The sequence below is a fragment of the Prionailurus viverrinus genome, chromosome D2 (assembly GCF_022837055.1).
Source record: "Prionailurus viverrinus isolate Anna chromosome D2, UM_Priviv_1.0, whole genome shotgun sequence".
Taxonomy (NCBI): Eukaryota; Metazoa; Chordata; class Mammalia; order Carnivora; family Felidae; genus Prionailurus; species Prionailurus viverrinus.
The window spans coordinates 80,307,746-80,449,729 of NC_062571.1; the positions used below are offsets into that span (position 1 = coordinate 80,307,746).

General features: G+C 53.9%; 1 protein-coding gene and 1 long non-coding RNA gene across 16 annotated transcripts; one reads left to right on the forward strand and one right to left on the reverse strand.

Moving 5' to 3' along the window:
* Positions 1–17,577: 17,577 nt before the first annotated feature.
* CHST15 (carbohydrate sulfotransferase 15) lies at positions 17,578–98,650 on the reverse strand. Of its 15 annotated transcripts, XM_047824482.1 has the most exons (12): positions 95,888–97,194; positions 95,108–95,785; positions 90,563–93,706; positions 88,503–88,751; positions 82,590–82,681; positions 51,991–53,055; positions 50,937–51,276; positions 49,063–49,209; positions 45,551–45,707; positions 29,566–29,722; positions 21,608–21,755; positions 17,578–20,018 (listed from the first exon to the last, which is right to left on the reverse strand). In XM_047824482.1, exons 6-12 carry the CDS (start codon positions 52,534–52,536, stop codon positions 19,828–19,830), a joined length of 1,686 nt encoding a protein of 561 aa, XP_047680438.1. In that variant the 5' UTR covers positions 52,537–53,055; positions 82,590–82,681; positions 88,503–88,751; positions 90,563–93,706; positions 95,108–95,785; positions 95,888–97,194; the 3' UTR covers positions 17,578–19,827. The 15 variants fall into 15 exon arrangements, with proteins under 15 accessions (XP_047680438.1, XP_047680440.1, XP_047680445.1 ...); XM_047824484.1 differs by lacking the exons at positions 88,503–88,751; positions 90,563–93,706; XM_047824489.1 differs by lacking the exons at positions 82,590–82,681; positions 88,503–88,751; positions 90,563–93,706; positions 95,108–95,785; positions 95,888–97,194 and adding exons at positions 72,929–73,082; positions 98,458–98,650.
* Positions 98,651–111,716: 13,066 nt separating this feature from the next.
* Positions 111,717–125,002, forward strand: LOC125148083 (uncharacterized). Its single transcript, XR_007145413.1, has 4 exons — positions 111,717–113,333; positions 115,279–115,426; positions 115,881–116,052; positions 124,919–125,002. It is a non-coding gene; the product is annotated as an uncharacterized LOC125148083 (long non-coding RNA).
* The last annotated feature ends 16,982 nt before the right edge of the window (positions 125,003–141,984 follow it).

Below are 141,984 nucleotides of genomic sequence, written 5' to 3' on the forward strand. Positions count from 1 at the left end.
TCCAGCGTTCCACAGCGTAAGAAAATTGTATATATCATCTATATCTGTCGTGTATCGTCTATCACGTACCCATCGACCTCAGATTAGAGAACAGACATGCTTCCGAGCAGTTCTCCGATATCAACCCATTTAGTCCCATTTCACAGATGAGAAAACAAATTGTGGAGAGCCAAGGTCACTTTGCACTGAATGGTGGCGCCCAGGCCGGTCTGGAATGCAGACTCCTAACCTCTGTGCCAGGCTGTCTAGGCAGGACAGGGTGGAAATGAAATGGGTGGGTGGCGGGGCGGGGGGGGGGGGGGTTGGTGCACAGGCCTGTCATGTGGGCTCAGCAGGCCTAGAGCTGGCTACCAGCCGCTGGCTCGGTGACCAAGGCAGCTCGCGCTGAAAAGGCGGCAGAAGGGAGGAAGGGAGCAGTCCTCTCTCAAGATCTGGGCCTCAAGCCCCCACACCCCCAGCCCCCAGGAGGCAGGTGAGCCAGGACATTCCTGTCGATGGAGTAGGGCAGGGCACAGTAGGAAGGGAGGCGGACCTGGCTGAGAACTTCCAGAGATTTTCTCTTTGATGGGGAGTAACTTGGGGCCTGGAGGGAGTCAGGGAGTCAGGCATCCACGGGCTCTTCTTCGGGGAAGCTGGCGCCTCTCACTGGGAGCCGCCTCCAAGCACATTCCCAGGACCAGCCTGCCCTCTGCTGGGCCCATCGAGGGACCGGAAAATGGAGTCCACATTCTCACATCGGGGACTCAGAGGCCCCTTTCAGGTCCAAGCTCGTAACCTGGGAGTGACAATTCACAAAAACAATAATAGAGTACCAGGTACCCCTGAATCACCCAAGCTACCCACGTGTTCGGACTGAGAACTGTCCGTTTATACCCTGCAGGTCAGTGAAATGCCTGCTTGAATTACACAAAATGAGCAGCGTATTTTTTCCCAGCTGGGGGCAGGGAGGGGGTGTAGAGGGTCAGCGGGTAAAAGAGCCGGGCTCCAGGCCACCTCCTCTCTGCACGCCGGGGGCCATTCAGATCAACGTGGGACATAAGAGTATCGCTCTCTTTCCAGAGTTCGCTCCCCTTGACCGCCTGCCAGTAGGTCCTTAACAAGGGACCTTGTGATACAAACCGGGGTTCAGGTTCCAGAGGCAGCTTGGAATTCGACCCTCAAGACCAACATGCCTAAAACATTGGACTCAGGGCTTCGCTGAAACCCTCGACATTTAAAAACAGGGGCTGAGGTGCAAACAGCATTCAGAAAAGTGTTTTGTAAACTACCACCTTCAACTGAGATGCCCCCCCCCCCCCGTTAATTTCATTGTTATAGTCAGTCTAGATATTTTCAGAGCTTTCCATCAGTTGCCACAGACATGCTGTCGGCTCCCACAGGACACAAATGGAGGATCAGAAGTCCTGTGGGAAAAGATTTGCATCTTTCCGCGACCCAGACTTAATCACCCATAAAGTCCCAGCCTCCAGGCAGACTGGCTTCTCGTCAGCTGCTTTTACTTGAGTATTTGTGGAAGAAAGTCTGGCGTGGCGCGCCCTCAGCGGGGACCCTGGGCTCTGCTCGTGGGCCACCATCTACGGCAAGAATGAACTTGACCGGACACAACCCGGGCGGCAGGACAGGCAGTCAGTCGTGTTCTCCACCTGGACCTAACCTGGGAGTCCAGTGCCCATTCACCTAATAGCAGCAAACGGAATCTAGCCGCTGGGGGCACATGTCAGGGAGGACCCGGCCTCTCTGGGCCCCAGCTATATTTTTCCCTCCGAGGACTCGGCTCTTCCTCAGGATGAAGGCTCATCTCCCTGCAGGGGACAGAGTCCCCGTGCTCCAGACTCTTGCAGTAGACAAGCATCGTGTGTTCCCATCCACACCTCTCCCCCCTAAGCCGTCCCTGTCTGCCGCTCAGGCCAAAGCCTCTCTCCCTCTGCCCCAGTCCAAGCCTCTGGGGGCTCCCTCCCAAACGCATCCCACGTGTGACCTCCCCTACCAGCTGCCTTGTTTTCCCGATCCTAGGACTGCGGTGTTCATACAGAGCCTCACAGCCACGTGTCACAATTTAAATCTCAGTGAATTAACATAAAGTGACATTGAAAATCCAGCCCCTCAGTCACACCAGCGGGGCCCCCGTGCTCAGTGGCCACAAGGGGCCTGTGGCTGAGCACTGGACAGCACAGGTACAGAGCACTTCCACCATGGCAGCAAGCACTGCCCCAGGACCTACCCCGGAACAAAAGAGAGCAGGATCCCCGCCTGCTCCTGGGTGTCCTGCCCCCATCCCGGTCCATCTTCCACGTGGCAGGCGGTGGGGGCCGGGGGGGGGGGGGGTCCTAAAGCGTAAAGCAGCTCGCATCACACTTTTGCCGAAATCCTCCCATTGTCGATTCCAGTGGCCAGAAAAAAACTCAAGTTCCCTCCGCGGCCAACCAGGACTCAAGTTCACCCAGCTTCCAACAGCAGCATCTATGGAGCACAGACCGTGTGTCAGGCAGGCTCTGCGCTGAGAACTTACAACAGGAGGCATCAGGGGGCAAAAAGTCAAAACTCCTCACCTCCACGGAGCTTTTGACGGGGAGGTGAGAAAGCGATAGTAAGTACGCAAAAGCAACTTAATAACTAAGTGATAACTGCAGAGAAGATGAAAGCCCCGTGACAAAAAGAAGAGCAGAGGGTCAGGGTGGCTTTCCTGCCAGGTGAGGGGAGTGTCCCAGGCAGGGACATCCCAGTGCAGCGGGGATGATGGAGGTGCGCGCTTGGGTAGCAGCCATGGAGAAGGCAAGGGGTGGTCAAAATCGGGACTTAGTTCAAGGATGTGCCTGCGGAATCCCAGCCAATGGGGTGTGGGTGGGAGAGCAGAGCTGAGAACGGCTCCTGGCCGGGGGGCCTGAGCTGTGGGGAGGCTGGAGGTATCGGCCCTTGAAGCAGGGAGGGAGGCGGGCAGCAGGTGCCTGAGGCGGTGAAGGTCAGCGAAGGTCAGGCGTGTGGGGTTCTCGCTAGACCTCCCGGCCGTAAAGATGAACAGGCGGCCGGATGTGGCAGTCCAGAACTCTGGAGAGAAGTCTGGCCGGAATGAACTACAGTGATGCCCCCTCCCCTCTCGGCCTCAGTGGGGCCACCCACACCCATGTCCCTTTCCTGCCCTGGCCTCCTGTCCAGGCAGCACTGCACCCAGCCACGCTCTCCCGCACTGCCCTGTCTTACGCTTTCCGTGGCCCAGAGTAGCCCCAGAAAGGACCTCAACTGGTTGTGTGTTTTCCTGCCTCCTCCAGGAAGTGCCCTGATTTCCTTGAGGACAGACACTCATCTTGCCCGGGGCTACGTTCCCAGCCCTGGAACAGTCCCCAGCCCTGATGGGCACTCAGCATCTGAACACCGAGGACCCACCCTCCCAGACGCCTCTTCTGCCCTGCCCCCTGCAGCCACCTGCTGCTTTTCTGCCAACACACTCCGGGGGTGACGTGGGGCCCCACTACCTGGGGACCGGGGATCCAGACGGTCTCTGCTGCTCTAGGGGACCTTCATGGAAAGGAACATCCTTTCTGCACCTTGCAGGACCCAACCCTGGAGCCTCACTCAGGGTACAAGGTATTCACACACACACACACACACACACACACACACACAGGGCTTGATTCTTTTCTCCTCCTGCCTCCCCCACCCATTCCTGGCTGAAAGCTTCAGGCCAGGAGCCCAGGAAAGCCTGAAAAACCAGCTCTACCTGACTATGGGTACTTTTAAAATGCACTACAGCGTATTAAGTATTGATTATGAACATGATTTATGAGAAGCGACCCTGACACTTCTTTTTTAAGCAGTGGGACCAGTGAAAAGGGATACAAGGGGAAGGTACAAGCTTGGGAAGTATGTCTTGTCCTGATTCCTGAGCTAATCCTGCAAAGCTCTCAGGCTGTCAGGGAAGCACTGAAAAATGCTGATAAGCAGCATAGGAACAGAGACACGTATCGACATGTTTGGGGGGCAGGGGAGTGGGAATGACTTTCTTTTGGGTTCTGAGTTTCACTGTCCTGGCCTCACTGCAAACCTTTCTCCACCCTGGACCGGGCAGGGAAGGAGGTAGGGCACACAGGAGTCCCCGCTCCTCCCCCGGAGCACCCCCTGGAGGAGGCTCGGCTCCAGCTCAGTTCCTCCCCAGGCCCCCAGAGACCTGTACCAGTCTGTTGCTCCCCAGAGCCCTGAGGTCGGTTCCCTGCAGAGGGTGGACAGGTTAGAAGGCCATGTGTTTCTTGTGTCTTCTCTGCTGAAATAGATGGTCAATCGTTTATGTTCTGTTTTAATATTTTCAATATATGTCCTCCAATTTCCAGTCTAGGAAGCAGGGGAGGAAGAAGGAGCAGTCAAGAGGAAGGAGCCTTCGCCATCCCCCCCCAGCCCGCCCACCATTCAGGCACACTGGAGCCACAGTGGCAGTGGGGGAGGGTGGGGGGCGGCTGGACTCAGCAGAGGAACAGAATTCTGGCCCCCCCACCCCAGTCTGGCTCGCCGTGCAATGCCAGCCCAGCAGGCCAACTGGGGGGCCGTGGGGAGGTTTCCAGAAAGCAGGACAATCATGGCTGAAAAGAAGAAAGTCCTGGGGAACCCAAGACAAGTGGGTCACCGAAGGCCAACACCACCTTCAGACACCCCGAATGTAACTCACCAGAGATTTTGTTAATTTTGTTCTTTCCTTGTGTGACTGTTTCTGGATCTTTTTTTTTTTTTATTTTTTAAAGGTTGTTTGTTTGCTTGTTTATAGGAATGAGCAGGGAAGGCTAAGAGAGAGAGGGGGACAGAGAATCCAAACCAGGCTCTGTGCCAACAGCAGAGAGCCCGACGCGAGGCTCGAACTCACAAACCGTGAGATCATGACCTAAACCCAAGTCTGGTGCTTAACCGACTGAGTCACCCAGGAGCACCCCCTGTTTCTGGGTCTGGACATACTCTCCTGGGGCAGGAATATGCTTTTGATTCTTAGAAACCCAGAATTGCTTATAAATTCCTAATTCGGGGCCAGCGGGGCTCCAGGGTAGCTGCTGGCACCAGGCCTTTGGGCAACTTGACGTGCAAGGTTATTGCAGACGGGGAGGGACCACCGAGGCCCCAGGCCTTCTTACCGGGCTCTGGCAAGTTCTCAACTGTGCTTCTTGCCGTCTTTCACAGACACCGTTGCCCCCTTTTGTTTTCAGCCCCTTGGCCCATGCACTTGGAGAAGTTGACGCACCAGGTCCCGGAGCCTGTGTTCCCTAGTCAGGGTTTGTTGTGGCCTGTTCCTTGCTCCTGTCTCCTAGAAGGTCTGCTCCTGGCCATCTGACTGCCTTATCTGGAAGGGAAGTTCCTGCTCCTGAAGGAAAACATTTCTGCATATCTTCCTGAATCTTTTGTTAGCCTGAGACCACCGCCCTTGAAGAAGTTACAAGCCAGGGAACTTGCCACCTTCATCCTTTGTTTTGTTGGTAGTCCCCGGTCATCCTGCAGGGATGAGGCAGGCAGGTTCTGCCTTTGGCTAACTGGATGATGTATATGTCCTCTCCTCCCTGAAATAGACCAAATGCAGTGATGGCCCCCTTCCTCATCTTTCCTGTTCCTCTGCTCTGAGACTTTCAGGGCTCCCCACTGTGGGCATAGCATTCTGATTTAAAATATTTATAGTGGGAATGCAAGCTGGTGCAGCCAGTCTGGAAAACAGTATGGAGGTTCCTCAAAAAGCTAAAAATAGAACTACCCTACGACCCAGCAATGGCACTACTAGGCATTTATCCAAGGGATACAGGTGTGCTCTTTCGAAGGGACACATGCACCCCCATGTTTATAGCAGCACTATCAACAATAGCCAAAAGATGGAAAGAGCCCAAATGTCCATCAATGGATGAATGGATAAAGAAAATGTGGCATATATATAGAATGGGAGTATTACTCTGCAATCAAAAAGAATGAAATCTTGCCATTTGCAACTATGTGGATGGAACCAGAGGGTATTATGCTAAGTGAAATTAATCAGTCAGAGAAAGACAAATATCATAGGACTTCACTCCTATGAGGACTTTAAGAGACAAAACAGATGAACATAAGGGAAGGGAAGCAAAAAGAATATAAAAACAGGGAGGGGGACAAAACATAAGAGGCTCTTAAATATGGAGAACAGAGGGTTACTGGAGGGGGTGTGGGGGGGGGTGGGCTCAATGGGTCAGGGGCATTAAGGAATCTACTCCTGAAATCAGTTTCACTATATGCTAACTAATTTGGATGTAAATTAAAACAAAATTAGATTAAAAAAATTAAAATAAAATAAAATATATATAGAATTAAAATCCTTAACAATAACAGGAAAGGGTGAGAAACTACAACATTCTAAGACCTTAACTTTGTGTGGCAGAAATAAAAATCTTACATTAAATTAGATGGTAATAAGTAGAGGATATATATTGTAATATCTAGGACAACTGTGAAAATACAAATCAAAGAATAATTTAGTACCAAGTTTGTACAGGGAAAATAAAATCGTAAAGCTATGAACCTAGAAAGAAAACATGAGAACAAAGGTGTGGAAAAGCAACATAAATGAGGTGCAACAAATAGAAAATAAATAGTAAAATTGTACTTTAAAAATTCCCAATATATTAATAATTACGGTAAATGTGAATGGACTAGGGGCGCCCGGGTGGCTCAGTCGGTTGAGCGTCCAACTTCAGCTCAGGCCATGATCTCACGGTTCGCGAGTTCGAGCCCCGCGTCGGGCTCTGTGCTGACAGCGTGGAGCCTGCATGGGATTCTATCCCTCTCTCTCTGCTCCTCCCCCTCCTCTATCTCAAAATAAATAAACTTTAAAAAAAAGGAGAAAGAGACAAACCCACAATAATATTAGCAGACATGGGCATAGTCCTCTCAACAGAAATAGGAAAGCGGGAAGAAGTCTGAACAGCACAACTAGCTTGACCTAATTAACACGGTCCCAACAACGACAGAATGCACCTCTTTAAGTGCACATTTACTAAGATGAACCATATAGTGAGTCATCAAGCAAGCTCCAACAAGTGGTAAGAGATTTACATCATTCACAGGTAAGTATTCTGATCCCCATGAAATTAACCTAGGAATTAATAACAAAAAGCCAACTAGAAAATTCCCATCTCTGCCCTGCTAACCTCCTCTGCCCCCAAATCTACCGTCAAGTTCTTTGCGACTCAGAGGCAAACTTGAAAGAAGGAAAGGGAGGATTTCTTGAGCCAGAAATAAAGTTAGGAACTATGAGCCAGAGGGATCATTGAAGAGCCACCACCACCTAAACCCAGGGAAATGGCAAATGCAAGTATGTGTCCTCAGGGCTCGAGGTTATTTATTTATTTACGAAGATCGAAATGGCTTTATTAAGCAATTCGAGAATCAAGTTGCATTTCATTTGGCATGTAGAGGGGACCTTTTAAGAACCTCCCTGGTTTTCAAAGCTGGTTGGAGAGGAAATACAGCCCTGACATTAAAAAGACAGAGATACCCCGCGTCGGGCTCTGGGCTGATGGCTCGGAGCCTGGAGCCTGTTTCCGATTCTGTGTCTCCCTCTCTCTCTGCCCCTCCCCCGTTCATGCTCTGTCTCTCTCTATCCCAAAAATAAATAAAAACGTTGAAAAAAAAAAAAAAAAGACAGAGATGAATTCAGGCTTCAGAACAAAGCCAGGATCCTGGCAGACTGGCCCTTCCTTATAAGAGGAACTAGGAAAACCAGAGATAAGTCTCAGGAACAAAGCTTGACTCTGCTCAGAAAAGGTGAAGGTGGAAAAAAAGCTCCCATTCGAAACCGAAACTCCAGATGGAAAGTTTCAATTTATACTTCCCCAAAAAGCAAGGACATCCCCAACCAAAAAGTTATGGCAAAATTTGATTTCAGAAACGTGACCCCTTGGATCAAGGCCACAGCAGAGATGAATGCTTTCCTGGAGACACTTTCCACCCCCAGGGCATGTGAGACACGCCCCCCCCGCCCCCAGCCCCATAGCAAAAACTGGTAACACCACCCGAAGAAAGACTCAATAATTTTTTTTAAGTCACAAACTACACAAGGCAACAACTCTCGGTGAGGCAAAGTCAGCAGGTAAACAACATTGGAGCCCCCCGCCCCCACCCCAGTCCTTGCAATAACAGAACAGTTCAAATGAAATTATAAATCATACTTATGACTTACGTTTTATAATGTGCGAAACTACAAAGTGTATTTAAATCATATATAAATTTAAGTCATTTATAAATCATATTTAAATAACAGAACAGTTCAGCTGAGATTGTAAATCATATTTAAAGTATGCTTAAAACGATTATGTGAAGAAGGAATAAAAACCATATGCAAAGAACAAGATTCCGTGAAAAAATAAGACTTGAAAATGAACCACACTGAAGTCCCCAAACTGAAAGTGATCCCCAAATGTCATTTAAAAACTAAAACGAACAGTTGAGCAAGGAGAATGGGGGTTAGACGAGCAGGAAGATTTGATGGACGGGGAGATCAACGTAAGGGTATTTCACAGGGTGCAGCGCAGATGTATTCTGGGGGCAGGTAGAACCTGGGAGGGACAAAGGAAGGGCCAGGCTGGAATCAGGAAGGATTCCAGAGAAATGGCAGAGAAGCCAACAATGGGTTTTCCATCTGGGCACTTGCTAGACAGGACGTCCTGCCCTGGGCAAGCTCTGGCCCCGGCAATCTGAGCAGACTGTTCTCTGCTCACTTCTCAGAAGAGGCAGGGGTGAGTTCTCTCCTCTGATGCCCAGCCCAGAAGCTCGAATGTTCCAGAAGGAGCAGCCCCCAGCTGGCGAGGGAGAAGTCTTGGAGCTGCCGTGACGTACGAAAGCCCATGAGCCCGAGGAGCCAGAGAAAAGTGTCTCTCCACAGATGCTAGTAAACTGAGATCACTTCCTGTGATGGTTAGACTGCGTGTCTTTAAATGTCCTGGCAATGGAGGGCACAGGGATTTATCTGGGTTATGATCTGCCCTTCAGGACCCTAGCTCAGCCCGGCCCAGCTGTGCCCAGTGTAACCCAGCTGTTCTCAGTACAGCCCAGCATGCTGAGTCCAGCAAATTCCTTGCTGTTGGAAGGACAGCAAGTGGGGAGGAAATGGGGGGAAGGCACAGGAAGAACGCAAAGGCAAAGGGACAGAGGGGAGGTCAGGTCTGCCCTGTTAAACTGGGTCAAGGAGGATGAGTTCCCGTGGACACATGGAGGTCCCAGACCCCTAGGGTGTCTAAATTAAAGCAGGACAGGTGCTCAGTTAGCACAGGGAGGCTCTGGGAGAGGAGGTGGGGGGAGCCCGGCAGCCACCTGGACCCACCGAGCTCCTCCCTCCCCATCTGGGAAGGGATGGCTCAGGGACAGTGGGAGCAGAGTCTGCCTCCTGGGACCAAGAGGCCACAGAGGCAAGGCTTAAGGAGGTGGGGCCTGCAGGCAGGCAGGTCTTTTGGGGGGGGGGGGGCGGGGGGCAGAGAGGAGAGCCCAGCCAGGGGAGGATGCAGGGGAGAAGCGAGAAGGCAGAAGCACAGAGGATGGGCAGGGATGGAGTTCTGTGTGTCTGCGGGCAGAAGCCGCAAGCCCAGGCCCTCCCCATCACCTCCACCCCCACCTCCAAGGCCCGCTGGGGTAGGTGATGGCTCCCTCAGGGCCCTCCTTGGCCACCCACAGGCTGCCTCAGGACTGGGTGCTTGGAAGGGTCTGTCGGGGGTGAGGGCTGGGAAGGGGAGGCATCTAAGGTGGGAGGAGCGAGGTGGGGAGGGGCTGGGGAGGATGTGTCTGGACGACTGCCAGGTACAAAGGGTCTCAGCTCAGCCCATCGGGAGGGCGTGTTCTGGAAGTCCCCCATGGAGTGAAGGGGGCACCCGATGGGGAGTCAGCTCTGCGACTGGCCCTCCCCAAGCCTCCCTTTCCCTGCGGACACTTTGGGCGTGATCATGCCTAAAAGCCTGGAGACCAAGAAGCAGGCGGGATGCACCCCTGGGGGCCCCCAAGACCACCCTTTCCTCCCACACCCGGGTGCCTTCAGAACAATGTTCCTAACTGGCTGAATTGAGACCTTGCGCCTTTCCACCCTTGGGCGCCCTGTTATTGGGGTTGCTCTTGGTTCCGGGGGGCTCCCTGGCCTAGGCGAGAGGTGAGCGGGAAGACAGCGAGCGTCCCGATGGGTGGTGGACATCCGCCAGGACAGCCCTCGCAAAGGTTGGCTGAGAAAGGCTTCCTCGCTGCAGTGCCCACGCAGGCCACACGGGGGCAGCGCGGGGCTGCGTTTCCGTGCCTCCCGCTCCCCAGGGCAGCAATCCCCAGAACCCTAGAAGGTTAGGGAGTGGGTTGCCAGTCCCCACCCTCACCCCTGTCTCCACCTCCTCTCCACGCACTGCCTCTGCAAAACTCCTTAGGACGTTAAGCGCCGTGGGGAAAGCGGCAGGTTTCCAAAAGGCAATAAATCAAAGAGAGGGGCGGATCTGAAAGGGCCCCTGAAATCCTCTAGGCCCCAACGCCTGGTGGGTAGCTAGGGAAAACCGAGGCACACAGAAGTGAAGTCACTTGCCCAGTATTGTCTAGCTCCAAGGCTTCCGGCTCGTTTTTCTCTCCAGGCACCCACTGCCTCCCTCATTCCACTGCTGGCTATCTGGGGATAGGGCTCCCCAGGCTTCGCTGTGGGCTGACTGGTGCGAATCAGCTAGAAAGCCAAGGATGCACTAGATGGGAGCGTGACTAATATGGGGGAGACCTTCTCATGCAGGTCAAGAAGTGGGAGGGTGGGTCGAATCCAGGAGGCCATCACGGAGGAGGAGGCCACACTTGAACTTGGCCTTGGGGGCCGAGTAAGATGCTGACTCAGTTGAAGAGTGGGGAGGGGACCCCTGGGGGGGGGAGGGGAGAGTAACAGCTTGGGCAAAGTCAGGGAGGCAGAAAACGATCGAGCATCGATGAGATACATGCTCTCAGGGGAAGGAGGAGATCAGAGGCCGGCCAGAGAAGTTTGCCCACATCCTGACGTCCACGCCGGCTGCCGAGGTCTCCGTCTTTAGAACTGGGGGCTGGTTTGGGTTTGGAATTTTCCTGAATTCCATTATGTTGAAAGTACAGAAAATGGCAGTTCTCCAGATTATCTCATTTGGAGGTAGGAGTAAACAAATGGTCTCCATGGCAACGGTGAGATGTCTGGCTGCCCCCCTGAGCTCTGGAGGCCAGCCCCGACGAGGAAGGCGGCCACTCCCCATTCCTGAGTCATGACTCGAACTCGCAGCGCAAGGAGGAGCTGCCGGCCACAGGGGGGCCTCTCCTTAACCTCAGAACTGGCTGCTGGGACAGCCCCGGATTCGTGGGCTCTGAGAAAGCCTCAGACAGAAGTGGGAGGGCCCCGTGGAGTGGGCAGCCCCACCTGCTCCCCACCCCCCCAACCCCCCGGAAGGCAGGGGCTCTTCCAGAGGCCCAGCAGCATGCCTGGCTTAGCCTCCTCCTGTCCGGGTGGATGCAGGTCACAGAAGGGGATGCAGGGAGGTGGGAGCAGAGGCCACCATCATGTCTTGACCAGGGAAGAAATGGGCTAAGCGGGTAATCAGGCTAAGCAGGGTTAAGACGGGCTGGTTGCAGTGACTTGGCTGGGCTCAGGCCAGGGGCTGTCCTGGTTGTCTGGCCCCTGCACCTGGGGTGACCCATGAAGGAGATGGTCTGGAGCAGGGGCTTGGATGGGGCTGGCTTGCATATGAAAGGCTCGCTCACAAGGGGGTTGTTTGCCCTCTCTAGGAGAAAGCTGGCCCCTGGAGGGCCGAAGGACCCCCGAGAAGTCAAAGCATCATGAAATACAGAAATTAAAACCATGATTAATACAGGGCTGGTGGCGAGGAACGGTCGGGATCAGGGGGCAGAGGCAGCAGAATGGCGGCTTCTGGGAGGTAGGGAAGAGGAGAGGAGTGAGAGAGTGGCTTGGGAAGGGGGAGGGAGTGGCTGTTTAGTCAAGGTGGTCCAAGGATGAGACTCCAAGAGTCTGGAGTCAGGCTCCAAGAGCCTGAAGAAGGCAGTGCAGGGGCGGAGGGAACCGCCGTGCAAGAGGCGGAGTGGGAGGGCAGGGGAGGTGGGTTCCAGGGTTGGTGGGACAGGCAGCAGTGATCAGGTGGGAGCTCAAAGATTTCGTCTACATTGGCTGGCTACTGTGACTGAGGTGGGAGCCAGCGGGGGAGGGGCCCAGTGGGGGGAGGGGCCCAGTGGAGGAGAGACCTAGCAGAGGAGAGGCCCAGCAGGAGAGTGACCCTGATGAGGAGGGGCCCAGTGGTGGAGGGACCCTGAGAGGGAGGGGCCCAGAGGAGGAGGGACCAGAGGGGGAGGGGCCCAGCGGGGTATGGCCCAGAGGGGGAGGGGCCCAGCGGGGTATGGCCCAGAGGGGGAGGGGCCAGAGGGGGAGGACCCCAGCAGGGGAGGGCCCAGCGGGGCAGGGCCCAGGGGGGCAGGGTCAGACCCCAAGGGCTGGGAGGAGGGGGGGTGCTCAGTTAGTTTGGAGATGTGGTGGCCCCACCTGGACATGCACCAGCCAAGGCCTGGGAGCCATCAGCATAGAGGTGGCGGTGTAGACCATGGACTGGGTAACACAGTCACAGGAGAGGACAGCTAGCTAAGAAGGCTGAGGACAGAGCGTGTCCCCGTCCCCAACATTTCAAGATCAGACAGAAGAGGCGGAGCCAGGAGGGAACTGCTCTGGAAGCCGGGGTCTGGGGTCTGGGGTCTCCCCAGTGAGAGCGTCTCAGGAGGAGGGGAGCAGGGCCTGGAGACAGCTGCGGACGGCCTTTAGGGATGAACGTCCCCAAGGGATTCGCTAGGGCACACCAACTTGGAACCGCTTTAAGTGAAATGTTAGTCACCCCCCAAAAAAGAATTCCATCCTCTCCTAAGCAGACCTGTATCGCCAAAAGATGGTGCTGAATTAGTATACGTAAAATCCTGTCAGAAAATATTTATGGCAATTTGTGTTCTCTGTTAAACAGGAACCTGCATCATGTCTTCCAGTCTACCTCTTGGGCCCACGATGTCTAACGTATTTATCATCGGCCCCTTTGCACGGGCGAGAAGGTGAAGGAGGCATTCCCGGGTGGGATGACGGCCGTGAGGCCCCGGGCACCCAAGCGCTTGGCCCGGAGGCTCTGGGGGCGCCCTGGCGAGTGTTTGGCATGCTGCCATTGTGCCCACGCCATCTGGGGGAAGCCGGGTCACGAGTTCCAGCTTGGCCTCTGACACACAGGAAATGCGGTGGCCTGGGGAAGGGTGGAGGTCACAGCAGGAAGAGGTCACTGCCCTCAGTTCCTCTCCTAGGTGGCGCCCCATGGCTGTTGTAGTTCTGCATTGCTGGGGTGACGCTCCGATCTGTATCTGTCTGTCTGCCGCCCGAGACCCCGGGGCCAGGCGGCAGGGACCGGGCCTGCTGTCCTGGGAACCTATCTCCAGGCATCCAGTCAGCACTCCGTAAATACTTGGTGAAAGAAGCCAGTGAAGGAATCGGCGAATGAGCCAATTTGCAGCCCCCACCCCAAAGTCTGGCCCAGTGCCTTGTGCAAAGTAGATGTTCTGAAAACATTTGCTAAAAAATTAAGTTTTGACTCTTTGCACACTTTCTAGCTGAAGTGTGTCCCTTGGGGCCTTTGGGACCGTGGGGCGGGGCCTAGGGGTGGGCAGCCCACTTCTCAGGACGCTGCTGGCCCCTGTAGACAGCCCCCAAGTCCTCCTCATCCTATAGGTGGGAGGTTTGGACGACTGTGCTGCCAGACCCGCTGGGCAGAACAAAGTCGTGTTTATTTCCTTGTGTTTTCCCTAGAAGCTCCGCTCACCGTGCAGAGCCCTTGATGGGTGGGTCTGCAGAAGCAAGCCTATGGCCCAGAAGGCCCAGACCCATCCCTGAGGGTCTTCCAAATGGGGGCTGAGGGGGCAGGAAAGGAGTTTGGAGGCTGCAGGGCTCTGTGGGTGGCGGGGGTAGCAGGTGGACGCTGGAGCATCACAGTTAAAGGCATTGACTTTGAAGTTAACAGGTGAAAAATCTGAGTCGCCATTCTCCTGTTTCTGGGGACCAGAGTTGTGTGATCTCAGGCAGGTGTGCAGCCTCTGACCCCGTCTGTACTTTTCTAGACCGATGTCTTAACTCTGACGCTCACTCATGAGGTTCACAGACGTGTGGATGTGGGAAAGGCCGGTGGTGTCCCCAAGATGACGAGGTGGCTGCATCTGCAGTGAGGAACCCAGCCCGCCTGGAACTTGAACCCAGCACACCTGGCTCCAGCCCCAGGGCTTGCCCTCCATCCCTTCCATCCCTCTTGGCGGGGCCGTTTGGGGGAGCGCAAGGCAGATCAACCCTTTTGGTGGAAGAATGGTGAAGAATGGCTCAAGACTTGGGGGCGGGGAGCTGGACACTTTCCCACCTCGACTTCCTGGGCCTGGCCTTTCTCTGCGCCACTGGGTCCCCGCCGTAATCTCACCGCGTGGCTTGGGAAAACCATGAAACTCGGCGGGGGCGGGGGCGGGGGCGGGATTCAGCCTTGAAACAGATCTACCTGCTTCTAGATCCCACCCTAAAGGGGCCTTTCAGAGCAGGCAGAGCAAGGGTGCAAGCCAGAAAGCCTCATGCCCAGCCGCCTCCCTGCTAGCCCCAAGCTGTGCCGCAAGTAAGGGGCCCTCAGGGTGGCACAGGGGGCCCCCTTCGTATTCTCCTCCGCGCCCCACCCGCAGGGCGGCCAGCAAATGCTGCCCAGCATGGGGTGGACCAGTCTGGCTTCTTGTTTAGCCCTAAGCGCAACAGTGTAGGACGTGGGAGCTGGCCTGCATCGGTGGGGGGGAGGGGGGATGGGCGGGACTGAGTCCCTCGCAGGCCGGCTGCAGCTTCCCAGGGGCGCCACCGTTTCCACCTCGGTGCTCAGCCCCGGGCCCGAGCGGGCTCTAGGGGAGCCATCTGCACAGCCCTAAGGAACCCAGGGCTGTCTGCAGTTTTCCACCCTTCTGCCCAAGACCTGTGCTGGAGCCCGTCTGCAAAGGAGGCGATGGAAGGGGGCTGGGACGGGGGGGTTGGCCAGGGCTGGAGACAGGGTCCAGACTGCCCGGGCGGGGCTTCAGGAGCAGGCACAGAGTAGAGGTTGTGGACTTGGGTCCAGCTTGGGGCCATGAGGCATGGCCGATGAAAGTGAGGTTGGAAGTCAGCCTTCCCATGCCATCCCTGGAGCATGAGTTCATGGAGGTCACTGGCCCCCAGAGGCTCTCCCAGGGACCAGAAACCACGCAAACTATTTTTGTAACTTTCAGAAGCAGCTCCCCTTGAAGCATGACTAACTAGGAAACAGCTGAACTTCAGAAACTCAAAACTGCCCATGCAGCTGATGTGGGTCTCCTAGGGAACCGAGAAAGTATAAAGAAAAAACAAAACTTGTCAGCGCTCAGAAATCACTTTTACCCAGAGATGGAGAGACAGTCCCACCTGGGGTAGGGACGCCCCCGGGGCTCACTTGAAGAAACACACAAAAGAATGACTTTGACTTTGGGAGAAAGGTGGGGCTTTGGCCTGGCCTCACCCTGTCCCGAGCACCCCAGTCGCAGGGCCCTGCTGGACAGGGAGACACAGCGTCTCAGGACGCACGCGTGGGGAGGTCTGGTTCTCTGCTAGGCAGCTGCCTGCCCACTCGGACCTGCTTGGGCCCCACAGGGCACAGCTGCAAGGGACAGGCCAAGGGCACCCACTCCCTTGACTAGCTGGCTGGACCACCCTCCTATGCGCAGCTGAACAATGACTCCTGAAGATGTCCATATCGTGGTCCCTGGAGCCTATAAATATGTCACCTGACACAGCAAAAAGGCCTTTGCAGACATGATCCTGAGATAGGAGAAGATCCTGCATTATCCGGGGGGGCGGGCAGAGTAATCACCAGAGTCTTTCTGAGGAGCGGGAGGGTGACAGAGAAGGGCGACATTAACCACGGAAGCAGAGTCAGAGATTTGAAGGTGCTGCCCCGAGGACAGAGGCCGGGGCCGCGGACTAAGGAAGGGGGCGGCCTCCAGGAGCTGGAAAAGGCCAGGAGGCAGATTCTCCCCTAGCATTTCCAGAAGGAACAGAGCCCACACCTTGGCCGTGGCCCCATGGGGCTGATTTTGGATTTCCGACCTCCAGAACTGCCAGATAATAAATTTGTGTCGTTTTAAGGCCCTAAGTTTGGCATAATTTGCTCCGGCAGCTGGAGGACAGTAATACAGCTCCCCCAGGGCCGCTGCTGCTCAGGCCCAACCAGCCGGCCTGCCCCCTCCCAGCTGCTCAGCCAGAGCCTTGCCCCGGGTTCTGGGAAGAGGTTCTCCCTACAAGTCTCTACAGGATCTGCCTCGCCCGCCCGCATGCAGAGTGGCTACCCACAGGGTGAGATCTCTGGAGCATCAGGAAAACACCGCCCACACCCAAGACCTTCCCCCCTCCCTCCCTGCGGGCTGAGACCAGAAATTCCTCCGGAGCACTGCCTCTGCTTCTGTTCCACACAGGGGCATTTGGGAAGAGGTCATTCCAAAGGTCGGCTTACATAAGATATAGACGATCCTCGTCCTTACGTTCCCTGCGAGCTGGTTCCCAAGTAGGGGTGGGAACAAAGCAGAGGGGGTTTCCGGAAAGGCTCCAGGACAGGGAATCAATCAATCCTGGAGACTCACCCGTCCATCCTGCCCCCTTGTGTCCCACCCGCCCCCTTTCTCCTCGCAGGCCGGATTTTCTCTGCTCAGCGACGCTGTTCCTGGCTCCCTCATCAAGAGATGGGCTCCTCCTCTTTCCAGGTCTGGACTCACTGGCCCCCTGCCTACAATGCACCCCTATGGGGAGCAGTGCTGGGAGAGGGACCCTCCCAGGGTGGTCTTTTCAGAACTAGGGGACCATGGCCCATGCTGGCCCCAGGCCTCCAGAACCGCAAACTTGAGACAACCCCATCTCCTCCTACAGGCTTGCCCATCCCAGTGCAGCCAAGGGACCCCGAGTGCCTAGTGACAGTGACACACACCCAGCGACACCAGGAGTCTCAAAATCACTGTCCCCAGGGCCAGGCCTGGGCCCAGAAATGAAGGAAGCAGCCATGATGACAACAGTCTAGGATGCTCCCTTTCACTTTGGTTTTGGATGACAGACTCGAGGACCGCTGTTTGGAACAGCACCCGTGCCATCAACGGGAACCGGGCCCGAACATGAGAAAGCAAAGCAGAGGCAACCGACATGCCCTCTGGAGAAAGGCCCCTTGAGAGAGACTGGATGGCACCGATTGGCACAGAAGGGCTGGGCCTGCCTGTGGTCACCCCACCTTCAAATCCAAATGTCTGACGACCGCGTTAGGCTGGTCTACGGGCAGGGCCGGCCCTGGGACCCTGACTCACACCCACAGGAGGCATCTGGTGGGGAGTCACTGATAACGTTGAAGCCCTTCCTCCTCTGACAGTCTCTCTCCCGTCACCATATGCCGTAGGTCCCCTCACGCAGCGTGCACAGAAAGCACGCAGCTCAGACTCTGAACTACTTCTGAGATTCATTTGTGCACAGCAGACACCAGGGAGAACCTAGCACGAGTGCTTGGGGGCGGGGTGGGGTGAGGAACAGCATGCATTCCCAGGGACCGGTCACAGGGGTCCACATTTAATTATGTTCAATATTAATAAAAACACAGCATAACTGGTTCACTTAACATACCTTCCACTACTAAGGGCGTACAATGGAGTACAATCCGATATACAGCTTTGGGGACACAAAGTAACTTCAATACCAGGTCATGAGAAATGCTCCGTTTCACTTTGGTTTTGGATGACAAGCCCCAGGACCGCCGCTCGGAACGGCACCTGCACTGTCAAGGGGACCCGGGCCTGAACGTGAGAAAGCAAAGGCAACAGATATGCCCTCTGGAGAAAGGCCCCTTGAGAGAGACTGTCCGGATGGCACAGATTGGCACGGAAGGGCTGGGCCTGCGTATATAAAAAGATTTGTATAATAAACCAAATAATATTGGAAATAAGACCTCCAGTAATACTTCTGTAAGAAGCAGAATTACACTGCATGTTATTCACATGCATAGGAGCGTGTAGGAAAAATCCTGTGTTGTAATTATGGCTGGAGTGGAACAGCAAAACACGTACCGAAGACGACAAGGTAATTGGCAGGGAAATTAATCCACGGAAGGGCCGCGTCCAGAGCAGGGGCGCCTCATCAGCGACACAACAGGAAGGGAACCCACTCAGAGAACGGACCCACGCACGCGCACACATCACCCCCCACGGCGAATAAATACACACACACGCTGAAAGTGAGATCTCCCCGCAGCTCCCTTGTGCTCCGGCCAGACTCCCTGCCGGCCGCTGCTCCGAGCGCCGCGCCGGCCGGCCGTGAGAGATGGGGGCGGGGGGTTGCTGTCCCAGAAAGCGGGTCTTCAGCAGCAGAAACAGCTCGGCCGTAAGGCCCTCCCCGCGCCTCCCGGAGGGCTGTGCCTCCCACCTCTGATGGCAGAGAGGTGACGGCTCCGGGGCTGGAGAGCTGAGCAGATCCTCACGTCTGCGCGTGATGGCCGGGCACCTGCACGTTTGCGCTTCCTGACTCTGGTGTAGGGGACCCTGCCCGGAAGGTTCTGGTTCACCTTGCAAACACTCCGGTGCGAAGCTTCCCCGAGTTCGCACCCGGGGCTCCAGCCCCCTCTTCAGTCTCTCCCCATCACCTCCGAGAAACGACGAGACCGGGAGGCCATCCGTTGGTGGGCCAAGCGGTCGAGCGGCCTGGAAAGTCCCATGAAGAATCGCAGCACACCCACGTGTGGCTCGCTGTTTCTGCCTCGGGACACACGTGTCTTGTAGTTTGCGGAAACGGGGAGGGCCTCTGGCCCCACGTGGCGGAGAGTGTGGGCAAGGAGCTGATTCCAGGGGGCGGGCAGAGCGACGGGGCCCTTCTGTGGCCACAGCTAGAAGTTCACACACCCTCCGGGTCTGACGACCTCGTGTGCGTGAGGGTCCAGGACACCTAGATTTCCCAGAGAGTTCAATTCCTTGAAGTTGCTCGGTGTGGCATTAAAGCAGAAATTTCCCTTCTAATTATAAGCTGAGTTTGTATCCCGATTATAAACTGCATGAGCTCTTGAGAAGCCCTCAAAAGTGGCAGAAAAGGAGCTACGGCTGGTGAAATGCAGGAATGGTTCGCCGGAAACATTCGTGTTCTGGTGAAACATAAGAAACACCAGGACAGGATGGGAGGGGTCCGAGATGAATGTGCTTGGGCTTTTTGTTCTCTTTCGTAAAAGTGAAGTTAACAAGGTTCAGATCTGAAGAGAAGAAAGGGCGGACCTCGGAGTAAAAGAGAAAAAAGGAAAGCGTCTGTCTCCACGCTCTGCCCAAATGAAGGTATCGGCCCGACCGGTGTTTCAGGACCGAACGGAAGTGTAACTCGGACAGTGTCGCGGCGTGACCTCTAGCGTGATGGCGCGACCTCCGGCGTGGCGACGTGACCTCCAGTGCGCTCACTCGGATCCCACACTGTCAGCCCCCAGCCGCGCTTCCTTCCCGCCCCCCCCACAGCCCGCCTGGTGCCCCCCGCCCCACCCCCACCCCCGCCTGGACCCCGCGGCCCGGCCACTGTGCCGCAGGAGGGAACGGTTCCCAGGTGGAGGTTCCAATGGCCCGGGATGGCGGAGCCCCGTGAAGGGTCAGTTGCCAGGTTGTTTCACACCACAAACGGTTATACTAAACAGGTGCCTAGGGAGGGGAAGAAGAATCATCTGGGGGTTTTCTCCACGCTGTTGAGGAAGAGGGCCCCGCCCCCCAAAGAGAGATTTTTAAATCACGGTAACAGTGGAAACCGCAGGGGGACCCCGACCCTCAGGTCTTCTTCCAGGCGAACGCCTCGTCGGCGAGCACCTGGGCCAGCCTGGCGTTGAAGGGCCCGTAGAAGTCCTGCAGGATCTTTTGGGTGACCGGCCACATGGGGCCCAGGTTCCGGTCCTCGGGACGTCGCGCGTTGGACGCGGGGCTCTTTGTCATCAGGGTCTCTTGTTTCTCACCTAGGGGTCCTGGAACGCAAAGAAAAGACTGTGAAGCAGGAGGCGCGGCAGGAAGGAGCTTCGCAAAACTCCCAGCCGTGCTTTGTGTTGGGCCAGGAGTTCCCCTCCCCTCAAGAGCGCTCGGCCCTCTGGCCAGACCCGTCCTGGTCCTGGAGTTGCTGAGGACGGAAAGTGGCGGCATGCCATCGCGAAGGAGCAGGTGCCGTCCGGCCTGGGGCTGGACACCTGCCCGCAGAAGTGCAGCTGCGGCTCTGGGAGGCAGCCTCCCCTGAGCCTCACCTCCTCCCGGTCTCAGTGCCAAATACCCACAAAGGGCTGGCTCCCGTGGCCATCAGCCTGTGTCCGTGGATAACTGTGCGAGCTGCCGGGCACAGTCCACGTGCTTAGATTTTCCTACTAACCAGCCTGCTGGAGTCCTGCCAGTGTCATTTCTGCTTCAGGCTGCTGATGCAAAGGGCCTGTGGCTGGGCCATATTTCACCCTGTGTGTTGTTGTGCCGTATCGCGGCCGTGGGGGTGGTGGGGCAGGAAGGCCACCTGTGCCCAGAGACCCTGTAAGCTGAACCTCCACCTGCAGCAAGATCAGCGGGGAGAGGCCCGGGAACAAGCCAGCCACCTCTATCCCCTGCCCCCTGGACGGTTAGTCCCTCACTGGCTTAACCAACCGGATCACCGCTCAGGCCACTTTGTGCCAGGCCCTCGGGATCGGGCCAAAGTCCTGAGCCCTTACACAGAAAAACCATATTCCGCTGTCGCTGGGGTGTGTGCAGCAGAAGGAACAGAACTGGCCTCACTGTCCATCTCAGAGACTAAAGTCAAGCTCACCAACACAGCAGAGTCTACGAGGGACCCACTCCAAGAAAAATGGTTCTAGGCCTTCAGAGGAAAAAGCAATCACACTCCCTCCTACCACTATGATGAAAGGGTTCTGAGGCCAGTGGAGGGTAAACAGACTTTAAGGAATATGCCATCAACAGAATTCCCGGGCCAGATCATTAGATGGGGCTGCGGGAGGGCTTGAGCTCTGGCAGTCCTTGGGTGCCCATCCACGTGGGCAGCCCTCTGTGCCCAGAGACCCACCCCTACAAGCCATCACCCTGGCCACCGGCAGTGGACTCTCCTAGAGGAAGGTGGCCACGTGGCCCTGACTCCAGGGGCCCCCAAAACCTGAGGGCATGCCATGACCCGTCCGCTCCCTCCTCCGAGCCTGTGGCCTCTGCAAGACCGTTCCAGCCATGCTCGGACATGTCGCCCAGCCCAAAGACTCAGCTCGCAGACCACTCCTTCCATGACCCTTTCCACCATTCCTCCTGGGACCCCGGAGGCACGTATACGAACCAACCGTCACTCTGCCAGGGACTCGGCTACCAGTGGCTTCCTCCTCTTCTCTTCCTCTGCTGGGCTGGAACCTCCCAGATGAGGGACCCCCTCCCCCCACCCCGGCACCAGGCCCTGCGCCTGAAAAGCACGTACCGAACCAGCCGCCCAGCCCGGCCCCGCCCGGTGTGCAGAGTCTGTCTGCGACTCAGCGAGCACCGCGGACAGCCAGTGTCCACGGAGCTCATGCCTGCTCCCGCGCCACCAGCGTGACATTCATACCGAGGTTGAGGAACTGGAAGACCCTGTGCATGGTGTACTTGACGTTGGAGGCGTGGTCTTCCAGGCGAAGGACGAGGAACTGTTCTTTATTAAACACGGTGAGCCAGTCCAGAAGGTACACAGCATACAGACCGACCTGGAGTCTCACCTAGAACCAAGGCAGAAGGCGGGCATCACTTCGGGAGTAATTTCCCTAACGCTTTTCCAAACGTAGGAGGCCTGAGTACAAACCAGCACCAAGAGTTACCCGAGCAAACAACTGCCTTCAAAGGAAGGATTTTATTTATTTATTTTTTAATGTTTATTTGTTTTTGAGAGACAGAACGTGAGTGGGGGGGGGGGGGGGACACACGGAATCCGAAGCAGGCTCCAGGCTCCGAGCTGTCGGCACAGAGCCCAACACGGGGCTCGAACCCACCACCCGTGAGATCGTGACCCGAGCCGAAGTCGGACGCTCAACCGACTGAGCTACCCAGGCGCCCCTATTTTTTAATTTTTTTAAACATTTATTCATTTTGGAGAGACAGGGACAGCGTGCAAGCAGGGGAGGGGCAGAGAGAGAGGGAGACACAATCTGAAGCAGCCTCCAGGCTCCAAGCTGTCAGCACAGAGCCCGATGCGGGGCTCGAACTCACGAACCACAAGATCATGACCTGAGGCTGAAGTCAGACGCTTCACGGACTGAGCCACCCAGGCGCCCCCAAAGGATGGATTTTAAACGCCATGCTTTCTTGAGTCTTCAGGAAGCGTTCTGAGCTCCTCACACAGAAGATTCCTACTTAAGGTCACAGTTAATTCTCACGACAACCCTGGAGGTGGCTCCGCGACACGTTCCACAGTGGAGACTCAGGTGAAGGAAGAGGTTAAGACCGTACCCGTGAACAGCGCAAACGTTCTTTGCACGATACCCTGGCTGTTTCTGCTCCTACACCCAGCACACGACAGCCAAGAAAACCACGTTCAACACCCCAGAAACAAGCCAGGTGAGTGAACCGCCCCGTGCCTGGTGCCACCTGGGCGTCCGTGACCAGGGGGCCATGTGTACCTCCAAAGAAAGCAGTGTCACGCACAGCCACTCCTTCCCACCTCCACGCCCGGGGTGACGTCCTCCCGCAAGCTTGCGCGGTGAAGAATTCACCTTACCCAAAGGAAGTCTGGCCTCTGGCCTCGGCTCCTGGGAGATGACCTCTAGGCCACCTGGGATGTCCTGCCTGATAAGTGGCTTGGCTGGCCTGGGGCATCTGGCCACCGGAGAGTAAACAGTGAGACTGACTGACAGGGGATCGGTCTGGCCTGCAGCAGGGACTGGACGGTAAAGGCCAGCCAGGCGGATGGCATGTGACTGAGTCCCAGTAAATACTCCAGACACCACAGGCTCGGGTGGGCGTCCCCGGATGGCAGTGCTGTGTGTGGCCACATGTGTTCCTTCCCTGGGTGGGAGTGGGGGGGGGGGGCGGTTCAGTGGGTGTCCCTTCTCTGCTGGAAGCACGGTCTTCAGTGAGTCCTGCGATTCCTTCCGGGGAGCTACTGAACCCCAAAGTGGTTTGGGGGACCCCCTGCCTTACAAACATGTCAGAAATGAGAGTGGCCGTGGGACGTTCCCTCTGACTTCACAGCTGCTGCTCAGCTCTTCAAAGCTTCAGGAAAACACCAGAGCTCTCCCCTTCCGCCCGCAGCCCCTTTCTCCTGGGCCCCCCGCCCTCCCCCAAGTCCTGGGGACCCTGCCCCATTTCCGGTCTGCCGCTCTGCCTCTGCGACCTTCCCACGTTTCCACCTGCTGCCTCTGCCTAGCTCCACGCCAGCCCCTCCGGTCAGGCCCAGTTGTCACAGCCTCCTAACCGGTGCTCCCGTCTGGTCTCCGAGCACCCACCCCTGGCCCGTCACCAGCGCGAGCTGCCCCACCTGCTGGCCTGGCCCCTCCGGCCCCGCTCCCAGCCTGCCTGCCGTTGGTCTGGCTTGCGCTCGGCCCCCAGGCGCCCCCTCCCAGCCTCAGCCGCTCAGCTGCGTAGACAGACGCTCTCCCTTCAGGGTCCCTCTCTCCCTCCCAGCCCAACCCGGGCCTCCTCCAGCCTGCCAGGCTCCGGTGCTCCTCGGGCGACGTGCCGGACACGGTGGTGGCAGGGCAGTGAAACGTTTGACAAAATACGTACAGAAGCCGACTAGTCTCATCTCTCGCTAGTCTTTTCCCACTTCCTTCTTTTTCTAATCAGGCAGGAGGATGCGGAGGAAGATAAACAGTGAGAAGCGATAAGCGGTCTCCAGAATTCATTAGCTGCCTCCTGTCCCCCCGGGGTTGTTGCTGCCTCACGCGCCGGCCCGTAAAGAAGACCCCCCGAGCTGGGCCAAAGCCGGAGAGAGAACAAGTACGTGCCAGCCTCAGAAATCATGCGTGCGGCACCCCTAACACAGGCAGACCGTAACGAGCGTGCCTTCTGGAGTCATGGGCCTCACAGAGCAGGTCAAGTCTCTGTCGGGCTCGCTGGCCGGCCCCTCCCAGGGAGGGCCAGCCTCACAAGGGTGATCTTCCGGAGAACCTGCCTGTGCAGCTTGAGAACTTTCTAGAAGGACAGAAGCTGGTGTTTGTGGTGGGGATGGGGGATGATACAGCAGCCGGAACGCATTCCTGACCTGGCCACAGGTGACAGACTATTTCTCCGAAAGCCTGTCGGCTCCCTCCTTGGGCAGAGCCCCCCAGCACAAAGACCCGCGGGCTGAGGCCTCCTGCAGCAGGGCCTTCCTTCGCGGGCAGGGACGGTCCTGGTGGGGGGGGGGGGGGGGGCGGCGGCAGGGCAGGGAACAAACCCCGCGGGGCTCTGCAGGCCACAGGAGGCGAGGAGGCTCCCCTGAACACCTCCCCTTCTGGCCAGCCCTGGTCCCCCTTCTTCCTCCCCCTCCCTCCCTCCCTCCCCCCTCACCACTCCAGGAAAGCTCCGGTCACCCTCAGCGACGCCTCCCGGTGCACGCAGCCATCATTACCACAACTGTGCGCCATCGACACAAACCCAAGACGGGCCCACTTGGAACGGTTTTTCTTCACCTTTCCCGGCAGAGGCCGGAGGATCCAAACGGCACGAAGATAAAAAGGGCATTTAGGGGAAGTGTCTGATAGATGTAAAATTGCAAGACAGCAGAGCCGAGAGAAGCCTTTGAGGTTATCTGCCGCGGCCAACTCTTGCTGGAAAAGTGGAAGCCCAGGGAGGGGTGGGGGCCTGCCCGGGGCCAGCTGGGAGCACCCAGCGGCACCCGGAGCTGACACCGGGTCCCCGCCACTGGGGCTTCTCCTGCCACACAGGGAAAGAGCCCAGGAGGGGTGGGTGCGGGGCTCTTTCCAGACAGGCTCCACGCCGAGCCTCTCGGTTCCCGATTAGGGGTTTAGGTGAGACACCCTACACAGCCTACCCGGTATCCGCTAGTCTCAAAAACTCCCCATTCATTCATTCATTCATTCTGCAAACAGTCGAGTGCATGCTACGTGCAGGTACCCCCCTAGGCAATGGAGATGTGTTGCTATGTAACAGCCGTGGCCCCCGGCCTCACGGAGCCTGGAACCTCGTGGGGGACACGGAGCCGAGCTGCTGAAGAAACAACCCGCAACCACCAGTTGTGATCCATGCTGCAGGGAAACAACTGGGGTGGAGAGAGAAAACAGAGGTCAGTAAGACCCAGAGGATGAGAAACCCTGCAGCATCCAGGGGAAGCACGTTCCAGGGAAAGGGGCTGGAACCGGTCTCTCCAATCCGCCTAGAAGGTGCTAGACAGACTGATGGGCCCACCCCCCCCCCCCCCCCAGCTGCTGTCTTCTGTGGGCCGGGGCTGAGCCTGAGGGTCCCACTGCTGGCAAGATCCCCGCGGATGCTGACGCTGTCGGAACCCTGCTTTGGGAACCCCTGATCCGAGGCGAGAGGCTGGCCGGAGGACCTAACAGGAGAGAGTGTGGCTACAGAGAGCAGTGACAGAGAGGGGGCGGCTGGGAGGAGGTGGAGAAGGAGGCAGGGACCGGCTGGTGCACTCCAATGCTGCTGGAAGGCAGGGGATGTCTTAGGAAGGGTAGCACCAGGGTCCGCCGATGCTTGAAAAAGCTCTCCCTCCCTGCGCCGTGGCTGAGCTGGGACTCACAGCTGGAGGGAGATTTGCGTCCCTCACCCCAGAATTGAAGGTTCGCGCCCAAGAGGAGGGTTTCCAACTGCTCCTCACTGCCCGGCTCTTCCTGGTGAGCAAGGGGCTGAAGGGTCACGGCCAGTCTGCCGTCTGTGACGCCCCCCACCCCGTCCTGTCGACCGATCCTGCCCCTGGACACCTCTCTCTGACCTAAGGTGTCGGCTCAGCCACCCCCTCGCCATCCTCAGCAAAACATGAGATGGAATGAAAAAGCCAGTTCAGACCTGTGCTCTTAGGAGCTAGCCAGGGAAAGGAGGGAATGCCATGAGTCCGAAAGGCCACCGGACCTGGGATGAACCCGAGGCCTGTTACCCGCTCTGTGTCTCTGGGTGTGAGCGTCCATGTCTGTGAGCCTCGGTGTCCTCATCTGTAAAATGGCCATGGATTTCAGGGCAGCACGGACGACAGAACACGAAGAGCTCAAGACGGTGCCTGGCGCAGAATCAGCGGCGAACAAAGCTCGGGTCCCATCGTCCCTCTCTCACTGGCAAAGGCTCGTGATCAGGAAGAATTTCCAGCACACCCCAAAGTGGAGGCCCGTGACGACTCCTGTGTACGGATCACCCGGTGTCTACCGTGTTTCAGTGCTCCCAGCTGGAGGCCAACAGGGCAGCGGAGGGGAGGGCACCCCTTTCTTGCCTGTGGGACAAAGTGGCTGTGGAAATCTCGCCTCCTAGAAACCTATTCAGAGGCAGGTGAGACCTGCATCCGGCCAGCTCTGTCCCCGTGGCCCTGACTGTGCCGAGGCGCTGGCCCGGCGAGCTCTGGGTGGTACACGGGCCCCGGGTTCAGACTGCACGTGTACATCAGACAGTCACTCTTCTGGGACAGAAACACGACGTGAAGCCACTGAAATGCCACTGATATAAGCCGTACCCTCACAGTCAGGGGCTCTGCCCGGCCCTGCCTCGCCCTGCCCTTCCAAATCCAGTCAGCTTGGGGCGCTCCCTTGTAGAAGTCCCCCAAAGCAAAGCCCTCACCTATCCCTCCCTTTCGGAGCACCTGCCACATAACCTCTTGAAGAGAGAACTCAGTAGTAACACGGCCTGGAAGAGGACGGTTCCAGCACCTTCTCTGAACCACACCAGCTGGACGCATCACCTCAACTCTCCCTGTTCTGCCTCCCGCCCCCTCCCTGTCCCTTCCAGGTCACCCCATGGCCGTGCTGCTTCCAGCACTGAGCACGGTGCCGAGCACAGAGTCGGCACCCACTGTATGCCCTTGGAGACGAACCAAGTCTCAGCTGTGAATGAGGCCAGTCCCCAAACCACGCCACACCTAGGAAGTTTCAAGAAACGTCTCCAGGTAGTGGCTCTTCTCTCCTGCAGGCCCCGCACAGATGACCCTCACGGTCATGAGCAATCATACTAAAAAGCAACAGCTAAGAACCAGAGCCATTTTGAAGCAAATGCTGCACTCGGCCTGCCGGCCAGCAAACACATGGCTTCCCCATCATCCCACCGCTTGATCCGATCCAGTCCAACCCCTGTCCACGTCCTTTCCACTAGTCCTCCTAATTGTTTCTAGAAACTTCCACCGTCTCCTACCCTGACTCAGCCCCTTACAGTCTCAGTAACTGGGCGCCACACATCGGGCATCTTTCTGAAACACAGATTTGCTACGACGGTTAAACCCTCCCTGGGGACCCATGTCAGGCCAGACTTCCAAGGCTCACACCCCCCTCTTACCATCGCCCCACCACCCACACAACCATGTGCTGCGCCCAGCTGTAGCAAACGCTCTCCGTGCTTAACTCTTCGGCCTCTGCCCGAGCTGCTCCCTGCACCTGGACAGATCACCACCTCCACGTCCCCAGCCCGTCATCCGTCAGGCCTCGGCACAAACACTGCCTTTCCTAGACGTTCCCCTGGTGCCTTGTGTTCAGGTGGCCTCTGCTGGGAGCCAGGGCTCCTGCCCCAGCCGCTAGGTCACTCTCCCTGCCAGGACTGGGACTGCCCGGGGGCACAAGGACCAGGCCTGTCCTGTCACGGCTGCCCTCCCAGCCCATGTGCCGTGCACAGACACGGTCAAATGACGAATGCATGTGCAGGGAGGCAGAACACGCTGCCCCGAAATATACCACTTTGGCATGAGGATTATTTTGAGCCCAAGGCAACTGAGAAGAAACACAAACATAAGAAAAGCTCTCCACCCTCACCCTATTTGCCTCCAAGCCGTACATAAACTTGTCAGGGTGCCCTTCCTCCCCTCTCCACCAGGACGGACCAAATTAATCACTGGAGACAACCCTAGACCTTTATCAGCCTCAAGACAGCATCAGAGGATGTGACGTAACAAACCTCGATAAAACTAGCCCTTATCAACCATTAGCTCCCCCGTACGTTTACCTGCCTTCCCACGATTTGCTGCCCTAGAAACTCAAAGTCCTCTCGCTTTGTCTGGTCACCTCTCTACAAATGTCCTTTTCTCCTGTCGGGATGTTACACAAGCCTGAGTTCTAACCGTCCCTCTGAGCTACTCATCACGCACGGGTGCAACACACATGTTAATAAACTTGTGGTTTTTCTCTCTCTTGTCCATTTGTCTTTGGTCGGTCTAATTCGCAGGGCCCGGACCGGCAACTCTAAGATGGCTGCGGGACAAGGGTTCTTCATTTCTCCCCTACGCACGAAGGAACTATCACTCTGACCCTTACAACAGCCTGGAACGGCAGTCTTATTACCCGATTTGAGGACGAAGCAATGGCGTCTCAGAGAAGCTAAAACGACTGTCCAGAGTCACACAGCTTAGTAAACGCCCCAGCTGGGAAGCGAACCCACCCCTCTGTCTGGCTCCAAAGGCCATTCCTCTAGCCTGTGCCGCTGGGCAGATTCTAGGTTTATCTGTGCCCCTGTCCGCATCTTCTCTGACACACTGAAAACTCCAGCCTCAATCCAACCTGCTGCCTCCGTGCATCCTGCCGGAACCAGGACCCTGCGTTCCAGATACGACGGCCTTGAGAACAAGGAAGAGGGAGGGAAACCTCTTGACCCCGAGCACCCCACGCCCAGGGGGTTCCCAGCCTCCACCTCGAGCACATCGGTCTGTGCCGTCCCACATGCCGCGCTCCGCAGAGCAGTGGTGAACCACGCCCCGGGACGGGGGCAGCACCAGCTTCACTGTGTTAGGCTCTCCGGCAGCACCAATCTGCTGAAAAGGCAGACAACCCAGGGTGCTATGCGGTAGAAAGCCACCCCCAGCTGAAGGGTGCTGAATTCACCACCAACAGCTTCTTCTGCATAAAAAAAAAAAAGGCAAGAAATGTACAGCCACATTCCTGAAGGCAAGTAAGAGAAAAGCAAAAGAGAGATCAACGGGAGATAGTTTTCCATTTAGGCCCTGTCGCAGGAACGCTGAAAGTCACCGGTGGGTGATTCGTTAAACCACCAAAACAATCCGCCATCGATCAGGGAACGATGCTTAAGACGATTCGAGAGCTGGGTCCCCGCGTCTGCCAATCCTAATTGCAGGGTGGGTTTTTGGAGCCTCACTGAATGGCAATCTCCCTAAATGTGCCCTCATTCTCTGCAGGGGGAGGAGAGAGCATTGTAATGGGGAGATGAGCAGGGAAGAGAGCCTGGTGCCAGCTGAAAGGGCCCAGCCTTTCTATACAGTTTTTATGCCCGTGCGTATTTGTTTGTGCACTAGCCAGAGTGCACTGCTCTGAGGCATGGGGAGAGGCATTTGCACATTAAAATGCTTCTCTGCGTTTATATGCTAAAATCCCATCCACCGTGCCACCTGCATAATAACCACCAAGTGGCCTGCTCTGTAAGGGGGCCGGCTTCCAGGATACGCACAGGCATGGCATTGTTGAGGGTGTTGTTGTAGACGCAGGCACGCAGGGAATAATCGAGCATGCAATTCTCAAACAGCTGCAGAGCTTCTGTCACTTTCTCGTGGAAGTCATCAGCAGATTTATTCGAACTTGCAAAGTAGAGATAGTCGGAGTACAACCTGTGAATAAAATAAACGGAGACTTTTACCACCCGGGGACTGTGAAATCACGCGACGCGGGTGACGATGGAAATCGACGTGCAATGACATTACCTCGTCTCGTTCATTAGGACCCTGACATTTCTCTCGGTTCCCCTGCAGATGAGCCCCGTCCCTACTTCCTCCCACACCTCCCCACCCCTCACCGGGCCACCCACGCTCTCCTGGATTCGGACATGTCTACACTGGCCCCCCGACCAACCACCGGTACTTCTTAAATCCTATCCAGCCACTTCAGCACGCAGCTGTTTTCACTGGAACGGTGAGCTTAGAAACACCAGATTGTGAAAACCGTGCGACGGCGAAGACGGGCCACGAAAATGTTATGCTCCTTCTGGTTTCTCTCTCCTCCATCAGAGGCAACAATAACCAGAACAGCTGTTGCTCCTACAATCTGATAGTTTCTCATGAGATTCCTGGCCCATTCCACAGACGTTCCAAACATTAAAAAACAACAACAACAACAAATTATGAAATGTATCTTTCTAGATTGGTACGGACCTATTTTTTAACACAACATAAAAACACCCCCACATCTGCGTGCAGTCACCCTGTAAACCTGTTCACACGGACCCCACCACATGTATGTGGCCATGTTTTCCTTCGAGAACTGACGGTGTCACTCCTGGACCCAATTTCCCCGGGCTCCCCTAAACCTTCCCAACTGGGCCTCAGCTTGTAGACTTCCACGTCCACCTCTGCACTGCCCAAGTGCGCAGGAATCCTGCCAGGTCGGTTCAGCCAGAATCCCCCGCCCTGCGATATCTGATCACCCTCAATATTTGGTGGGCTCCTGGTCCCCCACCATCTCCCAGGGGATGTCTCATCGCCCCATTGGGCCTTCAGCAGGAATCCTGCTAGGTCGATTTAGCCAGAACTCAGACCGACCTTAGCCCGGTGTGTCCTCTTAGTAATTTCCAACCCACGGACCCCCACTACTCCTTGGCTGGGAGTCCCCACTTTTCCTTGCTGGATCTGGAATTGAGGCCAGTCTTTGTGCCCTACACAAAACCCCACGCAGTGTCCTGACACCCACTGGAGTGGGTCCTGAGTGAAACCTGCCTTACCAGCCTTGACCAAGCTCCAGGATAAGGGTTTGCGTGCCCCTTCCTTTCTCTCTCTCTTCCTCCCTCCCTCTTTCCTTCCTTTCTTCCCTCCCTCCTTCCTTCCTTCCCCTCTCTCTTCCTTCCCTCCTGCCCTCCCTTCCCTCCTGCCCTCCATCCTTTCTTCCCTCCCTCTTTCCTTCCTTCCTTCCTTCCTTCCTTCCTTCCTTCCGCTTTCTTCCCTCCCTCCCTTCTTCCTTCCTTCCCCTCACTCCTCCTTCCTTCCCCTCTCTCTTCCTTCCTTCCTTCCCTCCCTCCCTCCCTTCCTTCCTCTTTCTATCTTTCTTTCTTTCAGTAAATCCACTGTGAATATATTTTTACCAGACTCTCAGCATTACAGATAGATTTTGTTAAGCAAGGGCTACTTGTTTTCTTACATGAGACAGACAAACAATAAGAAAGGGTGAATTATGACAACAGTATCATGAACACGGCTCTCGCTCAAGCCCTCCCGCCCAGTTTCTCCGGGGGTCCAACCTGTGAGTCCTGCTCCCCAGCGGTGGCCTCTCTTACCAGGGGCTGAAAGAGCCTTCCACAAATTTTCTGTGCCCACTCAAGCAGGTAGGGGCATATTTTCTATTTTCACAACCATGGATGGTACCAGAACAGATCCAGTGGAATCTGATCACGTGCCTGTCATCGCGGCACATCGCCCACCTCCCGGCTGGGGGGCGGGGGGCTCTGAGCACCCACGAGCGCAGGGGCGATGGGGGTCTGCACCCTAACATAAACGTCATCCCACTGCCAGCCAGTAACTTTTTTCTTTGCCGCAACTTCTGAGCTGTGAGTTCCCACACCTTTTCCTGCTCTCCGCTTGCAAAGTCTTCATCTTCTTTGGTGTTTCAGAGATCCCTTCTTCATTCCTGCCTGGTGCGTTTCCAACGCCCACCCCCCAAGCGACCTCCCTGCTTCGCCCTTCACTCGCACACCGCCACCCCCTCCCTGCCTGTGGGGAAGCGGGGCTGACACGGGTCGGCCCCCTGGCTCCACGGACTCACGTTCTCTCTCCCGTTAACGCCTTACTTTCCACCCTCCACCCTCTCGGACGTGGCTTCCCTCATTCCAGCAAGGGTGAGGGCGACTCAGTGAATCTGACAAGGACACGTGTCCTGCCAACGCACACCCCCACCCCGCGCCGCGCCCCTGACACCCACACTCAACCACGCCTACCGGCGCGGAAACCACAGGGCCCCCATTGCAGGGGCCAGCCGCAAACGCTCCCCCCCACCCCCGGCACCCCTCCCCTCTAACTGCAGTCAAGGTTGGATGCACATGTGTTGACCGCAAGAGCATGGCTTCTCGGGGACCAGCTCTCCTCGGGCACTGGGCACGGTGCCCGTGACACGGCCCGTTAGAATTCATCCACAGCCAGTGTCCACAGAGGACATCTCTGAAGTCCTGAGATGACTGGGATCTGCCCACCGATTGCCTGGCGTCTACACACACTCCGGAAAGGGAGAGTTTTGTAGACCTCGGCCTGCTCGCTCCAACTCTCCAGAAGGCCCTGTTTCCAGACTAGTCATTAGAGATGCTCAGGGACTAGTGAGTACATTCTCCCCCAGATCTGTGCCCACCCGAGCACATGTCCCAGGATGACAGTCCCTGCAGGCCAGTCGTAGTATAACCTAGAGGCTGATGGGTAAGTGTGTACATCGGATTTGCATGGACCTCAAAGAGCAGTCGACCTGTACGTGCCAACGCGTTCCCTGTGGCCATGGGTCTGGTGGGGGTGTCCTTCCTGGCTCACACACTTATCGGTCCTGCCGTGTCACGGCCCAGCCCAAGAAACCACGTCCGTGAAAAGTAACAGACACCTTTCAAACTCTCATCAAAACCTGTATATGATGGGAAATCTGAATTCCAGAGTTCCTACCACGGACTCCTACAGGACTATCCAAATCCTTTGGTGGAGCGGGAATTCTATCACATAAATTACTGTCTACAAACCCAACCACTGGGTCAAGCTTTCCATACTGAGAATTGATTTTGGGGTAGTACCATTCCTCGTAGACACTTTGGCTCATAAATAAAACAAGAGTCCAGGGGCGCCCGGGGGGGCTCCGTCGGGTTGAGCGTCCGACTTCGGCTCAGGTCATGATCTCACGGTTCGTGAGTTCAAGCCCCACACTGGGCTCTGTGCTGGCAGCTCAGAGCCGGGAGCCCGCTTTGAATTCTGTGTCTCCCTCTCTCTCTGCTCCTCCCCCGCTCATGATCTGTCTCTCTCTCTCTCTCCTTCAAACAAACAAAACCATTAAAAATAAATAAGAAAAACAAGAGTCCCTACACCGGGCTCAATTGTAAACACAAAGTAACTTCATGAAGAATCTGCTGATTCCACAACAACTCTTTGGAGATCAAGAAGTAATCCCAGGGCATAAACTGGGACCTGTCCGAGGTGCCCACCAGGCCAGCCCAGCCCTGCTACGGGGCGGGGGCGGGGGCGGGGGACGGTGAGGGAGGATAGGATGACTGATTTTCATCTGTTTGAGGGGAGGTGAAATGAACTCAGGACCCCATCTTCTGTGACTCAAGTTCACAGCCGGGCCGGGCCCACTTCCTCAGCGGTCTCTAGAGGGGGTGTCTCTGGCCCCTCAGTCCCCCCGGGAACCTGGACCTGCCCACAGAATGTGCGGGGGGCTCTGGGATCCCCTCGAGTCCACTTGCCAGGAGGCATACGGGTAACAGTACATCCCTCACACTCCACTTTGTCACCAACAGCTGAGCAGAGACTTCACTCATCACAACGAATGGCCACCTCTCCTGTCTGGATTCTACAGATCCTCCCAAAATGTGTCCCCAGCACCTACGAACGGGATCTTATTTGGAAACAGGGTCTTTGCAGATGAACTTATGTCGAATGAAGATCCTGAGATGCGATCACCCTGGATGGAGGGTGGGTTGTAAATCCAATGACTGGTGTCCTTACAAAGGCGACAGAGACATGGGGGGGGAGAAGGCCACGTGAAGACACGGGGGGAGGCTGGAGGGATACTGCCGCGAGCCAGGGACCAGCAAGAGCTGTCAACCACCAGCAGCAGCTGGACAGAGGCCTGGAACAGCCCCTCCCTCAGAACTCCCAGAAGGAACCCACCCTGGTGGCATGCGGAGTGTAGACTTCTAGCCTTCTGAACTGCCAGAGGGTGAATTCGCATTGCATTAAGCCCCCAGCTTTGCGGTAATTTGTTGCAACAGCCCCAGGTTCTACCCCCCAATTCCCAGGAAGACTGAGGAGTTTTCTGCCTACACCTCTCTCCTACCCTGAGACCGCGGGAGAGTCCTGAGTGTACAGATGGATGAGAGCCACACGGTTCGCTTCCCTACAGAGATGTAAGCAAGAAGGCAGAGGAAAAGCATGAGCTCTAACTTTCAGGGGAGCCCTATCTGGACCCCCCCGAAGAATCAGGCTCGTGCTTCCTAAGAATGTCAGCAATGATCAATGCTATGATTTCCCCCACAGCTACTCTCTGGGGGAAAAGGGCCAGGCAGTGACCATGCACGAGTGAAAGCCACTTGGATGGGTTAAAGCCATTCAGAAAATGTTGAGAAGGGCAGCAAATGTAGCGAGACTAAGTATCCGAGGGCTAGAGCGGACATTCTCACGTAACAATAGGTAAACCTAAACATCCACATTTTGGTCTTTAAAATCAACTGTACAGGGGGGCACCTGGGTGGCTCAGTCAGTGACTCGACCGACTTCCGAGTTCAAGCCCTGCATTGGGCTCTGCGCTGACAGCTCAGAGCCTGCAGCCTGTTTCAGATTCTCTGTCTTCCTCTCTCTCGGCCCCTCCCCTGCTAGTGCTCTGTCTCTCTGTCTCCCTCTCTCTCTCTCAAAAATAAATAAACATTAAAAAAATTTTTAAAACAACTGTACAATGATGAAGCGGGGGAGAGAGGCCAACAGGGTAAACACACAATAGGTTTAGCTGACATAAACTCATAACGAATCATCACAGAATTGCATGGACACTGATGCAAACCATAGGATGCATTAATAAAGGTATGGCATTAAAAATGTGGGAGGGTGTCACTCTGCACCAGCCTGGCCAGTTGGGATCCCAAAGGATGCTTGCTTTCAGGGCTGGGTGCCAAACGGTGAGGGGGAAGGAGCTGTTCCATCTGAAGAAGCAAGACTTAGCAGGAAGGACAACAGCTTCAATGGCTGAAAGGCCGTCCAGAGCGGGAAGGAAACCTGAACTACACTCCTGGAGGGTAGACTGCCCAGGGGGTAGAAGGTTCAGGAACCAGCTTGAGACAAGGGGGAGGTCTCTAGCTGGGGCAGTCCAGCAGGAAGCGAGTGGCCCCAGCAGCAGGAACAGTCACGACTGGCGGGGCTGAGGGCTCCCTGGCTGAGAGCCAGCTGCCCCGACACCCAGCCAGCCCCCTTGCATTGTAGGGGCCGCCAAGCCCCCTTCTGCTGAACCATCTAATTTTCTTACTCTTAAACCATCCCAAACAGATGGGTGTTACATTTGGCCAGGACCGCTTCCAACAGCAATTCCAAATATAAGTCCAAATACATTCCAGGCCTTCTGTGCTATGGTTATTTTAGAAGGCTGCTGGGGCGGCCCCGTGACGGGGGGCCGGCTCTCCTGGAAGTGCGCTCGGCTCCTGCCTGTGTGGTGCGGGGGTCCCGGGACCCAGCACGGCCGCGAGGGGGAGTGGGAGAGAATGTATGCGTGGGGGGGTGGCTCCCCGAACCTGGTGCCTCTGGACGGGACTACATCTCTCCCTCTCGCGGGGGCAGAGGAATGGCCACCAAGGCCATCACTGAAGGCCCGCCATGTAAAACCGGCACGGTTATGCCCAGGCCAGTGCTGGATTCCTTCAACGACACCGAGCAGAGGTGGGTGGACAGATCGGCACAAAAACAGGGGCAGCCACTACTCCGTGGGCCGCTCCCACAGGCCGGGCTCGCGGGTGCTGTGGGCGTCAGCTCCCACGGTCCTCACGGCTTCCATCCCTGACGCGGCTGCCCTCAGCAGGCCCTGCGCCACGCACTGCACACGTTTTCTCATTCCACGTTCACAACCCGTCCCCCCGAGCCCCCCCTCCCGGCCTGAGCCACAGGCAGAGCGTCGTCACCCTGTCTTATGAGAAGGCTGGCCTTCGGACAGGTCATACGGCCCCAGGGCCTTTGTGGCTGGGGCCCAAACGAACCCAGGTCTGCCTGGGCCCAGACAGAGCCCCCTGATCCCACAGGCCTCGGCCCATGGTCTGAGTTTAGGAGCCAATCCACCGGGGCGGGGGGAGGACCAGCCATCGGAGCCGATGGGTTTGGGGTCCGTTTTGACGTTTGTGTTGTTTTAGGTGCCCAGTGACTGCAAAGCAGGAGGCAATTCTGTTACAGAACTACTTAAGCTCCTGGAAACAGAAAAGCAATTGTGACGTGTAACACAGCAGCCAACACACACTCAGGACAAAGATGAGCATCGCTGTGACCATCGGGAAAAGCGAGTTTACGGAGCGTCGCCTTGGGCATCATTCGGCAGCAACGACAAACAGGTGTTCAGGTGTTCGTCACGATGTCAGAGCTCGGGGCGCCTGGGCGGCTCGGTCAGCTGAGCGTCCGACCCTTGATTTCAGCTCAGGTCATGAGCTCACGGTTTGGGAGATCGAACCCCGAGTCGGGCTCTGCGCTGAGAGCCCCTCTCTCCGCCCCTCCACCACGCTTCCGCGTGCACGCGCGCTCTCTCTCGAAATAAACAAACATTGAAAACAACAATTTCAGAGCGCACGGAGTGATCTTCCGCCACTTGCATGAGCCGACGGTCATCGGCTGCTTGGCCTTAGTGGGTTTGGTGCTCACCGCCCTTGGAAATGGAGACGTAATCCACGTCCTAACAACCCAGTAGTAGGTCTTGGCACACACACGATGCTGCACCCATGCTGCCACCATCCACTTCCAGAAGGTTTTCGTCGCCCCCAGAAAGTCCCTGCTGCTTTTAACCCGTCCGTTCCCGGAGAGGCTCACGTCAGAAGTCACGGACATCCCCGGGCCCCCAAGGCACGCGACACTTCATCGGCTCGGTCTCGAGAGCCTGAGCCGTGCTGTCGGTCCCCGTCGAAGCGTCACGCTTCGGCCGTCTCAGAGGGCTGGGCTCTGGGAAGAGACCGGGGGCGGCTGCTGGGATGGTGGGCGGCCGGGGGCGGATGCCGGCTCCTGGGCTGGCTCACCGCCTGCAGGCCGTGCCGGGCCCCAATTTCGCCGCGTTCCCAGAGTGCCCGCCAGCCGGCTTCTCAGGGACCCACAGGTGAACGTCCCATTTCCTCCACCAGGACCCCCCCCGGGAGGTGGGCACATAACACTCTTGTCCTCTGCTTCACCCAGCCCCCACCCCGGGCCTGCAGCCACCCAGAGGGGGATGACGAAAATGAAAAACCGAGAACCCCGTCACTGTTCTCCATCTGCTGGCGTCCAGATTCAAATCACTGATCGATAACTTCCTGACCTCCGATACTGTGCCGTCAATAATCATCATGCGTATTTTAACTACAAGGAAATAAAGGCCATTTGATGTGGCTGAGAAGCAGGCCCTTCCGTCTCGCCGAATCATGGGCTGTGCATTTCTCACCGCGAGGAACAATGAAGCAGGACTGGCCGGGCCAGCTCGTTTGGAGAACATGTCGAGAGTCACCTTAGGGCCATACACATGGCTGACACGGATGAGGCTCATTTTCTGCCAGAGGAGAACATCCACGTTTGGGCCCGAACGTGTCCACATGGATGCAAAATCTCCAGTTCACTGAGGTCATTTGGGCCGGTCTTCTCTTCCCCTCGGGCACGAGTAGGGTTCTGGGTCCAGAGCAGCCAGTCCTGGGTCCGTGGTAAATGCTCACGGAACAAAAGGCAGGACCTCGCAGAGGCAATACCAAACGTGCCTTTCATCTAATTGCTCAGCGTGGTTGACAAAGCACTTGGACACAGTTTGCCAGTGACCCTGATCGTGGGTATCTGCTGCCAGGAAAGAGAAGAACGCGCAGTGGATCGCTGGGCTGCCCCTGATTAAAGCAGTAGCGAAGCCAGGCCTGAATCCCAGGCTGGGGGACCCCCACCACGGGGCGTGGCCACCGCCCCCCAGGGCTGGCCCGTGTGTGACAGGCGCCGTCTCCCCCTCCCCGCTTCAACTCGCCAGCCTCACTAATCCGAGGTCCCCGGACTGACCTGGCGGTCCAGAGGGGACTCGCCACCACCCCGCCCCCATCCATCCTGGCCTGATGTGGGCACACGTCTCGCCTCGCAGCCTCTGCGGACTGGCTACAACGGGGCCCTTCTCCCCGGTGGCTCTCGCCCTCTGCAAACAACCCGTGTGGGAGCACGCAGGGCTGCCCACGCCTCTGTAAACATTTCCCAAAAACATAAGCAGTGTCAAACACACAAGGAAGTTTCAGCACGATGGTTTTTCTCTCACCGGTAACGAGACGGGGGCCTTCGCCAGGCGGTCAGTCCCGAACGGCCTTCAGAGCACCTTCACAAAGGCCCGAGCTGTCCTGGCCTGGGCCCGGCCGGCCCTCCCTCCCCACCGTGACATCCCCGGCCAACCCCCTCGGCCTCGGGTGGCTCACAGCTCAGCCCTACGAAAGTGAGCCCACGCCACGTTTAGGGCTCACGAAAGGCAGGCCGTAACACCCCACAGACAGGTTCTGAGAAGCGAAATGCCTGAATCCACCAGGAAATTAACAGGCCACCGGGAGACACTGCACTACAATCCTCCTCGAGACTCCCGCTGATTTCTTCGTCCCCCAGAGTCTCAGAGACAAAGGCAAGAGTGCGGGCCGGAGGGAGGAAGAGGGCGTATCATCGATCTGCGGCTCTGAGGCCGCTGTCACGACCTCTCCGCTCCGACGGCCTCCCCCCCCGACCCCTGGTCCCATCTCTTGCCCACAAGGGAGTCCTCCTCATTTCCCCTTAAGATAATCGACGTTAATAACCGGTCCATCAGCGCTGGGCGACAGCCTGCTTTTCAATCCCCGTGCAGATGTGTTACGGAGAAAATACCACACATGACGCCGAAGTGCCAGCTCCCCGCTCCGGCCCGAGGACGTGTCTGTGGCACTAAGTCAGCGCTCCCAGGGACCTAGGGAAGTGGAACTGTTTGCGGGACATCTGAGCGGCGAGAGAACGTCTCGTCTCAAGTCAGAGGGTGCCGGCAATCCCGCAGCGTCGGTCGGTGCAGCTTCCTGCTAATCTGAACTCAATGTCGCCCTGGGATCAGCATCTTAATCTCTCTGACGTGGGGTCCATGCCCCGAAGGCACCCATCAAAGACAGGGGACCTTACTGCTTCTAGAGCTTTGCAAAAGTGGGGAGTCACCCTGCTGGTGGCTCACAGCCCAGTCCCGTCCAGGAAAGGCCCCGCCCCCCCCCCCCCCCCCCCATGGTTACGCTTCCCCAGCACGGACAGGGGACAGCGGCTGGTGGCCGGGAGAGGCCTTGCTGGGGACAACTCTGAAGGGCCGTCCAAGCCACGGAGCTCGTGGTGGGGTCGGGGAGACCTCTGTGTGACTGCATCATGGCCCCAACCTCCGCTCTGCCTGTCTCCCCCCACCGCCACCTCCCCCCCCCCCCCCCCCCCCCCCGCCACCGGCTTGTCCCACAACGGGCCCCGTAAACCTCCTGCGTGCTCACTGCCGTCTCCAAGTTAAATCTGCATCCCAAGGACCAGCCTATGATAGGGAAGAAAGCCTGATTCCTCAAACCAACAGGGGCTCAAATCCAGCCTGGCCACACTACTAACCAGTTGACGGCGAACCCAGTAATGCAGCCCCACTGAGCCCACACACCTACTTGCCAAGCTCGAATGAGGCAATGCCTGAAAAGGGCTTAGCAGGTAGCCCAGCCTGAATACGTGCTCAGTTAACGCCTTGGTCACTTAATTGAGGGCTGTCCCCGGCCCTTGCACTGGACATAGACTCCACGAAGGCAGACAAGGAGGACTTTCTTCTCTAACGTATGCCTGTTCAGGGAGTAAATGAGTGCTCGGTCTGGTTATTGTCACTATTTGCTACTACTGTGACCTAACAGCAATAGCTAATAATTCCATAATATTTTGTATTTATCCAGCCCTGTTTAAATACGTTACATATATTAAGTCATTCTCACAACCCTAGAGATAGGACTATTTTCCCCCATTTCACCGATAAGGAAATGAGACACAGAGAGGTCAAGTAACCTGCTCAAAGCCACACAGCCAGTGAGTGGCAGAGCTGGGGTTCTGATTCAGACTATCTGGTCCCCCAGAGCTATGACTCTACAAGGCGACCCTGGTTTGCCACTCACCGCTCACACATCCTACCACCCGCTTTGCTGGGGTAAGATCCATGAAACCAGCATTCCTGCCCCAAGGCTTAGCATCGCTCATTACTCTGTCCTAATGATCAACTGCATGTAAATGGATGCATTTCATTAAGTGTTTCATTCCTTCCCTTCCTAGGGCATCGTCCTAAACAGATTAATTACTGACCCACACTAGTGGGCTGTTTCAAAATCAGTTTAGGGGGGCCTGGTGGCCCAGTGGGTTAGGCGTCTGACTCTTGATCTCCACTCAGGTCACGATCTCACGCCTCATGAGTTCGAGCCCCGTGTTGGGCTCTATGCTGACAGCACACAGAACCTCCTTGGGATTCTCTCTCTCCCTCTCTTCCTGCCCCTCCCATACACACGCACTCGCTCACTCTCTCTCTCTCTCAAAATAAATATATAAACTCTAAAAAATCAATTTATACAAGCAGATGAAGAAAACAACGCCCCAGGTTCCCAGGCTCATGGTGCCTGGGTCAAAATCAAGTTCTCACTGTTAGCGGAGCTCTCCGTCCTGTTTGACTCGTCATCATAAAACAGGAAAACCAAGCATCCCTGTGGGGGTCATTGCTGCACCCCGCATTAAAACTACATACAGAACAAAACCCAAAACAGAGACATGGTAAAGTCCTTGACAGATGCTGTGTGACCCTACCCTCCAAGTGTCCCCTGAGTGAACTACGTCCGAGGGGCCAGCACCTTCCAGCCATTCTGCACACGTAACGGAGGCTGTCTCCAAATGATGAGGCAAACTCCACCAAGAGGCAGGAGGCTAACGTGAGAGGCAGTGAAAAGAACGGTCTTTTCCACTTTAGCGTCAGATTAAATGAAGAAAATTCTGCTTTTTAATTAAGTGGGCCAATTTGGCCTAGAAAACGCTTCACTTTTTTAAACCGTCATTATCTCTTACACAGAGAAACTTGCGACATGACGCCTGGCTGGCCCTTCTGGCCGCAAGCACCAGCCTATCCACTTTCCACTATTCCTCTGTTCTCCTCCAGAAGGGGGGAAATGGGCTAACTTACCATTTACATCTTTCTCTGGAAACTGAAACGTGATTGATTTGATGCTACCTGCATTTCCAGTATTTTTAAACCCTCTACCTTGGATCAATTCTAGAAATAACGGCTAAATGTGAATCTGAAACTAGAAATAAAATCCACCCCTGCCCCTCGCCAATTTGTAGATGGAAAGAAAAGTTTAGCCTAATCCCACTGGCAGCAGCCAACCGCGGAACGTCCCCACGGAAGAGCGAGGTCGCGGGACGACCCAAGTGGGCTATTGGCCCGGGGCCCGGTTAGACTAAAGAGAACAGGGCTCCAAGGGTGTGTTTCTTCGAGTGACCTGAACATTGAGTATCTATCATCCTTTCTGGCTGGGATGGCAAACGAGCCAGCCACTTAGGATAGGCCAAGAGCCACGGGTTTAAAAAAAGAAGAAATCCCTACTGTTGCGTATTTTTTATAAATGCTTAAAAAGCAGCAAAACAGCTGTTGCTGTCAGTAGCCCGCACAGAAAAGGTGTAGATGAACACACACTCCACTGTGCGTGGGGGGGGCTCTGCCTCTGGACGGGGGTATCACACCGGCAGCTTCTCTGCTGTTGGCTGCACGGCTGGGACCCAGGTCTCTGGGAGGATCAGACAGGGAAATGGAGGGCAGGTGTGCAGGGCAAAAATCCCTGTTCCTTGGCATTCAGAGCATGTAACCTCCTCCCTTCGAGTGTGGCCCGGACCTTGTAACTTGCTTCTAACCGACAGAGTATGTAAAGGTGATGGATGGACAGTCTAGCGATCAGATTATAAAAGACTGTGACTTCCGACTTGCTGGCTGACTCTCCCCTTGCTGGCTTTGATGAAGAAAGCAGCCCTGTTGGCAAGATCCAGCAGCAAGGCCTTGAGGGAAGCTTCTAGCCAACAGCCAGCGAAGAACGGACGCCCTCCCTCCAACAGCCCTTGAGGAACTGAATCTGCCAACAACCGTGAGAGCTTGGAAGCAGAGCCTTCCCCGGTCAAGCCTTTGGATGAGACCCCACCATGGTGAAGCCCTGACTGTGGCCTTGAGAGCGAGCCCGAAGGAGAGGATGCAGTAAACCGGGTCAGGTTCTGACCCACAGAGACTGTGCAACAGTAACTGTGTGGTGTTCTAAGCTGCTGACTTTGGGGGTGAACTCTTATACGGCAGTCGATGCCGAATGCAGCAGGTGATTCAATGACGGGGTTAGCCTCCTGATGCAGGCTGCCATGGCGGCATCGGGCCGTTCCCTCGTCGGCAGCCACCACGACATCTGCCACGAGAGAGGCAAGGCCTCACTTCTCCAAAAAAGTGCCAGCCCCCAGAGGGTAGGCACTGGATGGACCTTCATCTTTCACAGATATGTATATGCTCAGCCCCCAGCACCATGCCCAACATGTGGTCAGGGTTCGAGAAAGGACCAAATGGACCAACTCTTCCTGTTGAGGACTAGAAAGGCAAGAGTATTCACAATAAACAGAGTATTTGGGAGAGGGGAGGAGAGGGGAGAGGAGAGGAGGGGAGAGAGGAGGCAAAACCTGGGACTACTTGAAATGGCCGTCTCGTGGCCCGTAAGTCTTGTAAAGGCAGGCCGACTTTTGGCTGGGTCTAGAGGCAAGTTGGGCAGGTCCTGCTTTGGCTCAGCTGTCTGAATCTGGGCAGCACCACGGCCCTCCCCACTGAGAGGCTCGCCTTATGGCACTTGTGTCCTCGGAGGTACAATCGAGAACTGCAGGAAGAAAGGGACGTGTTTAGGAAAGGTGATTCCACCCTCCCAACCAGAGAACCTGTGGTCTTTACCTTTGCTCTCACTGTTCTCCCTGCTCGCAAGGCTTCTTCCTCTCAACCACACTCCATCTCTGTCGACTTGCCAAACTCCTACTCAGCCTTCAAAACCCAGCCTGGCTTCAGCTCCTCCAGAGTAACCCCTCTAGACCTCCCCACTAGGAGCTCATTCCCTCTTCTGGGTCACTTCTCACCCTCCCTCTTGCTCTGGTCGAAGTCACAGACCTTAACAACCACAGCCACGCTGGTCCTGCAACCAGCCGTGGGCTCCCATGCCCGGGGCCCAGGACGGGGCAGGCACACGCTGAACAAGACCAGACCCACACCACACCGGTCCCCACCCCTCTATGCCCAGGGAGTGACACGATGTCGCAACGCTCACTCCCGTGGCCCGAGCCTGAGACACAGCGTGACCTCCCCCAGAATGAGGAACCAGGGAGAGTGACAGGAAGACATTCGGTGCACAGGAAGCATACTCTTGAGAGAATGTCCCAGCCTTGGGAGCTGCGGCTGGAGGCGGTCTGGGGGAGGAGGGCAGAGCAGCTGTGAAAACACCTCAGTGGGCGGTGAGGGGTCACTCAGTCATGGAGCCTTTCCTCCCGAGGCTGACAGTTACATAATCATGTCTACACGAGCGCACCTCCGGTTTGTGTCAACCGCTCTCCGGCTGGGGAGGAGGCTGGGCAGCCCACTCCCTGAGCAGAAGGGCCGATCCCTGCCTCCCAACTGTGGGAACCAGCAGGTAGGATGTGGCGAGCTGCTCCGAGGTCAGCGGCCGCCTCGGAACCAGACAGGGTGGCTTCCCGAGGAGGAGGACAGAACCAGAGTGGCGGCATCCGGGGCACAAAGATGTGCCTCGTGATGCAGCACGAGGAGGGCCTGCCACAGCGCAGACAGAGGGGGACAAGCCAGCGCTCCTCTGACCAGGCCACGGTCAGAGCTGCAGGGGCCGTTTCGAGAGCTCCGCCAAAGGGACACAGAGAGAAATGCACGGAGTGACCAGGGCAGGACTTTAAGGCAAGTCCTCCTGGGGACGAGAATGTGAAACAAAAGCAGCAGGTGTAAGACTGGATGTGCAGACGGTTGTGTACACACATACACACACACACACTTATCAGCCTAGGTAAGCTGGTGGGAGACTATTGCTGCTTTTTATAACAGTTTTCCTTTATAGCTTTCCAGTATATTTCCTAAAATTTCCACAACAAGCACATCTTATTGCTATCCCTGGCAAGGACACGAGGCCCCGGATGCATGCCATCCAAGAAAGATATTAGGGGGATATTAGTTTCTACCGCAACCTGTGGGCCCGTGACTGCGGGATTTTTATTCTTTGGGATTTCTGAAAGCTCCAAGTCTGAAATCCTGGCTTCAGCAGGGCGGGTTCCCGCTGCGGGTGCTGAGTGAGGGGCTGTGCCAGACCCGTCGCCAGCTGCTGGCGGTGGTCGGCAATCCTAGGTGCTCCCGGGCCTGTGGACGCGTCACTCCAGTCTCCGCCTCTGCCATCACGTGGTGTCCTCCCTGTCCCTGTGTCCAAATTTCCTCTTCTCACAAGGGTATCAGCCACCGGATCAGGGGCCACCCGAGTCCAACAGAACCTCATTTTAACTCGAGTCCAGCTGCAAAGGCCCTGTTTTCAAACAAGGTCACCCTCAGACGTATGGGGGCGGTTAGAACTTCAGCACCTGCTTGGGAGAGGCATAACCCCGGCCATAACAAGAGACGCGGAGCCCAAAGAAAAGCGAGACACCGAAGGCCCTGGCTGTTGTCTTCCAATGTGGCAGGCGCTGCCATTTGGGGAGCATGACACGTGGTCTGTGTGACTCTGTGGGGAAGCAGATCCAAAGTGCGGATACTCCTACAAGACAGATCCGGCTTCACAAGAGGAAGAATAGTCTCACGGAGCTGGACTGGTCATCACAGGGCTCGGGGACTCCCACTCCAGGATCCTGGACCAGCCTGCGGGCCCCTCGTCTCTGATGTGGTGATACTACGGGGACTGCTGGGCTAAGTGTCCCAGAAGCCCTGAGCTTCCGCCGTCCACGCACGCTTTGGTGCGATCGGAGCATCGCCAGTGCCGGCCCGGCCCCGCCGTTCAGTATCACGCCAGCTGCGCCTCGGTCACACGGGGCGACCCCGGCTTTCTACAACAAAGCAGCCCTGCCCATCATTTTTCTTCCTTTTGGTCTTTTGAGGAAAGCTGGAGACGGAACACTCAGCGGAGCTGACGGGGTCATGACACAAGGAATCGCGGCAGCTAAAGCGCTCGGCAAACCCCGACGCCCCTGATTCCAAGGGGGTTTCACGTGCCCTGACGGTACCCAAGGAAGGGCCCACGTCCCCAGGCCAGAGGCGGACGGCCCAAAGACCGTGGTCAGACTGTCTAAGAAAACAATCCACAATTTGTTTAGACCCAAGGAAGACTGCCCCAAGAATAACATTTACACAAGAAAGAGCAGTAACGTTGCAAGTTAAGCTTGTTTATTTAAAAAAAAAAAAAAAAAAGAGGCAAGACCTTGCTCATGATGAGAAGGCGGGTCTTTAAAACTGCCTCTTCACCCCCAAATGCACGAAAAACCCAAACCGCTCACCTCTCCACGGGGTCCCTGAGCATGACAATCAGTTTTGCGTCTGGCTGAAAGGCATGGATGAAGTCCTGGGTCAGAAAGGGCGGCTCTCCATCTGTGCTGTTGTCGTAGAAGAACGTCCAGGCGTTGTTGTCCCACATGGTGGACGCGCTGGCCTCCCCTAGAAACAGAGAACGCCACAAATGAGCGGTGCTGAGTTAGGGGCTCCCGCGGGGCAGCCTGTGCTAGGGGCCAAACTGGGCTCCGATCGATGCCTTCCCCTCAACCAGCCATGATGGGTGAGCTGGTCCACCACCACCGGCACAGGGGACTCCAGGCAGAGTCACGACCCTCTGCCACGGCGACTTCCCCCGCTTCCCCCCAAAGGCCTCCATCTGGAAATCCAGGTGATCTAGGCACCACGGAGCATCCGCTCCCTCCCAGCTCTTCTCCAGGATGTGCCCAAAAAAACCCTCTGCCAGCATCTGGCCTCCCAATTTCACGATGTTTGACTCTGCTCACGGCACACAGCTCTGTGGCATTGGAAGGGCCTGCTGAGAATGTACTAGATCGGTTCCTTCCCCAAGTGCCAGGGATGAAAGAGTAGTTTAGGGAAACGGAGGCTCTTCAGGAAATGAGATGGCAATCAGCATCAGATTTTTTTGTTCAATCACAACGGCCGGTCCGGGGCACTCTCTGAGACCAAACGAGAGGAAGGCTTTGCGGGAAGGCTCACGGGACCTCAGTCTCAGGTGCTGCGTCCGACGGGCCCGCCACCCCATCGCCCCGCACACAGCTGGCATTCACTCAGTACTGACTGGGTAGACGGCCCGCCGGCCCGGCCCTGGTTTTACGATGGTCCGCGCGGACGGAGGAGGAAACGTTCAACACGCATTCTAAAACGGGGAGGAGGCCAAGGCACGCACATTTCCCCGTCTCCCTCTCCGACACTTGAACCACTTCCCTGACTTTTTTTTTCTTTTTAGCAGAGTCTTCAGAGATTTAAGAAGAGACGCAAATCGATCCATTACATACCAATTCAATTTCCCAACATTTTACATGGGTACTTGATACATCTCAAAATCACTTATTCAGGGAAAATCTGAGCCAAAAGACGAGTTTCTTTGATCGGGGATGAGCGCGTCACAAAGATGCGGGGAGTTGGCAGGGCCCTGGCTCTTCTAGGATGTTCAGTCACACCCAGGGGAGCATTTCTGTGCTGGTCTTTCCTCTCTTTCAAGATAATACCGTACGATACGGGCAAGGCACGCCCGTCAGAAGTCCTTTGAACATTCTACTCACAATGAATATGAGAATATTACAACAAAGGAAGTATCTAAAACCAAAGTGGCACAAATTCGGTCAGAGCTCATACATAAACCAGCTCTGCAACCAGAGAAACGTCTGTCCCTCCACCCGTCTGTCCGTCCGTCCATCCATCCATCCAGAAAACATTCATCTAGTGTCTCAAAGTGCCTGGCAGTGTGCTCGGCATTAGGGACAGAGAAAGGAAACGGGACAGACAATCCCCTGCCTTCTCCTCTCTTACAATCTAGGGGAAGACTCCATCAACAACTCCACCAACAGTCAGATCCCCAGCTGAGCACTTTGTCGGGGCAGAGCAGGGGGCCGTGACAGCAGAGGGAGGGGGCCTGCCTTTCCGTGTGTCTGGAGCCCCACCCCCGAGAATCTGGTCACTGGAATCCCTTGTGACTCCAGCCACTGGCCCAGACCACTGAGGAAAGGCTCTCTCTGACCCGTGAGCAGGGGTGAAGGAAGACACTTATGCTCTACCAAAGACCTAACCCGAGGAAGCTGAAGCAGAGCTGAATCGCATTTCAGGGCTCGCAGGAGCCAGAATGGATCTGGTCCATTCTGTCCCATGGTGCAGATGTGCCGACTAAAGCTCAGGAACGCCAAGACCGACTCGTCACACGTCTCAGAGCCGGCTGGTGGCACAGGCAGGCCTTAGCCGCCAGCTTTCCACCTGCCTCTCCACTACCCTGAAACTCATCAAACTCTGTTCTAGGTAAGTATCAGAGCAGCAAACTTTTTCCTTAATTTTCCTTTTTAAATCTGGAAGTAAAATTAGCAAACCACACTAAGGCTTTCCTTTTTCATTCATTATCTTAGGCTCTATTTCCTAGCCCTAGGATGTGTATTTTTAGCTCTTTCATAAGAACATGAGATTCTCCCAGAGGCATACGGTGTAGGAGTCACAATCAAGTATTAATTAGACTTGTGAGCTGAGGTGTGTGGACCCAAGGCTGGAAGAAAATAGCTAGTAGCCAATTCGCACTACTGGGATGGGGGGTGTATGATCTCATCTGGCTCTCAGAACTTGATGTGAGTTAAAAAACCATAAATAAATCAGAGCTTAGGCGTGTAAGTCTATCTCCTTGGACAGGAGAGTCAAAAGCAAGGCCATGTTTCAAATGGTTGATTACAATTCCTCTGAGTTGCTAAAAGATTCCTTGAGTTTGGAGAATCAAAATATAACACATTTAGGAATGCTAAAAAAAGAAAAAAAACAGATTGCTGCCTTAGGTAACCAACTGAAGCAAAATATGTGATTAGGTTTCTCTCGTTCAGAAGAGGTAAGTGGATAAATGTCTTCTCCTAAGCTGAATCCGATACAAAGAGCGGGTGGGTAGACAGGTTTTTTTTTTTTTTTTTATAAAACGTTCTTGTGAATTAAAAAAAAAAGTGATTATTAATCAAACCACCTCATTGTGAATGTCTAAAGGCATTAAGTTGATAAGGGCTAGGCTTTCTCAACAGCAATCAGTCACCAACAATGTGTTAGGGCTGCGTCTGCTTCAGGAAGAGACTGCTTCAGGAAGAGACTGCGTCCCTCTCTACCGGGCCCCAGTGGCCAGGGACTACAAAAGCCACAATATTAAATCGACTCATTGGTTATCGGCGATTACGATGCCCCATCCAAACTTAGATCAGTACTACGCGTGTGCGCTTAGTTTAAATGAAGACAAAGAAATGTCAACTTAAAAAAAAAAAAAGACAAAAACATTTCCGGTACACTTGAGTCCGCACAGAACTAAAAAAGCCTACTAAACGTTGCTGCTTGGGGCACCTGGGTGGCTCAGTCGGTTAAGCGTCCGACTTCGCCTCAGGTCATGATCTGACAGTCCGTGAGTTCGAGCACCACGTCGGGCTCTGTGCTGACAGCTCAGAGCCTGGAGCCCGTTTCAGATTCTGTGTCTCCCTCTCTCTCTCTGCCCCTCCCCTGTTCATGCTCTATCTCTCTCTGTCTCAAAAATAAATAAAAGGTAAAAAAAAAAAATCTAAGCGTCGCTGCTTTACAGAAATCGCGTAAGCGACGTCAACGTTTCACGGAGGGGTGAGACTGACGGCCAGGTCGGGAAGTGCACCTTCAACAGAGGTGGCCGGCGTCAGGCAAATGTTCCCGGCGGGCAGAGCAAAAGCTGGGCCAGCGTCAGGGCAGAAGGGGCCCGGGGGGAATGGGGGCCCAGCCCGGGGCGGGAGTAGCCCCGGTGGGAGCTGCCCAGAAGCCGTACCGATAATGATCCTAGTCATCCTGCTCTGTTCCTCTGCAGAGCTGGCCTGCAGTCCTTGATGAATCTGGTGTGCGGCCAGGTCAAAGAGGTCCAGGTAATCTTCCACCGGGTAGCGGTCCCGAAGCCCATCTCTCAGGCGGACGATTCCTACGAGAACCAAGAAGCCCGCGTTACTGAGAACGAAACTGCCAACGGCCGGACGGTGGCCTCCTGGGAAGTAACCAGAGAGGGATATGAAGGCCCGGGGGCCCACCAGAGTAAGCTGCAGGAGGGGGCTCACAAGAAGGACGCCTGCAAACTGGCTGTCCTCTTTAATCCATGCACGCTTCAGGGAGCGGAAGGCCACCACCATTCAGCCCCAAGTGGCAGCTTCAAGGACAGCCCGCCTGTTCGAGATCTATAAAAGCATCTGCTTGGAGGGCCAGAGACTTGGGGGCTGGTTACCACGTGCGCCAGACGGGCCCTAAAGTGGCTGAGCAGCGATGGCATCCAGAAGGCACGTGCTGTATCAGACAGAAAAGGGAGTTTTTTAATCTGAGTTTCTGTTTCTGGCCTGTGGGATCAGGCAGCTTGTCTGTCTGCGTCAACAAGGGGAATGGACAGTCCCGGGACAAACGCTTGGTTGAACCCACGAGTCATTCTGGCATCGATCCACGCAGCCCAACTGTGCCCCCTGCCTTAAAAGCGCGTAAGTTTCACGTGGAAATATGTTAACACCACACTGCCCCAAACCACAACCATCAGGGTTAACGGAAAGCGGAGAGAAAACAGCCGTGTGTAAAACAGCAAGAGGTTCAAGGAGACCCTGGGGATCGGATTCCAGAAGCATGTTCCTGGGCTTCCCTCTTCCCTGCCAGTGGGAAGCTGGGTTTCATCAGGGCAAACGGTGAGCTGTGCAGGGAGATCACCCTATGTGAAACCGTGGCTCCCACAGCCGCTGCTGCCAAACCACAAAAGACACATTTACGCTTCTGTTCATCCGCTCCGGGAAGGACATCAAAAGTATGAAGTCAATTTGTCAGGGCACAAACAGGACTCGGTCGAAACTCAGGTTCTACTAAGGAAAACTTTAAAGATTCCCTTCTAAGCAACCTGGGTCCTTTGCCTGAAACACGCCCTCGAGTCCCACCCGAGCTCTGACATTTGTCAAAGTGACCAAACATCTCCTGGCAGAAGGGAAAAGGTTAAGAGGAAACAGTGACATGAGGGCTGCAGGGTGGCTCCGGCTGGGTGGGGGCGGTATCCACGGTCACCCCTGTGGCAAAGGGGTGCTGCGAGCAAGGTCGCCCGGAATTATCTCGAGGTGATGTTCACTCTGAACTTGAGGCAGACAGATGGAGCAGGTCAGAGCAAGTTAGGCCCGAAGCAGCTTGATGACGTGTTCACGGTCCTGGGAGAAGCCAGCCAGAAGCTCAAACTTCACCCGGCGTGGCAGCCTTTGTAGTGTTCCCTAGGCAGGGGGGTGTTGGGGGCGGGAGGGGCTCTGGCAGGAACGGTGCAGAGCTGGGGGCAGACAGCCCCAGAAATACGCCCACTCACCGCTGGCAGGTGTACCAAAGCTCTTCAGAACAAGAGCAGCTGCTGATTCTGCACCCTTCCCCTTGCCCTGTATACAGCCGGCACTCAATAAACGCTCCCTTGGTGACTGGGAGCTGGGTTCCAGCCCCACTGGCGGTTTGAGTGGGGGCGGCCCTGGATTAGCGAACTGTCTGCTCCCTGCGACTCGGGGACCTGCCCACCCTCCCTGGCGACGCCTAGCACCACGGGACCTGGGATGGGAGCCGGAAACCACTTTAGGAGGAAGGCGGGAGGCGGGGACAGGAAGAAGCGCGCAGGCGCAGGCCCCTCCCCTCGCGGCGGCAGCTGGCGCTCACCAAAGCGCTTCCGGGTCCACCAGTGGGGCTCCTTGATGGCGGAGAACTTGACTTCCGGGTGCAGCCGGAGGCGGTCGTAGAGGTCGGTGGTGCCACACTTGGGCTGCCCGATGATGTAGAAGCGCGGCAGGCAGCGGAGGCGGAAGTGCTTCCCGCTGGCGTGGGACAGGTGGCCCCAGAAGGCCTTGCGCAGGGCGTCGAAGGTGGAGCGGAAGCGCTTGGAGTAGAGCACGTAGGAGTTGGTCAGGTAGGGGTCGGTGGTGTTCCTACCCGTGAACTCCTCGTACCAGCAGGGGCTCTTGCTGTTTGGAAGAAATTTATTGGGGATTACCGAAAACATCTGCAACGAAAAAGAAAAACAGGGAGAGACACACGGAGGGGGGACAATTAGCAAGAACGCGTTCTGACCGCGATGCGATCATGCCCTAACCCTCACTAGAGTGTTCGCGTGTCACAACTGTTATGTGACAATGGCTAAGCACGAAAATCAAGCAAAACTTGGTAAATAGCCAAGGCCATGTTTTCTCCTTAGACCAAAATAAAACTAGAATTTGGAGAGGACGAAGATAAAAGCTTACTCAAAATCCATTCTACCATGTTTATCTTTCTTTTCTCTCACACGCGCGCACAGCAATCTAATTAAATTTCACAGTTGGAATCTTTTTTACTAGTTGTGTATTTAAGTGACCATTAGGGACAAAAATACTAATTAGGACACAATAGACACAGGATTCTGGTGATCTACAAAAGCGACTTGAACCACCATGGCCGCGTTTCAGGTCCTGCGATGAAATTATGAGAAGGGGAGGCCCTTCTGGTATTTCTAGCTTCGCCCTTAAGTACTTCGAATTTCCTCCTTGGTGTAGACATGGTGAACGGACAGCCCTCTCCCAGTGCACTCTGATCTGTGAGGCCGTCAAATTATCCTTGTTCCACATGAGAACATTTTTTTTCCGTCATTTTTCTTCCTGTGTTCCCAAAGATGGCCACAGAAAAGGAAGCATCTATTTTTAAAACCCAATCGATCAATGGAGATTAGCACAAGGCTACTCACGTGCAATTCCTGCTTCTTGAGATCTTCTATGTCTGGGAGCTGCCTGGTTGTGAACTCTATCCTGGCTGTGATGCTGTTGATAATTAATTTAATGCTTGGGTAGTCTTTCACGTACGAAATATTATTTACAGAGGGTTGGTGATGATGCTCTTTCGTGTCGCTCGGGTTTTCACCGTCCATCAAGCTGGGATTGCTGGGGAAGGCTCCATAATGGAAAGGTGAGGAGATCAGAAGTTCTTGGTGGGCCCCAGAAAGGATGTAAGATGCCATCACCAAGGTCATGATCATCAATCCAAAAACCAGGCTACATCGCTTCCCCTTCTTGAAGCGCAGAAACCTGCCCCAGCTCTCATTGCCCTCAGCCCTCACCTCGAGAACAGCAAGCAAGTTCATCTGCTTACCGTCCACACGAAGCACAATTTTGTTCTCTCCTTTGCACGCGGGGCACTCCAGGTGACTGTGAAGGGGGCCTCCTCCGCAGCCAACCTGCTGTTTGTGCTCGTTGTTGGGCAGCAGCTGTATGCAGCAATTAATGCAGTGCCTCATGGTAATGCCCTTGGACTGCTGGCCCACAGAGCCATGGGAGAGCCCCTGCGGAGCCCAGATGCATGCAAGTCGCGCTGGAACACTTTTTAAGGATGTCTTCTGGTTACGTAAGATGGTTTTAAGGCACAAGCAACGGAAACAAATATAAAAATGAGCAGGAGCCAAAGCACTAGACAGTGAGGAAGTGCCTTCTTTGGTTCGACTCTGAAAGACAACAAAAAGAAGTGATCTCCAATTGTCATGTCCCGTAAGAGCCGCTGAAACCTCAGAAAAATCCCCAAGTCTGGGAACAATTCTGCCTGCCCTTCAGGTTTTTCCCATGGCACAGGATACAGGGGAAGAATTCTCGCTGGAGAACACGGAAGCTTCCAAGGGATGAGAAGAGATCATGGTCTCAGTGAGGGATGGGTTGGCATTCCATCCTTGGAGACGCCCGTGAAGATTTCTTCTTTTACATCTCGTGTTCCTTTCAAATGTTTCCTCTTCAGGGGGAGCAGAACCTTTAAAATGTCAGACCACCTAAACAACAGAGAAAAGAGGTGTTAGTACCTTACGCGATGATCGCAGTAACCCTGGGATCATCTTCCGAGGAGAGAAGCTCTTTTCCGCTCCTGTGTTTCAGCCAGTCTGCTCCGTCGCCAGCAAGTCATAGAAAATCACACAGGATAAAAGGAGACGTTTCAGGTCCTCAGTGCTTGGCTTTGGGGTTCAAGCTCTGCCACCAAATGTGGCTCCGCATATATCCTCTAGCGTCCCAGCCACACCACAGCCAAGTACCAGATCCCCAAATCTCAGGAGTTCACAGTCATTCTCGGATGCATGCAGGGTCAGTGACTGTTTGGACACATCCGTGCTTTTAAATCAACAAAATACCCAAGAAGCAGCCTGGTTAGGAAGAGGCGCATGCAGAGATAATATGTTTTTTTTTCTCTCCCAATAGCACCAAGAGTCTCTTACCGAGATCTAACCTTTATTACCAGTTTAGGAGGCAAAAGTTAATGAAAATTTAGAAACACTGAAATGATTCTCTCCTTCAGTAGAGTGTATCATATAAAAAAAAAAAAAAAACCATTTGACTTTAAGTTATTAAGCAATTAAATCCAACGTGCAGTATTCTCCTGAGTAACATAACACTCAGACCCTGAAATCATTTTTCACTTTCATCATCCTGGGGAAAACATGATTCTTAAAAATCCATTAACAGAATTCTGTGGTTATAAAATAGATTGTTGCCCAAATGACACTTCTTTGTAGATGTTGTAAAAAGAGCAAAAAAGGAGGCTTAGTTTCCAATAACGGTAGACCGCCGTGAACTAGCTGTGTGGCCCTGAGTAAGCCACGTGACCTGTCCAAGCTTTGCCACCCTCCCTAGTAAAATCAGGGTAAGAGTATCTCCCTTACGAGCTTGTTGCAAGTACTAAGTTAGTTAACGCACACCAAGAGTTTGCAGAATGCCTACACATAGTTGGCCTCCCCTAAAAGGTAGGCAACATGAAGACGTGTCATCAGTGACCATTACTATTAGGACTTTTCATGGTCAGTGAAGGCCAAGAACATTTGAAGTGAAATCAAAGATGGGAAATCCTAGCACGTTATTTTTCCTTAGCTCTTGAGAATGAATTACCCCAAAGGGCAGTGGACTCCCCTCCGACCCGGCACACACACGTAACAGCCCTCAAACAATCCTACCTGTCAAGGCGGGATTAACTAACCCTCCATTAAAGCCGCCTTGTATTGGCTGGAAGGCTGAACAAGGAGAACTCACCGGCAGAAACCTTCCCTTCCCTTGAACCCAAAGGCCCACACCTTATCAAAATAGGTGGACCGAGCAATAGCCAAGCAACGTTTCCTAAAATGTCTTCCACTGAGTGCTCTGCACGTTGTCAATACCTGCTTTGTGCTTAAATTACTCGGAGAAAAGGGAAGATGGACAAAATCAAACAGACTTCTTTACCAACAGGACTTTCTGAAGCCTTTAATACTCTACTGAGCCCTGTGAATCCACAGGAGAGGAACAGAATACACAAAATTTCCAAAACATAACCAGCCATGGAATTTTCACTAATGTCGCAAGGAACCAGCTTGAGAAATGCTAGTTAGTGAAGGCTGACATCGGGGTCAGGGCAGTTCTGGGAAGAGCAGAGGAGTCGGGGTGGTGTGGGCGGGGGCGGAGGCAAAGTGCTCTGGAACCAGGCCAACATCCAGGGCTCTGCCGCCCTCTCATCTCTGAGAGCAGTTGGAGGGACGTGACAGGAGCCTCAAGGCTCACATCTCTGCCTCCCATTTGCTCAACCACCCTTGACCCATCACTTGGTACAAACAATTTTTCCAAACCAAAGAAACAAAAGGGCAAGGTCCCCTACTTGGAAATCCAATCACTAAGCCAAGAAAACATTTTTTTACATGTTGAAGACAAGGACAAGCGGGTTAAAAGAAGGCTCCAACCAGGATCCCAGCGGGGAGCGTGTTCGCACCCTTCTGTGTCTCTGGCTGCAGAAAGTCTAATTAGATTTTTTTCAAAACATGGTCTTTGAAGCTCTAAGGCAAGAATGCACAAAATCCGGAATGGGCAACGGAATGGGCAAAATATTCCCAAACACAAACAAAGGTTTCTTATTACAAGCAAAGTAAGTAAACGGGTCTGGGTAATCGGGGAAGCGGACAGTCTCAACAGGGAGGCTCTGGGGCACGGTGAGCCCAGGCATCTGTACCCCTGGGCAGCCTGCGCCCTCCAGCCAGACCGCTACTCCGTCTTGCTCCTTCCGCATAAAACAGGGCGCAGAGAACTAGGGCAACAACTCATTCACCTGTCTGTCCTTTTGGCCCGCGGATCCCCTCTGAAGGGTGACTGTGTACCAGGCACTGCTGAAGAAACCGTGGAGGTGTGGCGACCCAAAGCCAATACGAGATGGGGGCGGGGGGGCAACAGAATAAAAACGACACATGTGGTCTTTGCCCCCAGTTCCTGGCACACGGCTTCTAGAACGCTTGGAATTTCCCAAGAGGTGACAGGAGCACCTTTTACCCTTCAGCCACACCTGAGCTTATGCTAATGAGGTGACTCCTGAATGAGGCCCCAGGGAGCTTCAGGATGGGGCTGGTCACCAGAATGCCCGAGCCTTGATTAGCCAGTTAGAAGGCTGGAACTTAGGGCCCCACTTCCTCAACCTCCAGGGAGGAGACGGAGTTAATCATCAAGGAGCAGTGATTTATTAGTCCTGCCTGTGCAATGAAGCCTCCATGAAAGCCCCCAAATGCCAGGATTCAGAGAGCCTTCTAGTTGGAGATGGTGGCAGGGTGGCTGGTCCAGAGAGGAAGGCAGGAAAGCTCCACACCTCCTCCCCCCACATCTTGGCCTCTGCTTGTGTTCGGTCTGGCTATTCCTGAGTTGCTTCCTCTATGACAAACTGGTAATGGTAAATAAGGTGCTTTCGTGAATTCTCTGCGTTGTTCTAGTGAATTATCAGAACTACGGAGGGCCCTGTGGGGACCTCTGAATTTGTGGCCAGGTCAAACGGAAGTTGGGTAGCCTAGGGACCCAGTATTGGCAACCGGCATCTGAAGTGGGGGCAGTCTTGGGGGACGGAACCCTTAATTTGTGGGGTTCGTGTGGGCTCCGGCTAGTTATTACTGGAATTGAATTGAATTGCAGGGCACCCAGCTGGTGCCTAGGGAGTTGGAGTTGGTGGCAAGGGGGAAACATCCGGGGGACCCTCTTTGAAAGAAAATACAAAGCTATCTTACAAGTTTTACCAAAACAGATGGCCAGTAGATAGTATGCAAAATACCCCTTGATGATGTTGGTTAAGAAGTCATATGACCATATACCATACACGGCTAGGCCCTTGTATGTGCAGGGCCGGCAGCTCTGAGGCTTCCAGACCAAGCCTTGTGTGGACATGAGTGGTACAGAAGTGACGGCGACAGGGAGGCCTTTCCCCACCGGGAGATTATATCCTGCCAGGAGTTAGAGGCTACAGGGTAACAGACAATACATGGGACAAACCACAGCGATAAAGGCCATGAAGAAAATACAAAGGGAGCATACAATGAAACCATTAAAACAGGTGTCCGCAGTGCAGCACTAGGGCTAGATAATTCTTTGTCATCAGGGGCTTTTCTGTGCGCTGACCTCCACCCCCGCTGAGACTTGCAGCCTAACAGTAAAGGGGGTCTAGCGGCAGGACGTCCAGGGAAGGCCAGTGGGGACAGGACACCTGAATGCCAAGAAGGAAGCCAGCCACGTGGGACTGGGAGACAGAAGGACCCTGTAAAGGTGAGAAGCCGGGGGTCAAAGCCCAGGGGGACCACCAGGAGGGCAGACTCCTGGGCCTTGGGGCAGGCGAGGGGTAGGAACCAGATGCACGAGGAGGCAGGAGCCAGACTCTGTAGGACCTGGAAGGCAGGAGTCAGGGCTGAGATTCATCCAAGTACAAAAAAAGGATGCACATTACATATTCTCTCAAAAGGATCTTTACAATATGTGTAACTATTAACTAACATAACTCGGTGAAGAAAAATCGAATCAGTGTCGCTGTGTTGAAAGGAAAATGGATTGCCGTTGGTGCTCCCGAATTGGCCTTTTCCATATGCCACAAATTATCCTGAGAACGGTCGCGCAGAGAAACCTAACACTCAGGCTGTTCTTCCTTAAAAAATCAGCAACGCCTTTCCCTTGCACTTGACCTGTCTGGAATGTCCACATTTTGGTGCCAGTCGACTCAGATTAGTCAGGACCCTTGGCGCTCCATGCAGGTGCTAAACCAAAGCACTCTGCTATATATTTCAGTGAGATTGCCTCCCAGCCTGGGCTCAATGCTGTGCCCTACGGATGCAGACTGTAATTGTGGGAACTGGTACCACCGTGAGAGATCAGATAACTAACTGGTCCCAAAATAGAAAGCATTCAATTACCCAGCCCTGGCTAGGATGCCCCCTATTAACCTATGTACCCCAAGCATCATTAGCAAGCCATTTATAACAAAATTGTAATTGAGAGACCCAGAAATACCACTTTAGAGTAAGTAATTGAATGCCCCTTCAGTGTAAGATCGATAAAGGGCATCCAATTTCACCCTAGGAAAAACTTATTAAATTATGGTGGCCAGGAGCTGATAGAGCAGAAGAAAGATGTACAAAACTTCAAAAGAAATCTGGATGGAGTTAAATAAATAGCTTCATTTAGGTAGAACATTTACATCTGCCCTCTGGGAGAAGAGAGAAAAAAAAATAGCTGATTATGTTATTTTCCTTGACTGTTTTAAGGAAAAAGATTTGATGGGTCTTAAGTAACCTTTACTAAAAACACAAGGCTTTCTTCTGATTAGCATGTCTAACTGCTGACATTTCCTTTGGGCTATGTGTGTGGAAATACATTCCTTCAAGGAATATTCATCAACAAGTGCAAGAAGGAACATTTTTTCCGTATTTAGCTCGAAGACATCAGATTGTCTCTGAGACTGAGAAGCAGCAAGCCTGGAGAGTCCTGTACAAACAACAGGTTACCAGTTCCGACCTTACGCCCGGAGCTTTATGCTTTTGATCACAATGCGGTCAAATCAACAGAATAAAGCTACAACCCTCAATTATCACACTCACCGTCTACACAGCATAGCGGAAGGAAGACAGTCAGTCAGCAGTCCTGCGGGCCAGGATGCCAACGCTGTGTCCACCTGGTGACTTTAGGCAAGTCACTTAAGTGATGCGGGCCTCGGTATTCTCAAAAGAAATCCTTGACGGTTACAGATCCCATGCACAGCCCTGGAGCCTGGATGCCTGTGGCTTTGACATTGAGCAAGTCATGATACACGTCTCTTCCTGTGCGCCTGGATGTAAACTGGAAATACTCACTGGACCTATACCACAGCATTGCCGTGAGCCTCGAGTGATCAATTCATATGAAGCGTTTAGGAGAGTGGCCCATAATAAGTGTTACATAACTCTTAGCTATTTTTATACAGACGTAGTCCCGGCCCACGAGAAGTATTTGATAAGTAGCAGTGGATTATTCTTTACTGTAGATTACACTGTTGGTTCCAGTTTATTACCCTGCCTCGCATTCTACTCTTCGTCGCATGAGTGACTTTGCAGCCCCTTCAACGAGCAGAGTGGAACACGTTTCTCCACCCTTTGGCTTCAGGTTGAGACTTGCTCTGGCCCACACAATGAGCAGAGATGACAACGGGCCAGTCCCAAGCCCAGGCCTTAAGACACGTCACGCGTACCCGCCTTGCTCTCTACACCTCTGCCGTCGCCATGGGGAGAGTATGCTAACTGATCCGCTAACTGATCCGCTCTTCCGTAGGTTATGAACACGAGGTGTTCCTAAGTTAGACCGGTATAACTACATTTATAAGTTCCCCAAAAGTGCGTTTATAGGAGTAAAGTGAATCACGAGCGGTTCAGGCCAAAGGAACTCATCCAGAGACCCAGTGAATCCACTGAATCCGTGCGTTTGCCTAATGGAACCCCTTGGCTAACACCAGAAGCAGATATGCCAAAACAGTGCCGGCAAACCCGGATGGCAGCCATTCTCAAACAAGACAAAAGTGCCCCAATGTCACGCACCAGGTTACTTTCTGGCAAAATGCGTGTTTGTGACAACCACAGCTGTTACGTTTTGTTATCTGGGCAGCTGACCCCATTCTCCCCGCTTTGTGAGAACGACGCCTTCCTCCCCGCCTCTCTCTGGGACCACTATAATTTCTTCGGTGCCTCCTTGAGCAAGCCTTTCCTACAGCCTAATCCTTATGATGTCCTTGCCAGATTTCACCTTTCCTGATGACTGAAACACCTCCTCTGTGCTTTGTCTAAAAGAGAGGTTTTCAAACTGTGTGATATGACCTGCAGTGTCTTCCTGGCGGGCCCAAAATGTGTGTCCTATCCTGCACAACACAGGTCGTTTTTAAAAGTTATTTAAATTGTTTTTTTTTGTTAATGTTTATTTAGTTTTGAGAGAGAGAGAAACAGAGCACAAGCAGGGGAGGTTCGGAGAATCTGAGGCAGGCTTCAGGCTGTGAGCTGTCAGCACAGAGCCCAACGTGGGGCTGGAATTTGCGAACTGTGAGATTATGACCCGAGCCGAAGTCAGGCATTTAACCAACTGAGCCACCCAGGCGCCCCTAAAAGTTATTTTTCAAGTATACTTGACTGTAGGGGCTGAGCGGCTGTAGAGACTGGGTGGCTCAGTCAGTTAAGCATCAACTCTTGATTTAGGCTCAGGTCATGTTCTCAGAGCTCGTGGGATCGAGCCCCCATCTGGCTCTGTGCAGACAGTGGGAAGCCTGCTTGGGATTCTCGCTCTCCCTCTCTCTCTCTCTCTCTGTCTCTCTCTCTGCCCCTTCCCCATTCATGCACTCGCTCACACACTCTCTCTCAAAAGAAACATTGTTAAAAAGTTAAAGCGTACCTGACTGCATATTAAGTTCATCATCAACACTGTATGTGTTAATAATGACTACTTCCCATGCCTTACAGTATAGAAAATATATTCCAGACTATTCTTTCATTCCATAAAATACATTCATAAGAAACTGGCATTTCTGCTGTGATCAGATCTCCACAGGAGGCAGCCAACTCCTCCCCTGCATCTGGCCTAGAGGCCGGGTGATTTGCAACTTGCTGGAAAGTTTGGATGTCGCAAAGCATGTTCTCTGAGCAGTGCAAACAAAGGGTTTCAGGCCCTGGAGTCAGGCAGACCTGCCTTTCATTCCCACTCAATTCCTCGCCAGCTTTGTGATCGCAGGCAACTGACTTAACCACTCTGGGACTTTATTTCCTCATCTGTACAATGGGAGTGTAACCATCAGTGCTGCCTAGCGTGGATGCGAAGAGGAAATGAGACCATGTCTGTAAAATGCTCACTCCAGCATCTGGCAAACGTCAATATACGGCAGGTGTCCTTTCCTTAGTGGGGAAGCCCTATGGCGTTCACTCCAGGCCCACTTGTATACAGAATTCTAGGCGCAGGTATCCGATTTTCCCGTCTGCAACTACTCTGAAGAAATGAATCAGAAGAGGCAGGTGACAGCGAGAGGCAGGCACAGAGCAGTCAGCCAGGTTTTTAGCAGAAATGACATGTTAAAGAGCAAAGCCAACTGGGATCATCCAGGTGCCCCAGGAACCAGGGTGGGGAGCCCTGCAGAGTCTGAAACAGCTGCGGGTGCATCTTGGGAAAAGCTTAGCCCCTTCAGAACGATTATCCGTCCACAACTTGCTTCAGTGCTCAACAGAGAGGGTCAATTTTCCCAAAATGTGCCTGGTCCCAAAGTTCGAGACGTCTGGGCTAAGCAGACCGCTTCTTTACAGAGGGAGTTAAGAGATGGCAGAAAGGAACTCACGGGGGATTCCTGGGGACTTCCGCTCCAAAGTCCTTCATGCTATGACCAATCTGCAAATGACGGTGGGCAGTCAGGGCCCAGGCCAATACCTGGGCAGGCTCTGGTGAATCAAACCTGCAAGGTACCCACTCATCCAGGCCCACAGGTCACAGATAAGGAAACCGAAGCCCAATGTGCTTTTGTACTTCCCCAAGGATGTGCAGCTCGTAACAGAGATCCAGTGTCCTGATCCCAGTCTTCCCGCACACCTTATCAGCGGGGAGCCCACCCTAACCTCCAGCCCTTCACCCTGGCCCGGCCCGGGACAGTCCTGCCCCTTCCCATCCTTCAGGAATCCCCCCTCACCCTCCCCCCTACGGAAAGAACAGATTTGCACAGAGATACAGGCAGGACAGGGGGCCCTGAGAAGCATGTGGGAGGGTGGTAAGGCGGGTCCCTTAGGCAGGGGCCTGGGGCACCAAGTCTTAAAGGGTCCATTCAGACTCTATTCATCATGCAGGAGTGTCTCCTCCAGCTGCAGAGTATGATGGGCGACAGGGACAGCACCAGGATAGGGACAAGGTGTGCAGAGGCTGGCCTGGCACCAAGTGTGGGGCAGGGGACAGAGGTGGGGGCCGGTCTGCTAACAAAATGCTGAAGCTAGGACAGCAGAGAGAAATGGAAAGGGCCGCCCTGTGGGGGAGGCAGAGGAGGCCCCAGCCCCGTGCCCCTCTCTTGTTCTGGCACATCAAAGGGAAAAGCCTGGACCGAGTATGACTCAGGGGGTGGCTGACCTCGACTAGCTGTGCCTTGGAACGCTATAGCCACAAAGGTAGCACCTTCCAGACAAGGCAGGAAGCTACTGCACGGGTTGAGGGGGGCAGGGGCCACTCTGCACTGGTACCCGCAGCGTGTTCTCAATCCAGACCTGATCACTAACACTCCTGGCTGGTAACCCTGGGCAGGTCACTGCAGCTCTGGGCCCTACCTCTTTCAGCCTGAAAAGCTGGTGCATGCGTGTTTTTACACTGGGCAAAAAAGCTGGACAATTAACCCAAAAGATACAAAAGCATCTTTTTCCTTAGCCCACACCCCATTTAAAAAAAAAAAATTAATGTTTACTTATTTTTGAGAGAGACAGAGAAAGAGAGAGTATGAGCAGGGGAGAGGCAGAGAGAGAGGGAGGCACAGAATCTGAAGCAGGGTCCGGGCTTTGAGCTGTCAGCCCAGAGCCCGACGCGGGACTCGAACTCACAAACCACGAGATCGTGACCGGAGCTGAAGTTGGACGCTTAACTGAGCCACCCAGGCGCCCCTCCTTAGCCCACACCCTTAGGTACATGTTTATCAAGCACCCACGGCATTCGCTAAAGCTAGAGATATGAAAAACGCACAGCCCAGGCCTTCTGGAACATTCCATCTAACTCCAGAACAAAGCCTCCAGAGGGTCCAGGAAAATGCTGACACTCAGAATTACATATCCCATTTCAAGGACAGCCCCGAAGCCCACGGGCCCCAGGAATCTGCAGACCTCGGGAAGAACCAGCACTGACTGGTTCACGGAGCTGAGGGGCAACCTCACAACAGAGTCACTGACCCACAGGATCTCTGCGGGTTGAAGGTGGGGGATCAAAAGGGGTCTCTGTCATGCCCTCTGAGACGGTGGCTCCCCCAACAGGGTAACGTGTCCCAGCCACCCTCATGCAACTACCTGATACTTGCACGGAACACAGTCAGACACCCCCGTCTATCTGTCAAAATGATCAGCTTCTCTCAGCAGACGGGAAGGGTGGACAAGAGGCTTCAACATGTTCATGCTGCAGCTGTCACACAATGATTCAATGTGCACAAGACGCTTTGTGACAAGGCCGACAATTTTCTTTTTCTGAAACCAATTGGGGGGAAAAAAAGCTACCTCTGATTGCTCATTTTATTATTGCCAGGGGTACTGCAAATGCATACGAGATTCAGGTACCAGATTTTCCACTCCAGCGTACCGATCTACTGACGGTGGCTTTCTGTTAAGGTAAAACGTACCGGACGCAAGCTTTCACGATTTGCTGTGAAACCTGCCCACCTAACAGCTCTTGGCAGGAAAACAATGACGGCCATGTAAGATACGGCATTTCAAGGGAGCGATGTTCGGTCTGTTTTAAGATCTTAAAAATTAAAAATTAAATATCACCCTTGGTGCAGCCTGGGATATATACCCCAAAGCCGGTTTCCGGGGACCCCAGAGGACGAGAGCGCCATGTGAGGTCGCTTCTTGATGGCAACCTTCCGAGGTCAGCACGGCGACTCCCACGTTACGTGTGGGAGACCGAGGCCCAGCTGGTGAAAATATAGCCCCACCACCACCGCCATGGCTAGTGGGCGGCAGGACCAAAATGCAACCGTAGGCCCGTTGGGCTGCAGAGCCCGTGACCTCTGTCCCGCACTGCACCATCACGCAAGACAGCAGCTCTGGGATAAACCTGCACAGGAATCGAGGCTCCAGGGGCAGCAAGGACAGCCATCGCTCAGCGCACTGGCCACCCTGTCTCCCAGACAAGGAGGGGCGGCTCGAGTCGGCCGATTCTCCCTGGAAGCTCTACGAGGGTGGAGTCAGTGCTGCTCAGCCCCGAATTCAAATCAATGCAGGCACGAGATTTCCCACCGAAGCTGCAGCATCTACTGCCCCGGCACTGGCTGGGTACCCACTAAATAGTTTTGTTTTTAAATTAACGAGTGAAGGAGCAAACTCCCAGCTGAGATCCAGAACGGGGCTTTGGCCACAAGTGACACGAGCTAAAATGTATTAAGGGTTTCCTTGTGCCCAGACACCGGGCTGGGTCTTCTATGGAGGATCCTGTTCATGCATCATGATGGTCTACGAGAAAAGCGCAATTAGCATTTCCACTTTGCAGAGGGGGACGTCGTGGCCCCGAGACTTGGATGCTATACCCCTCCTCTTCCATATGACTTAGAGTAGAGAGAGATCAGACCGGGGATCAGCAAACCCGGGTGAAGCACCTGCCATGCCTCTCACCCTCTCCCTCCCTAAGCGGACACAGCACATGCCCCGGTGACCTCAGGAACCCATCTATGTGATATATTCTGTTATTACTCTTTCTGCACGCTTTCAAGGGTTCGCGCACCTGCAACAACAAACCCTCACTACCAGGAAGAAGGGACACGTTGTCGGACGAGGGGTCACTGCGGTTCTCGTGCAGCGGGACCACAAAGATGACAGGCACATCCTAGTTGTCTTTCAACAACATTCCCTTAACACAAATAAGAAAATGAATACAAAGCAGCAGCAGGTCCGAGCATGATGCACAGAGACGACATCTCAGGGCCAAGAGGCACAGGGTGGCTCTGCCCCCTGTCGAGTCCCCAGAACCCTCCCGCCTGCTTGGAGAGGAATTCGGGAAGAGCGGAGGGCCGCGAAGGACAGAGGAAGCCCAACCCAGATGTCCTTCAGTTGGGGCGAAGAAGAGAGGTCTTGCATAGACACACGGCTCACATGTTCAAAACCGACTGCGAATAATGATTTTGCAGATGTACCACGGCACCCTTCAATGAATAAATTAAAGGCAGCACAATTGAATGGGGAGCAGCTGGTACTCCCCACCAGATGGCTTTGCTGATCTGAATAGTTTTAAACATTGTTTTATTTCCAAAGATAAGCAAAATAAGAATCTGGTTAACCCTTGAATAAGAAGAACCTCCGGAAAACACTTCTCTGGAATTTATTTCATTTTGATGGAAAGCGTGAACAATCGGGCGGAATAACAATGTCCTGGGGCAGCGGGGAGGGGGAGTTTAGAACAAGGTGAACCCGGATTTCTCCAGGGCGTTGTCTGCAGTCAGTAAACATTCACTGCCTGCCTCCAGGCCTGGCCCTTAATAGCTGTGGCAGGAAGACAACTCCAGCACCAACCCCTGCTTGGGGGCTTAGACCCCAGGTGTTTGGGCAGGTGCACCAGCCCCCCAAGGGTGTGGGGGAGGTGTGCCGGGGGCTGCGGGGAAACTACCAGGCAATGTGAGGCTTCCAGGTTCAAAATATTTAAACACATCAAACATGAAAAGCCTTGTTTTCAAATAAAGTTAAGCTGGGATATATCACTAAGTGATACAAAATCTGCACAGAGCTGGAGCCTGCCTTGCAGTCTGCACACTGCGGGGGGCCATTGGGGGGCCCCCCAAGGGGAACTGTCTTCTGCCTGCAGCGTGCCCTGGAGGGGAGTTCGAGAAGGAGTGATATAGGGCGGGGGCGGGGGTGGGGGGGGGAGGTGGGGGTGGGGGGGGGTGGGGAAGCACCAGGAACCGAGCACCCGCTCTTGTGGCTGGCGCTGGACTGCCTCCCCTCTACCTGGAGGATCGAGCGAAGCGAAAGGTACATTCTGCTCCATTTTGCAGGTAAAACAAAGCGAGGCTCGGGGCAGTGAAGTCTCTCGTCCCAAATCACACAGCAAGTAAGGCGCAGAGCTGGATTTAAACCCAAGCTGGAGCCCACACCGCCCCCCACCCCCCGCCACGCTCCCCCATCAGTGCAGGGAAGACAGAGACCCCAACACACACATTGGAACCCTCTAGCTGTGGGGGTGGGAAGGGGAGGGATTTGCTCTCCACTTACACATCTCCATCTGACTTCCGGTTTTACTTGGTTTTACTCACATCAAGCAAGCATTCCTTCTGCAACCACAAAGACAATAAAGACGAAGTAATGATAATAAACGCGGAGTCAAACAGGGCGGCAAATGGAAAACGGACCGGGGCCAAGGCCCCCAGGACAGGAGTTGCCATCTCTGGGCCCCGGTTTCCCCTTCTGCGGGAAACGAGTGTACTCTTGTCCCGCTCCCCAACTCAGGTGGCATGGGGTGATGGCAGCGAGGCCCCGGGACCCCTCGAGGCGGGGTCTGGTGGCACTAACGGGCTTTGTGCAAGGTGCAAACTGGAAGTTACCTGGAAGCCTGGCTTCATCTCCTTATTTCTCGCATTATCTTTGCATTAATGGCATCTTCCCACAGGACACACCGGAATGCTCAATTACCATTAAAAAAAAAAAAAAATCCAATTCCCATTTCACTAAGAATGCCGTGCCTGGGAGTGAGCCCTGCCCGCTCCGCCGCTGCCATGGAAACCCCGGAGTGGGGGAGCTGGCTTCTAAACCTGCACTGTCCAAAGAGCACCGAGGGACCTTGAGCACAAGGGACAGAAGGACCCCACAGGACAATGTCTCGTGCTATTTACTGATGCCAAACGAGGCCTTGACGGTGACGACCCAGGATCGAGCGTCATATGGGCACACGTGCGGGGCAATGAGCGGGTTGCCCGCGTGGAAAGGGAAACGCGGTGGCAGAGAGAAAAGACGAAAACCCAAACCGAGAAGGACGCAGACGTACACGCAGGCCCATCTGGTCGCTGTGTGCCCTTGGGCAACAAACTGCTTCACCCTTCTGTGCCTCGGTCTGCTCATCTAGAGAATGGAGACAGTGACAATATGTCATGGCTGTAGGTATCGAATGGGGATAATCCCTGCGAGACACTCGGGTGGTGGCTGCTGACACCGGGGCGGGGCGGGGGAGGGCTCAACAAGCAGCAGCTGAACCTCGATCCTCATTTCTCTTCCTTCTCTCCCTCCTGTCTCTGCCGAAAGGAGCTCAGCTCGGCGGGAGGATGCTGGCCTGGTGCGTGAAGACCCAGCCAAGTCTGGCTGCGAGGCGGGAAGGAGAGAAGCTGCAAAGGCTTCATATGGGCAATGTCTGGAAGGACCAAAATAGGCCTGTGGAGGAGCCCCCCCCCCTTCCCCGCAGTGACATGGCAATGAGGACACCAGTGCCACCAGAACGCCCCCCGAGCCAAGCGCCACCTCTTGGATGGAAGGAGAGGCCCACAGAAGAAACCGAGCTACCAAATGGTGCTTTCACACCCTCCTTGAGACTTTAGAAGACAGACCCAGTGTCTGATAACCTCACTCATCCGTAGTCACCACTCTGTAAAATAAATAGGTCAAGCAGGTATTATTTATAGACGAGTATTACGCCGGACGCCGAACGTGGATATGCCCAGGCTACGGAAAAGGAATTCTTTTCTCCACGAAGTGGAGACATCCTCAAAGTGTTTGGTGGCACATATTTTCCAAAAGCAAAACAAAACAAACAAAAAAAGCTCGCCCGTTTTCAATACTCGAAGCTGGAGAGGTGAACGTTCGGTAAAGTATTAGAACAAAGGTTATGGTCTCCAAGAATACCTCTGTTTCTCTCAAGCTGACACATCCATGCCCATCTTGCCAATGAACGGGGCTGCTGCGAACCCAGGAGAGAAAGCCTCCTTTTCACAAATAAGGAGGGGGGAGGGGGGAGAGAGGGTGGGGGGGAGGGGGGTGGGAGGAAGCTATACAGTAGATGCCATCAGACAGCTGAGCTGCAAGAGCTGTTCTGGATCCTCAGTGCTCTATAAACAAGTTAACAAAGCAACCTCTTCATATTAACCACAGAAGAGTGGAATCTTTTTCATAAAAGATCTGGAAAGCATTCAGGCCTCATTATGAAGGTCAGGACTTGTTTGCAGAGAGCAGACCTTCTCCTGAGCTAAAAAAAAAAAAAAAAAAACCTCTCAACTTGAAGAAAAGAAAAAAAAAAAAAAGGACTTTAAAAAAGTCCTTGTAGCTGACTTCCTATCAAGAACTTCTCTGGTCTCTGTTTCAGCAAAATAAATATTTGCCTAAAGCGCACAGTTGTTCGGACCCGACAAAGCCAGCTCGCCGTCTATAAGATCTCTCTCGGCACAACCCGAGCGCCTACGTGCTGCCTTCCCCATCCCTCCAAAGGCCCAGCAGAGGCTGTGGAACCAAAAAACGAGCACAGGACTTAGAATCCACGGGAAGGCATGGTGAGCCGAGCAGGAACATGCACCCACTGCCCAGGGGACGCCCCCAGATCCTGAAGCAACCGCATCAGCTCTGACTTCGGGCAGGCCACCTAACCTCTGAGCCCTGAGCCGCTGGGCTGTGAATGGGGACATCATCCACTCCCCCCAGAACTACAGGAAGATTACGGGAGAAACAGAGGCCCTGGGTGCCCCTTCTCCCGTCTATTCCCACTGTTATCAACCATCTTCTCCCACACCACTGACCCATGAACTTGACCCATGTCAAGTTGACCTGTCACCCTTCAGATGTCAGCCAGGGCCCCCCCCCACCCCGCTCCCCACACCTCATTTGCCCAACCCCTTCCATTTCTCATCTCTGTGCACTTTTTGGAGTAGCACCTGCCTTGACCCCTGTACTGTGAGCTCCACAGCGGCAAGAGTGTCTATTCTGTTCACTTTTACAACTATTTCCTAAAGGAAGAAAATTAGGGAGGAAGGCAGGGGGTGGGGGAGCAGGCAACATATGTAAAAATATACTACATCGCATACAGAGAAGTCCAAATAAATGCGGGGGGGGGGGGTGGTATTTAAAATAGAAAAGTCTGCCATTGTGCAACTCTGCCTCTCTAGGATCAGTCCTTATGTCACTGAAAACCCACTTCCTGGTGTCTCTTGGGCCCGCAGCCATCACTGGCTTCCACCATAGGACGGTGGGCTGGCCCGGGGCCTCATCGGCCTTAGGTCCCCGACGCCTCCGCGAGCCGCCCCCACCGCCCCAGTTCCGCAGGAGCAGAAGCCAGGGCCGCGGGGGCCCGTGACTGTGCCTCACTCCGGCCAATGTCAAGCACGCCCCTTCCCTTTCTAAATGAGCTTTCATACTTAAGAAAACACAAAATGATACGTCTTAGCAAATTATATGATTCTTATCTGTGGCCAGAAAGTTTGTTTTTTCCGTTCTGTTTTTACCCGTCTTCAGTTCTCATAACCCTTTCGCACAAATTTCTGAATGCACTCCGACGGCACCGTTACTCAGCACAGGCCACACATCCCAGGACTGAGTTCGGAACAAAAGAAAGGAAGGGGAAAAAAACAAAAAAAAAACCCTCCGCCCTTCGGATCATTTTCATTCCCTTCCTGTAAAGGGTTTGGAAATGTCTCGAAAACAAGTATGGAGAGCGGACTAAAAATCCAAATTACCTTTCTTCACTCTCCTTTCTTTCTTTCCCTTTTTCTTCTGTGGCCCTCGCAGCTCCTTTCCCTCTTCTCTACTTCAGAGGAGATAAAATACCAATTCCCTCTGTAATTAAATGCGCTCCTCCATTTAATTAATTTGAGGGATTTACTGGGGTTTATGGGTGGGGGGAACAGATTCGGGTTAAACACGGGCATCGTGCGGGGCTGGGACGGGCAGGGATGGGAGTGTGGACCGCAGAGGGGCGGCCGTGGGGAGAAACGGATGCCTCCCGGCCCCTGCAGTGCACACGGGCCAGGCTGGGGCTCGAACCTCTGCTGCCAGGACCTGTTCCATCCCTGCTTCTGCGTCTGTTCCCAGGCCTTCCCCGCTGTCCCCTGTCCCCACATTGGCTGGCAGAGGCTGGAAGAGATGAGGTGACACTTTCACACAGTGATGGGGGCCGATCTTTTTTCTAAATGTTCCTACACCGGGATGGCTTTCACCTTCGGATGACGAACAGTTACGACCTGGCTGGACCCTCTTGGACTGACTCAGTTCTTCTGAGGTTTTCACACCCTTTTTGCAGTTGTAAAACCTTAAGCGAAAGCGAATGGTTAGGAACAAATCCCCAAGGTGCGAGGAATGGCCAAAAGCACTGACTTAACAATCTGGCAAAGAGATGGAGACATTTCAACTTGGACAGGGCGGCACCCTTACCCAGCGCTGGTCACCCCCCTCCCAGCAGCGTGGGTCAGCTCCTTCTGGGGCCTTGTGCTCCCTGCACAGCCTTCGGAGACCCCGCAGGGCCTTTTGGCCACAGGACCTGCGTTAGCACATACCTTGGCTTCAGCTTCCTGCTTTTGCCCTGTTCACCCCCACCCCTGCTTGGGTCTGATCCTCCCCCCCGACCCCACCAAAAGGGGCCTTGCAGCTGCAACAGAGGAGCCGTGTGCATGTCCCAGAATAACCGACTGCCCTTCCAGGAGCATCGCTGGGCACGCGGGCCCCAAGCCTGGGCGACGTGACAACAGCACCCCAGATACCACGCTCTGAACTCACAGTGCAGGATCCTGCAAGCAGTATTCTCCAAGCCTCTTTAAAATTCTCTTTGGGGGTTTCAAAGAAGAAATTAGGAACGTTGCTCAAAGGTAGCACGAAGCGCTTAGATTCTTATCGCCTATGGATATTTTCTGGCCGGTGATTTCCATGCACATCAACGAAACCACAGCAACTCCCGCACTTGTTCAGACCGAACTGCTCAGTCACCAGGGCCAGGCCTTGAGGAAGGAGGCAGATGAGAGCAAACGTCCGTCCTGCCCTCCTAAGACCTGCCCGCCCGTCCGGTCGGGCATGGAAGCCACCAGAACAGAACCCAACGTCTGAGAGCGAAAGGTCAGTCAATCTGCCTAAAACCTAAGCTGACTTTCGAGTCTGACCAACGGGGCCCTTGGAGGCTGTTAGGTGTTGGGCAATTATGCTCATAACTGGACGCCGAGGCGGTCAAGGACTTCGGGGGAGCAAAGTTGGAAGCGTGTGAACATCATTTCCCCAAGTACAATTGGGTCTTCAAATTACATTAAAAGCTGGGTCTAGGGGCGCCTGGGTGGCGCAGTCGGTTAAGCGTCCGACTTCAGCCAGGTCACGATCTCGCGGTCCGTCCGTGAGTTCGAGCCCCGCGTCAGGCTCTGGGCTGATGGCTCGGAGCCTGGAGCCTGTTTCCGATTCTGTGTCTCCCTCTCTCTCTGCCCCTCCCCTGTTCATGCTCTGTCTCTCTCTGTCCCAAAAATAAATAAAAAACATTGAGGAAAAAAAAAAAAGAAAAAAAAAGCTGGGTCTAACACATAACATGCAAACGGTGTGTACCGAGGCAATTATCCAGATACTTAAAGTCCAAATTCCCAGAACCTTTGCCTCAATGAGTGAAATAATAGAAGCAAATACACACACACACACACACACACACACACACACGCGCGCGCACACACGAGCAGATGGCTCATTCCAGGACTAGCTGCCTCCAGTCCTCCCCTTCTCGGGGGGTCACAGGCAGAGCCAAGGGAGTGGCGAAGACGAGTCCGCACTTGTGTTCCCCGTGCCAATCACTCAGGAGCAGGGTGGTGGCTATAAGCACGTGGGTCACCAGTCGGCTGGGGTTCCCATTCTGGCTGCAAAGCCTGACCCCCAAGCCCGCCTCCGTTCCCCATCTAAAAACTGGGGATGATGATGCTAATGTCTAGTCTAAGCAAACTGCACAGAGCACTGAGATAATCCGCGGGCAGCGCAGAGCAGGGAGCCCAGCGGCCGCTAAGTGCTTGAATAGTTGGCACCTCTCCTGATTATGCTTTTCCTCATCGTTACTAGAATTCCTCTTCCCAGTATTACTCCTGCTCTTCGGGTCTGTGTTTCACTAACACGTCAGGTGTGTTGCAGGTTCGGTCTGTCTCACTCAGCTCCACGTGTCATTCTGGCCTCTTCTAGAAGGCTGGCTCGCTGAAATGCGTCAGAAATGAATTAACATCGCTTTGCTGCCTGTTGCCACAACTGATCCTTCATATTCTAATCCAGAAAAAGAAGATCAAAACACATGCATTTTAATGTCTCCCGAATCAGTTTAAAAAGAATTGCTATGCTCTGATAAAAAAAAAAAAAATCTGCTTTCGTATCAATGCCTTGATATCCATACTGTTACATACAAAGGGGGGGAAAAAACAAAGAGGAAACAGTTATTTTAAAAATAAGACATTGTGGGGGCACCTGGGTGGCTCAGTCAGTTAAGTGTCTGACTTCGGCTCAGGTCACGATCTCATGGTTCATGAGTTCGAGCCCTGCGTGGGCTTCTGTGCTGACAGCTCAGACCCTGAAGCCTGCTTCCCATTCTGTGTCTCCCTTTCTCTCTGCCCCTCCCCTGCTCACGCACTGTCTCTCTGTCTTTCTCCCAAAAATACATACACATTAAAAAAAATTTTTTTGAAAGACCTTGTGAATAACTACACAGTGTTCCATTTTAATGAGAAACACAAATTGAAATGATTAAAGCAGGATCATTTTTACCTTACAATGCTAGGTCTGATTTTGGGCCTCCAGCTCACAAAAAAAAGCACAGGAAGGAGATAATCCAAGCTAGGAAGAAAGTATCCCAACAGGTATGGGCAGGTTCCTCTCTGGGCTAAGCTGCAGCCAGACAAGAGTGAGACATGACCAGCAGGGAGGGGACTCCACCTCTCAGAGGCACCAGGCTCCAGATCCCTGCACAGACATCCTGCTCAGCAGGGACCCCCGGGGGCCCCTCCCTCTGGGAGTCACGGGTCTGTGCTTCACCAGGCAAAGATACAAACTCCCACAAACCAACATCCCATCCGATTTCCCACTTCCCTGAAAACTCCCAAATGCAGGAAGAATTGGGGTCAACTGAATTCTGCAAGCCTGGCTTTTGTACAAATCAATGCCACACAGGCCATAAATACAGCCAGGAGACACAAGAGTCTAGGGAGGTTCAAGTTCATCCTTGCTGTTTTCGGACCCCGTCTCCTGGCTGGAATGGATGGCAACCCCATGCTGTGATGTCACCATCAAGGTCAGCCAGTGCAGAAAGAGAAACTCAGACAAGCAGTGGGCAGGGCCTATGGCCTTGTGACAGCTGAAGAAGGCGGGGTATTCACCAGACAGTTTATGGTTTCCGGGGTAGAAATCTGAGTCACTGACTTTAAACGGCCGAGCAGGAGACTGATGAACCAGGACCCGTGTCCTCCACGAGCTCCCACTGAGGGACACCCGAGACAGAGGCCAACCTGAGGCCCTCCCCAGCCAGCCAGCTTGTCCCCGCTGAACCAGGCCCCAAGCCTCGCCTCAGAAAGGGACAGATTTCTCTCTCCCTGCCTCGGCTTTGACGTTTCCGGTTTCCCCTGGCCTACCCAACCAGGACCTTGAGGCATTAGGTTACATTAAACACAGTTAAGAGTGAAGAAGTCATCCGAAGATGGAAGTGCCCCCGAATCTAAGTTCCCACTTAGACGGGACTGTTCCAACTTTGGACGCGTGGCCCCACCTGCTTCCCGGGGTGATGAGACAATGCAGACGCGGCCCGGGGTGCTGCCAGGAGCAAACGGCAGAGGAAGGTCAAGTGGACAAGGAGGACTCTGCCCAGGCGGGAAGTTTTCTCTTGTCAACGTGTAATGGTGGCAGCGTTGTCCGAGAGACGGCTTTTAGAAGGAAAAAACACCCAAAACCGCACAGAGTTTTAGAATAAGGCACAACGTTGGTCTGAGTTCCCAACCACTCCCAGGCCAGGGCCCCCAAGCCCACCCCCGGGGGCGTAACTTCAGGGAGGCCAAGCCTCCACCTCCAAGGGTCATATTCGATCTTCAGACCGCACGCTCCACGTGAACCCATTCAACAAAGTTCACGAAACCCCCTACCGTGTGCCGGGCCCGTGTGTCAAGCCAGGGGCACAGCAATGAGCTAAAACGAGGCCCGTGCAATGGGCTCGCAGGCCGGTTGGGAGAGGCATCCAAAAGCCCACAAGGGAGAAAATGAGTCAGATGCGCTAGGTGCGGGGGTGAGAACGAGCTGGCGCCTGTCACAGCCCACCATACCTGCACAGGACTCCTGCAGGGGACTCCAGAAACAGAGGGGCCAAAGCCTGGCAGAAATGAAACCCGTTTCACTTTCCGGGACACGTCTCTGTAGCTTAGTGTTTGCAGTATTCTCTCCCTAGGGCGCTTGCTGGTACTTTCTTCCTAGGCGGGGGGGCGCATCAGAGCAGTGCCCATTTCCAAGGCAGCCCCAGGAGAGAAGCTGCAGGAAGGACAGGGCAGTGGGCAGCTCACTGAGGGCTTTCCCCTCCTCGACTGAGGTACCCTTGGGGCCACATGTAGGGCCAGGTGTGTGATCAGCCCCAAACCCCGCTTCCAGGTGAGCAAAACAACGTGGGGGACAGCGGGCAGCTCTCGCTTCCTCCAGCGACCTGGCTCTCTGGCTCTGCTCCCAGCAGGGAAGGGAGAATGGTCCCAACAGCATGTCCCACAGAGAGAGAGAAGGTGAGCCACGCGCCCGAGTTGAAATGTCCCAGATTGAGTTCATTCTCCCAGATTTCCGTCAACCTGATCTTCTCCGAAATATTACCATTTCGGCATGCGTTCAAGCATCCAAGGAATTAATATAATCGCCCGCATTATTTTTTTCAGACCGCGTCGTCAAAATCCACTGTGCATTTTACACTTCTAGCCCCTCCCAATCTGGATGCTAAATTTTCATCAGAAGTTCCTGATCCGTATGTAGATTTCATAAAATGTTTAAAAAGCAGAGTCAGTACTAGGAATTTATCCAAAGGATACAAAAATGCTGATTCAAAGGGGGCAAATGCACCCCAACGTTTATAGCGGTGCTATTGACAATAGTCAAATTATGGAAAGAGCCCAAATGTCCATCAATTGGCAAATGGATACAGATGTGAGATACACACACACACACACACACACACACACACTGGAATACTATTCAGCCATCAAATGAAATCTTGCCATTTACAACAACGTGGAAGGCACTAGAGTGTATTATGCTAAATGAAGTAAGTCAGAGAAAGACAATTAGACAGTATCAGATGATTTCACTAATATGTGGAATTTAAGAAACAAAACAGATGAACATAGGGGAAAACAAAGCAAAAATAAGATAAAAACAGAGAGGGAGACAAACCTAAGAGACTCTTTCCTTTTTTAATATGAGACTCGTTTTTTCTTATTTAAATTTAATATGAAATTTATTGTCAAATTGGTTTCCATGCAACACCCAGTGCTCATCCCAACAAGTGCCCTTCTCAATACCCATCACCCACCCACCCCTCCCTCCCACCCCCCATAAACCCTCAGTTTGTTCTCAGTTTTTAGGAGTCCCTAAGAGACTCTTAAATACAGAGAACAAACTCAGGGTTGCCAGAGGGGTGGTGGGAAGGGGGATGGGCATTAAGGAAGACACCTGTTGGGATGACCACTGGGTGTTCTCTGTAAGTGATGAATCACTAAGCCTACTCCTGAAATCATTATGACACTAACATATAGCTAATCTGGATTTAAATTTTAAAAATAAATGAATACAGTGCTCGCTTCGGCAGCACATATACTAAAAATAAATGAATACAATTAATTGTTAAAATAAATAAAAATAAAAAATAAAAAAAAGGAGAGCCACATGCCCAAGTTGCTCCAAACACTCTTAAAAGTTTTCCAATAGCTGAACCGAGTATCTTTTCAAATTGAAATTAATTAAAATTAAACTCAGCTCCTGGCAGGGGGGGGGGGGGGGAGGAGAGGGGGGGAGGGGGGGGAGGGGGGGAGGGGGCCAGGGGGTACCGGTCACATTTCACGTGCTCACTGACTACATGTGACTGGTGTAACCAAACGAGCAGAGCAGATACAGCGCCTCTCCGTGGTCACAGAAAGTTCTACTGCCCAGGGCCGCCCAGCATCCTGAGCTCCTTAACAGCAAGGTCTATTTCCTATTTCCTTCATTGCCCTCCTTACCCAGCCTCCCAGCAAAGGCACTGAGAAGTCACTGTTTCCCACAAGTGACTCACCTAGGGCACCAGATAAAAAACACAGCTGCCAGACCCTGCCCAGGATCTACTGAATCTACTGGGGACACGGGGAGGCAGGTGGGCAATCACACCAGGGGACTTTTACGCCTCAACCTAATGGCCAGAGTTTCCTTCCTTCCAAGTGTCCCTCATCCAGCCATCACCACTGTTGTAAGTTAGGAATTCACGGAGCCAGGGGGAGCAATCGCCTTGGAACTCAGCCGGGGCTGAGCTCCCCCCTGTGCTGGGGGAGAGTGACGGGTCCCCTCTCTCCTTCAGTGTTCAGTCAGTAACAAGAGACCAGCCCACCTGCATTCAGCATTCTTATCACCACCCAGGGACACCCCAGAAACACCAGCTGCCTCCTCCCACTCACTGCTGTGGTCCCCTGGTCACACTGAACAGCAGCCGTGAGGAAAGGAAGAGTCCCTTGCTTCCCTTGAACACGGAGCCGAAAGGTTCAGCTGGTCAAGCTGCACAAAAGAAGGGCTTGCACAGAACCAGTTGGTTCTGGGACGGCACTGATTTGCAAATAAAACCTTCCCAGACTGGAGCGCCTGGGCCGCCCAGTCGCTTGAGCGTCCGACTTGGGCTCGGGTCACGATCTCGAGGTCTGTGAGTTCGGGCCCCGCGTCGCGCTCTGTGCGGACGGCTCGGAGCCTGGAGCCTGCTTCGGATTCTGTGTCTCCCTCTCTCTCTGCCCCTCCCCCGCTTGCACTCTGTCTCTCTCTGTCTCTCAAAAAATAAATAAATAGGGGCGCCTGGGTGGCGCAGTCGGTTAAGCGTCCGACTTCAGCCAGGTCACGATCTTGCCAGGTCACGATCTTGCGGTCCGGGAGTTCGAGCCCCGCGTCGGGCTCTGGGCTGATGGCTCAGAGCCTGGAGCCTGTTTCCGATTCTGTGTCTCCCTCTCTCTCTGCCCCTCCCCCGTTCATGCTCTGTCTCTCTCTGTCCCAAAAATAAATAAACGTTGAAAAAAAAATTTTTTTAAATAAATAAATAAATAAATGTAAAAAAAATTAAAAAAAAAAAAAAAACCTTCCCAGATGAAGCCACGGAGTGGTGGCCACGCCCACTTGCACCCGGAGGAGAGAGGAATCCCAGGCTTCACTTGAATGCAAGCCGCCACCCAGAGGGTGATCGCTACAATGCTGGATTCTGTGCTCTTCCCCGAGACCCACAAATCCCCGCCCCCAAGTTCAGGTACAACGACAGTCTTCCAGTGACACCTGACTGCGAGATGCAAAACCCTAGTAGGGGCAGGAATGTCCTCCCGGGGCATCGTAGAGTCCTTCTCTCTAATGGTTCCTGGTTCATCCATGCAACACAAACCCTCAGAAGGGCCAGAAGTTATACCCCAGGGCTTTTCCATCTGGGGCAGGGGGCAAAGGGGGTGTCAGTCTCATGGTATGGTTTGTCCAGGCTCTTCCTTCAGGAATCTCCTCCGCTGCTGGTGGGAACTGTATCTGGTACAATTGTTTGGGAAACTGGCAGCATCTACAGGAGCCAAGCACACTCATTTCCAAAGACCAGCAGCTCGACTCCCAGGTACGTGCCCAACAGAACCGTGTCCAGAGGCTCATCAAAGATGCACTAGATGGAAAGCCATGAACCGGAAATTGTAGTGTCTGCCCACAGTCGACTGGGTAACTATAATTCAGCTGCGAAACAGAACCAGCTACAGCTCTAAGCAACACCAGGGAAGAATCTCACAAAGTGTTGGACACAAGAAACCAAAAAGAAAGGGACCACGCTGCACGGCTCTGTTTATGTCATGTACACAGAGGGGGGAAACCAACCAAGGCTGTGGAGGTCAGGAGGGGTTGACTAATGAGCAGAATGGAAACAAGGCGGGTGGGTAGGGGGGGCGGTGCCTGGGTGGCTCAGTCGATTAAGCGTCCAACTTCAGCTCAGGTCATGATCTCAGGGTTCACGGGTTGGAGCCCCGCGTCGGGCTCTGTGCTGACAGCTCAGGGCCTGGAGCCTGCTTCGGGTTCTGTGTCTCGCTCTCTCTCTGCTCTTCCCCCACTTGCACTCCACCTGTCTCCCTCTCTCTCAAAAATAAACATTAAAAAAAATTAGAAAAACAAAAAAAAGAGTGGAACCAGGGTTTCTGGGGTACTGTTCCTACACTTGACCTAGGTGCTGGTCGCACAGGTGAGTTGTGTCTGCAACAGCTATACGCATACACAAGGTGCTCTCTCTCTAATGGATGTTATACTCCAAGAAAAAAAAAAGTTCATACAAAAAGAAAGTTTGGAATGGGTGGTGCTAAGTTTCTGCCCCCGTAAGGAATCAAGAGGGGAGCAGAGGGCCCGCGGGCACTCTGACACCGCGCGAACGCACCAGTGCGGTCCAGCCCTCTTGCCTTGAAGGTGGATGTCCTCCCATCAGATGGGCGTCCGTTTCCTTTCAGGGGAGCCAAACTAAAGCCTCCCCTGCTTGTGCATTTCAGAATGGTTAACAGAGCTCGTAACCACCGAAGGCTGATTTTTATGACCCAGCTCAAAGTCCAGACGGCTAATGACCCCCAGTTGCCAGGCTTGATGGGTTTCCAGGGTCTCAACTGGCTCATCCAGGGTGAACGTGGCCAGGAGGCTGCAAGCCCTGGGCCCTCCTCGGCCACACTCAGGGCCTGCTCACCTGGGTGTCTGGGCCGGGCACCCTGGGCAGGGGTGAGGTCCGAGGTGGGGGCTTTAAAGGGTCTGGCTCGCGTATTCTTTCAGCCTCTTTCCATCGAGGGTTTCTGGGGGCAGAGGCTGCACGATCAACGGCGGGGCCAAGCCTTCCTGCTGCACCGCCAGGGAAGGGAATTCATCATTAGGTCCCTGATCTCTTACTGCGCCACCAAGGGGACCAGTACCCCAAGGTGGGGAAGACAGTGAGTCCCCACCTGTGGCCGTAGAGACTTTCCTCTCTGCAAGTTACTTCCAGACAATCCTTCTCAACTCTCCCAATGGAGGAAGAAAACAAATAGGCCCTCGGGAGCCCTCACTGTCTCCGAGGAAGCCCAGCTCCCCTCCAGGTGGAAGGCAGGAGGCACTAGGGGGCATGTGCCCCCCCCCCCCCCACCGCCGGGGCCACAGGGGTGCCAAGCTGGGGGGAGGGGTGGCGGCACAAACGGCGGCTGTCTCGGGAGCCTAGTCTCCAGGAACAAGGACTCCACACACTGTGAACCTTTTAGAGAGAAGCACAGGCCACAGCACCTCACTGGGGTGCGTGTGCCCCCGCCCTCAGGCTCCCCGGGCGCGCCCTGTCGCCTCGACAGGTGCAGACTCTGCCCCTCGGAGGCCTGCCCTCCCTCCCCTCGGGGCCCACAGCTGCCTTGTGCCCAGTCTCCTCCAGCTTCGTCCATCGTGATCTGGAAGTCTCCAACACCACCCCGCACCCTGGGCCCGACGGCTGGATACACCAAGCGTGCTCACACACTACTCCCCTGTGACACACTCATCACAACTGAAATTGAGTGACCATGTGACAAAGCGTTTATGTGTAGTCTGCCCACTAGACTCTAAGCTCTGAGTCTGCGGGGCCCGGACACGTCTCAGCCACCACTCACTCGCCAGCAGCCAGCGTTTACTTCGTCATCTGTGTCCTTCTGTGAGCTAGGGCTCGCACGGTGGGAACACCGGGGCGCCCCAAACGGCTGACTGTCCACGAATGTTCTTTCTCTCCCTCCCTGACATCTCCTGTGGCACAGCCGGGGGGGGGGGGGGGGGGGGGGGGCAAGTCCTGGAACCAAAATCTCAGCCCAGCCACTGCCAGCGGGGTGACCCAGGAACCTCTCTGAGCTGGATCTGTCCCTCTGTGAGACAAGTCATGTCACCTATCTCTCCGGGCCAAAGAGAAGATGAAGTGAGTTATGTCAAGGACTGACCACAATGTCTCCAACAGGACAGTCGGATTTTCTGCTAGCTTTGTAGTTTCTTTCCATTCGAGGCCACCGTCCAAGAACGCTGGCCCACAGGCCCAAGAGCAGCCTGGTGCATTCAGCCACTAAGATGCCACTAAGCGTGGCTGTGCTAAGTGTGGCGTGGGGCGCAGGGGGCGGGCCAGACGGACAAGGCCCCGGCCCTTTGGAGGTGCTGTGGTTTGCAGAGGGGAAGGACTGCTCTGGCACAGTCATGTTTCCATGCTGCTCTCCCTCTCACTTTTCACGCGCGCGTCAAGATGTTCCCCCAACGGCTTGAAAGCAGAAGTATTATTTAAGTCATCTCAGACTTCCACACCAGGTAATAAAAATATCGTGGGCTTTTCTCCTATTCTTTTCAAAATAAAAACAATGCTTGTGGAGGTCTTAACAGGGGAGAGCAATAAAACCAGCTTGTGCTCTGCACAGGAAGGTGCTGTGCTATTCTCGTTAATTACTAAAGCAGTGACGCACGGGGCCGAGCGCTCCCTTGAAGGCAGGGAGGAGTTCATTCCAGGCCACCAGGTGCGACTCGGGGTCTCGGGCTCAACAAGGGCAGCTGTGGCTTCCAGAAGGGATTCCTGCCCTGCCAGCTCTTCCCCAGCCAGGAGGCAGAAAGGACGGGTCTCTCTTTCCTGGAGCTCACAGCCCCGTTCAGACCCGTCACCTTGCAACAACGAAGGACAGCACAGCCCCGGCTGCTTTGAGCTCATGTCTCCAATGACCTCTGTACAAACCGAGGACAAAGAAGGGAAACCCAGCACGCGGTAACTCCCCCGGGGCCGAAGCTCCGAAGAGCTGACCTGGGCGGCCGTCCATTCATCCCTATTCTGAGCCGAGCACCGACCCCTGCGCTCCCTCCCAGTGGAAAATAACTTGAATCCTCATCCCAGAGCCGCAGTTCCAGTTTAAAACCTGAAAAGGCCAGGTTCTCATTTGCTGGAGCCTCCCCCCTCCTTGGCAGACAGCCCCCGATGGATGCTACTCCCCGCTTCTCTGGCTGGCTTCGAAGAGAGAAAGGTACCTACCCACTGAGCGCGCAAGTCCTGGCCCGCTGTGCTGGGAGAGAACAAAGACTTTGCACAAAGAAGAGAGTTAGTGCTTCTAAGCCCTGTGGCCACTCGCTTCGGGCGGGGGGGGGGGGGGGGGGGGGGGGGGGGCGGCTCCAGGCGCCAGAGTCTCCTGGAGAGGTGCACAGTGCCAAACCCCCTCCTCTGCACACTGGGAAATGACCAGAGTGACCCACACTGGCCCTGAAATCCTGGACTCTCTCCAGGGGCCTTCCACTCAGCGGTGGGGGGGGGGGGGGGGGGGGGGGGGGGGGGGGGGAAGAGCCCAAGCAGTGGATTCCAGAGATGAAAAGCTGCCCCTCTAGGGACTGAGACACAGGGCCACAGACGAATACACGTTATCCATTAAGGGGCGCCGGATAATCACCGTTTGTCAGCCTTTTATACTGTGCAGTGAAAAATTACCAGGATTTTAGCTTTAGACACACACACACACATACACAATCTAGAAGGGTTTTACATTCAGGTTTTCTCTTCTCTAAGCTGAGCTGTCTGACAGGGAGCTTCCTTAGAGGATTTTGATGCTTGTGCCTGTCCATTCTGAAGAGCACGGTGGTGGGTTTTTCCAGATCCCTGACACCTGGAACCCGAGAAAGCCACAGGAAATCCCACCAGCAGGCCAGGACGATCGCTCCGGGAGCCAACTCAGCTCAGCAAGTCTCTCCTGAGCGTGCACAGAACCCACCGAGGCGTTACAGCTGCAGCCCTGCCCTCCGGCCACTTACACTCGACTGTTCACGCCGGTTGCTATAAGTCAACTCGGTCTAGGATGAGCAGCACGTTAGATACCCAGGGCCGGCTCCACAGACTGCGACCCAGCCAGGCCCCCGGGGCCCCCGACGGGAAGGGCCCTGCACTTGGTTCAATGCTCTTGCAGCCCCGACCTGAAAGTCTCAGTAATCTTTCAGGAAGGGGCTCGCTGTTCATGTTGCGCTGGGCCCTCTAAATAAATCCTACGGCCGGTTGTGGAGGTACCTTACGAGTTACGTAATCGGGATTGAAAGAAAGAGAGATCACGCCCGAAGCGCTTCTCTTATTCCTGGGATCTGGGGCCGCTAAGGAGCAAATACCCAGAAAGGGCATCACGCCTCGGGTCTGAGCTCATCGTGGGCTTGCGCAGGGACGTTTCCGAGAGCGTTTCGGAACCAGAACGTTGCTTTCTGTACCAACGGTGACGTTAACACGAGCAGCTTCCGTGGGCTTCCGTGGGCCCGTTGATCCTAACTCTGACCTACAGCAGCATCTCCTCCGATGCAGCTTTGCCTGACGATTTAAACAGCAAGGGCCCTTCACTTATCACGCGAATGCGATTACACACTCTTCCCAGAGTCCAGCCACCGCGCGCCCTCAAGTGGAGGCCCCTTCTGTGAAATTCACGGCTGAAGCTGACACCCTTCTGGCCCCTTTAAGTGGGCAAATCTTTCCCTTAGTTGAGCGATGGGCTCCTTCCACAACCTGCAAAGAAGATAAGGCCCTCGGACGAGGGCCCTGCTCTGTTAGTTTTCACAGCCGTCTCCAGGACCGTGAGGCTTAAACACCACTTACAAACAAGCTTAATTTTAACCTTCCTTTGTGGAGAATGCAAAAATCAATTAAGTATCTGCTGATAATGCCCTCGTATCTCGTTTTGGTGGCATCTCACAATTAATGCTGCCCGTGAGGCCGACGCACCGAGCAGCCTCACACATGCCTTCTGGTTATTACGAGCGTCACTCTGACCCACAGCTGAGCGCAGGGGGCTCAGACACAGCCTGCTGCGTGGGGATTTTGAATTTTTAAGAAATCGGTCGGTAGATGGCTTAATTAAAACACACCGGAGCATAATTCAGTGGGAACTGAGGCTCCCATCAAACTAAAACAGGCAGCAGATATCTTCCCGACCCGCAAAGCACCTCCTGGTCTTTCACCAGGAAAACCAGCCGCGCTCACAAACGGAAGGGACATGGCGGCAGATCTTCTCAGCCAACCGCCTCACGTTGCAGTTGAGGAAAGAGGTTCGGAGAGGTCAAGGAAGCAGCCCCAACACACAGAGCGGTCAGGGAGAGCTGGGAGCACAAGGGTCAAGACCTGAACCAAGGAAGGCAGCCCTACGAGGTAAGGGCGCGCAACCTCTGAAGCAACACTGCCTGGGTTCAAATCCCACCCTGTCACTCACCAACTGCCAGAACGGGGGCAGGATGAACCTCTCGGGCCTCAGTTTTCACATCCGTTGAGTGGGAGTGTCAAGCGTGTCTATATCAAAGGTTGCTGAGAGTAAACAGAGTGCAGATAAACGTTAGCACGAGCGCCCAAAGGTTGGCTACGTTATCAGAACCCAAGCTTCCCGATTCCCTGTCCTGGGCGCCAATGCACTGCACTGTTCTTTACGGTTCCTTAGATCTGAGCATCTCTCAGATCTGGGAAAGAAAGTTGTCCATGTTCATGCACCAAGGCTGCAGGCCCACCGAGCACCACGTGGGTGCCTGGAAGATATGAAATGCACATATCGCGGGTCTTCCAGGATTGGTTGACCAGTGGAAATGAATTTTAATTGATGACAAATTGGAGGAGATCCAGAGACAATCTAAAACACAAACGACAGCACTGAAGTCTATGAAATTCTAAAGTGCTGTGGATCCCTCCATGTAACAAAATTAAGCGGCAACAGAACAGCGTCTGTAGTTTAGTAACAGTATTTTACCAACGTCAGGCTCCTGACTGTGATAATGTCCTACGGTTACGTAAGAAGTTATCGCTGTGGGAAGCTGGTTGAGGAGCACACGGGAACTTAGTACTATTTCTGCAGCTTCTTGGGGGTCTCAAATTATTTCACTGTTTTTCTTTTTAATTAATTTATTTTTGAGAGAGAGAGCACAGAAGGAGCAGACAGAATCTCAAGCAGGTTCCACACTGTCAGTGTGGAGCACGACATGGGGCTCGAACTCATGAACCCCGAGATCATGACCTGAGCCGAAGTCAGACGCTTAACTGACTCAGTCACCCAGGCGCCCCCGTCTCAAATTATTTCAAAATAAAAAGCGACAATGAAATCACAAGGCAACATCTAGGAATGCCAAAAGACTAAGGGATTCGTGGCAAGTTTTCAACAGGTCAACACAGGCACAGTTTCCAGGCAGGACAGCCCCACGCAAACTTGGGAGGAGATGCCGAGTGAACATCTGGAATGATTCTAAATCGAGCTCTACAGGAAAAAAAAAAAAAATTGTTTCTCTTTTGTTTTTCCATTTACTTAAACTCAGAGAAATCCATGTTCTGTCCATAGTTTAAAAACTAATCATAAACAATATAAAATGGGGCTGTACGTCACCATCGCTAACAATAAACATTTCTAGGGAAGCTTTGCAACATTATACCCTTAAGGATGTCCAGGGAGGGATGAGAGAGATTTGAAGCCTATGCAAATAAGTGATAGAAATAATCTGTGGAGGGGGCTGGAACACCAAATAGGGCATTCCCATTTGGGAACATGGGTTCCTACAGGATCTGGGGTGGGAAGGGATTTCGAGAAAGAGACATGAATGGCAGGTCCCTCAAGGAGCAAGGTTATAACAGATGATGGGAAGGAAGCTCTGGGAGTAGCACAGGGAGGGGGGCAGAGCCTCCATCTGAGAGAGTTAAGAGGAAGCCGAGTCGTGAGGGACTTGGTCAAGGCCAGGCAGGAAAGCAACACTCCAGGAAGAGGCCATGCCCGCACAGGAATCTGCTTTGCCCCACTTCCCCGCCAAAGGGTCCCCTCTCCCAGAAGCGGGCCGCTTGGAGCCGTCACAAATTCAAATCATCAGCCACACGCTCACCTTTGGGAACTCACGGCACTATTTCGGTCTTGTGTCGATGAGTGTGGGTTCAGCTGTCCACCCTGAGACTTTGCCCTCAAGCGTGTGTTTGCATAAAAATAACTTCTGCTCACAAGCCAAACCCTCAGGGAGAGGACAAGGAGGATGGGGGTTTCTCCTGGTCCCCCCCCCCCACTAGCCATTTGGACAAGTGTTGTGCGGCGAGCTGTAAATGGTAATTTGGAGGAAGACAGAAGCATGGACGTCAACCCAAGTGTGGTAGAAACCAGGTCCTCTGACCAGCTCTCCCATCCCATCAACTGGTCCCCGTTGGGGTCTTGTAACTTGCTGTTCCCTCTGCCTGGGACACTCTTCCGGAGCTTCAGGTGGTAGTGCCTTCTCATTCAAGGATCCGCCTACTTGTCACCTTCTCAGAAAATCCTTCCCCGATCACCCAGTCAGCCACTGCCCATCGCAGACACTTCTTACGATCTGTTCTGATACTTGGGAAACTGTCTACTCTCCATCTCTCCCCATGAGAGTTCCAGCACAGTGGCAGGCACAAAGTATTTCCTCCATCAGGAAAATGACTTTTAAGGGGAGCCTGCGTCAGAAGGGCTGGAGAAGCAGAAGGGTCAGGCTCCCAAATACTCTTCACCAATGGCGCTGAAGGATCGGGGGCAAATCATTTCACCCCCACGGGTCTCAGCCTCCCCGGCTACAAAAGGGCTGTGAGTAGGCTAGGAAAATGAACCAGCTGACCTGTAAGACCTTTGCTTTCCCACATGCTGGGTCAAGGTTTTCAATTATCCAATGTACTCTTGCCTTTCTTCCCTTCATCCATGTGTCCGTCCATCCATCCATCCATCCATCCATCCATCCATCCAATCATTCTTTGCCACGGGCTAGACCCTGGGAATATAACCTTGAGTAAGACACAATTCTGGTCTTAGCAGAATAAATAACCTCTACCAGCAGATGGAAAGGAAGTAATTCCTGCACAACCAGCTAAGTGCCAAAGGAGATTCTCAGATCGCTGGCTGGGCCGCCGTGGAGATGGTGCCGGGGCAGTTCCCAGAGAAGGAAAACAGACCCACGATCCCACAGATGCAGCAGAGTGATGGAAAATGTACAATAATCACATCCAAGGAATCCGGTCCAGAAACACAAAGAGAGTCACAGTCCAGGTCCCAACACAGACTGGGGACAAAAAAGGCTCATTCCTGAGGATCGCGGTCCCCCTGTTGGCCTTGGAAGGATTGTAATTCTCCCTTGAAGAATGATTATAATCACTGCCGATTCCATCAATGGTTCTCAGCTAAAGAGCTTAACATGTGCCTACACACGCAGGTGCACGGGCACACGCACAGCTGTCCAGGGCCCACCCCCCAAAGACATGACGAAGGACTGGAGTAGGTGTATTTCTTTCGAAAAGCTCCATGGGAGTTCCAACGCAGCACCCTGATTTACAGCCAGAGAGCTTCCTGCAAAGTTTACTTCTCACTACAATTGTAGAAGTGCATTACAACGTCAATGACAACGAGGTGCATCCGTGGGGATCTTGACAGATGGGACTTCCTGAAGCATCCAGAACATCCCGGCCATAAAACACTTCCATCTACTGCATCAGAATTTAAATGGCACCTGAAAACAAGTGCATGAGAAGCTAGAATGGGGACACGGCTCAGCACTTCAGGAGGAACCCCCAGCCACGCAAGCCGCCCGCCCCAGGAGGTGCCCCCGCCGGGCCGCCCAGGTCCGCCAATGCTCTGGGCCAACATAATGCTTCAAAAACAACTTCATAATGTACCCTGAAGTCACAGCCACAGCCCCTTGTTTATGGGCTCAGCCAGATCAGATAAAATTTCATTCTCTGAATTGGTTCCTAATTTAATTATTCCCCGGATAAGCGTTGGCCTCCTGTGGCCGCAGGGAGAAAGAACGAGAAGGCGCTGGCGCCACAAGCCGTAGCTCTTGTTTGGCAGCTGGTGGCGGACCAGCCACTCTCCGGCCTCCATCAGGTCAGAGGGGGTTACAACAGCGGGCTCGGGCAAGGTGGTCACCAACCTCCCACCCCACGTCAGTCAAGAGGGTGACTGGGTGTTACGAAGAGCTTAGGAAGAACATTCAGGACAACTGAAACCAGGGCTGAGTCCTGGCTCCGTGTGACCTCTTGGGGCCTCAGTTTCCCCATCTACAAAATGGAGCCAGACTATGATCCCCTGAAGGCCCTTCCTAGCTCTAATAAATTCTGACAATTCAGATGGGAAACAGAAACCCATCTGAGAATTAAGCCTTCCCTAGGGCCAGGAAAAGAGCATGTTAAAAAAATAAATGAATCTTATTATTAAGAGCAAGTAAAAATATCTCATAAACCATAACCCTAGAAATGGAAACACGTGTCCACACAAAAACTTGTACATGAATGTTTATAGCAGATTACCAAGACTCCAAAGTCGGAGACAACCCAAAAGTCTATAAAATGTGATCCACCCATCCAATGGAACACGATTTGGCCATCAAAAGGAATGTCATACTGGTACATTCTACAACATGGGTCAACTGTAAAACCATGATGCTGAGTGCAAGCCAGGTACAGAAAAACCCGAAAAACAAAAACAAAACAAAAAACAAAAAAGCGCACACACACACACACACACACACACACACACACACACGTATTATTTATACGATTCCAGTCATACACAAGTCCAGAGCAGAAAAACTGATAGAGACAGAAGATGCCTCACTGCTTAGGACTGGGGGATCGGGGGGCTGTGCATGAGGGAAGTGGGGGCTGACCGCGAATGGGCAAAGGCTCTCTTTCTGAGATGATGGAATGTTCTCAAATTGAATGTGGTGCTGGCTGCACAGATCTGTAAATACACTCAAAACTACTGAATCATATGTTTTAAATGGATGGATTTAATTTAAATGTGTGGTATGTGAGCGGACTGTATCTCAAGTAAGCTGTTTGAAAAGGGAAGAGGTTAGGAGCGCCTGGGTGGCTCAGTCGGTTGGGCGTCCGACTTCGGCTTGGGTCGTGATCTCGCGGTTTGTGAGTTTGAGCCCCGCGTCGGGCTCTGTGCAGACAGCTCGGAGCCCGGAGCCTGTGCCGCCCTCTCTCTCTGCCCCTCCCCCCCTCACACTCTGACTCTCTCTCCTTCAAAAATAAATAAACATTAAAAAAATTTTTTAAAAACTAATAATAAGGGAATAGGTTGAATGGACCAAAAAAAGCAGCCTGTTGCATAATTTTTAAAAATCAATTCGATGAGAACTTTGTAAGCTAAGTATACCTGCACACATATACATATACACACATCCACACGCGTGCACACACACCTCCCCAAACAGTTCTATAGCTTCAGGGCTGGTCCAAGAGGCACAAGGCTGATTTTCAGTGGGCAAATCTTCTTCCACAATCCAAAAAAACCGCTGACTCAGACGTGGGCAGGCCTGCATTTTTCTACTGATTTGTTTCAGTTTTAACAGCCGAAAGCAATTTTCCTTTCTACCCCTAATGGCAACCGAGATTTCATCTAATTTTCAATACCCCATTTTACTACATCATTAATGCATCAATTACAATGCAAATTTTGTCCAAGGCAAAGGATCCCTGGATTTTGCAACAGTCGACCCGTGGGCGAATGATTTTTTTTTATTTTATTCTATTTTATTTTTGCCTGGAAGGTGCTTCTGGCGAGGAGGTCTCATTTGCTAAGTGCCCATTGTCTTCTGCACACCTTTCCACATCTAATTTCTCACAGAGACTGCCAGAGCGAGTACAAATAGCTTTTCAAAGTTAGGACGACACAAATGTCAGGCTGCTCCCACTCTCATTAATCAGAGCGTCCCTTCAGCCTCTTATTTATTCCGACTGATAACTTGCTTAGGCAAGTTCAGCATGTCCTAAAAGCAGCTATTTCCTCTGACTCTCAGGACAGTGCACTTGGATCGCTGGCCCAATCCGGGGTCGCACAGGGCCCTTCTGGATCAGACAATCTTTTATTAAGAACTGTGACGGGGAACGAGGTGGGGTCGCATCACCGTGGGCTGGGCTAAAGATGATCACGGAAAAGGCAACCGTGAGTTTCTCGCACTTCAAGAACACCCAGACACCCAGGAAGTGGTCCTTCCTAAACGCTCACCATTTCTGAGGCAGGACAATGTTTCTTTCAGATAAGGAACGTTCACTGATGGGTCAAAGTAAGAACCAAACATGGAAAGTTCCACGCTTAACACTGGATGGCCCATCAGGGCAGTGCTGGAGCTAGCATCCCAGCTCTCCATACCTCTCTCCTCACACCGTCTCCCTGCCTCGCTTCCTCTCCCACGTGCGGCTCAGCATCCCTGGAGCCCAAGGAAGGAAAAGTTCCCAAGCAGAGGGAGGCCTGACACTCCTTCGGTCAAGATGCTCTTTTCAAGATGGCGATGGGGAGGGCCAGAGGGTTCCTGCTGCCTCAACCGAGTCCGGTCCTGACGTAACAGCGCGCAGCGTCCGAGGAGGAGCTGGTCCCAACCAAGGGGAGGATCCTGGGTAGCTGGGAAGCAGGGACAAGTGGGCCCTGGTACCAGAGAACCAGGGGCCAGAGGTGGGGTCCCCCAGGCCCTGCCAGGAACCCCCGTGTCCCCTTCTCCTCTGCCCTCCACCCTGTGATGATGGAGAGTTTGCCGGGGGGTTGGGGACAAGCCTAGATTTGGGGCTGGCTGACAGATCACCCAGGTTGGCTGTCCCCAATAGGCCGGCTGACTTCCACTTCTCCATTTGTTGAGTCACTTGGAGACAGGGTTTCCATCTGGGACTGCCACCCTCCAACACACACACACACACACACACACACACACACCACTGGAAGCAGAGGTCCTAGCCCAGCACAACTGCAGCCCCCCACCTCTCACTCTGGAGAAGAGGGCGGAGACCAGCTAAGCGGTAAAACTCCGTCTCCGCCAAATGTCTGACAAAGCAGGGCTGTTCTCTGGAAAATGAAAAGGCTAACCCGTCCCCAAGAATCTCACGGAGGATGACATCCCACAGAGGCCTTCGGAGTTCAACCATGAACCGGAAATGAGAACGTCCTGCCCCCCGCCTCCTCCAGACCACAGAACGGACCCCAAACGCCCATTCTTCTCCACATCTTCCTAGAGCAACAATAATTCTGAAATCAATGTCTGGTTACGTGGCCCAGAGATGAGCCAGCTGTGGTCCATCCCCTACCTGGGATGTCCAGGAAACTGAGGTCAGAGGAGCCACACAATCCCACGGGACCGGGGCCCAAATCTGGCCATCCTCAGAGTGGCTGCTGCTTACCAGAACATGATCCGGAATGCACACTGGGAGGCACAAACACTCAGCCCAGACTCCCCAAGGCAACCCCGCTCTTTGGTAATCCTGGAGATCCCTTACGTGCACAAGCAAATATGGTTGTGTGTGTGTGTACATTTGGAAGACTCTTTATATAAACAGGTTCACAAATCAGAGGAAATAATCCTCTGTAGACCAATAGTCTGATTTGGGGTTTGGAAATTATGGCCGCAATAAATACACGCCAGGATATACTTTATATTTTTAATGCAAATATTTACATTCCAAACAAAGGCGCCTGGAATTTAAAGACAAGCCATTATGCCAGCTATAAGAAACACTAACAGCCCCCACATTTCTTCCCTGAGTAGATGGCTCCTGTTTATATTTCTGAAACACCAACCAAATTTCCATAACATTTCCCCCCAAGGCTCTCAAGACACATACACACACACAAAGCTGTTTAGTGGCCCCAAACCCTAATGCCAGGAAATCCAAGGTTATTGCATGAGGCTCTTGACTCCTTCAAAAATTTAGTGGCGAGCGTTAACTCCTGTACCGGGGCACCAAATCGGGGACTCTTTTCTACCTTCCGGGTGCACACCCAGAGGCCCGCGTAAGATCCGTAACGGTCCCGGAGAAATGGGTTTTTGAAAGAATCGTTTTCATTAGTTCAATAAACGGCAAGCCTCCCCCGACTCTTTGCGGGCCTAGTTGTAAGCGGGTCCCCTAGAAACCTTCCTCAACCTTGAGAGGCTCCCCGGGCTAGGGAAAGCAGACGGCACTCAGGAAACTGGAAGATGATGCAAGGTGAGACAGGTTCAAGGTGGAGTTCGAAGCAGAACACGGAAGGTCAGAAGAGGAAAGTAACGCTTGGACGGGGAACAAAGGGGCTCAGGGGAGATGTGGCAGAGACGATACGAGTTACTGGCCGAGGTTTCCTGAAGGTGGCGAGGGGGCCCCACGGGAGCGGGGGGGGGGGGGGGGGGGGCGGGGGACCAAGGGGAGGCAGACGCGGTTCTCCCGGCCAGGCTCATGGTCAGCACATACATCCACTCCTTGTGAACTGCCTCACGGTTTAGAACGCAGCCTCGGGGTCCACGGCTAATCATTTACTCACTGTGGCGATCACTCCCACGCTCTGTAGATACAAGTAGCCAACAAGGCCTTGCTGCCTAACTTCAATGCCCCCCTGCCCTAATGGACACCATCTGTCAGCCCCCACCAAGGGCCAGGCCCCGGGCTCCACACTGACTACTGGATGTCAGCAAGGGACTCGTCTTGCTCGCTCCTGACGTCTCCTCCCACATGCACGGCACTCGGCCTGTGTGTCTGCAGCCGGTGGTATCTACACTATCCCAGGAGCGTGGAACAAGGATCTGGATGTGAGTGACCCAGTCCTGCCTTTTCTCACCCAGAGCAGACCTGCCACCCCACCAGCTGCCCGGGGAGGTGGGGGCTGCCCCCGGGGCAGCTGCAACTTCCCCATTCTGCCTATGACTTGGTGGGGGGGGGGGCGCCCTCAGTTCGGGACTACGATGCCCCCCATGCCCGCCAGCTCAGCCACATTCTCCAACGTAGGCTTCAGTCGAGGACAGATGCCACATTTTTATCTCCACTCATCTCTCTCTCTCTCTCTCTCTCTCTCTCTCTCTCGGTTCAGAAGCTGTCCAGGAAGAGGGGCTCAATTTGGGGAGCTCCCTGGAGCCCTAAATTGTGCTACTTCTAATACTCAAAACACAATACAAAGTAGAAATCATTAACCCCCTTTACCAAAGACAAAATTGAGGCAGAAGAAGGGGAGGCCAGTCGCTCAAGGTTACGGTAAAGGAGCAAAGAAACAAAGGATGGGGCGCCTGGGTGGCTCATTCAGTTGAGCCTCTGACTTCAGCTCAGGTCACAATCTCATGGTTCCTGACTTCTAGCCCCGTATGGGGCTTGCTATTGACAGCATAGAGCCTGCTTCGGATCCTCTGTCCCTGCCCCCCTCTCCAAAATAAATAAACATTAGAAAGAAAAAAAAGAAACACAGGAGGGACTCCCACCCTGGTCAGCATGGTGCCAGGCTCACCCACCCCCTGTGCTGCCCCGCCAAGGGTCTCTAAGGGACTCAACACCCAGGCTAAAAGAACGTCTGCATGGAGGCACCAAACATCTGATTCGCTGCAAATGTGAAGGGGCTGAAGTTCACTTCCATCAGCGTGTGTGAGTAAACAGGTGTCACGAGGGGCAGACAGAGCTCCTCGGCCCCTTCCATCGAGGGCATGAGACAGGAATGCACTTCTGCAGACCTCTCAGACTCTGGGATGCAGGTTCCAACCTGAGAGCAAAGACGCCCCAGGCCCTCGGGGCGGGTCCCCGCAAGGGCACAGCAGAGCAGGACAGAAGTTCCCCCGTGACCCGGGGCTGCCCTGGCAGGGACAGAATCACCACCCCTCACGGTCTTCCCCTCCTGCTCCAGACCACCACTGTCTTTTCCACCCCAGGGAGCAGACGAATCAAAAGGAGGGTATCCCATTTCAAGAGAAAATGTAAAAAGACCAGGTTCCAGCACAATGTAGGAAAAAATAATTATGCCTGGTCTGCATCTAATTATTTGCCCATGTTGGGGTAGTTTCCAGGCACCTGGGTGACTAGGCTGCCTGCTTCAATATTTTCACCACAAACACAATTCTGGAAAGTGTCCAAGTTTCCATTATAATGACACCCTCTACTCCTGATGATCTGCCAACCTCCCTTTCTTCCGAGAGCCGAAAGGCCGGGGCCAGGACGAGTTCTAGAAACATAAAATAGGTGTCAGGGGGAGCCCTGGGCCAGCAACGAGGCCCCTGCCAGCCTGCTCAGGACTCTTGGAAGCTTACGGTGGGGCTCAAGATGTAACATCCGAAAGCAAGCTGTCCCCGCACGTCTCCGGCGAGCGCTGCCTGATCTGCCCTCTGCTTCATTGTGACAAGTGGGGAACACAGCCGAACTGACCCACGGCCTCCCCACGGTGTCCGGTGAAAGGGTCACAAAGTGACCGTTTACCCGGCCCCTGCTCACACACACACACACACACACACACACACACACACACACACAAAGAAACAGGCCCGAGAGGTAAAGCAGCCAGCCAAAGAAAACCTGAACAGGAACTACAGGATCTAAGGTGTCCTGGGGCTCCTGGCCTTACGAGGTGCGAAGGCAGAATCTGTTGAAATCGTGCGCCCCCTTCTGAAATACACACACCGACCATCTTCATCAAAAGTCGTCCACGCAATTTCCGGGCGTTCAGAGGCGTCCTCTGTCCTTGGTTATGAGCTCCAGCACTCAAGAGTATACAAGAGTGCTTCCTTCCTGTGCACCAGGCCCTGCTCCGAGCACCTGGCAGGTGTCGACTCACGTATGAGACAGCGGCCCGAAGTCACTCCAGACCACTGCGACCTCAGAGCCGCTAACCATGTCCTTCCTGCCAGCGGTGTTACATAACCAACTTGTGCAAGCTTTGCCTTGCCCACTAATTGGGTGCTGCCCTGGCTGTGTGCTTCCCCCCCTCCCCGCCCCCCAGCCCCAACCCAGCGCACTTGGCCCTGGGCCCACACCTGGGGCGATGCATCAATGCCTCCCATCATCGCCGCCGAAACGCCTGAGGTTCCTCACACCCCTTTGGAAGCCAGCAGAGACTGAAACCCTGCTTTCCAGGGCCACCTCCCCCTAACGTAGCACTTGCTGATTCACACCCACCTTCCCCTTCTGGGGAAGCCACAGTTTTTACCCTGTACCCTGTCTTCTTTCCCTCCAGACCCCGCTGTCGTTCCTCATCCTTCCTCCTGGACACCTGGGTGGCTGAAAGCTCGGTCTGTGTGATCTCAAGCAGCCTCCCCCCGCCCTCTAATAGAGACAAAGGGGGACACCTGTCCGACCTGCCTGGCACAGGGCCAGCTGGGAACCAGTGGGGACCCAGCCAGTGACAGCTGTTGTGACCAAATGTCCGCCTCCCCAGCCCCCATATGTTAAAAAAAAAAAACAAAAAAAAAAACTGTACTGGCCCAAATCAACACAAAGCCTTTACTTTTCTTCCTAGCTACCTAGACGGGATAGACTAACTAGATAACTGCCACCTTTAAGCTTGTTTTATGCTGTGAAAACATGGGTCATCTTCTCCGGCTTTATTGTAAAGGAGGAGCATCTCGGGAAGGAAATCAGACCTCCGCACTGGAGAACAATAAAGAAATACATTGTGCACGTCAAAACACTCGGTGTCTCCCGATACCCGCTCGGCTAAGCGAGAACACGATCTCCTGGCTCACGTGACAGGCACAAAATCACCCACGGAAGTAACTGAATATACTCCCCGGCATCCCAACAGACAGACTGGAAGGGAAGACAGGCGGCATGATTCTGAACAATGACTGAAAGCATCACTTGCCAAACGACATACTGCTGGAGAGATGCCCGCCAGCTGACTGCTCACTTAAGTGACACTCCCATGCCAGCTACCACTGTTAAGTTTTATTTATTTATTTGAGAGAGACAGAGACGGCACGAGTCGGGGAGGGGCAGAGAGGGAGAGAGAGAATCCCAAGCAGGCTCCACGCTGCCAGCACAGAGCCCGGCGCGGGGCTCGCTCCATCCCACCAACTGCAAGATCATGACCCAAGCAGAAACCAGGAGTCCGAGGGGCACCTGGGGGGCTCAGCCGGTTAAGCGTCTGACTCCTGATTTCAGCTCAGGTCGCGATCTCACGGTTCGTGAGCGGGAGCCCTGCGTGGGGGAGCTCTGCACTCATGGGGTGGAGCCTGAGATTCTCTCTCCCTCTCTCTCTGACTCTCCCCTGCTCATGCTGGCTCTCTCTCTCTCTCTCTCTCTCTCTCAAAATAAATAAAAAAAAAAAAATGAAAGGAAAAGAAAAGAAACCAGGAGTCAGACGCTTAACTGGCTGAGCCACCCAACTTTTAAAGGTAGTGTCTGCTTTTAGAATTTAAGAACATTCCCGTCTCTGACACATGGTTCCAAATTGTATCTTTGCAATCCTGGACCTAGAGGCACTAGGAAGGGGATGGGGTCCAAACATACTGACAGGAAAAGCGAGAGCTGCCAACCACAGAGAGCGCGTGTTCTGGGGGTTTCCGAGAGGCTCCAGCCCCGCATGGTGGGATATAAGGGCAGGCCCAGGAGATACAGATCAGGGGCAGGGGCTGACTCCCCACTTTCAGGCTTTCAACTGCTGTGAGCCTCGATTTCCACATCTGTCAAAGGAGACTCCTCCCCCAACAACCCACCCCTTCCAGCACTGTTCTGGCCCTACTGTCCTTCCCAGCTGGAGGTCTGTCCATCCGGTACAGGCATTTCTGTCTGCCCCCCCCCCTTTCTGTAAGGGCTGGGGCTGTGCCCGTCTCACCACCGTAGCACCCCCAGATGCTCCACCCTGGGATCTATTTGGTAAATGAAATCATATAAAAAGTCTTAGTAGCGTCACTTTCCACGTGATGGGTCTCCATCAGGTAGCTACTGATTGAGTGTGTGACACACACGTGTGTGACAGAACCTGGCACATGGCGCTTAGTCCCTGGGCCCTTGGGGAAGCGGGGGGGGGGGGTGAGCCACAAGTCTTACCATGTATCACATCTCCCTGATGGTAGGACACGGGGCCAGATGTCAAACTTCAGACCTCCTGGCAATACAACCACCCCAACCTTTTACTCCACTTCTAGAATGAGAACCCACACTTGAAGGTCCACGCTTGAGAATTCTCCTGAAAACAAACAAGACCCGCCAAGTCTGTTTCTTTCCAACTGGCCGAGGCCGAGTGAAAGCTGCCCCCTATAGGTGGGGCATGGTTCACCCATTCAGGGCAGCCCCAGAATCTCCCTCCTCTCCTCCCCCTGCACTTGCAAGGGCGATTTCCAGCTCGGTCCTGCATGGCCTTGGACAACCACAATCTAATCACAGCCCAGACTAATCTAAAGCTTCTGATAGTGCAGGTTCAAAGGGCCTGAGGTTCCTGTGGCCCAGCTGGTTAACCTGGAGTTTCTTTTACACTCTTCTCCAAACACCAAATAAACACAATCCACTTCCCAACCTCTCCCAACCTTTCCTGCAAACACTGCCTCTTCCAGATGCAGGGATTAATCTTCTCTCTTTCTGGCAGGTAGAAAACCGAATGCCTGGCCTCTCCTGGCCAGGGGCAGCAGCAACAGAGGAGAGAAAGGTACAGAAAGAGAAGCCTGCACAGAAGCCACAGCGACGGTGCTGGCATCCCTGGCCGAGACCGTGGTTCGGGCACCACAAGCTCTAGTCATCAAAGAAAAGCAAGGCATACCTGTACCCCACTGTGGGCAGACCTGCCCCCTCCCCCTGCCCTGGCCATCCTCCCCCCACCCCTGCTCCCCATACCTGGATGAATTCATGGTGCTTGCTTCACCCACAAGCCAGCTCACTGCAGTCATGCATTGATCAGAAAAGACAGACGCTGTTGAATTTCCTTCCCGGGAGCCTAGAGACGGTTCTCCTGGGGACCTTGAAGGGAAGCCCAGACCCGCAGCTCTACTTCTGGCTCAAACCCACGCTGAGAGGGAGACCATGGCAAGCAGCCTCACCTTGCTGGCTCAGCCTCCTCGTCCAGGACGAGGCAAAAAGAACATTTTCCTGCCAATCTTCCAGGAGTATTGTAGAGAAAAACTTATTTGATAAAAACCACCTAATTAAAAGATATTTTTGTGCACACGCTATTTTAAGCAAAAGCATGTATGACTCCAATGTGTTTAGGTAGCAATCAAAACATCCCGGTTCAACATTCAGTTTGTAAAACCCCTAAGTGCCACGTTCTGTAAGGGAGGATTCCTGATTTTCCAAGGGATGGGGGGGGGGGGGGGGCAGGAAGGCTGGGATGGAGAGCGGGGTGGGAAGGTCCTAGAGGAACTTCGGGCAAATCTCCAAACCCGGGTTTCCTCCGGGGCCCCGCAGGCGTGCACATGCCCTCAAGGTGCCTTTCTGCTCCGTGGGCTGGCTGCCCTCATGGCAACTGCCCCTGATAAAGAGGGGCTGGGGGGCACTACGGAGGAGCCCAGAAGCGGAGCCCCCCCCCCCCCCCCCCCCCCGCTCCGCTTCACTGAACGCCGCGCCAAATCCCTTCCCGGGGCGTCCTGGGGCTTCCTGAGAACACAACTTCATCCCCCAAACTCCGCGCCATCAACTCACCCGGTGTGAACACGCGGGGGACGGGGCAAACGGGGGGCCCCCGGAGAGCTAGCCTCAGCCCCAGCCTCGCCGCCTGCTTCTCGAGCCTCCCTACGCGAGGCGCAGACGTCCAGCCGCCAGCAGCCGGCAACCGAGCCCCCGCCTCCTGTGTCTCCGCCGGCCTCTCCAGCCGCCAGGGCCACGCCAGGGCGCGGGGCGGGCGGGCAACGTGGGCACCAGGACCGCGACGGGGCGGCCAGGCAGCCGCGCCCAGGACCCAGGCGGCTCCGAATCCCAAACACACACGCACACACGCGCGCGCACGCCGGCCAATCCATTCGCCCGGAGGAGTCGGAAGGCGCTTTCCCAGCTCTTCATTCATTCCCCAAAGGCGAGGTTCCTTCACCCGGCCGCCTCCATCCCGCCCTCCCAGGGGGCTCCGAGAGGGCCCACTGCGCCACGCGTCCTCTCCACCTGCACCCGCACCCGCACCCCAACGCCCTGGCGCTCCCGCACGATCGCCGCCGCCGCCCCGGCTCCCCCACGGCTTCGGCGCCCCGCAGCCCCCGCTCCCCGCCGCCGCGCCGCTCAGACCTGCCGCGCTCGGCTCGCCGCGCCCAGCCGGCCGGGGCCGCCGCCGCCGCCGCCGAGAAGCGCCGGCAACTCCCGAGTCCCGCCGCCTCCCGAGCCACGGCCGGCAGCCGGGAGGGGGCAGGGGGCGGAGGGCCGAGAGGAAGGAGGAGGGGGCGGGGAGCAAAAGTTCAGGCCGCTCCGGGCCCGGCCGCGCCCCCGTCTCCTCCCACGCCCGCCCCCGCGGTGTCCCCCGCCGGACCGGGTCCCACAGGCGTGGGTGCCTGGGGACCCCCCTCCCCCGCCGCGTCCTCCCGCCTCCTCGGCCCAAAGCACCCGTGGCACCGGAGCGGGAGGTCCGGGGGTGGCTGCCAGCCAGGGTCGGGGAGAGAGAGAGGCGGCTGCCCACTTACCTGCCCCGGGCTGCGCCTGGAAACTTCCCCGAAGTGCGCGGGGGAGCCGAGCATCTGGCTGGGGGAATTCCCGCCCCCCTCCCCCGACCACCACCACCCACCCGGCGCGCGCTCACACGGTGAAAGCACCGGTCTGTCTGTCGGTCGGTCCGTCCGTCCTCCGCCTGCAGCTTCCAGAGCGGGGCGGCGCGGGGGCGCCCCGACTCCGACTCCCGGGGCCGTTCTTCTGGGCAGCCGGCCCGTGCGTGCCCCGCGGCGTGCGCCCCCCGCCGGCCTCCGGCCGTCTGCAGCGCCGCCACCCCTTCGCCTCGTCCCCTGTCCCCGAGCTCCGGCTGCATTCTCTCGAGCCAAGGAGGGGGCACGCGAGTCCCGGCGCCACCGCCGCCGCCGCCGCCGCCGGCAGCCCTTCCCGCGGGGTCGCCGGCGCGCGGGGTGCCCGGAGGCGGCCGGGACCGGCGGCGAGGGGACGCCCCCGCTGATGTCCGCGGGGGGGGAGGGCGGGGGGGGCTTCGGGAGACTGGGCCGAGGGGCACGGGGCTCAAACCTGCCTCGGCTCGGCGCGCTCGCAAGTTCATTGTCTGCCTGGGCCGCCGCCGCCGCCGCCGCCGCCGCCGCGCCGGGAGCGCCGCGGGGAGTGAGGCTGCGCGCAGCCTCCGCCGGCCCGGACTCCCTACGCCCAGCCCCGCCGCCGCCCGCGCCGCCCGGCCGGAACGCGGAGGGGCGCCGGAACCCGGAGCTCCGAGCCAGACCTCCGCCCGCCGCTCCTCGTCGCCCCCACCCCCGCGCCTGGCACCCAACTTGTACCTGAGAAGCCGGAGTCCAGCCCCGGAGCCTCTGCGGCTCGGGCTCCGCGGGAGCGCGCCCAGCCCGGCGCCTCGAGCCCCGCATCCAGGGCGCGTCAACCTGACTCCCCGAGCGCAGGGAGGAAAAGTTTGGGAGTGACGTGCAGATGGCGAATGAAACCTCCGAAGAGAACCCTCCCCCCGCCCCATGTCGCGCTGACACAGCTCGAGTCTGGAATGTGAGATCAAGGCGTGTGCGCCGCGCGGTGGGTTTGGTCCCCGCCCCCTCCCCTTCCGAGTAAACACGGTTTGTGTGATGCGGTGATTCCAAATAGAAAGCAAACCGAAACCCCTGAAGTCGGCCCGCGACGCTCTGCCAGAGACATTTTTAACGAACTTGGCGGTCTGCAGCCAGCCCATACATTGATATGCAAGGCCACGGCGCTGGTGGGTTCTGCGCCGTCTGTTGTATTTTTGCAGCCCGCGAAGCCTCTCCCGGGCTCTTTGGCCCAGCCTGTTTGCTTCTACCGGGAGGGAAGGCTCCGCGGGACCGGGAGCCCTGCCGCAGTGGCCGGGAGGCTCCTGCTCCAGGAAACCACCTGGGCCGTCCCAGGCCAAGGAACCGGCCCCGGTGGTCGACTCCCTGACCCTTGACCAAAGAGGCCATCAGTTAAAGAAAAGACACTGGGTTTTTGGAAGACTCAACTCAGGGGGCGCTTGGAGCAACCAAGCCCAGCCTCTCAGGAAACAGGTCCAAGGGACAGAAAAAAACCATCTTTGTCTTCAGTCACACAGCCTTTTGCCTGCCCATGTCCCCATGGCCATGGTCCAGCATCCTCTGGCTCAAAGCAGCCAGAAGTGGAGCTGAAAGTGTTTCCTATGCTGCAGAGTGCTGGCCCGCCGCTGAGGGGTGCTTCCTGATCCTGCCTTTCCCCCTTTCCTCTTGTTCTGAAAAATCTGATCTGTATTGCCCGAGGCTTCCTCTCACCCCCCAGAAACTATAGCCTGCCCTGAGGTCGTCAACTTGTGCTCGGCCTCCATGGCAACTAACGCAGAGGTCACAATCAGAGGATTATAACTGCAGATGGGAAGCTGGATGAGAGGGGAATTCTTCAAAACTGTGTCTTGTTTTCCTGCAAATAATGCCTCTTACATAAAATCTACGAAGAAAGCGGCAGCAAAGAGACCAGCCTCGGAATCTCAGACCACATTGCGTTCTCCATATAGACTCCGCTTGGTGATTTTCGCTCATTATTATTATTTTTTTTTTAAACGAAACCCTTTTTCTGAAAATACAATGAGCTGCTTTTTGCAGGGTTCACAATTCCCAATAGATGATGATGCCATTTTTCAAGGTCTTACACACGTTGTGGCTTCGGGGCTTATTTATTGGCTCCCAAGAAAAGCCTGCCTTTCAGTGAAGTTTATATACTCGAGTAATTGCATCGGGGGGCACAGTGCAGGGTGCTGTTAAAGAGGGTTAGTTGTACATGTGTCTGCAAGGGAGGCCCTGGGCCAGGCAGCTGTCAGACCAGAGTGTGCAATGGGTTTAAACAAACACAGGGAAGGTTCTATGGAAACACTGAGGAGGAAATCCGCTCCTGTAAGGCTGTGTGGAACATTATTCCATGGCCACACATACCTCGGTCTTTCCTCTCCTCCCTCCAAGTAAACACATGACCCCGTTATGGAGATGGCTCCGGGCCCACCCAGATCACTTTCAAATTCAGGTGTCAGAAATCACAGTTGACACGGAGCAAATTGTTTTTGAGTAAAATCACGGTACCGCTTTGATCTGAATTCCACTAGGGACTTCCCAAAGGTATTTATACACGTGCCTGAGATCAACTAGAGGGCAATTTTTGCCCTCCACACTTTGCCTATGATTCTGGAGGGTTGAGAGAACACCCCAAAGCCAGACGTGTGAATGACCGAACGGGTAGACCGATGGATGTGTAACTGAGAGAGAATGGAGCCAACGTAACATTGGCAGCTAATGGGTGGAAACATGAAGATAATTTTAAGAAACAAATATCCGGGGCGCCTGGGTGGCGCAGTCAGTTAAGCATCTGACTTCAGCCAGGTCACGATCTCGCGGTCCGTGAGTTCGAGCCCCGCGTCGGGCTCTGGGCTGATGGCTCAGAGCCTGGAGCCTGTTTCCGATTCTGTGTCTCCCTCTCTCTCTGCCCCTCCCCTGTTCATGCTCTGTCTCTGTCTGTCCCAAAAATAAATGAACGTTGAAAAAAAAATTAAAAAAAAAAAAAAGAAACAAATATCCCCTTCCCCATATGCACACCCTGAGGCTTCCATAACTCTGGAGTTAAAATGCCCGGGTTCAAACCATACCTCTCATACCTACTAGCTGAGTACCTTGGGCATGTCATTTTCTGTTGGGACATTAGCACCTACTAGTAGTAAATCGAATCAGTGATCCGATGGGGATATTACACTTCCACACCCTTGTCACAGCCTCATAGAGCATGGAATATATTTCCCCATTCCAAGATTTTGGACTTGGCCGTATGACTCACTTTAGACAGTGAGATTTTAGAGGATGTTAGTGAATGAGGAGATCGATATGTGTTGCAGAGCTGGGCTTCCTCTCTTGTGCTCTGGTGGCTCATAATGAGAAGAAGACATCCCAAGAAGCTGCCGTCTCTTCCAGCAAGGCTCCAGGATAACCACACATGGAGCAGACCCGAACTCAACCGGCAGCCTGGGACGAAGTCACCCCATCTACAGCTGGACGCAGAACTGCCTCAGCCAACCTACAGACGCATGGGCAAGGGAGGAAATGCTTGTAAGCCGCTGGAGTTTGTTACGCAGCATTATTGTGGCAGTAGCTGACTGACACATTCCCTTGGCAGGGGCTTGTGTGGAGATTAACGTCAAAATGTTTGAAAGAACACTAAGCACAAATCTTGGCACATCGCAAGAGCTCAGAAATATTAGCTATGATTAGCAGTCAGCATTATGGAAAGGAATTTTGTGCAGAACAGTCACGTAACAACTTTTTGGACCAATAAATTGAACCGGTGAACAGGTATTGCTTGAATAGAGATTCTATAGGACGCAGTGCAAGCACATCAGAAAACTGGAAGGCCAGGGACCTCTCATGGCTGCCGAGTCACATTCATTCACTCACTCAGCAGACATTCCCTGAACACCTGCTCTGTGCCACACACTGGAGTGAATGTTGGAGCTGCCAAGATGACCAAGTCTCCATTCCCTCCTAGGGATGGGGACACACAGAGCCCCACCATGTGATAAGCACTCTGCTAACCACTTTCCTATTCTGCTAAGCACTTTCCTACACTACATCCTTGGACCACAACAGCCTTGTGAGCCGGCCATGCTTAGCCTCATTTTTCAGGCAAGGAGACAGAGGCTCAGAAACCAAACAACCCAGGAAAAGCACCAAAGCCTCTCCTATACCATTAGTGTGAGCGAATGCCAACGGATTCGAGTTAATGGCAGGCACGCCTGATGGGAAAGTGCAGTGAGAACCAAGTTAAGGGGTGAACACAGCGTGGGCCACACTCTCCACGCCACGTACGTGCTAAGTGCTTCGGAAATACCGAGGCTCAGAAGACCCAGGCTCTGAGCCACCAGCTGTCTATGAGACCTGGAGCCCTTCTCCGGCCTTCAGTGTCTCCAGCTGGAGGACTGAAAGGCACGGCCTGGCATTTGACAGAGCTGTGAACTCCAGACGAATTGCTATTGGGAGTCCCTTTGCAAGGGATTAAGGGATGGGAGTCGTGTTTCTGAAAGGACCCGGACCCCATAATCTGAAAGTGGGGACAGCAGACCCCTCAGAAGGAAAGGAGATAAGGTTGGGCCTTGAGCACTACTTGCTACGGGCCCCAGCTCAACAGCGGAAACTTTGCCATTGGTCATTCCATTAGAGCATGGAGACCGGAGCCAGTGGGGTCTCCCAAGGGCCTCCCACTGCGATGCAAAAGCCACTGAAAGAAGGAAGAACAGTTTAAATGCCTAAGGCCATCATCATCAGCTGACGCCCTCATTTGCAATGAGCACTCGACCAGAGAACCAGAGGCGGGGATGAAGTTGCAATTCACTTTCACCTTGTCCCCACATTTGAGGTTGTTTCCAAGGGGACAGCATGGGGGTGGAGGGCTGCTGGAAGCTCCCCGTGCGTGCGGGGAGGGGCCGCGCCTGGGTGTGAAGGGTCCTTGGGGATCCTCGCACAGGCCCTCGCTCTGTGGACCTGGCTTCAGATCCCTGCCACCAGCAACGACCTGCCTCCAGCCCTGTGACTTTGACAAATTTAGACTGCTCGGTAACCTGAAGTGCATTTCAATTTCATAAATTTAGAAATGCTCTGGTTAGACAGATCCCTTCTGCAGTAATGCATCCATTAAGTGCACTTTCCGCCAATTTTGGTATGCTAATCCATCACAAATCGACGTGAGATTTAGGTTCTTGTGAAAATTTCCTACACCCGATCCAAAAACCTCTACCGGATTGAGGGTACTAACAACTCGCGGTTCCTTAAAGCTGCAGACTTCGACTCTGCGTCGAAACTTCTCCACGGAAGGGAGAAGCAGGGCCGACTTCGAACAAGCGTTAGAACCTGTGTTCGCACCTGAGAGCTGCCTACTCCCCCGAGAGAAACGGCTCCCTTACTCCTAAGATGCTGCCACAGCCTGAAGGCGTTCACAGGCTGCATCTCAGAGTTCCCAGCTGAGAAATCTGAAGCGCTGTAAGCCCCGGGGGGACAGGAACGGGGGCCTATGCGTGTCAGCACTCGGAGCCCCTAGCTCAGCGCCTGGCGTGGCAGGTGCACCCAGTAAATGCCTGGTGAGTGACCCCACTGGAACCCCCTGGCTTGATTAGCGCCTTGTCCGCCAGACTTAACTTCCTGTGATTTTCACTCTTGCCTAGAATCCGATGCCTTCCCCGCCCAATGAAGATTGGAGGTCCTAAAAGCGCAGGCAGAAACCTCTGAAGGAAAATCAGTTGAGGACCCCAAGTGATTTGAGCGATGACAGCACCATGGGAACAGCCTCTTTATTCTGCAGTATCTGAGGCCAGGAGTGAATGTAGGGCCAGTAATTGGCCATACAAAGACCGTGCGGGTGATGAAAGAGACATAATGTCATCGCTATCACCGCCCGAGACTCTGTTGCTACCAATTGTCAGAGGGCAGCGCCTACTCACCAGAGGTTTTTAGCTGCATAATCGACATTTTGCCAATGAGGTGAAAGTTTATAGCCGGTAGCATTTCCACTCGCTTCTGTCATAAGAGCTACAATCCACCCAAGAGCAAAAATGAGCTGTTGACTTGGTCAATTTACAGCGGCCTCCTGCCCTAGATGTGAAATACCTGGGCCTTCTAAATAAATTTCATTTTCCTGGCTGAGCATGTAACGCAGTCAAATGTTACAAAGCGGTGCTGGGGAGGATAATGGGAATAACACCCACACACAGAGAGGCTCTGAGTTGGCTGTTCGTGATTTGCACTCCCTCCCCGCCCGGCCTCGCTGCTGGGTCCAACCCAGACCCGCTGTGTGCTTTGCAACAGCCATTTCTATGAATGCCCCCATCACGCACCTGCCCCGGTGCCTGATGCAGAAGCCCCAGTGTCATCCTTCGCTCTTGCACCTCCAATCAGCCACCATCCTCCTCCCAAGCCTGGCTCGCCTTAGAAGCCTGGGAGGATTTTAAACTTCAGATTCCCGGGCTTCGAAACCCGAGATTCCGTTTCTATAGGTCGAGCGCGGGGCCCAGCAATCTGAATCTCTGGCATGGTACCTAGGAATCTGTGTATTTCGCGAGCCCCCCCAGTGCCCAGTGGAGTTGAGAACTGCTAGTTTGGACCCATCTCATCTCTCCCTTGGGACCTGTTGCAGCTAGCTCTAGCTACTCTCCCTGCCTCCTCTCCTTGACCTCCACGAACTGTTTTTTTTTTTTTTTTCTACATACGCAGCTGGGATCTTTCCAACACACAAATCTGATCGGGCTAGCCCCATAATTAAATATTTGTGACCCCTCCCCTGCCCCTGCAAGGTGACTCATGTCTACGTTGTAGTCCTGCCTCTTCTCTGGGCCTGTCTTACTCCAAGGCTCTCGTACCCTCCTGTGCTCCATTCACACTGCTTCCCAAAGTGACTCACGGACAACAGACACGGTGGCTCTATGACAATGGCATCAGAAAACATCGGTGTCCATTTCTAGGGACTACCTGCTCTCAGACGGAAACTAGAGAAAAGGCAGCTCCTTAGAAGTTGCTTTAATGGCAATGAAACCCAGTGGGTCTCTTCAATAAATGCCGTTGGGAGGGGCACCTGGGTGGCCCAGTCTGTTAAGCGACGGACTTCGGTTCCGGTCATGATCTTACAGTTTGTGAGTTCGAGCCCCGCATCGGGCTCTGTGCGGACAGCGCGGAGCCTGGAGCCTGCTGTGTCTCCCTCTCTCTCTGTGCCCCTCCCCCCTCATGCTCTGTCTCTGTCTCTCAAAAATAAATAAATGTTAACACAAATAAATAAATAAATGCTGTTGGGAAAAACTGGACAGTCACATGCAAAAGAATGAAACTAGACTACTATCTCACACCACACACAAGAACTAACTCAAAAGGGATTACAGACTTGAATGTAAGACCTAAAACTATAAAACTCCCAGAAGGAAACATAGACTGTAAGGGCCCTGACACTGGTCTTGGTGATGACTTTTTGGATCTGACTCCAAAAGCCAAGGCAACAAAAGCAAAAATAAGCAAGCGGCACTACATCAAACCAAAAAGCCCCACACGACGAAAGAAAGCATCAACAAAATGAAAAGGCAACCTACTGGATGGGAGAGATAATCTGCCAAATCATAGATCCGATAAGGGGTTAATATCCAAAATATCAAGAACTCCTACAACTCAAAAGCAAAGAAAAGAAAATGGGCAGAGGTCCCAAATAAACATGTTTTCCAAGAAGACATACAAACGGCCAAGAGACACATGAAAAGATGCTCAACATCCCTAATCACTAGGGAAACGCAAATCAAAGCACAGTGAGATGCCACCTCACACCTGCTAGAGTGGCAAGCATCAAAAGGACCAGAAATAACCAGGGTTGGCAAGAACGTGGAGAAAAGGGAACCCTCGCGCCCTGTTGGTGGGAATGCAACCTGGGGTGGCCACCCTAGAAAACCGTGCGGAGGTTCCTCAAAAAGTTAAAGGTAGAAATCGACCCAGCAATTCCGCTTCTGAGTATTTATTTGAAAAACGGTGAAAACATGAATTTGGAAGGATGCGTGTGCCCCTAGGTTCACCGCAGTGGTATTTACAATAGGCAAGATGTGGAAGCAAGATAGGTGGCCATTGACGGATGAGCGGGTAAAGATGTACAGGCTTGGTCAGACTCAGGGTAGATATTTCTGACAAGAAGACCTGGCGGATGGTGATGTGTGTTTCCAGCAGAAGCACGTGACTTCTGGCTGTCTTTCTTCTTGTGATGTTGCTAGCTAACAATGTTTCTAAATCCAAAACTATAACATCCAAAATCCACTATTCTTTCATCATTTCTTGGATGGAACACTCCTAGAAAAGGAAAGTTTTCCTTGAGTATTATCGGCTTACCTTGTGGTATAGTTAGTAAAGAGAAGGCAAGATAAACGCTTAATTTTTTCATTTACTGTTTTCAGAATTATGGCTCGGGGCCGCCTGGCTGGCTCCATCGGTAGAGTGGGAGACTCTTGATCTCGGGGTTGTGAGATCTCAGGGTGTACAGCCTGCTTTAAATTAAAAAAAAATTTTTTTTTTCAACATTTATTTATTTTTGGGACAGAGAGAGACAGAGCATGAACGGGGGAGGGGCAGAAAGAGAGGGAGACACAGAATCGGAAATAGGCTCCAGGTTCTGAGCCATCAGCCCAGAGCCTGACGCGGGGCTCGAACTCACGGACCGTGAGATCGTGACCTGGCTGAAGTCGGACGCTTAACCGACTGCGCCACCCAGGTGCCCCGAGCCTGCTTTAAAAAAATAAGTAAATAAAATAAGAGAATGAAAAATTAAATAAATAAAATTAAATTTTTTAAAAAATCCATGGCTTGGTTCTCCAGCATCCTACGGTGGTGACCGATCAGATTTACTTTTGTCGTTGCTTTAATCCTTGTTGGATCGATGGCCTTATAAGAAAAGGAAAAAAAGAGAGATCTCTTTCTCCAAACATGCACAAAAAGGAGGTCACGTGAGCACACGGCCCGAAGCCAAGAGTGGAGGCATCAGTATGAAATCGACCTGGCTGGCACCCTGGTCTTTGACTTCTCAGCCTCCAGAACTGTGAGAAAACAAGCTTCCGTTGTCTAAGCAAAACAAAACAAAACAAAAACCTGGACCGAAACCCAGCGAGAGGGTGGCTGCGGCTGTGGCGTGGTATGGGGTGCTCCAAGGCTGTGAGCACCCTGTTCGGGGGCCTTCCCTCCGACCTGGCTGAACCTTGCTCGCTACACTTGGGGCACTTGGTGAACGAATGAGCTGCAGGGTCCCGGGCTTGGGTTCTGCACTCAATGACTTGCCTGGTTTGCTACGAGACCCTGGGTGGGCCCCTTCCCCTCTCTGGGCCTCACATCCCCGCTCCTGACACGAAAGATGGAACCGGATTAGCTCTTGGAACTGTGCTCTCGCCAAAACGGGTCATTAGCATCCTTATTACGCATCACTAGAGGTGACGGGAGGTGTTCATTCTCTGTATCGGTCTTCTATTGCCGTGAAACAAATTACCCCAAATTCAGCGGCTTCGGTCAATACCCATCTGTTACCTCGCAGTGCCGTGGGTCGGAAGTCTGGTGGGCTATCTTCTGCAGGTGTCACGAGAGTGAGGCCAAGGTGTCAGCCACGCTGGGCTCTCATCTGCAGGTCCTGGGGAAGAAACCACCTCCACGCTCATTCGGGGTGTCAGCAGAATCGATTTCTTTGCAGCCACGGAGGTGCCTGCTTCCTCGATGGCTGTCAGCTGGGGTTCTCTCTCTCCTCTTAGGGTCTTTTCATGTGGCCTCCTCTGCCTTCAAAACAGCAACAACAGTCAAGTCCTTCTCCCTCTTGGAGCCCCTCTGCTTTTCTCTTCGTCTTGCCTTTGGGGGCTCCTGTGGTTACATGGACTCCACCAAGGAGAATCCAGGATGTTAATAACACAGAATAATCTCCCTGTCTTAAGGCTGACCGATTAGTGACTTGACCTCTGCAAGGTCCTTTTTGCCACGTAACTGACATATTCACAAGCATGACCCTGGGGGCAAAGGTGATAGGTCGGGGTCATTTTAAAATTCAGCCTGCCAGACGTCTGCGTCAGGAAGTCCCATAGACTAGTGTCTCCTGGGCGTCGTTGCTTCCTCGGAAGACGTTTTCCCGGGTGGGTCTGGGGACCCCCCCCCCCGGGCCTCCAGGTCGGCAGCCCTGCCCTCTGGAGGCCCCCAGTCCGAAAGGATTCGGAAGGGAAGAACCAAGTGCCGTGTCTGTGCCTGGCCTGGCTTCTCATGCAGGTGTCTCATGCACTCAGTCGGCAAGGGTCCCAACCCCCGGTTATTCAGACCACTCTTAGCTTTCCGTTTATCTGGACCTCCCTATACGATGATTAACATACCATGTTCTTCTAACACGCTCACATAGAAGCAATTTACATCCTGAAACATACACGGACAAAGCTGGGACTTACTTCGATACGGAAGTGTGGGAAGAGCCGGGGGAAATAAAGAAATGACACTCGCCCCAGGCCGATGACGGTTGATGCTGGAGGGTGGTATGTCAGGCACCCATTGCGATTTCTGGTCTGAGTTGGGAAATGTCCACGGTAAAAAAGGAGTTTTTAAGATGCATTTTTAAGGGGGGGGATCTCTTTTCCTCACAAATGGAAAAGCCACTATCATTTGCCATAAAAGTTTCTCAAAAAGTAAACATAATTAAGAGAGAACACAGAAATTAAATTCCAGCCAGGTGCTGATGGGTGTCTTCCCCTTGTTAACAAGGAGGTCAGCAAATGTCAGAGTTTAAGGTCAGGGCTCAGTGAGCTTTCTCACTTGGTTAGGTTTTTAAGAAGACTTAACAATTTTCATTAAACCCTTCCGATAACGTTCTCAGTAAGTGAAAAGCAGTAAGCAACTCAGTAAGTTGTAGTTAACGCAGGATCCATGCATCCCTAATAGCCCCTGTGGTCAGAGAAGCTCTGAGTCACCTTCCAACCCTGCAGTGTCCCCGTCTGTGACTGTGGGTGTGCTGTCTGGGGGATGGGGGGATGGAGGGGGGGAGGCGCCAGGGGTGGAGAGGGACAGACAGCCCAGAGCAGAGGGGAGAGCCCCCTTAGACAGAAAAGTTTGGGTTCCGAGCCTACCTTTGACGTCTCTCGCCTTACCTGAGCACCTGACCCTCTTCTCTAAATCCCCCTGCTCCTCCCACCGCCACTCAAGACACAACAGCCCAAACACTGCTCACATCTCCACCCTCGGCTGCACACTGGCCCTGGGAAAGAGCCTGGGGCCCTCCACCTTCAGTGAGTGACCAGTGAAAGCCTTTCTCTTCCTGCCCCACCCTCTCCCCTCCCAGATAGAAGAGAAGACTGCAGGTGGCCTTGTCACCTTCTAAGTCTTAGGCATTCTCAGCATTGAGGAGGTTGGGCCAGGGAGTATTCAGCCAAGGCATGACTTGGGGATTTAAATCCATGGGCCACATCAGGGGAACCAGAGGAGGCTGGTTTCACAGCTGGGCCATCGATCCAGAATTGAGTTGTGAGCCCTTCTGGTCAGTGGTGGGATTAGGCCCTCTGACCTCTTAGAGGAACCTCTCAGAGGCCTGGTCTCGAACCTGTTCCAGCCTGTCAAGGAAAGGGGCAGAGTGAGAAAATGGGCCAGCTACTGGGAGGTACAGAGGCCACAGGAGAAAGGGGCGAAAGAGACGGACTGGTTCCTCCCTAGGAACCTAGGATGGTCTCCCAGGCTCGCTGCTCCATAGAGACAGGGTGGGGCTCATTGCCTGTTGAATCAGTGCTCTGTTCAAGGTACCAGCCCCCCAACCCACAAATAGGCCAGATGTCACCTGAGAGTCCCACCCTAGCAGGGTGGCACTCAACAGGCTGGAGCACTCAGTCAGGGGTCCCTTCAGGAGCCTGAGGAGCCACCAGTCACCTCGCTCCCGATTCACACACTTATGCACCAATAACACATGCCAACGAGGACCGTGAGCGTTTTCAGATGACAACGTCATGATTATAGTCCTCTGAGCCATTTGCTGTCTCTTGTTTACTCCTTTTATTTCCTGGTCCACACCAGGCTGTATCACGGTAGACACGATGGATCTGGCCTCTGGTTGGCCTCTCGGGAGGGAGCATTCTGGGAGAGAGGAGCCCAGGACCCAAGAAGCCAAGAGGTAAGAAGGATCTTGCCTGGGCCAAGAGATCTCTGGGTTCTGCAGTAAAGGCAGGCCTGGTCCTTGCCTCTTTCCAGAGCCAGGAAGACACAGTGTTGTTGCACCAAGTGGAGGGGACCCTTTTCATCCTGAGTCCTGGCCCTGGCCCACCTCCCACAGGTGCCCACTGGGGGCTGCACTGGATGTGAAGCCTAGAGTCCCCTCCCCCTCCCCTGGGGCTGGGCCTCCGTGGGTCCTGGGCGGGGAGCTCACCTGGAAGGCAGCCTTCACACAGGGTTTCCCTCCTGCCTCTCAGGGGCTCAGGGCTGAGCGGTCGGTTCTTTCAATGTTGTACCTCAACAGGGGCTGGGTGTGGCTTCTCCCTCCCTCCAGGAACCACCGACTCAACATTTACATTACACAAACTGAGACAATCCTTGGACATTCCTTTTCAGGCTGTGACCAGGACCTACAGCTGTCATCCCCGGCTCGGGTCGTTGTAAAAACAATTATTTCTTCTTTCACTTCAGCCCGAGAGCTGAGCTGGTATTTGAAGAGTCAAGGAATCAAATATTCATAGAAAAGACTGCATAATTCTTATTTGGAATATTAACAATGTGAAGGGACAGACAGAATCAGTCCTTTTCTGTTAAGCCCCAACCAAGGAGCTGTCCCCCCATTTCGGCTAAAAGCCTAACACAGATAAACAAGGTCCCACCAGTCAGGGCCTGCTCTGGGCAAAGCACTATTATAACAGCAGCGTAAAAAAAAAAAAAAAAAATATATATATATATATATATGTGTGTGTGTGTGTGTGTGTGTGTGTATATATACACACACATATGTATATGCCTAGAACTTCACAATTTATTTTGTTTTTTTAAATTTTTTTTAACGTTTATTGATTATCGAGAGACAGAGAGGCACAGAGTGTGAGCAAGGGAGGGGCAGGGAGAGGGAGACCCAGAACCCGAAGCAGGCTCCAGGCTCCGAGCTGTCAGCACAGAGCCCGACACAGGGCTCGACCTCACAAACCTCGAGATCATGACCTGAGCCGAAGTCGGTCGCCCAACCAACTGAGCCACCCAGGTGCCCCTAGACCTTCACAATTTAAACTTTCATGTTTGTCCAGTCCTTTGAGCCCCCATTCCTAGCTTGGAAAGATCCATATGGGAAATACTAACATACCATTTTGCGAACGAGCCGTAGTCTCTCAAAGAGGAGAAGTCTTGCCCGAGGACTCTGCTAAGAAGTGTGACGGGAAGGACCGAATCCAAGGCTGATGCTCTCCCCCTAAAACCCTCTTTACTTCGCAGAAAACTTCAACCTCGCTCCAGCCCCTAGGAGCAGACAATTCATCGACCCATTTTATAGATAAGAAACTGCAGGCGAGAAAGGTCTGCCTTGGACACCTTTCCGAATCCCCTGTAAGGCCCACGCCTCCACCCTTCCACCCACGAGATGTTCCCAGCACCCCAAGACCCTGACCTGACCCTGACCGGGATCGGAGCCCCGCAGAGGTGCTGGGGCTCACGTGTGTTTTTCAGTCATTGTTGCTTTCCAGCCCGATATTTAAAAAACAACACACCAAAACCACAGAACACAAGGTTTTCTGCACCTTGGCTGATTTCCTGCTGACTCAGCCAGGCTGGGCAGGAGCCAACGGTGGTAACTTCTCGGGGCCCTGGGTGAGAAATATTTATTGTTGAACAGTCCTCTGTTGAATAAAAGGCGCTCGGGCCTTTCTGCAGGGCAGAGAGGCTCAGACGAGGGTGGCTGTATTTCCCCTTTTGGGCGGGTGATTTGGGTGGAGTCCTCGACTTTTCTAGCTGTACCTGCTCCTTCCCTCCGCAGAGGACCTGCAGCCATGATTTGCATAAGCCAGAGCAGCACTTCTGTCGCTGGCTGCACTCTCATACGCGAAGCAGGCAAATGACTTAACGCCTCCGCACCTCCATTTACCCGTCTGCAAAATGGCCAGAATCCAGTGCAAGTATTGATTAAGTTGCAGAGATCCCACCTGGGATTCACCCTCCGCTAGCTGCCGTGTTCGGGGATATGGGACTCGTCCCTAGAGGCTGAACCGTGGGTCCGGGCTGACTTGGAAGAAGCCTTTGAAATGTCAGAGTAACAACCAAGAAGACAGCAAAGGACTTCGGGGCACGAGGAAACTACCTCTGCCACTTAATAATGCACGAGGCTTTTTATGATGCATCTGTCAATAGCTCCCGTCTGCCAGGAGGACAGGACGCGCTGTGACAGTCACTTCCAGGAGGGAGCCCTTCACAATACAGTGGAGTCCAAATCCCCAAGACCAGAGACCTGGGGGGTCAATCACGCTTCAATTACCTCAGAGATTACAAAGCAGGATATTGATGTGCTGTGCTCGGGCTGCGCCCCAGGCTGTCCACTCCGTGTTAACAGCGTTCTTCCTCTTGTCATAATTAGCACCTCAATTTTTTGTCCCACTTCCGACCCCGCCCCCTATCCATTGGAAATTCGCAGACTGGAAATTGATCAGAACTTCAGTTGCTGAGATAACACATGGTGCTTTTTAATCTGTCAGCCTCCCCTTTGTTCTTTCAGGACTGGCTGGTTGCCCTGCCTCCTCCAAGCGGTGCCTGGCAGGGGTCTGCCAAGGAGGTCGACTGAGCAGACGGGACGGCTGTGATCCGTGGGTTGACGATTCACAAGCCCAAGTCTCTCTCCCAAGCCCTAGAATGTTGTATCCCACTGCATCCTGGGCGGATGCACCCCCGAGCCCTTCATCTTCCCCCAAAGCTGCCTTCCGGATGCCTGTCCCGGGGAATGGCAATCACCCAAGTGCAGAGGCTGGGAATTGCCCAGATCTCTCCCCATCTCCCTGACTTCCAGCTGGCCTCTGGATTCTACGTGCCGACAGCTCAAAAACCTGTCCCCTCCTCTCTTGCCCTGCGGCCATGGCCCCAACTCAGACCTCTACACCCCTTGTGCAGGCTCCCCACTCCCCGCTATGGCCTCCCACGAGGCTCCTTGCCTCCAGCCCTTGGATCCACTGCAGCCAGAGCTCTCGAGCACGACCCACTGGCTCATCCTTGCCACCACTCAGCCCCCAGTCCCTCTTTCCTTTCTTGCTCTCGTTACCACTCTTGCTCACGGCTTCCCAGACACCGTTCTCCCTCTGGTCCCTGAGCCTTTGAATATATTGTTCCCCCAGCGTGGGAGGCTCTCCCCACCCCACCTTCTGGGCGCCACACATTTATTGCTCCTGAATGCCCACGTAGTCTCCCGCATTTCCCAGCCCTCCTTGCAAGTCAGACTGGCCACGTGATGAGTTCTGGCCAACGGATAGAAGAGCAGGTGGGAGCTCCATGTGCTTGGTGGTGAGGCGGTGGACCGACCCCAGGCGGAAGCAGCCTCCATCACTGAGTCCTTACAACAGCCGGATGTTGAGTCTCTGGACGTGCAGAGCCTGGGTGTGAACAAGAATAAATCCGAAGTGTCAAGCCCCCGAGATTTGAGGGTTGGGGCGACTGCAGCCGAGGCCCAACCCCTCCGGACGGATGGTCTGGTGAGTTCCCTTCCCTTTCCGCCCGACCAAGAGCCACCTCCTCCGGAGGCCCGCTACCCAGGCCCCCAGTGAAACTCAGGTGCCCACTCTGCACCTCCGTAGTGTCCTAGCGTGTTCCCAAGGAGAGGAACTTTGTCATCATCTGCACCACGGTCACTGTCATCGCCATCGTCATCTATCATTTCTTGACCAGTGTCTAAATACTCCACGCATATACCACATCACCCCCTTCGGTGTGTGCTGTTTATTGTTCCCAGCTTGCAGACCAGGAAACTGAGGCTCAGAGGGGCTCCGTGGCTTGTTTAGTGGCCCAGCTGCTGAGGGTCAGGTCTGTGCAAGCCCCCACCTCTGCTGGACTCCTCCCTTCTCCACTTTCGTAGCCCCAGCACTTAGCACTATTACCCAGTAGGTGCCCGGTGATGTTTGTTGAATGAATGTATCAGTGATGCTTGCTTTCTGGCCTTCCTTTTATGCAGCAGAGCCTCAGGAAGAAAGGGGGGGCCTGCCCACTGGGTGCTAGGGACAGGTGGCAAGTTATGCCCAGAAAGTTCCCCACCATGCCCTTTCCCTCCAGGGCACCTGGCTCTAGACATTGCCTCTCAGTTCACATTGCAGATTTTTGTGATGAGCCTTTTTTTTTTTTTTTTTTTTTTTAAGAAAACTGACGGGGCGCCTGGGTGGCGCAGTCGGTTAAGCGTCCGACTTCAGCCAGGTCACGATCTCGCAGTCCGTGAGTTCGAGCCCCGCGTCGGGCTCTGGGCTGACGGCTCAGAGCCTGGAGCCTGTTTCCGATTCTGTGTCTCCCTCTCTCTCTGCCCCTCCCCCGTTCATGCTCTGTCTCTCTCTGTCCCAAAAGTAAATAAACGTTGAAAAAAAAAATTTTTTTTAAAAAAAGAAAACTGAAGGGGGTGCCTGGGTGGCTCAGTCGGTTGAGCGTCCGACCTCAGCTCAGGTCATGATCTCACAGTTTGTGAGTTCGAGCCCCGCGTCGGGCTCCGCGCTGACAGCTCAGAGCCTCGAGCCTGTTTCGGATTCTGTCTCCCTCTCTCTCTGCCCCTCCCCTGCTCACGCTCTGTCTCTCTCTGACTCTCGAAAACAAATAAATGTAAAATTAAAAAAATAAAATAAAGAAAACGGAAGAAGGATGAGATGGTCACAGGCCTCATCGGTCACTTCCACCTTGACGCTGGGATTCAAAGGCTTTGATCGCTCCAGTCCTAGAATAGCTTCCCACCCTCTGCGGCGCAAAGCACTTTTCAGGTGCCTTACCTTATTTGATTCTGAGATACGAGGTTATCCCCCCTCCGAGATGAGAACACCCAGGACCAGAGATGTGAGGCAATCACCTCTGCTCGGCCGACTCCTAAGAGGCCACGCTACAGGTCCTCTGGCATCAGAACCCCCGTGATCTTCCCCACCGCCTGCTGCCTCTTTTTGGGGGGCAGACGAGGCGAGCTGGGCGGGTCCTGGGGCCGCTACCAGGGACGCTGGGAGTGACAGCGGAGAGGAGAGCTTGGAAGCAGCTCTGGTAGCCTCTCTCTGATGTCACATTCAGCACAAGGGAGCCATTATGCTGATTGTCCTCTTTCCTGGGCAAAAAAGAACAGCAAACCCAAAGTGACAAGTGGGAAGACTGTTTGGAAGGTCTGAGGGGGCCCATTCCAGGCGGGGCGTGGGTGCGGGGAGGAGGGTTGCCAGGTGAGCAGACAATTTGGATTTTGTCCTTTAATGGCTGCCTGTGTGATGCCAGGATCCGGGGAGAAGAAAGACAGGGCCGTCCAATGTGCCGTAAAGACCGCTCAGCTGACCGGTCTTGCGGCCTCCAGGAATCAGCTGAAGGTAGTCTTTGTCTCTCTCCACCGGCCTGGCCTGATCTGAAATCCCCTGAGACAGCCAGTTGGGGTTGCATTCACTTTTCGTGATTGGCCCGTGTCTCCCCATCTAGGGATTGGAAAATGCACGACCAAAGGCCATCAAAAGAGACAGAAGAGAGGGCTCTTCTTTTTCCTCTCGTCTCTGTCGACCCAGAGCTGGGAGCAATGGAGAACAGATAGAAAATGTGCTGGTAGATGGATAGATGGACAGATGGACAGGTGAGTGGATGGAGGGAGGGAGGGAGGGAGGGAGGGAGGGAGGGAGGGATGTGTGGACAGAGAGACACTGCCTGGTGGAAAAGCATAAAGTTGCCCTAAAGGCTCTTCAGAAGGGGCCTTCAGGAGTCAGGAGCAGGAAGGACTGGAATCCAGTAGGAGCTGAGGACCCTCCAGCCCACACCACCCCCACCCTTTCAAAGAAACTTCACCGGGTGTGGAAAACCCGGGTGTGGAGCCACCTGCCCATCTTGACGCTGAAAGCGTGCCACGGCCTGGAAGGGCATCAGACATCCAACGCCAATAGGGCATCCCCCAAGGGCACAGTGCCCATCCCCTCCTTGCCCTTGGAGATAGCGCCATGCCTGACCTGTCAACACATGGTCATTGGAGAGCTTGTTTAACTGGAAACACAAGCACGTGATCACAGCCATCACTTCCTTATTCTCTTTCTCAGGAAACAACAGGGGAGATCTCAGAAGCCCGGAGCCCAGGAAGTACCAGTGTGGGGACTTCAGAGGATAGAACAGATCCCAAAATTGGGACTTTGGTCTCATGCACGCAACTCAGACGAGCCAGGCGGCCTGAGGCAGCCGCCTACTGTAGCTTGAATGCTCATTAAACGTTTGGTAAGTGGACCACCGGCTGTTCTGTGCCCTCACGGGACACTTGTGTGGCATCATCCCAAAATCTCTTCGACGTCTCCGCTGGAGAAAGCACGTGCAGTCAGACGTACCTGGGTTGATACCGTGGCTCTGCCATTTCCGATTGGGTGACCATGAAGCAACCGCCTCGCATCTCTGCGCCTCGGTTTCTCTCACTGTCACATGGTGGGGACCGTTAGGTCCATGTCAGCTAGCGGGGAGGAGCGTGGGAAGCAGAGAATTGAAAGGGGCGGCAGCCCCCCTGAATCTATGTCCTCACAAACTGATAATGGGACGACTTCAAGGCTTTAAGGATCATAGGTCCCCCTTCTCCCTTCCTGAGAGGCACTTGTGTGGTCATTTTCCCATCAGCTTTCGAAATTCCCACGGTGTCTCCCAAGACAGCAGCCTATGCGGCCAGCATTGCAAATGAACCAGAGGTATGGGTCATCCACACTCCCTCAGATGGTAGAGGGAGTAGAAATTACAGAAATTACATTGGTTCCAGTGAAAACGGGGTCCTCAGATCCAAGATATGCAAAGGACGTCTTTGTTCTAGAACATTCTCTGCATTTCCCCCATGACCCTTTTTGCCCAATAGTCTTCCCTGCCTCGTTGTATGTAAATGGAGGTCTGAGATCAGCCGTTCCTATTAGCATATGAAAAATCTTCCCCCCTTCTGTTGATTGCCATTATTTGAGTTCCCTTCACAATCCCTGCAGACTTAAGAGCAGAACTTGATGTGGACACAGAAAAATGGGAGAGGGGATAGAGAGAACAGGAGCCAATGACAAAGATTTGTTCTGAGTACCCGTACCCCGTACACAGAGTCCCCACCCTGGGGAGGAGCCCAGCAAGAGTTGGATAGGATGTCAGGGACCTTGCCAAGCAGGCAGAACACCAGTCCTTGTGACAGCAGGGAAACTGAGGCACAGACCAGCCCTGGAACTGAGCCTGCATGGCAGAGGGGAGAAAAGATACCATTAACTACTTCAGAGGTGCTCCTGGGAAGGTGCCAGGTCCGTGGGCTCTAAGGGACTAGCAGGACACATCACCTAGTGGCATGGGTAAGGGTCCATTCCCACCACAGGGCCCAGAGAATGTGGTCAGAGGCTCAGGGCAAAGTAGTAACAACATGAACATCCCTCAGTGTCCCACTGGGCAGGACTCTCTAGGACTATGCCCAGCACCCTGGAACTGACAAGGAAATAGTAAAAAAAAAGCCATATAGATTTCTGTGTCTTTTTAAAGACTGTTTGTAAAGGATGTGGGCAGGGGCTTCTGATGAAGATGGAAACAGAACAGTCCCCCCTGGTTGTAAAAGTATCAGAAATGAACAGCCTCCTGAAGATAGAAGAACGCTCTGCTGGGTAATATTGATTATCTTTGGGGTCAGAAATTGTTTCGCAGTTGTTCCTGATTGAAAGGTTCTCTATTAATTCCTACCGGCAGGCAGAATAAGAAATATTGAATACCTAATTGCCTTGGAAATAATTACACCCCCCAAATGTAATATCTTAACCAACGCATCGTGCGATCGATGCCGCGCTGAACTAGGGAGATTCCAGAGGCAATGGAAGGTCAGGGCTGGACGGGGGAGGGGATCGCTAGCGCCCTGGGCTATGGGGTTAGAGCAAGTCGCCTGTTCTTTGAGTCCTGGCCCATCTGCAAAGCTGGCGGACAGGAAATCCTCCCACCAGGACAGCAGCCTAGGGTAAAAGACCACTGAACTAGGAGTCAGAGCCATGAGCGGCATCCTGATCCAGAGATCTTGTGAAAGCGAGTGAAACTCTTACGTTTCCTGTCTCTCTCTTCTGCAAAATGACGCCTACCGAGAGTGACCCCGAGGGTGGGGGGTGGGGTGAAAAGCCGGTGGAATCCATGCAGAGAACCTGACGGGCCGCCTCACCCTCCAGGCATCCGTGGTCTCTCTAGAAGAAATCTCGGACGACTTTTTCAAATCCACTCAGTTTCCTGGAGATTCTGACAAGTAGCGTTGGGGGATTTTGCCCCTATTTGCAGATGCCCGGTACTGATCTATACACCCTGTGCATGGATGCTCCTTTTTAAAAGCAAATTTTTTTTTCACCCCACGAGTGGGGTGGGGGGTGGGGGGCAGAGAGAGAAGGAGACACAGAATCCGAAGCAGCCTCCAGGCCTCGAGCTGTCAGCCCGGAGCCTGATGTGGGGCTGGAACTCGATAACTGCGACATCATGACCTGAGCCGAAGTGGGACGCCTAACCGACTGAGTCCTCCAGGCACCCCTGCTCCTTCTTAACTCTAACAATCAGAGACCGAGGGAGAGAGAGGGGAGAAAACCATTATCTCCTTTCCACAGACTCTACAGTCCTATGGTTCAGGGAGGTTAAACAATTTGCACACACACCCCCCTCCCCCCAGAGCAGGGCTTCAGAGCTGGATTTTGTGGCCAGTGTGATTCCAATGCCAGACTCTTAACCACTCCCCAAACCCTCTGCCCCACCTGGGGACCTCCACCCACCTTTGAGGCAGTGATCGATGTTGACAAACACACATCCCAACAAACCCAGTTGACAGATAGGAAAACAGGCTCAAAGAGGAGGAAGGCTTCCCAAAGGACGATTTCTGCAGCGCAACCCCCTGCAATTTAGAGCCATAAGTCCGGGTTCAAATCCTGGCTCCACCCACAAGAGCTGAGGGACCTCAGTCCCTTCAGGGTTCAGAGCCACGGGCCCCTCACCTGGGGCAGTCAGCACTCTTACCCTCCATCATGCGCCAGCAGCTGTTTCCCTAAGGATGCAGAGAGCTTGCTTCTGAGAGCAACCACGACTCCCTTCCCACCTACCTCTAGGGATACAAGGGGAGTCGACACATCTTGTAAGATCTCAACCGTGTGGCAGGGGCAGGGTGCCTTCCTGCCACCGTTAGATCTTTGGTCCCAACTTGCAGCCACAAATCTGTGCCACTGTCTCTCCTTCCAGCAGCTATAATGCCATCAGCACAACCCTCCCAGGGCATTGGCGTAGAATTGGAATTTTTTTTAAATTTATTTTGAGAGGCAGAGAGAGAGAGAGAGGGAGAGAGAGAATCCCCAGCAGGCTTCCTGCTGTCAGCACAGAGCCCAATGCGGGGCTCAATCCCACAAACCATGAGATCCTGACCTGAGACGAAATCAAGAGTCTGACGCTTAACTGACTGAGCCCCCCAGGCGCCCCATGGAATATTTTCAGTGACTGATTGCCCCCTATCTCAGGCCCTGACTACAAAACCCTAATAAGTCACAGGTTCCACTGAGAATTTGAAAAAAGAAACTGAAATCGGGTATTTTTAGAAAACCTTTCAGCCTTGTCCTAAAAACACCTGCTATCTGAACTTTAACCTCAGCCTGAAGACCACAGTGGCTGAGGACGGAGAGCTTCGGGAGGAGGGCTGGGCCAGGCCTGGAGGAGGGTGCACAGGCCTGTTGCTTCCGAACAGCCCCGCTCAGGCGTCTCTTCAGATAACAGACCCGGCTCGGATCCACGCTCGATAAAATCAACTCCCTTCCGTACAGATGCTTCCGAGCACTGACATCCTGTGGCTCAGAGGTGGGAGCCCACACCTCCATTTTTAGCCACGCCAGACTGTGACAGCTTCCGGGGCAGCCCCAGACGCACACTTGGTGCCCTCGAGCTGCTGTGGGGGCCTCTGTGATCACCTGCCAAGGCAGGTCCTGAAGGGCAGAGTACAGCCCGACACCGACCAGGGGTCTGAGCGAACACGGCCCGCCCGAATGACGCCAACAGCCACGGCCTCACAGCCTCAGCCTCCATCCCCTGACTGTCCCCCAGGGTCCGCCTACACTTCGGTCCCTATTTGGGGCTCTTGGCAGCATTAGGCATTAGCGGTTACTCTCCTTGGAACTTCTTTTCTCCCGTTCTGCCTTCGATTGCCTCCTACAGTTCCTACCCTTAGGCTCAAGTCGTGATCTCGAGGTCCACGAGTTCGAGCCCCACGTGGCACCGCCTGCTGTCATAACAGCTCAGAGCCCGGAGCCTGCTTCGGATTCTGCGTCTCCCTCCCTCTGCCCCTCCCCCTCTCAAAAAATACATAAACATCAAAAAAAATTTTTTTAAAGATTTCTCTTGCAGCCTCTTCCCTGCTGCTGGAGTCCATCCACCTTCCTTCTTGATCTTCATTTATCCAGTCAACACACATTTGAGCTCTCTGTGTGTGCCAGGCATTGGCAGAGGTGACCAGACCTAGAACATTACATTTTAGTGGTCGAGCCAGGTAGTCAGAAGGAAAATGTATGGATCTGGAAAACTTCAGTCTCAAAAGCCTTTAAAGGCTTTCCCCAATTCTCTTCAAGGGGCCTGGAATGTCAGGATCCCAGGGCCCCCGCCTCACTCGGCAATGTGACCAGGCCTCAGTTTCCCCATCTATAAAATGAACAAGGTTGCACCACAATCTTGTCTCTCGATCAGCACCGTCCAGTAGAATTTTCTGTGATGACGGACACGTCCTTTCCCTAGGGCGGTTAATTGAGCGGTCAGCAGCCACATGGGGGTCCTAAACACTTGAGGAAATGAACTTTTAATTTTGTTTCATTTTTTGATCAGTTTGATTTTCAATCGGCACACAGGGATGGTGGCTACGGCATGGGGCAGCACAATTTTCTCTGCCCTGGCCTTTCATCTGGATACTCTGTAATTATACAAAAGCATTAGCTGTGATCTCAATAACGTTACCTACAAACTCTCTCTGAGTTGCTTATCAAAATAAAGAAACAGGACGGTCAGAAGTGACAACAATTCTGATTTTCAAATAGGTTCATTTCTCCTTCCAGAGGCAAAGACCTCATTCATGCCCCTGGGTGAGGCCCCAAGGACAATCCTAACGTCCTCCTGTCCCAGGCTCCTGCCCCAGCCGGGTGTTAGAATCTGCTGGGGGAGATTTTTAGAAGCTCCAAAAACTGGGTCCAACCTCAAGCAAATTAAGTCAGGGTCTCAAGGCCTGGAGCCACAGTGATTCTAACGGGTGGCCGCAGTCTTGCCCACGGCCCTGCTGACTTACAGGGAAGCTGAGGGCAAGAGGAGAGGGCAATTTGTCCAGTTCATACAGCAGTTTTCCTGACAGCCTGAGATGGACCCCAAGTCCCCAGACTCGAGGGCCAGGCAGGCTTTGATGCAGGCCTGGCAAGACCAGGGTGCGGTGCCCACGGAGATGGCCTACCTCCCGACTCTTCCTGGTTTCCAACCCATGGCCCAAGCTGGTATTCCACCCACCTGAGACCTTTTAACTTCCCAACAGCGGGGCGCATCCATCAGCCATGCTGACGCTCTCAAGGATGGTGTAAAGCCGTGTCCCTTTCCCACTGGGGTATATTATTCAGACCGGGCCCCACAAATCTGAGAAAGGTATCTGTCCCCTTGTCACAGTGTAAAACATGCAATTTTCTGCGCTGAAGGAAGCAGATTTCACGTATAAGGTCATTCCGGACGTGGAATGTGGAGACCATTCCAGGCATGGGGAGACCCAGCATTACACAGACCCCACCAGCTTTGCCCGAAGGGAAGGAGGTGCGGCTAGGGGTGGGGGAGTCGCGTGTGCTGGGCCAAGGCCCATAGAGAAGGCCCTCAATTCCACACTGGGTCCGCTTAGCCTCCCCAACCTTTGAGCAGGGACCTCCACCTGGAGGCCCCTTGGTTGGGATGGGTGCTCCCCGCCCCCCTCCAGACACTTCTTCTCGAGGGCTTCCTCTGCCCAGGAGCCCTGTCCTCACTCTCGGCTACTCTCTGAACCCTCCCGTGCACCTGCGGGTCCAGCAGCTGGCTCACCCCCAGCCCACGTCTGGAGGCCAAGGATTGTTTCTTTTTTTAAAAAAATTTTTTTTCAACGTTTATTTATTTTTGGGACAGAGAGAGACAGAGCATGAACGGGGGAGGGGCAGAGAGAGAGGGAGACACAGAATCGGAAACAGGCTCCAGGCTCTGAGCCATCAGCCCAGAGCCTGACGCGGGGCTCGAACTCCCGGACCACGAGATCGTGACCTGGCTGAAGTCGGACGCCCAACCGACTGCGCCACCCAGGCGCCCCCAAGGATTGTTTCTTTTGCCGGTTTTGTTAATTTCCAAAGTCAGCCTGGTCTGGTGACGCAGCCAGGACAGACGTGGACTCACATCTTAGCTTCCCCACTTTATAGCTATGTCACCTCCTAATAGAGCTTCGGCTTCTTCATCTATAAAACGGAACCCACCTTCCGGGAGGCATGGAAGAAAGGGCTTCCTTAGAGGACAGTCCCACACACCCCACAAGGGCTTCACAGATGTCGTTTTTCGTCTCCCTCCCCCCCACCACTCGTCAACTGCCTGCTTCCCGCAGGCTTGGGTCCGGGTCTCATTTTCTTTTGTTGTCTCTTGAGCATTTCTCAGTGCCCGGTAAAGGGCTGGGGGGGTGGGGGAGGGGGGGACATTTGGCAAATATGTGCTCAACGCGTTAAAAATATCCGGAAGGAGAGGATACAGGATGGCCTCCCGGCTTCTTCCCCAGGAATTAGAATTTAGAACTGCCTTCCTCTCACCGATAAGCCTGACAAACAGACCATTTGAGGCCATTTCCTCCATTACAAACACACACACACGCACACACGTACACACATTCAGCATCAAATGCGTTCCCGTCAAACAATAGGAGGAAATGAAAGGAATCGTTCGCCAGCCTGGAAGCGAACAGGTTAATGGTGTGATAAGCAGACCAGGGAGCCGCTCGGCTTGACAGTGAGAAAAACAGGAAATGGCGTGGTGTGGTGGTGGTGATGGTGATGGTGGCAGTGTCTGTGCACGTGTGTGTGTGTGTGTGTGTGTGTGCACTCCTGTTCTGCCTGTGGAATGCGCTCCCCTCACAGATGCGCCTGGAACCGAAGCCACCGCAGCCTGGGATGCTTTCCGAGCCCCAGGAGCCCTCCAGGCAGAGTAGGGCAACCCCCACAGATGGGAGGGTGGATCCAGGGGAGAGGGAGGGGGCGAGGAGATCTGCAGAAGCCCCGAGTGCCCCGGGACCCGGTGCTCTCTCGGGAAGGCTGGTTTTTCACCCCTCTCCTGGAGGAGCCCGGGTTTTCGGCAGGGTTTCTGATGGAAAAAAGGGGTTGCAAACCGTTGACTAGTAGAAAAAGTCCTGGGACAGCTCAGGAGGGCTGCATCCTGAGTCTTGCTGTACTGGTGTCCTTGTTCAGAGCAAACACCCACGCAGAGAGCTCAGAAGGGGAGTTGGCTTAAGGGTGAGCTGGATTCAGGTGGGGCTGGGAAGTCATCAGGACTCAGAGATTGTCTGCCTCTCTCTGTCTCAGTCTCTGGCTCTCTCTGACTCTCTCTCTCGCTCTTCCCTGGGCCACGTGGTCTCTCCGCGCTCCCCTTCTCTCTTTTCTCTCTCTGTTGATCTGCCAGGGGGATATGCGACCTTGCAGTGTCAATGTCCACCATACACTGACTAGTCTCCAGTGGCTCGATCTGGAGCTCCGTGTCATAAATGTCTATAAAGTGCCACCGTTCGTGTGCTGGGTACTGGGAGGCCCTGGGACGCAGGACAAACAAGGCAGACTGACCCTCATGGGCCTACCCCGTCCTTCCATTTCACCGGGGAGGTAACTCGATGGGTCCCTGGTCTTGGGTTACTGTCCTCCGGTCCGCTCAGCTACAGCAGAGAGAGTCACGTGATGCCGAAATGACTAAACTTGAACCTGCAGTGGAGCTGCGAGCCGGCCGGATCCAGCCTGCTACCTGTCTCGTAAATAAGGTTTTATTGGAGCGTGGCCATATTTATTTGTTTACATACGGTCTGGGGCTGCTTTCACACCAAACTGGCGAAGTGAGTAGTTGTGACAGAGATTACATGGTCTACACAGCCTGCAATGTTTACTATCTGGCGCTTTATGGAGAAAGTTGGCTGAGCCCTGAGCTAGGATGGCAGCTGTCAAAAACTGACATGTGCCACCAAGTACCGTATAAATGTAAGGAATTCCGTAGTGACATTATGCCGTCCCTCATCCTGCCAGTATTTCAAGAGTCGGCAGGGCCGCCTGGATAAAGTTGTCGAACCTTCTAGATATTATTTTCCGCGGTGCCAAACTTGCAGGCCATTTGCAAAAAGACAAATGGAGCTGATCTGTCCAGGTCCTGGTGGCTGCAGATGTGACCTCCGCTGAGCCTGTCTCAAGACGGCGCGATCCCCCGGGCAGACCCCCGGTGGAGGTACACCTGTCACCCAGGTAGTGTGCTCAGCGTCATGACCAGTAGCTCAGTCATCCTCGCCACAGCTTTCTGAGGTTGGCACTGTTGTTGGCCAATTTTACTGAAACCGAGGCTTGGGGGGAGGGACCCACAGCCTAATAAAAGTTGGAACCGGGTTAGGACCTGGGTCTGCAGATCCCAGGGCTCCAGCCCTTTGTCCCAGGGCTAACGAGTCTGTGAAAAATCACATATGTAAGTCATCCACTCGGCGAACATTTGAGTGCATCATCTTTGCAAAGTCATTGCCGGGTGCTTTGGGGGACAGAAAGAATGAGGAATGCAGCATAGCACTTGCTGCAGGGAGCATGGCATCTGGGGGGAGTGGGGGGGGGACACTGATGCAGAGGAAACTGGAGGCGGAATGGAAGAGCTCTGCAGAGGTTTGTCCCCATGACCGTGGCAGCAAAAGGGACAACCATCCAAGAACTCTGCTGCCTGAAGAATCTCGACTATTATACCCGCTGAGGCAGACCCGGGTCCTCGGCTTCCCGCGGACTGCGTTTCCCAAGCCGCCCTGAAGAAGGTGGGGCCACGTGGCCGCTGTGACTGCGTCCCATCTGAGGGGTCCACGCTCCGCTGATCCTCTGTGCTCTTCCCCTTCCAGCTCACCGGAATGGAGACCACCCCCGCACCCCGTGAGACCAAAGAGGACAGTGACAATGACAGAGGCACAAGACAGGAGGCAGGGTGGCCAAATCCCCACTGGAGGATTGCTGTAGGTGCCTGTGCCTGGATGGTTACGTGACCAAGAACGAACTACAGTCACGTTGACCCAGTGAGATTTGGGGGGCTGTTTGTTACAGGAGCCAGAATAATCTAAACAGCTGGTTCCCAACTTTGCCTCGCAGCTAAAATCGCATGTAGGGCTTATTTGACATCCAGGTCCCCGGTTCCACCCCGGGTGTTCTGATTCAGGAGATCTGGACGGTGACCTGGGCACGCACGTGAGGGAAAAGCACCAGGTGGTTCTCATACAGACTCGGGTTAAGATCCACTGGTGTCTAGGGGCACCCGGGTGACTCGGTCCGGCTTTGGCTCAGGTCATGATCTCGTGGTCCATGAGTTCAAGCCCCCCCGTCGGGCTCATCGCTGTCCACGCAGAGCCCGATTCAGATCCTCTGTCCCCCTCTCTCTCTGCCCCTCCCCAACTCACACTCTCTCTCTCAAAAATAAATAAACTTAAAAAAAAAAAAAAAGAAGATCCACTGGGGTCTAGAGAGACTCCCACATCTTGCAGATTCTGCAGAAAATGAAGACCAGTGAGGTCACTGTACAAGTGACACAGCTAGTCGGGGGCAGGGTCGGGGGCCAAGAAATTCAGTCTCCTAACGCTGAATTGATTCTGTGACAGATCGACAAGCTGCTTGCAACGTTCTCAAGCCTCGATGCCACTGTGGGGTTTTGCCAAGACGATGTCTTTCGGTTGATAGGGTTTATTTTTTTTTTTTTAAATTTTTTTTTTCCTTTTCAACCTTTTTATTTATTTTTGGGACAGAGAGAGACAGAGCATGAATGGGGGAGGGGCAGAGAGAGAGGGAGACACAGAATCGGAAACAGGCTCCAGGCTCCGAGCCATCAGCCCAGAGCCCGACGCGGGGCTCGAACTCACAGACCGCGAGATCGTGACCTGGCTGAAGTCGGACGCTTAACCGACTGCGCCACCCAGGCGCCCCTCGGTTGATAGGGTTTAAATGCCACCAAGTTGTGTACAAGTGTTGAGAAAACTGCTATCTGATTGGGGGGAGGGGTCAAAACAGTGTGTTCATTTGCTTCTGCCTCTCCCCACCTCCGTCCTCAACCCTCCCCCCCCACCCTTGTCCCCCCTCTGAGGTCAGCGCGGTTCCTCTCCCTTCGGACCCTGTGGCCCGCTGACTTCCCTGGAGGGCATCCGCTGTGCACGGGTTTAGTGCTTAGCAACCACACGCACGGGCACACACATACACACACACATACACACACACGCACACACAATCACATCATATGCGCACCTCATAACACCCCCACACATCCACCCCCCCCCCAAATCACACACACCTCACACGTCACACTCACCCAGCATCCTTCAAGACTGTGCGTGGCATCAAATCAAACATCCTAGGTTGATGATAGTCACCCTCAAGACACGAGTTTTTAGAATTTCTGCCACTTTGGTCAAAAGCCTCGATAAAATTTTTACGGGCTCCTTGGATTCTCACGTAGCTTTCTCAATTGAAGATCGTCGTTAGGAGCCCGGGTCCCCACGGCGGCGTCTGCTCCGTCTGGTGTCCCGGGTGGGCTGGTGGGCCCTCAGCACCCCCCCGGGTGCGGGCCTCTGCGGCTCTTTCTCTGGCTCTTCCGGCCGCTCTCTGGTGGCCCAGCTCACGACGGCAGATGTGCCCCTGTGTCCCGACACGCACCTCGGTCTCCCCAACCCGCTGTGGGCTGTGGGGTGTGAGCCTGCCCCAGCCGTCTGCTGGCCGCCCTGACCCTTCTTCCCTCCCCTCCCCCCCACCCCTGGCTCAGCACAGGGTAGGTCCTGGCATACAGTAGGTGCTCCCCAACGCTCAGGAGCACGGATCCCCATTCCAGCCCAGGGCACACGTTGTTGGATTTTATGTTAACATTTCTGAAAACATGATCCTAGCTGCAAGTCAGGAGACGGTTAAGGAGCAGCAACCACCTCTGGGAACATTTTCCTCGATGAGGAGATTTAGATTCATTAGATTTCAGCATTTACAGAAAAAAAAAATTTTTTTTTTTTTACCTGCGGGCTCCGAAGAAAATTCCATTCCATATTTTAAAGTCACAGCCCAGATTTTTAATTTCCTAACGGACTTATAACAGGAGAAGAATTGCTCCTTAATACGGTATTCTTTCCAGACACCAGATCTCTTCCCATCTTGAGTTTGGCGATGTGACCTCCTCGCTACAGAGCCGAGCTTCCTTCAGCCTTGGTTCCGAGCACATTCGCGGGAAGTCTCTTCCCTGGAGTGAGCTCATCGGGCAAGCCCCCCACCCCCCACCCCGGCCACCCCAGCCCCTGTGTGAGCCCCAGAAGATTCCCGGACAGACAGCCCCCCAGCTTCTCCTCCTTCCAGCGCTCACCGGCCACCATTCCCCGCCCTCATCTTGTCCTCTTTCCCATGTGGCCCTAGCTGTCATTCCTCTCCCCTCACCTGGCAGGGCTCCAGGGTCTGGGGTCTGGCTATGGCCTCGGACAGAAATGGTTTGGGGCACTCGTGGGCTCCCGGACATCGGGATGCCAGGCTGGACACTGGCCTCATGAAGGACCAGGAGGGAACCCCTGCAGAGGCAGTCTCCGCACCACAGGGACAGGGTGGGCACTGGAGGCCCTGAGGCTGCTCTCTGAGAGCTGGGTGCTCCTTTGCCGGGCTCTGTCCCGTCCCCCAGCAAGGCGCAGAGGGCTGGGCCAGAAAGGAGAGGCGGGGCTGGCAGCAGCCTCGGAAGGGAGCAGTGGGCTGGCTCTGGAAGCCGGGTGGGGCCAGGGGAGAGTCTGTACCCAGGAGGCTCCAGCCAAGGAGGCCCGGAGGGCAGCCCCCAGGACATGCTGACTCAGTGTGAGGTCCCAGGGACCAGGAGAAATGGAAAGGCTTCTGGAGGTTTTAGGCAAGAGAGTGACTTATTCAGACGGTCCCCGGGACCAAGTGGTGATATTTCTTCAGGAAGGCCCTCGTCCTCTGTCCAGAAGCAGCCCCTCCTGTGCTCGTCCCCTGCCACCATGGTCCCCGCCCAGGACGGGACCAAGATGGCCTCAGGCTCCCCAGAGCCCCGTCACGTGGCCTCCACGGCCAGGCAGTAAGACAGCCAGACTTGCCCACCCTGTGAGCCCAGGGAGCCTTGTCACCGCTGGTTACAAGACCGAGGACGGTGTCTGAGGGCCGTAGCCAGAGGCTCCTACAGGGCCTGCGGGCCCCACGTTTGTCAGGCGTAGGGAAAGTTTTGGGACAAGAGGATCCAGGCTGCAGCCCCACCCACTGCCCTGTGACCAGGCCTTGGCTTCCTCTTCTGGGCAAGGAGACAGCAAAGCAAGCCTCACCGGTGGCTGGAGAGGCTGGAGGGGCACCAGCAGGCTAGGCCCGGGTGGGGCCTGTCATGGCACCACGCCACCCCCACCGCCCTGGGGTACTTGCCACCACACAGGGTGCCCAGGTGTTACTCGAAGATGAAAAACCCACCCAGAACCTTTCTAAACATTGTGTGTTTACAACTGAGGCCAAGCCCCAGGGGGGACAGAAAGCACCTCAACCTTCTGACACTGGCCTAGAGAGCTGGTGTGGGGCCCTTTCTGCTCCTCTTGGGGGTGGGGGCCTTGAGCGGGGGCATTGGGGTCAGGACTGAGCTCCCCAGTTTCCAGGGGCACGGCTGGGACAGGAGAGGTGAGGGAGAACCACCTGGAACGCCCCCGAGAAGACAGAATCAGTGAATATCTGCCCAGGAAAAGTCTGAGATGGGGGGTCCAACATCCTTTATTGCCCAAATGGGGCAGTGCAGGCCAGAGAGGGAATAATGCTTGGCAAATTCAGAGCCTGCCCCTTGAGGAGGATGTGGTCCCCTCTCCCGAGGCCTGCCCCATCACGTGTCCTTGTCATTTACGCTCTCTGCTGCCCCCAACCTGTCTGCTTCTTTCCTTCCTCACTCTTCCACTCCTTCTTTCCTTCTCCAAACCCTCAAGGCAGGCTGGGGGGCGGGGTGGGGGGGTGGGTGGGGGGAGACAGGAGGCAAGGCCTGGGGGGCTCCACTGCCCTTAACAGTTTGGCTGGCAGGGAGGGAGTAACATACATTCAGGTCCCCAGGGCGTGTGATGCCACAAAAGCTGGAGAAGCAACTGTTTTCTCCACCCCCGCCCAACATCCTGGGCTCTCCCCCAAGCAGCCCTTCCGTGCGCCCCCTCTGTTCCACAATGTTTTACCCTTCCATGCACCCGCTGTGCAACCCTGAAGGCGGGGGCGGGTGGGGGGGATCACATTCGCCTTCTATGCATCCTTATCTGCAAACTGACAGCCTGGAGCAGACTCTCCATGGGTTTTCCAGCGCAAACCTTGCGCGCATCCAAGCCCCGGGTCCAGCACACCCAAGCTGGGGGCCCAGCAAACCCGGAGAAACCAGCTCTTCCCGCTCCACTTTCTCGCGTTAACCAGCCCCGTGATGCACACAACTCCCGACAATTATTTTCCCTTTTTGACCTTCACTCAAATGATTTCTTTCTCACTCTGAGTCACTCCCGAGGGGCGGCACAGCCCGGGTGGGGAGGGGCAGCCTGGAGATGAGCCACATCCCATTTCCCCTCCCAGGGGATTGTGGTCCGAGGCTCAGCCCCCGCTCCTGACCACTCAGGGCCGAGCTGACTCCATCGCGTCGCACGCCCGGGCCGTGCATAATTGACGAGCCTCGTCCTCCCCGTGCGCAGCCCTGAGTCGTCCGGGGCCGTGATGTTAAAGGCTTCCTGGGAAGCACTGCTCTTATCTCCAAGTGGGGTAATTAACGTCACACAGGGGTTTCCAGTTCTGATTCCGGCTGCAGCTTTGACCCCCTACAATTCCTCCCTGGATGTTTCCAGAAGCATCCGGGCCTTTAGTATCTGTCAGCTCAAAGTAGTCCCATCCACTTGTACCTGCTCCTTTTGTCGTTAAAGGAAGAGGCCCACAGGGCTGGGGTCCAGGCCCTGTGCCAGGGCATCAAAGTGTGGGAGGCAGCCACCACCCGGCAGCCGACCCTGCTTGCTCGTGTCAGAGGGCCGGCCGCCCCTCGTCAGCCTCCGCTGCCTGTTCATGAACAGCTAGTCCCGCTCTCTAAAGGAGAGGCTGTTTGAAGCTAGATTGCCTGGTCCCCAGGGCAGAGGAACAGCGGCTGGTTTTGGGGTCTGAGCTCCGCCCACCAGGCAGCCGCTGACCCAGTGTTGTTCGAAGCTGCCAGAAGTTTTGAGAAGCTGGTTGTCAGCAGCGCCTCGGTGTTAGAGGTGTGCGAGCTGAGCCCCAGATTGGTGAGGAACCGTGCATAGGGACACACACAGATACACACACACACACACACACACACACACGAGGACCAGGACCCGGACTCAGGTTCTCCAGATGCCACTCTCTTCCCTCTGCCCCAGCAGTGGCCAGACCACCGTGACAATCCCATCCCGTGCGGGCGCTTCCTCTCCCCCCAGGACACTTGAGAGAATGTGGTAGCTCCCTCTTCACTGCTTGGGAGAAGCTGGGAGGCATTGCTCCTTCCCTGGAAGTGGAAGGAAGGGGAAAGGGGACATCTGGGGGCTCGGTGGGGTAAGCGTCCAGCATCGGCTCAGGTTCATGATCTCATGGTTCGTGGGTTCGAGCCCCGCCTCGGGCTCTGTGCCTGGAGCCTGCTTCAGATTCTGTGTCTCCCTCTCTCTGTCCCTCCCCTGCTCGTGCCCTGTCTCTCTCTGTCTCTCAAAAATGAATAAATGTTAAAAAAAAATTTTTTTTAAAGAGGATGGGGAAGAGACACTCGATAGCCTCTTGCACACACATGTGCATGCACACACGCCCTCCCACGCTCACACCATGGGCCTGGGTTTGAAGCGCGCAGGAACCTCAGAACTCTACACTAGCCTGCGGGGGTCAGAAGGGCATTTAAAGGGACTTTAACTCTACTACGTAGGAGACCGCTTTGTCTGGGCTGGCCAGGGGGGGTGGGGAAGACCCTAAGGGATGCCAAGTCCCCCCTGAGGATTCCTGCAGCTCTGGACAGTTGTCAGGACTGGGCTAAGACCCGGAGTACTGAGCGGGGAAACTGAGGCAGCCACCCAGGAATGCAGCTCACACCAAAGCCTCAGCGTGTGGAGAGGCTGTGTGTCCCTGTGTTTGGCTACCCAGGGCTCATGGCCAGCACATCAGATGCCAGGCGAGTAACATCCGCCCACCCACTGTCTCTCCTGTGGCTGCAGCCGTGTTGTGGAGAGAGAGAGAGAGAGAGAGAGAGAGAGAGAGACCCTGTGACCAGCAGGGTGGGGCGGGACGAGCAGGTAGAAACTGCCTCTCCTTTTCTCCTTCCCCTCTGTGGCTTTCTGGTTTCTCTTTCTCTCCTCTCTCAACTTGCCCTGTGCTCCCTGGATTCGGGTCACAGCCCGAGATGCATTATGCAGTGTAGGCCCTGGGGGTCTGAAGCAAACCCAGAATACAGGAAATAATGAGGGGTGATGGGAGCTGGGAGTCTCGAGCAACGGAATGACAGAATAAAGAAGGAGACAAAACGGCACAAGGAATTAAATAAGGGGAAAAGCCGTTTGAAATAACATCACGGAGAGCGTTTCACCAAGCATCTTGGGATTTCCCCGCAGACCCTGGGGCAGAAGCCATTCCTATCCTTTTCTGCTGTCACTTCAACGAATCTCTCCAGAGTCACTGATATTTCTCGTTAGCCTCAGGCTGGAACTCGGAGCTTCCTAGATATTAAACATTAACATTGGCACATGCACTTTTCTTAAAGCAAGAACAAGCTAAAATAGAGAATTCACAAGTCCGCTGCCCTGTGATCATTTTCCCTGCCTATGGTTCAAGGATTTGACATTTTCATTCACACACTGCGCAAATGTTTATGGAGCACCCACTGAGCTCCTGGCTTGGTTTTGAAGGCAATGGCTCCATTTAAAAACCTGGTTGAGATTCTTTCTTTTTTTCTTCTTTTTTACGTATTTTTAACATTTGTATACTTCCCCAAATGACCAGTCCGCTTAATCCCACAGATGGCCATCTCAGAAGAAGAAACAAAAGCGTTGGTCCGAGGTGAGTAGCCCGGAAAGAAGAAGGTGGGGCTGTGGTCGCCTGCAGTTGTGGATGTCGGATGCCGGGGCCCCGGGGACAGGGGCTGCATGCCGGGAGCGCAATCTGGTGACCCCACAGCACACGGCACTGTGTGTCCGAAGAGACTGTGGCATGAGACGGGCCCAGGGCCGGGGTGCGGGGTGTCCCAGGGAGGGCCTGGCTTCTAAGGCAGGTGGATGCCGAGGGGCTTACCCTCCAGAAGCTGCATGGACAGCTTCTCCACGGGAAGAGTCTTGCCCCCGCCCCCCCACACCCCCACTTTACCTCCCCCAGTTGCAGTTAAAGGCAAGGACCGAGGTGGGCACTTGATGGGTTTTGCCTTCACCCAGAAGGTCATGATCTCACCAGTGATCACTTTTTTAAAAATTTTTTTAAGTTTACTTATTTATGTTGAGACAGAGACAGTGCAAGTGGGGGAGGGGCAGAAAGAGAGAGAGAGAGAATCCCAAGCAGGTTCCACGCTGTCAGTTCAGAGCCTGATGCGGGGCTGGAACTCACAAAGCCACAAGATCATGACCGGAGCGGAAACCAAGAGTCAGACGCTTCACCGACTGAGCCACCCGGGCGACCCATCACCCTTCTGTAAATTGATGGCTGTAAAAAAAAAAAAAGAGAGAGAGAAGAAAAGAAAAAAGAAAAAAAATTATTCTATAACAAGGTTTTCTTTTCTGTTTTTAAAATTTTTTTTTAACATTTACTTATTTTTGAGACAGAGAGAGAGAGAGCATGAACAGGGGAGGGCCAGAGAAAGAGGGAGACACAGAATCTGAAACAGGCTCCAGGCTCTGAGCTGTCAGCACAGAGCCCGACGTGGGGCTCGAACCCACGGACCGTGAGATCATGACCTGAGCCGAAGTCGGACGCTTCGCCGACTGAGCCACCCAGGCGCCCCTCTGCATCAAGGTTTTCAAAGCAAATAGAGTAATTTGACAAAATTCAAAACCCTCCTGCAACTCGAAAAGGGGTCGCGATGGCACGGGAAGGACCCTAAACCAGGAGTCAGGGGCCTGGCCGTCTCCCCTTAGCTCTGTTCCCAAGTCACCAAACAAACTCGGGGCCCTCCTTCCATTTTTAGGTCTTTTCTCCTGCATTCGCTTACACATGAGTTCAAAGCCATTCGCTGTGCCCCTTACTCTGCTTCGGCTGGTGCAGGCAGCAGCTACGGGTATGACTAATACCCAGTCCCTCCCTCCGGCGGCCCTGCGGGATGACAGCACACGGTCCCATCTGCCACCATGGCAGTAGCTCCTTAGCTGTCCCGGGGCCACGGAGGAGCAGAAACGGATACATCTGGATGCATGGAGGCCAGGGATGGGATCACTGTGGACTCCAAGGGCAGGGACAGCAGGGTGACATCTGCTCTATGGTGACAGCAGTGGGGATGGAGAAGGGGAGAACAGGACTAGATGACTAATCAGATTCTCAGGGCCTCAGTTTCCCCATCAAAGCAGTGGGCTAACTATACCTGACAAGCCCTAACCAGGACACCTAGCTGAAGCGCGGTCACAAACAAAGACTCGTTTGCAAACCACCACGTGCACGGCGATGGCAAGTCCCGTGAAGAAGGGAAGAGGAAAGCCCGACAGGGTAGGATAGATGTTGCTTCACTTTCACGTGTGAGGCTTATTTAATAAAGCTATTTAAGGAGAAAAAAACTCCAACTAAGTTTAGGTAGAAGAAAAGGCAGACTGCAAGCCTCCTAAAGATACCAGTCGGTGATGGGTGCAAGGCAAAAAGGAGAAAAGTTAGAAAAAAGAAAAACAGCGACTGTCGTAGACTCCGTCTTGAACGTTTTTGGGAACACTGTCCCTTCTATGACCTCGTTGTCCTCTTGCTGCTAAGCAGGAGATGGCCTGATCCCGGGGGGGCCCGGGAGCCCGCGTGGATGGCTACCGTGGCCCGCCGCAAGGTGGTCAGCCAAGGTCCCTCCCACAGGAGGGTCCCAGACGGGTGCATGCTGCTGACGAGGGCTTTGAGTCCAGCATTCGGGGCATCCGTGCGGCTCCCAGCGCTTCCTGAAGGAACCCGGAGACGGCTTGTGCGCCAAGATTGGTTTGACCCAACAGTGGCAGTGGATACCTGGAGTATTTGAGAAGGTAGCTGCTCGATCCTGCACCTTTGTCGTTCTTTAGGTTCTGTCCTAAATTGTCCATTACTTTTTCCATCAATAGTAGTTGGAGGGGTGCCCGGGCGGCTCAGTCGGCGAAGCGTCCAGCTTCGGCTCGGGTCATGATCTCACGGTTTGTGAGTTCAGGCCCCGCGTCGGGCTCTGCGCTGACAGCTCAGAGCCTGGAGCCTGCTTCGGATTCTGTGTCTCCCTTTCTCTCTGTGCCTCCCCACTCGCACTCTGTCTCTCTTTCAAAAATAAAGATTAAAAAAAAATTTTTTTTTTTTTAATTTTTGGGACAGAGAGAGACAGAGCATGAACGGGGGAGGGGCAGAGAGAGAGGGAGACACAGAATCGGAAACAGGCTCCAGGCCCCTAACCCTGATGCGGGGCTCGAACTCACGGACCGCGAGATCGTGACCTGGCTGAAGTCGGACGCTTAACCGACTGTGCCACCCAGGTGCCCCCCCCAAAAATTTTTTTAATAAAATAAAAGAGAACAGTAGCTGGAGATTCTGGGGCCCCAGGTGGCTCAGTCAGTTATGCATCCGACTCTTGGTTTCGACTCAGATCACGATCTTGGGGTTCGTTCGTGAGTTCAAGCCCAGCGAGGGGCTCTGCACTGACAGCATTTTCTCTCTCTCTCTCTCTCTCTCTCACAAGAGAAATAAATAAACTTGAAAAAAGATAGTAGTTGGAGATTTCATTTTCGCTTTAGTAGAGGAGACTTCTGTTCTTTTCAATACATATAATATCTCCTGAATAGCACCTGGAAGAAATTAGCAGGTTCTAAGTTCTCGGAAACCCATGCTTACTTACGAAAGTGTGAGTAAATGTGGAAGCAAGATGCTGTTATTATTTATGTATTTTTAAAGCTTGTTTTCCTGACTCCTCCAAATGTCTGCTTCCCTCACAAAGCATTAGCCAAATGATACATAAACACATTTCTGACCCTTCTGAGGACAGCTGCGCAAAGCGACTTGGACAGGGCTACAAAATGAAGAAACGTGGGGCCGCCCTCTTAATTCCAGATGCTGTCACGGCTTTGATGGCATATCTCAGAGGGGGGGACACTTTCCTGCCTCTCAGAGTGCAGATCAACGCATGAGTCCCACCCAGCTTCCCGAGACGAGGAAGCAAGTGCTTATGGGATTTAAATGGCCGCAACCAATGGGCCTCGGGACATCCCGGTGACTTAGAATGTGCAGGTTTGGATGCCCAGGCAATGTCTGCAGTGTCATCTTCTCAACAGAGCTGGCTCGTGTCCCGCCAGCATTAAGAAATCGGCGGACGGGCTCTGTGCGCTCACCTTCCCGTGGTCTGGTCACGGCTCAGATCCATCTCGAAGACCCCGGGCCGAGGAGGACCCAGGCCAGCTCTGACACCGTATCCATCCTTCCATCCCCCGGGGCCTGGCACACCAGGGCTGTGCCACGCCGGCTGTGTGGAGGCCCAGCCCCCGGCTCACTGCCACCCCGCAGGCCAGCCTCACCGTGCTGGGGGCTGCTTGGGGCCTACTGTCTGTCGTGAACGAGATAACCCCGGTCTGTCCCCCTTCGAGATTGTGACACCTCGAGGGGAGGTCCTCCTCACCTGGTAACCCAGCCCCGGGCACAATGCGTATTTGTTGAATCGATGACGGCAATTTGCTTTATAAACAGATTCTTGCAGCTGGTTAACATCAGGTTTCAAATGCTTTTCGCTGCTTCCCCTTGTTGGGGCATCTACAACACAGGCCCTGTGATAGGTCGGGGACACCCACGGGAATAATGCATATCTTCCCTCGAGGAGCTCATAGTCTAGTGGGAAAGACTGGGGGGGGGGGGCAGGTCATTTCAGGATGACACCCTCTACAACTGCCTGCTTCTCTCCATCGGGTCCCAGCTTCAAGGACACCCTCTCCAAGAGTCTGCCCTCAACACCCCATTCAATGCAGGCTTCCCTGACTCTCTCGGTCAAAGCACCTGCTGATCTCTTTCAGCAGTAGCTATAATTCTGATCTGATTTTTATTTATTTGTTACTTGTCTCCCCCTAAAATACAAACACAAAAGAGGCTTGTCTAGCTAGTCCCCTGCCGTAATCCCAGTGCCTAGCACCCACAAATAAATATCCCTTATATGAAGGAACGTACACAGTGACATTTCTGACCGTGTATTACAACTTATGGCCCTTCCTGCCTTGGCATCCTTTCGTTTTGGGCTTTTCTCTCTGGGATATCATTTAATTCATTCATTTATTTTGCTTATTGCCTGCCCGCCCCTTCTAGAATGTACATTTTGTGCAAACGAGGATTGCTGTCTGCTGTGTTCACTGTTGTTTCCCTAGCGTGTAGAACAGGACGCATAGCACACACTCAATAAATACTTTTTGAGTGAACGGATGTCAGTGCTACGTAGGAGTTAACAGGAGAATAATTTAACCCACGAAGGCAAGCAGTGGTCACAGAAGTCTTTCCGCAGGGTACGGCCTCTGAGCTCTGACTCATTTTGTGAGGCTACTATAACCTTGATAATGAAACCAGGGAGGGGCAGTGGGGGAAGGAAAATCATTGGCTAACGTTGTTCACAAGTTTCATGCGAAAGTCTCAATGGGACTCATGCGAAAGACTCAATGGGATATTTGCGATCCAAGGCGATCAATGACTATAAAATAATAATGCGTAATCATCAAGTTGGGTCTATCGTAGGAATGTGAAGATGGCTTATTAGCAAACGGTTGATAATTTCACTATACTAAGATTGAACGAAAAATTAAATTGGTACCTCATTAACTGCAGACAAAGGCATCAAACAAAATTGAACATTTATGATAAAATCTTAGCAATCTAGAAAAAGATGGCAATTTATTTAACTTGATAGAGAGAATAAATTAAAAATCTATATAAGCATCACAATTGCAGGTAAAGCATTTAAAAGCACTCCTTTTAAAAAGATGAATAAGTCAAGGATGTCTATGATCACTGCTTTTATTCAACTGGAAAAGTTGGCATAAAGTAAAGAAAGGGTTGACTGATAAATGGCGCTCGGGAATTGGTTATCCAGATGGAAAGAAATCTGATCCTTGCCTCAGATTACATGGAGGAAAAAAGACATAAGCATAAACACTAGGAGAAAAAAATAGAATAATTCGACAAAACTTGAAACATTCCTGCTAATCAAAGATACCAGAAGCAGAAAAAGACAAACCACAAACAGGGAAAAGATATTAGCAATATATATAACCCAAAACAGATTCTTATCCAAAATATATTTTTGATTTTTTTTCCGATCATTTACAAAAATCCTTAGAAGAATAAAAGAAATACGAGCAAAAGTTACCCAAGACGTTTCACACAATGGGAAACATGACAGTCCACTTATAATCAGGGAATGCCAAATCACAAGCATAAAGAGACTGTCCCCAAATCTTTTAAATGTGTTGTTAGAGAGTTGAGGCAACCATGTAGACTGAAGGGGATTTTCTTTATGGGCCACTGATGAGCCACATAAACGACTCCAACCGTTCCGGCAAATTATTTGACAACACCTAGTACAATTGAAAATTTTACTTGCCCGCTGATTTTCAGTTCCATTCCTGCATGATCATGGTACCCTTGAAGAGCTCTTGCCCATATGCATAAGGAGATATGTTGATGGTGTTCACAGCAGTAAGGTTTGTGAGAGAAGAGAGAGAGAAAGAGAGGGAGAGAGGAAAAGAAGGAAGAAAGGGAGGGAGGGAAGGAAGAAGAGAAATTAGAAGCAACCTGAATGCCCTCAATAAGAGAACCGATGTAAACACATACACGCCTTCACATACACCGACACATCGGACAGGACTGAGAGTGAATTGACTAAGGCTTACAACACGCAACCTCTCAAAAACACGATAGTAGGCAAAAGTCGCAAGTTGCTGGAGAATACATAGAATATTATATCATTTATATAAGGGTTTGTATTTTTTTTTTAAATTTTTTTTAACGTTTTTATTTATTTTTGGGACAGAGAGAGACAGAGCATGAACGGGGGAGGGGCAGAGCGAGAGGGAGACACAGAATCGGAAACAGGCTCCAGGCTCTGAGCCATCAGCCCAGAGCCCGACGCGGGGCTCGAACTCACGGACCGCGAGATCGTGACCTGGCTGAAGTCGGACGCTTAACCGACTGCGCCACCCAGGCGCCCCTGTATTTATTTTTTTTTAATTCAAGTTAGCTAACAGAGAGTGTAGCACTGGTTTCGGGAGTAGAATTATACGAGGCCTTAAAACATTCTCAGCGACAGCGTGTACGGCTTAGGGATGAGCACGCACGTGAATGTATACAGATCCTTAAAGAAATTATAAAACCCTGAATTCAAAATAGCGGCTACCTGGGGGGAAGGGAGGAAGAGCTGTGGGATTGGGAAGTACAGAGAGGTTTGACTGCATCGGGATACTTCGTTTCTTAAGCTCAGGAGGACGAGACATCTCTCAGATGCCAAATATTTTATCTTAAAATTGAGTGGGGGAGGGGGGAGGGAGGGAGGAGTTAGCGCCAGAAGGAAAAGAAAAGAAAAAGTATTCTAGGAGGGAGGAGGAGCATGAGCGAAGATACGGAGGGGTAACTGAGCAGGTGCAGTGGCAGAAACACGAGAAAAGTTGTGTTTAAAGCCCACATTGAGAGGGAACGGTTCATGTCGACCGAGGGGGGTAGTCGGGGGGCAGACCATGCAGTAACCTTGAGCGCTGTGCTAAAGAATCAGGAAATTATCCTGCGAGCAATGGGGAGTTGTTCAAGGGCATCAGGTGGGTGAGTGACTCGGCCGTCTAAGCATTTGGGACGGGCGGTTCTCACGATGCCGTGTAGGGTGGCTTGGAGGGACCTGGGGGAGACGAGGGGTATTCTGGCAGCAGGAGACCCAGTAGGAAGCTGGGAGGGGTCCAGACCAGAAGGGAAGAGCCCTGAGATAGAGGCAGTGGCACTGGAGAGAAGCTGCCTGAAGAGTAAGTATCCAATGCGTATTTCCAAACAATTCTAACGCTGTGGCACATCCACAGTCATGGAAATGACTGTTCAGTATGTGGCAGCCTTGAAGTTCAAAACTCAGAGGCTTCAGCCTTCCCATGTGTTTCTAGAGATGGCTTAGAACTGCAGCCTCCACCCAAGCTGGCTGAGTCCTGCCGGCCTCCGATGCCATAATTACGCGTTTATTGGTATTTGGAATGGATCGTGTGCACGGCCCATGTTGTCAGGTCATTGCTGAATCTGAGTGATGGCCTCTCTGTTCCATTTCTTCCCGATGAGTACACACACTTGAGCACTTAATGGAGAACGGGGGCCTCCCAGGACCGATGGCCTTCAAGCGGAACAAAGCACTCTCAGGAATTAGTGATTTCTGACCTTTCTTAACCGGTCTGATGACTCTGGAAAAGGAAATTCGAAATCTTGAGTTATTCCCAAACTGGATGCTTCACGGAATAATTGTAAAGCAAAGCCACGGAATCCCAGGTATTTCACACGAGATATGTCACATCAAGCGCATCAAGAAAGCAGAGTGCACAGCAGGCAGCTCCGTGGAAGGATTTTACCGGCAAGGACTAGTCACAGAAGTGCGAGGAGGGCAGAAAAGACAGGCGGGACGGGGAGGCGAACCAGCAATGAGCAGTGACCGGCAGCTACTACCAACCCTATGGAGGCAAAGAGAAGAAGTGATGTCCCAGAGCCCAGGAATGGACACCGTACTGGGAAGGGCTGGCCCGTGGGTTCTGGACGACAGGGAGACAAAGCAGGTGCTGGACATGGTCCCTGAAGCAGAGAGGGAAGAAGGGCTAGAACCACCCTGGCTCGTCCCTTTCTCCTGCCCTCTGGTCTGTTGCCAGCACTTCCCAAGGGCCAAACCTAGCCACAGGCCAGTGGGCAAGCAAGCCTGGAAAACTCCTTTCCCTCCGGGGCCTGCGATATATAGCAGGGCAGGGAAAGGAAGGGGCTGGATCTTAGGGCAAAAGGGCAAATGGCCGGAACAGAGGCAACACTGAGTCAAGACCCATATGCCAAAAGGACGGAGCCATGGAAAAGTCTGGGGAAGAGAATTCCAGCAAAAGGAATCCAGGGCGAGCAGGGCAGGGGTGGGTGCACTGTCTTCCTCAACCCAGTGCAGGCTTGTCACTGGCACTGGTCATCTCGTTGGGACCTCCCCCACCACCGTGATTCCCTTTGGCCAGATTTTCCCTTCCCACTCAAGCCTGCCTCTTCGGAACCTTCCAGCAGCACCAGGTGCTGCCCCTCAGAGAGCTAGGGGCTGCCTGGCAAGCAGAGTATACACTCTTATGTCTGAGCCAGTTCTCTGACTCACAATTACACCTCGCTCCATTTATTGACTCTTCACCCTGTGCAGGAATTGTACCAGAAAGAACTTCAAGGGCATTACATCATGTGTTTCTTGCCACAGCCGTGTGAGGGGGGTTTTGTGCTCCCCATTTGACAGACTGGGAAGGGGAAGTTCAGATTAGTTAAATAACTTGCTCAAAGATCCTGTTGGTGACAGGGCTAGAACTCCACCCACGAATTCAACTTGCGTATGTTTGACGAACATCTCTCGAGAGTCAGACTGTGGGGATAGACAAGCATAGAACATATAGCATCCCAGGGAAGGCAGATGGTACACAAATAACCACGCAATTATTGAGTCATTGTGTTTATGATACATTTGTTGCTGAAGTCATTTATGCCAGTAAAAAATTGTAATAAACTCCAGACCCTTCCCTGCTCATGTGTTTCTCAAGTGTAACCATTGGTTATTTTTTTGCTCTATTTTATTAACTCCTGCTCTTACATGTGTCATTCTTCCTTTCTGCAGACTCACTTCAAAGTTCTTTCTCGGGACTTGAGTCAAACACTGAATTCATTTACAGCTAAGGCTATAAATTGTCCTCTGCATGCTGCCTTTGCCATACCCCACAGGTTGTGATGTGTCAGTCTTTTATTTCTGTGCTGTTCTAAGCATTTGCAGAAGGGAAGCTGTCAGGGTACTTGAAGCAGAATCTTACTGCACCATTTTGACCCAAAGTTCTCTTCTTTTGTTAAGCATATAAAATAGGATGATGGTGATGATGGTGATGATGGTGATGATGGTGATGATGATGATGATGATAAATTTCTATAAATGGGGATGGGGGAGGGTGACTGCAGAGTATGAAAAGGTTTGCCAGCAAAGTGATGCGCCCTCTCACCCCGGGTCCCCAGTCCCCCTCTGCAGAGGTAATGCCCATCGAGAGTGTTGGATGCCCCTTTGAAGACATCACCCACACAGAGGCACCACTTCCACGCATCTTTCCTTTTGCAGACTCCAGCCTAGAGTCTCGCCGAGTGTGAAGAGACTGTCGGGGCCACTCAAAACCAACTGCAAGAGCCCAGCTCTTGCAAAAAGCAGCTTGTAGAAGATGCATCTTGAGGTTACTTCTGTTTTGAAGTTTAGATGTAAAACGGCAGGACCCTCCGAGGATTGCTCGACAGGAGGCCTTTGAGGGTTGGGTTTTCGTAACCTCGAGATGCGGCAAAAGGCAGAGGCCCCAGCTCCAACTTGGGCAGAGATTCATTTTCCCGCTTGGCCCAGCTCGGAGCTCTCAAACGGTTCTTGGACCTTACGCAGGACACGCGTGGCCGGCCCCAGGTGGGTCCTCAAGGCGCCAGGCCCTGCCCTGGGTGTTTTCATGTGGCATCTCCGTTCCTCACCAGGGACACGTGTCATCTTAGAGAAGAGCGATAAAAGCTCAGGATGGGAACTTCTGGAGCTCAGGGCCACACAGGCAGTGAGACAAGG

Excerpts from the sequence above, each read along its gene's own strand:
- CHST15 (XM_047824483.1), bottom strand. The coding sequence starts at position 52,536 with ATGAGGCACTGCATTAATTGCTGCATACAGCTGCTGCCCAACAACGAG. Across the intron at positions 51,277-51,990 it reads TCAAGAAGCAGGAATTGCAC|ATGTTTTCGGTAATCCCCAA; the intron begins GTGAGTAGCCTT and ends TTTTCGTTGCAG. Across the intron at positions 29,723-45,550 it reads CTCAGGGACCCCGTGGAGAG|GTTGTACTCCGACTATCTCT; the intron begins GTGAGCGGTTTG and ends TTTTATTCACAG.